Source organism: Pimephales promelas, chromosome 16 (assembly GCF_988280905.1).
Source record: "Pimephales promelas chromosome 16, fPimPro1.hap1.1, whole genome shotgun sequence".
Classification (NCBI taxonomy): Eukaryota; Metazoa; Chordata; class Actinopteri; order Cypriniformes; family Leuciscidae; genus Pimephales; species Pimephales promelas.
This window is the reverse complement of record NC_142784.1, coordinates 16,218,128-16,347,218: the sequence shown is the minus strand read 5'-3', so window position 1 is coordinate 16,347,218 and position 129,091 is coordinate 16,218,128. Positions and strand designations below refer to the sequence as shown.

Sequence of the window (129,091 nt, the reverse complement as noted above, 5' to 3'; positions counted from 1 at the left end):
GTTCACCGAAAAATAATGACTGTGTCATTATAATGACTCACCCTCATGTCGTCCCAAGCCCGTAAAACCTGTTTAAGATATTTTAGATTTAGTCGGAGAGCTTCTGTCCCTCCATTGAAAATGTATGTACGGGATACTGTCTTTGTCCAGAAAGGAAATAAAGACACCATGTGACATCAGTGGGTTAGTTAGATTTTTTTTTTTTAAGCATCAAAAATACATTTGTCTCCAAAATAACAAACTACGACTTTATTCAGCATTGTATTCTCTTTCGGTTCTGTTGTCAATCTGCGTTCAGTGATGCTGGTGGCGTGTTCGTTTACAGTCTGAGCGAGACGCACGCTGTAAACAATCTTCGCTGTACAATCTTCGCAAACATGTCTAAGGATTTGAAGAGTTCAGATGCAAAAACCTCTAAATGCCATTTGAAATTTTCTTCTAAAATGACCATTTTTGCCATTTAAGTGAAATTACTGAACTTAAATATACAAGCTTGATAAAAATGATCATTTTAGAAGAAAATTTCAAATGGCACTTAGAGGCTTTTGCATCTGAACTCTTCATTTCGACACAGAGGAAGACCAGCCATATTTATTTGAACCCGAATTCACCAGATACGCGCCAGCAGCGTCACTGAACACGGATTGACAACAGAGCCGGAAGACAATACAATGCTGAATAAAGTCGTCATAGTTTTTGTTATTTTTGGACCAAAATGTATTTTCGATGCTTCAAAACATTCTAACTGATGTCACATGGACTACTTTGATGATGTCTTTATTTCCTTTCTGAACAATGGCAACAATGGCGAATGGGGACCAGAAAGGATGCTTGGAAGTGTAGTGTAGACAGGTTACAGAGTTGGTGACTGAGCTGGGGCCTCTTTTATAAAACTGTATAGGATCCTTACTAAAAGTGTATGTGCACCCAAAAAGCCAAAAATTACTTATAAAACCATACGCCAGAACCTGCACAGAATTCACTTAATAAATACCAGTCAGGGGAAGATTGTGCTCACATGTGTCTCCTCCCCAAAATAACCAGGAGCTGACAACACCTAGTTTTACTGTGCATATCCTCATCTGATAATTTGCAGAAAACTGCATAATAATTCATCCACGTGATGAAGTTTAACGGTACCAGACATTAGGAAAATATAAAATATGGATGTGCCGTCACATTTCATTAATAAAAATAATCTATAGGCCTATCCTTGCCTCTTTTTTTTTTTTTTTTTTTTTAATAAATAAATCAAAGTGTAAAATACATTTCAGAAAAAAATTTTCTCAATCTTTTCCACTGGCCAAATAGTATTTTTAATTGATTTGTATTTTTAATAGGAACAGATATTGTTGTGCATTATTTGCTAGTAATGATTTCATGTAGTTTAAGTGCTTCACACCATTAATGAGAATGGTATATTTAATCTAAATGTTTATATCAGAAGTAAAACATAGTTTAAATCATTGATTTATATATTTAATTATTTATTGTGAACATGCACTGTATTATAGGACTCATAATGAAGATTTACGGTTTAACGTCATCTGCCGTTAGATAGGCAATATGCGTTTCATTAAACGGTCCAACGCTCTCACTGGCGCGGACATTAAGGAAGGGATATTTTCTTCAAGTGATAGGCTTGGTGAGTGAAATTACATTTGTATTATCTTTCTATATGTATAATTTTCTTTAGATTTTCTGCCTAAAATGACCAAAAAGACATTTAACTCCAGCTTACCATCGGTGTCGCCAAACTGTTTCGTCTCCAAAAAGTTTGTGGGCTGGTGCGCAAATTTTCCCATCAAGTTTGTTTTTATAAATCACAACTTCAGAAGTGGCGGTTATAAATGAGGCCCCTGGTGAATGTGTACAAAATGTGTATTAAAAAATGTTTTCACACAATTACTGTGAAATATATGAATCACTTTAGGTGTAAAATGTCACAGCAATGTGCACAAACTGTAAACTAAAAAAATATTTTGGAAAAGCTTGTAGTCTACTGCTGTTTTTGGCTTGTGCATATTTAAAACAATGTATCTTTTCCTGTCCAGGAAAGAACCTAAGAAGTCAAAGTGCAATAAAAGGCTTAGATATGGAACAGAGAGTAACATGACTTTGTGTGTGACCCCTCTATTCCATTGTGGAGGAAGTTCCAGAAATCTCCTTGGTGATACAAAAACATTCAAACAAAATATATTTTTGTGGTTTCTTCTGTCAAAAGCAGTTGAAGCTACAACTGATTCTTTTGGCAGGACCCTCAGAATCATTGGTCCTGGTGGGCAAATGGATCCTGATTCTCCTGGCTTGCAGTACGAATTAGAATGCAGGCTCACAGTGGCGACAGCATGAATGGGCCATAACAATATTTCAGACCTGATTTTGTAATAGAATATGATCCGTTTGCTCACCCACCGCTCAGAATTAAGGCAGAAGTCCTGACCCTGCCTGGGGGAAAAACTGAATTTAGCATATTCCCCTGCCCCTTCCTCAATAACATATTCATGTAGGCTCCTCGCTCAGCTTTATAGCATATTGGCTTCATAATCATGGTGATGAGTCGCAGACCCTCACTGGATGGATTTCTATAGGAATATTCAGCTTAAGGCATTTGAAGTGGTTGAGGGTTAGAAAATGTACTTGACAAATTAGACTCGCCGCTGAACACACAACAATGGTTGTGAATCAGACTCAAACTCATATTCTCCAGTCCAACTGCATGAAATTGAGGCCCTAGAATTTCAGCTTCTGTAAGGAGGTCCTTATGGCTCAGTAAATTGACCCAAGTCATGCAACTAATTCAAACCACAACTAATCTTTCATTATTACTCACTACAAGTCGCAGTAGATGTCTTCTCTTGAATAGATGTTGAACGTCTATTCAAATTCTAAAAGCAATCACTATAATTATTCTTAAATATGTCGTTTGTGGAAGACGTGGGACCATAAAATGTTTGTCCAATCATTGAATTTGGTCTGAATGCAATGGTTTGATGTTCTAAATGCCTGTTAACATAATGTATTTCCATACCTCCACGCACCTGCTCACGCAGACATCACACATCATCAGCGCGTTTCATGAGTTTATTAGCCAGTCAATGAGCACCGCAACTGAAACAGCAGCTGCCTTTTACAGTTCTTCCTGAACGAAAACAACAAGCTTATGCTTCGTTCACACCACAACCGTCTTAATCTGGAAGAGATACCCGTGACTTTATACTCGGAGCAGTTCATGACTCGAATTTATGCGTTTCAATGGCAAAACCATCAACGTTGTAATGAATATGCAGCAGTCAGGTGGTACAGGACAGTGCTCTTTAAGTTGTTTATGTGCATTATTATTGTGATGTTACGTGCTTTGAGTCATGAGGTAGTTTAACGCCGTCTCTCGTGACGCTTTGTGGACTCTGCTGTGTGCTTTCATGTGTTTTGAAGGAGGCGTGAGACTTTTGAGATGCTTTGAAAGGAGGCTGAGATCTTGTGCTGTCAGAGCTACCTCTCGAAAATTTCCAACCCTACCTTTAAAATGCACCCGTTTTGTTTGAGAAAACTGTGTGGTAACACTTTATTTTATGACCCGCAAACAACTGTAAGTAAACCGAAATTACGGTGTATGTTTCTATAATTATAGTGTATATCCGTATAGGTATAACTATAAGGGAATAATATTTGAGTAATAAATGGGTAACAAACAGATATACAAGCAAATTATCTATAATGTAATTATTTAAAAGGACAACTCCAGCACAAAATGAACCTTTGGTCTAATTACACATTGTTACCTATTCAACCGTTATCTGAGATTTGTTTTCAATGATTGCTGAATGTAAATAGTTTTATCTCTAAAAACAGCCTATAACGCTAGTATAATGCTAGATAGGGCATAGAGTAATGACAAATAAGAATCGCTAGTTATTACCACTAACAAGGCTCAAAATAGCCCCACACAAACACGGTAGCATAATAAGGGTCCCTACATTCAAACCGAAGCATTGAGAACTTTGTCAGTGTCCAAACAGTTTAATAAGAAGATATTTTATACACACAGTCAACTTCGCGAATACAGGAAGGAGCCATCTTTGAAAAATAGTCTCTACCAGTCGATCTACGAATGCCGATCCAAGTGCGCTGAACTGTGCAGAATCTCATATGGTCCGTTGTTACCGTCAGTCAATGCTAAGACGTGGTACACGCGTAAAAAATTCCGCTTTATTCCTATGGGTGACGTCACGCGACTTTGACGCGCCCGTAAAGCATTCTGGGAAGGCGGCGCTTCATTTAGAAAAATGCTGCGCGTCAAAAAGTTGGCTGATGCCCATCTTTTTGCAAATGAATTCCGTTGAACGTGCCGCGACTATCCAATAGAAGCAGAGCATATGGAGACGGGGGGAAGTCTCTCGCAGGTCCTCTGTTACTAGCCGCTGGCTCAAAACCGCGGTTAACTTGAGGAACGCCCATGAAAGTACAAATGTGGGGAGGCGTCGCGACAACACGCAACTGTCGTGTCGGACAAGTGGATCTCTACCGTGAGGCGTAGAGCGTGGCGCGGAAGACACGAATACGCCTCATTCGCGCGTCAACTTGGTTAACGCGGCGCGAATTGAGCATCTGGCGCGTTACGCGTGAATGATTTAGTTAGGCTAGTGCTATTTGTGCATTCATACGTTTGAGTTGAAAAATCTGAACTTTGGCGTCAATTTAACCAATCAGGAGCCTATAGCTGCTTGCTCACGTGGTATCTGGATGCTTCAATAAATTATTTTGTAATATGACTAAATGCATGGTGGGATTATGCACAACAAAGCAAATATTTTAACACTTAAAAATGTATTTCTATATACGAGACATGTTCATTTTGTATTGAATGTTATTCATCCCATATCTAGATTATATGAAATAGTATCCAACGGATTTTGATTCTGACGCGTGTAAATTTCGCTTCAAACTTTTGTTTTTACGCGCGTCAGTTTCACTCACGCGAATTAACACAAAGTGGTCACGTGTCAAACTAGACGCATCAGGCGTGAATTTGACGCGCTATTCGCGTCCGGTGTGAACACAACATTACGGTTCTTGTGCAAAATGCATGCACTTCTGTTTTTTAACCGCTAGAGGGCCAAGTAGCATGTACCTCTAATTTTTTACGTATAAATATATATATATATATATATATATATATATATATATACTGTATATATATACAGTATATATATACAGTATATACTGTATATATATATATATATATATATATATATATATATATATATTTAATATTAAATTTGCAAAGAAATGTTTTGCTTAGACAATATAGTCAATGTAATCATACAGGAAACTCCAGGACAAAAATAAATTCACAAACACATTTGCTAGAAAATGATGGCATACAGTAGGTTGGTGATGGTAGGTAAAAAGGACATGGCAAAAATGACATTATTTTCAAGCCATTCTTACTGATACTACTATCATAAAAATGTTAAATAGTATTTTGTAAGCAAAAGTTTGAAAGACATAAACATGCATACATTAAAAAAAGAGGCCCAATATGGTGTCAGTTTCGTCAACTGGCCCTATTGAGCCCTGGCAGTCAGTTCTGTAATCCAAAGCCAGTTTTCTCAAATTATTCAAACATTGTTTTTTATTAGCTAAACTCCAAGAAAGAATCATTCATGATAAGAAAATCATACCAAGCAACATTGGAAAAGTTTATTGTTGAAGCATTGTCTGCACATGATACAGCTGTCAGATTTTTGGAAGATAGAAATACTTATATTTACATGACATAATATTAACTGAAATGTCCTGCACACTTGATTGAATATTATTTCGATCACATTGAAATTGTACAAAAACATACAGTAGAAATCAATTAAGACACAGAAATTGACAGTGCAAACTTAAACATGCACCTTTTCAATGCAAGATCAGAATGGAATGTTGTTGGGCCAGATCCGACCAGACAGTTTATCAAAACACTGCTTTCTTTCATGTAAAACAGCAGTAGAAGGGCACTTTAAAGGTGCTGTAACTAAGTGATTATTTTATGGAATAGCATGCAGGTCATATCAATACCCTAACCTCTGTAAAGCACTTTGGCTTTGCTGACGGGGAGGATTTTGAAATGGCTTACAGCACCTTTAATGCATTTAACGGCATTTTCAAATGTGAAAACATGTCCGTCAAACTAGCAAGGCACATTTTCTTTCTGAATATTGATGCCAAAATAGTACAAATATTCTGTATCATCCAAATGCAGAACAATATGTCAGTCCTGTGTACATTTTTACATATTGAGCAAGCACTGTCACTACTTTGAGGCGTCACAGGAACTGTCCTGGGAGGCGTCGTGGTGCGATTGCTCCTCATTGGCACGTGTCATCTGCTGTGCAGTCTTTGTGTACTTTCAGTACGTACTTACCATAATCCCTAACTGAACATGACCCCGGATAAGCATCATAAGTGAGCGTGCTCAGAGCTCTGGTCACTGTCGTGGCTGTCCTCATTGTTGATAAGTGAGTCCGGTGTATGTTGGAGTCCGGGAATTCCCGAAAACTCAGAAGGAAGTAACGTTCCTTTTTTGACATTCACAAGCTCTTTTTCTCTCGCTACCGCCCCCTGTTGGCCTCCTTTAACTCGCTTCCACTTCATCCGTCTGTTCTGAAACCACACTTTTACCTAGTTGGAAAGAAATACACATGAGTTATTAGATCCTTCACTCCACATCTACATTAAGCCCATTACATTTAGATCGTTTCAAAACGCTCTTCAACCATATTAGCGTTTTCAAGCTTTTCCAAAAGTTTCTCGTCCACACTAAAACTACGAAAAATGCTTAAATCATCTTACTGCATAGGCCTATACATAAAATGTAATAAAAGCTCACTGAGATGATACAGAGAGAGCATACATAATAAAGTTCTCACTCTTCTTCTGGCACAATCATTTTATTAGCTAAATATCCCAACACTTACTGGTGCATCCAATCACACTCAAAAATCGCTATTCCATGTATGGTCTAAAACACAATCACCCTCATGTTTTGACGCACAACAGCAATAGTGAGTACATCTCTGTCATCTTTTCGGGAATGTAATATGAAGATTGTACAAAACATTTATCGTTAGCAACGGTATACAAGACATGCGATAATAACCATGATATTAATACCATGATATACAGCGCCCATTTTAAATACTTCCGTTTTCACAGTCCAAGCTGCGAAACTGTAAAGAATTTGCAGTGTCTTCAAAAAGCTGTTTTCTCGGAACAAAAATGCCATCTCAGTGTGTGGACGGGTGGCCAAAAATAGAGAAAAATATGCATTCTCAAATGTATCCAGATTAATGTAGACGTAGCCTTAAAAATAAAGGTTCTTTATTGGCATATGGTTCCATGAAGAACCTTTAACATCCAAGGAACCTTTCCATTGGACAAAAGGGTCTTTATAGTGGAAGTCTTCATTGTTTAGATTATTAAAAAGTCTTTCACACTACGAAAAAATTGGTTATTTTAAAGTGTTCCATGTAAGGTTCCTTGTATGGGGAACCCAAAATGGCTCTTTAAAGGTGCATTGCGCAACATTTCATGTTAAAAATACTTTTTTAAAAAATAATTTTTTCTAACCCATACATGCTTAAACAATTGCCTGATGGGATGAATGAGCCTTTCTCTGATCACTGCGATTGCCTCTATAATCCTATACAGTAAAATAAATAAGAAGGATTCGGGCTTGAATTTGAGACTGGTAGTGACGTCATGCGGGTTAGCGCTAGCCTGGCTATGTCTGGCAGGTTTGTGTATTCGCTGCCATTCTCCGTATCAGCGAAGACAACTCAAGCGACAAAACTTTAGTAAACTTTCGACAAAAGTAGAAGATGGATTCAAAGAGACCGGCTTGTAGTTCATTCCAAACCCCAACACAAACTCCATGTAAGACAAAGAAAATAAAACTTTTGTCTAGTGCCAGGCGTCGGAATAAGACGAGAGTCAACATCAGGAAGGCTTTCAACAAATGAAGAGATCTCCGGTCTGTTCTAGGGCTCAAACTGGACCCTATACAAAGTAATAACTTATATTGTTCATGAATCTGTTTCCATAATAATACAATCATACGTGGATACAGTAAGCACAAAACAGTTCGATAGATGGAAACAAAAACCGAAGTTTTCTACTACCCCCGAGAAATTTACTCAAATGCCTTTCCTTTCATATATTTAAAATGACTCGCAGATTTATAACTTGATTACCTCTGAAGACATTCTGACTGTAACAAAAGATTTGTGCGGCTGATGCTCCTTTGGTTATGAACAGCTTGTGCAAGCGTGCATGTGCGTGTGGTTCATGAGTGTACAACCTCTGGTTGCAGTTTCGCTTTTCGCCAAAGGGGGCGTAGTTCTGCAAAAACTCAGAGACTTGCGCAATGCACCTTTAATGGCATCGCTGTTAAAACAACAATAGAATATTTGGAACCTTTATTTTTAAGAGTGTAATTTATCTTCAGCAAATTGGTCTGTATGTTCACCCCGACGGTGCAGATGATCTGTTTACTGTGGTTGTTGGCGGAGCGATTGGGGAGGTAGATCAGGCCATGACTCACCAAACTCTAGTAAGCTAATATCCCTCGGTCGGGTATAAGTGTGCCATGTGATCTACCTTGCTATTCTAATGCATGATCCACAAAGTTTGGAATTATGTTTTTCTGAAGACGCTTGAAAAATACCATGGCTTTCAATGCACATACTTGGTAGCTAAGCCCATCTATTCTGGGGCATCAGACATTTTTGTCTTTTCCTTGCGAGTTAATTCAGAGACAGTATTTAAGTTTCCCAGAATGATGATTTAGCTGTTTCTTAAAGGGTCACTGCAGTGCAAGTAAGGCTTGCTGAGGAACCGGGCCACCTTATGCTAAAATGTATTTCTGGAGTAGCTATGATGTTAGATAGTCACAAGAAATAGACCAAAATTCTTCATACGCATCAGACTTCATGAACCAGGCCAATTTGTATTTCTTATACCCAAATGGCTATCAAACTTGATTAAGTTCAAAGGCACATTTTACTTTCAAATTCATTTTGCGCTCAACATTTTGCGTTCAGCTTAAGTTTCAAGCATCCGCAAGGAATAGTCTTTGGATTTTAAGGTCTGCTAGAACACTATTAAATTGGCCACCCACGTTCATTACGGTCAGCACTGTATGACTGCCACCCTTAAAATATATCTGCAACGTTTGCAATTCTTCTCTCAGCCTGAAAATGTCCCGGTCATTCCACTGGTCACTGGTTAGTGCATGTCATTAGACAATTCTATCATTTCCTAAAAATACCAGCACTTGCATGGCAGCTTTGAAATACATTTAAAGTTAAAGACTGTATCTGTGTAAATGAAATCAGGGTCTGTTTGCATTTGTCAAAAAGCTGTCTTTGCAGTGGCAAGACACCCATATGGTTATCAATGCAAGAAAAAACATTGGCAAAAGCCAACTTTTGTTCAAAAAAAGTTAATTGGAATTTTCACCAATATATTTCTCAAAAAATTTTAAAGTTAAAAAAGTTACTAAATAAACAAAGTTCAAACTGAGTTTGTATGTTAAGCAGTTCAGGCTGAATTAACTGGACGAGTTTAATTCTAAAGCCCTAAAACATAAAGGGAGACCAATACAGTGCTGTCTTGCAAGTGCTGTAATCAACTTAATTACAGATTGTCGTTTTAATTAGCCTGTGCAATATCATTATGATTAGTAACCATTTTACGTGTGCCCCAGTCATAGTCCTTCTCCTGCCACAAACATCCAGAACTCCAGCAGGTTCACACAGGGATCACATTGCAGGAGGCGGATTTGCTTACTTGTCGTGTGGCAAGGTTTTTAATTCTAAGCCTTGGGAATGTATCCCCAGAGAATGTAGCATAATTTAAGGCCACAGATGTCACTTCCTTGTAGGATCCATGGCAAACTGCAAAATCTTATGAAACCAAAAGGTCTAGAAACATTCGTAGTCTTCTAAAAAACTGCGATGTACTGGACATATTATGATTTAAAGCACTTGCATGGCTCATTGAGCAGTTAAAAATGTTATGAATGGTGTTTTGAATTAGGCCAGAATGACCTGCCAATGATGTCATTTCGAAAACAGCAAGCATTATGTCATCTCTTTGTGTCTGTAGGAGTCAATAAACTTCAACAGTTTAATAAGATTACATAGTTGTTTGGTTAAAACATCAAATAGTTACAACAACCAATATATCTTTGGCTCCAAATAAAGCGTCATGTGCTATTTATTTCACATATGGCTGTAGGAAGCGCCTTCCCACGCAGAGACCAATTTGTAAGACAGAGAATCAAGGCGGAAGTGCCTTAGCGGACAGAACTTCCTTCGCCTCTCCCGTTACTTGACTAAAGCCAAAAAGAGAGCTTGGAGAAACATCTGGAATACAATAGTCCCACTCCATGGCTGGATAGAAAAGCACTGAACCCAGAAAAAAAATAAAACGACAGTAGCTTCTGACAGTATGATTGATGAACAGGGACCAGGTCGCACTCGGTCACCTCACCTGCCTTTCCGTGAGATCCAGGTTTACGGCGATTTCGTACCGCCTCAGTCTGGTCAAATAGTTGTGATGGGCGAATTCTGCCTCCAGTTCTCGAATTTGCTCTTTGGTGAACGCTGTCCGCTCCTTCCTTGGCTTGCTGCTCACATCCGACTTGTAATTCCCATCTTGGGACTCTTAAAAGAAAAAACAAGAATGGAAGAAATGGTCACAAACTTTTTGAAAAGCGGTTCCACAACAAAATGGGCTTTGAGACACATTCGGTTCATTTCAACGCAATCGTTCCAATTAAATACAATCACTGCGGGGTTGAAATCCCAGAAATGTCATAAAGAAAAGCAGAGGAATACTGCCAGTCATATTTTACGATGCTGCAATTGTGCATGCCAGCTGTTTGTAAAAGTCAGCTCCAGCCGTGAGTTTTCATAAACCGCTGTACAGATTCTCACAATGAGTTAGCGCTCACCAGAACACTTTCCAAAGACTTCATTTGACTTACTGTTAATGGAATCTGCTATCCTTGTAGTTTTAATATGGAACCAAACAGCACTGGAGGATGTGTAAAAATATATTTCCTTAGTTTATTTACCTCAAAATTTTACGAGCGTCTTCCACTCATGGCTCAAGAGTTGCCAGCTCACAACAATTTTCAGTGGAGTGTTTCTGATTCCCTCCCTCGCTCTTGCGCTGTCAATTACGCTGAATTGCTTTCCCTAGTTTCAGATGTTTTTTGGAGTGACAGAACATGAACGCATAAAAGCTCATAGCCTATACAATTACATGTGGTTATTGCCAGTGCTAGTCTATTCTTGAATGGGAAACGCAAAAGGTCATTGGGGAAATGTCAGATTAGCCTAGCTATCCATCCTGCCGAAGACACATGCGCTTCTGTTGTTTTGATACGAGGAAGGACATTTTATGATGTGCGCCTTTATCATGACTTCATGTTGCTGTGACTCACTTGCAAAGCCTTTTGGTTCATTTATCTATGGGTGTGGAGTGAGCGCTAATCCAACTAGCAATCCAAAACCCAGCTGTAAATAGAGTCTAATTTAATGAGACCCCATCCGCAAGTGCTCTGCCTTTTTAGCACAAGTCAACATGATATTTCAAATACATAATTGTTCATGTTTTTAAGGGAAAGTTCACCCATAAATGAAATTTTACTCACTTTCAGAGTGAAGGTCTGTTCACACCCAGAACGATAACTATAAAGATAACTGTATTAGCGTCCACACCATGATATCATTCTGTTATATGTTTAGTATTTATAATAAATTGTGTTTTTTTTATTAATTTTGTGCTATTATGCTCAGCTGAGTGACCAACACAGGTTTACTGTGTGTGTGTGTGTTAAGGTGGCTTTCTGCTGCTTGCAAACGGACTCTTTTGAGGAGACTGTGGATTTCCATTCATTTGTTGTCCTGATTCCACGCGATATGCGCGACTACACCGCAGACTCACTCTCGATTGTATCCAAGGTAATTCATGAACACTATCATCCCTTACATGTGGTTTATTGAAGATAGTCAGCTACGCATGCGCAGGTTACTTTACTTCTTGAACAAGTGCGCACCTGAGTCCGTGTTGCTTTCACATCACACGAACCACGGCACAGGGACTGTAGTCTCGGGTTCGGTAACGTTACCCCAGCGCAAACCCGGGTCCGCATGACAGACTTCACATTATTGATTTTTCATGCGAACCGTACCCCGTTACGAACTAAACTGCCAGTGTGAAAATGTGCCAGTGTTCGGTCTGTCACTTTAAATGCCAACACATTCTCACCCCAAGGCGTCATTTTTGACCATGCTTCAATATTTGACGCTTTAGGCGCCCTTTAGCGTCAGTTAGATGACGCCGTAGGATCGCTAAAGGAAAAGCGTCAGTTAGATGACGCGGTTGGGATGATCAGATTTGTAATTTTTAACGGTTATCAAACATATATTCCCTCAACTGCCATTAGTCAGATTGTCCCCGCCCCCAAACTCATGCTATTGGTCGAGCCACTGTTAATGTGTCAGGCTGGTCGGATTCTCAAACAAACAGTGTTTTTAAAACACTTCAAGCGTATCTTAGATGCACTGAGATATATGGCAAAGTAGCCTATTATTTTAGTTTTGAAGGTCTCACTGGTGGATGTTCGGATGAAGTGTGGAAACGCCGCTGTCAGCTACATTCATGATGGCTATAAACACATGCCAAACGTGTTATTTAACAGTATAATTTGCAGGTTGAGATTTTCAGAAGCTGACAAGGATTGTTCGTGTAATGATGATATGTAGTTTAGCATTGAAGTTGCAGTCTATGGTGTATCATGCATTCTAATGAACAGACTTTTTAACAAATAATCATCAGGTGATTTCTAAAGACAGTGCATCAAAATGCAACTGATTACAGCTCAAATTTCACTAAAGAGTCAGCTGAATGTGGGTCTGATTAAAACGAGCAAAAAGGCACATTTATTGCGGGACAAAAGTAACTATTGTGGAGTGAGAAAAAGCAACACGGGCAGTGTTTTGTGAGCAGAGCTGGTCTAAGTTAAGGCAACTTTTCCCGGCTTCGCAACACGGCGGTTACACCACAGCAATTAGGCCTGCGCTTTAACTTTTATCTCTTCTTTAAAAAAAGAAAAGTGCTGGGGTGGGTGGGGTGGGGGCTAGTTAGACAGCCCAAGCTTTCAAAGATGATTTAAAATATACAGCTACAATGAAAATTTAGACATCTACTTTAATATTTTACTTACATAGTGAGCTTTATTGGTGAAAAAAAAAAAAAAAACAAGAAACCAAAATGAATATCATGAAAACCCACATGACAAAATACACGGCGGCTGTCACCTATCCAAACCAGACATGTGCTGTTTTATTAGAACATCCACACATGCTTTGAATAAATCAAACAACATATCTTAAAATAAATTGAAAAATATGTTGACATTTTGACTGTTAAATCAGCCATTGTTGCATTGATTGGTGCTTATTATAAAAGCATGCTATAATAAAATGTTTGTGTTGTGCCACAATTGCTCTGAAAACGAATAAAGTATATTAAAACATTTAAATAATTTAAATACCTTTTAAAATCTGTAATGCTTAAAATAGATCAACATTGTTCAAATGCCCCAAACATATCCGTGAGAATTACATTTTTTATAATTCAATACATTTTACAATATTACACACCACAACATGCTAATCATTTTGTTTATTGTAAATCCCACTTGGAGGCAGAAAATTGAGAATAAATTTTGATATGGGAGTGGAATAATATTCAAAATTATTCAAATAATATTCAAAATTAAATAATATTAATACAAATAATATAATAGTAAATGTTTAGTAAATACATAATGATTATATTTAACAGTGCAAATAACTTCTAATCATGTCTGCCTGTTTTTGTGACAAAAAGTTGTAAGATGGGTTACACTTTATTTGAAGGTTTCCTTGCTACAGTGTAATTCTACATTCAAGTAATCAGGGTTAGTTGCATGTAATTATGCAAAATGTTATGTTATTACTACAGTGAGTACATACCACATAAGCAACAAGAACACTGTAAAATGAAGTGCTACCATAAATTGTTAAAGAACTAGTGCGGAGTCCTCCAATTCTGTTAAGGCCTTTTCAGCAGTGGAACAAGTGTATTGATGTTATGTTAATTTCGGGTTGGCACAAATGAGAACAAATCCACATCTGCAGGGCTGTACCTCTGTTGTGTGGACCTGAACTTTGTTTTAAAGGGCAGAAAGTAGTTAAAATTCCCTTTGAAGTAACAAGATCGTAAAAGTACATTTTATGATCCATTTTATGCAGTGTTAAATTGATTTTTTTTTTAACACGAGTGGCAACTATTCCCGACAAAACAAACTGAAGATGCCCATCAGATTAAACAGCAACTTTTGCAGTGAACCGAAAACTTTACTTCATATCTCCCTGCCCGTTTTACCCTTCGGCAATACCAAAAATAAAGTAACACTATATTCCCGTTCTGATTCCAATGTACAAACAAATTATCTTCAAAGAGAAAGCACTCCTGTCATCTAACGTGTGGCTTTTCGTGTCGAATGCCAACACAGGCGTCCCTGTTCTCCATCTCAGACCATGGCATTAGTTACTTTACCACATGCCTTATTTGTGCTTGCCAAAAAAGTGAGGAGATGAAACAGATGAGACTAAACGTGAATCATGCGTGCAGTTAAATGCCCACACATGAGCTACAATCTGCCCTCTGCTAGCCCAAATAATTGCTTCTGTGCGTGTAAGCCAACACCTACAGTACAAAACTCTCACGGGCAAACACACGGCTCCACGTTTCCAAAAACACATGCACTCGGTCTGATTGTGAAGGCTGTTAAAATGCAACATAACTTGGCAAAAAAACAGTTACAATAAAACAAACTTAGATTTTTTTAACAGTGGGAATAAAATAACAAAAGTATAATTGATAAGAGAAATTTTTTTTCAGGAAAACATTACAAAGAATTTATTTACACGATATAATAATATGCATAGGAGAAAATTAGTCTTTCAATCATATACGTATACTGTGTATGTATATATATATACTGTATATATATATATATATATATAATTTAAATAATTCATAGATATTATATATAAACATACATAATATATTTAAAAAATATGTAAAACAATGTATATATAATACTTTCAAAATTAGAAATATATTTAATTTAGTATTTAACAAATAGTGATATTATTTACAGATAGCAAATAAATGCTACATTTTATGTTATATATATATATATAAATGATTTATAAAATTAGAAATATATTTATAAAAATATTTTGCATTTTGCAAAGAATATTAAATACTGAAATCAAATAAATAATTATACTGTGTGTATATATATATATATATATATATATATATAGCTGATTATTATTTAGCTTTGTATCGCAGAAATAAATGATATTTTAAAGTAAACTGAAATAGAAAACCATTATCGATAATATTTCACAATATTACTGTTTTCCTGTGTTTTTGATCAAACAAATGAAGGCTATATGCTATATATATAAAACAAAAAATGACTTGATCATATCGGACACTTCAGCTTTTTACTTAAGATTGGTTTAAAATAAACGAGCCTTTTTCTTACCAGAGCTGTCACTTCTTCGTTTGCTATTCCTTTTCTCTGCCTCGGCTGGCGACATCGTATGACGTCCGAAATCCCCTCCGGGAACACAAGAGGCCCCCGTGGGCACCCCTCCGCCGAGGCTCGGGGTGCTTGCGCAGAGGCTGGGGCCCCCGGGACCCATGTCTGAAGAGCCTGAATCAGGGGCCGAGATGCCCAGCCCTAGACGGGCGCTGGCTGGCGAGGCGCTGGCCGTCTGCGGTATGTGCCATCCGGTCTGCTGCGGTTGGGGTAGATGATGATGGTGATGATGATGATGATGCTGGGACATGGGTGGCCCTCGCTGGTGCCCGTGCTCCCCAAACAGTCCCCCATCCTCACCTGGGTAACTGCTCACGATGCAGGAAGAAGGAGAGGAGGTGGAGAGGTCAGGGTACGCGGAGAGGTGCTCGGAGCGCCCGTGAAGGGCGAAGGCGGGGTGCAGGGCCTGTGGAGGTGCGTGAGGGCTGCGCAAACAGCCGAACAGCGTGTGATCCATCGCATGCACCAAACCGAAAACCCAAGCCACAACAGCAAAACTTCCAGATTAATTAAAAGCAGCAGAAACACAAAACGCTCCTTTGCTTCTCACTTTAAGCAATCTCTCCCTGGAAAAAAAAGTGGAAAGGGAAAAAAGTGCGTCAGTACACATGAGTGTGTGTGTGATAATCCCATGCACGTCGCGAGCGAGAGTTGCCAGGCAGCAGCAGCTGACGATTATGATGATGAGAGATGAATCTCAGCTGACAGTCTAGCGCAGACTGCGGCCCAGCTGAGAGGGAAAGGTGCTTCCTAACAGTGGCCGGGATTTTGGGCAATGGGCTGGGACTGAAGGAGGGGTGGGAGATGTTATAAATAGGGACATGTAACATGAGAGGGAGGCTGGGTCACAAAACCCCGCCACAACTGTCCACTGAATCGAGCCAGGCCAAGCCTTACAGCTCCATACATCCAAAACATGTCAGAAATAGATTTTCATTTCGGCCCTTTTAAATCTTTTTCGTGATTTGCTGTTTTAATCGGGACCTTTTCTTTGGTCCCTAAAGGCAGATTTGTTGAGAAGGTCGGAGAAGCTGAGAGGGGTTAAACGTGTTAATGGGTTGTTGATCTTCTGCACGTTCTCCTGTGTTGTGAGGATGATTTAGAGGACAGGGGATCAGTGTCTGAAGCCCCGAAGCTGTAGATCTTCTTCTATTGGTGGGATGACTGTCTGCAAACAAACTATTGAGTAGTCCATCGACAAACCACCTACAACATAAATAACGCTTCATCAAAAATACAGTAACAATAATAGTGTGAAATATTATTACAAATGAAAATCTAAAATCTTTTCAAATGTAATTTATTCCTGTGATGGTAAAGCTGTATTTTCAGCATCATTACTCCAGTCTTCAGTGTCACATGATCTTCCAGAAATCATTCCAATATGATGATTTGATGCTCAATTATCAACAGTTGAGGAAATCATGTTACATTTCATTTATAAATGTCTTATTATCAGTAAAATGCACACTTTTTTGAAGTTAAATAAAAAGTATTAATATCTATTTTTTTTAAGTAGTGTGTATAAATATATATATATATATAAATCTATTGTAACAATATATAATATACACTACAATTTTTTTAAAAGAAATTAATACTTTTATTCAGCAAGGATGTGTTAAACTGAAAGTAAAGATTTAAATTGTTATAGAACTTTTATATTTTGAATAAATGCTGTTCTTTTATTAACTTTTTATCACCAATGAATTCTAAAAAGAGAATTACAGGTTTCAACTGTTTCCAACTAAATATTAAGGTGATAAATATAAATATATATATATAAATAGTTAGGACCGTATGGTTTGTTTATGTTTTGTTTTACCTTGGTTGTTTTGGGAGTTTGTGTGCGTGCAGGAATGCCCTCTGATTGGTTCCTGCTGGCTGATTGATGCCATGTCCTGATTGGTGCACAGAACTTTAAAATACATGTCATCACAACATCTTTGTGTCCTAAACAGAAAGAGTTGGATTGTTTAGTGCAGAGTTTTAAGAGAGTTTTTATTAGTGTATTCATATTATATGTTTGTAGTGTTTAATAAGATAGTTTGTACGTGTTAAAAGTGTATTGGAGACTGTGAGTACTGACTGCTTGAGTAGGAAATGTTTTGTGTTTGTTGTATTTTAACTGTTTTCTGACACTGATTTTGGCCATCTCAATTTGTTCACTTGGCTTTGTAAATATATCGCATATTGCTTTTTGGTTAGGCAGTCAGGTTGGTGTATTTTCTTTTTGATTAGTTTAAGGAAATACGGTTAAAACTAAGAATGTTTTGTTATAAAGTATAAACAATAATCTCATTATTGATTTGCTATTTCGCTGTCTACGAAAGGCATGTTGAAACCTTTTGTAACACACACACACACGCATATATCCAACAATATATCCTATGTAATTTCAACTACTTCCCAGCCCACTAGAATGAATAAAAGATTCTTTATGGAATATACATTAGTTGTCATTTACAGTCATGGTAGTGTATCACTGTTTTAATCAGAGTAACAGAGCTCATCGCGGCATACACTACTCGAGCAGAACTATTCAAGACGTCCCAAAGGTTTCACCCGTACAGACTGATGCGGTGTAACGGCACACAGAGCAGGGCCTTTCTCTGCTCATGGGTAAAAAACGGAGAGGAAATCAGATGCCTTTTGGGGGAAATAGCTTTAGCAGATGGGGAAAAGAGTGTGGAGTCAGGGCCTTATTTAGAGAGAGCGGAGAAGACGAGAGACGGTCATTCTCATCTCTCTAAGCACCATGTCACACAGTCTCGGGTGAGTACTGCAAATTCTCTGTTTATCCCGCTTATTAGTCAAATTATCAGGAGAGATTTTGAGACGTGCGGATGCTGTTTACACAAGGTTTGTTTTCATACAGTATGTGGTTTCTCTCTTTGGATATCTGGCATGATTTACCGAGACCTGATCAGATCTCACATGAAGCATCTAGAAAAGCAGTGATATGCGAGGGGTTCACTTATCAGGTGACTACAAGAAAAGAGGGAGCGTGAGCACGATACATTACCAACAGTGCAACATGTTAAATCCAGAGACATGCCACGCAAACGTTGAGAGAGAGAATAGTTCCTCAGCAGGATCTAGAGGAGAGATTTTGCTTTGTTAAACCTATAAAAAAGAAATCACACGTATTAGAGCGGACAATAGATTCAAATAAATAATTATTATTGAAAAATGTTCATGCAAAACAGTTTAAAAGACTTTTTAAATTCTTGGTTTGTTCAACTCAACTCAAAACTTTTGACCTAAATTAGAATTTCAAAAAATAAATTGTATCTTATATTATGTTGTATAACTACAAATGCAATGCTCAATAGTTTTCAAATCACAGAACTTTAACTAAATTGGCAATAAATAAATAATTAAATTGACCTGCATAATTTTGATACCTTCAAAAGGTTTAAATTTAAATGAATGAATAAAGTGTATCTTCTTCACCTATTTAATCACTAGTTCATGCAACACTGGCCCTATATATATATATATATATATATATATATATATATATATAGATATAGATACAGATATATATAGATATAGGGCCATTCAGTGTTGCACGAACTAGTGATTAAATATATATAATATTAGATGAAAAATGGTCATTCAGTTTGTAAGCGTGAATGATATGAAATAAATTTCAGCCCTGAAATACAAAAGTTTGTCCTTTCAACAAAAAGATCCACTGCGGCAATACGTATCTGAATACATTTCCTGTAGTATGTTTCATGCAGATATTTTTCAGTATTTTCATCATTTACCCTGCACTGTAGAATCCGTATAAATTTTTGTTAGGTTTTAAACTCGATTGGCTTTTCATAAAGACTATTATTATTATTGCATGCAAGTTATTTCTGTTGTAAAATGTATTAACCTAAAATATATATTAGGTGTGACTGCACTATTTCTGATGTGTCAAAGTCTGGGTCTGCTTGAACTATGGACTTTACAGACTACAGAAATTCCTCACGTACACAAATATCTCCTTTTGCACCCATGACTTCTGTACATAAATTGTCATACTTTGAAACAAATCTCGAACTCTTAACAAAATCCTTGAGCTGTTGCATGCCTCAAACATACTCTGCTTTTATGTGCAAATGGGTTAAAAACAGCTGGCTCCCGTAAGAGTGTTACTTTTGCTGTCGATATAACATGCTAAACTACTGACTCGCGTCAGCTGCAGTGCAAACAACAGCATAATAACATTTATATTTAACAAACATTTGTCAATTGCAAATTCCACTAAATAAGCTCGATAACAGTTTTCTCTTTTGGTCTATAAAAATCGACTTAAAACTTATTTAAAGTAAATAATTAAATGAATATACACATATATTTATAAATGTAATGCTCAATTATTTTCTGGGCCTCTTCAAAAAGTCCTTGAGTTCAACAAAAGCTCAGAAGGGAAAATAATATGGTACACACTACCTCTAGTGGAATTTAAATAATATTATAATTATAATAATATTAATATTTTAGAATTTAAAAGTTGCGATACTCTTTTCTTCCCTATTGTGATGTATATCTGAGCGAAATGGCTTCGCGAACAAGAACAAATGTAGGGCGGGACTTGATTTTGTCCATCGGGAACTGATTGGACGGTTGTGGTTTGCTATTGGTCGATCTCATGTGAGTGACAGGTTGTCCCGAAACACATCATCAGAGAAGAGATGTCATAGCAGGAGAAGTTATTTTAATGAAAGATTATCAGGGCACATAAACGATTTCTGTAAAATTATTACTTTTTTAAAAGAACTGTCCATTTTACTTATTTATAAATTAAAAATGAATTCATATGAGCTTAATAAATAGCAGCAGAAGTGTGTCAGATTATTCAGATTTACAAAAGCCAGCACAGATTCTGCAGCGTTATGAATGTGTCCTGAGAGACGATCTGGGACGTGTGCTTTACACACCTCTGTCCTGACTGCTGCAAATACACTCCAAGCTATTCTTTGTGTTGGTGGTACAATTCGTGTCTAATAAATCATAAAAGTATTTGACTGTAAAGACCCGACTCTTTCTGCTGTTTGTCACATGGTCCAATTAGTTTAGTCTCGCCCACCGGCTCCTCCAGCCACAAACGCTTTCAAATACTGTAAAAGCCAAATGCATCACTAAAAGCCTTTTGTACCCCCCAGTCCAGCATACTGTTTTAATATAATCCTTTCATTTCAAAAAGTGAAGTCAACATTTTATGATTTAATGGCTTCCTTCTCGCTGTCGGTGCCTGTGACGAAGGCCAAATCCCAGAGTGCTGGAGACTCCCTGTCCTTAATAGTGGGCTTGGGAGATTTCTTCCTATAGCAGACTAATGGATTCTCAATGTGAGGGTAGAGCTTCATCAGGAAAAACCCACGTGTTGCTGCATGGGCTCTGAAGTATGATGGGATTGATCAGTAGCTTTTGTCCTTGGTTCCTCATCAACCAGTATTAATTGGTCAGGGGTGATGGAGACTGTGATTAATGAGTAAATGGACTTGCTGACCTCTACTGGTGTGTGTGTTACCTGAACTACCAGGTTACGCTGAGTCCAAAAATGATTTTATTTTAACCTGGAAACAACGTTTTGAGATTCTGACACGTAACAAGGAACAATATGATGGAAAATGAAATATTTAAAATTCAACACTATTTCTGCATGGGTCACAAAGCACATATGATGCTGTCAATAAAATGGCAAACGAAATATTTTATGTCTTTCTTTATTCAAACTGTTATGTGGATTTGTGTGAAAAAGCACATTTTTGAAATGATGCAAAATTACTTTTATTAGTGGCTTCAGACTTTAGACCCCAATGTAGACGCAAAATATTAATAACTCGACATAAAACCACACTTATTTGTTTTATTTTTTAAAAATAATTTAATTATAATTAAGGCATGACAATCATAAACCCACATTTAAATTCTTTTATAAATTATTATTTAATTGAATATATTGAATTCATATAAAATATTGAATTGAATTATATTTCATTATGATTAAATTAATAAAAAAAAACAGTGTTTCACACTCAAATTATTTGCAGGTGCATAGGATACAATTTAAACGTGTGTGTGTGTGTGTATATATATATATATATATTGCGTGCAAGTGCGCAAGATTTATATATTTTCTTATTTATAGTTAAATTATAAATAAAAAAGTTTAAATAAATAAATTTGGGTATATGAAATGTAATAAATATTACATTTAAATATTCATAAAAATAAATTGTCAGTAGACCAAAATAATCCCATCTCTGTTGAATAATTTGATGCATCTTTTTTGATTTAATTACCATAAAAAAAATCAGAAACGTTTGTGTACTAGAACTGTTTTGTAAATTTCTTCTGTTGTTAGCAACTGATTTATTTTTAAGCACCATAAAATAAGTAAAATATCAAAAAAATAAAATACTATGATATATATTGACAACATAATTATGTTTGTCCACAGAGGCGGATACGGTACCACTAAACGCCTCTTTGGTATGGCAAACATAATTTCCATTAAACAGACGTGCATCACCCGTCAGGAGAGAGCCAAGCTAAAATAGCAAGTTTACCGCTCTACGCTGTCAGTCAGATTGTGATCCAGCCCAGCAGAACTCTCTGACCCTTGAATATTTTGTCCTCACTGGGGTCACACACACACACACACACACACACACACGAGATCTCAAGGGAGGCATTACTGTGTTACTTTGGCTGTTCTTACCTAAGAGTGGGAAGTGCATGAGCTCTTGAGCATTTCCCCATTTTGCTGCAGGACAATCCCATCATCCTCTAATCAAGCCTGTGGTTTAACAGCCAGCTCCATCTCCATCCCATCTCCATCCTTGCGCAAGGGTCGTGACGCAGGCTCGGAACAATAGAAGGATATTAAAACACTTCAGCATCCACTTGAAAGTCCCGATCGCTCCTGCCAGATCACTCAGTGCTGGGCTTGTGTCGCCTCAGACCGCGCTCTGCAAAGAAATGTCAAAGTGTGTTGGCATTAACATTAAAGGAAAAATGAAAATACCTTCCGATGTCAAAGATCTGTAAATATGAATATATTATTCCCCATAAAGGCTGCTTTATATTTTTATATACAGAATAAAGGCCCAAAACATAATGTTAGATGTTTTAACATGGAAAGACATTTTCAACTGAATTGGAATAATACTGTAGCATTTCTCATAATAAATATTTCAAAGCAAAAAATAAAATTAGAAGGCTAAATTAAACATTTTGTACATGTTTTTTTTTCAGCAAGGATGCATTAAATTGATCAAGCGTGACATTAAAGACATTTCAAATAAGTGTTGACAATATTGACGTAATTGTTTCTATCAAATCATCATATTTGAGTGATTTTTGAAGGATCATGTGACACTGAAGACTGGAGTAATGATGAAAAAGGTTAATGTAAAAAATAAAACATTATGTTTATGGTAAAATACCAGCTGTGGTTGCCAGAACTTTACCGTGAAATACAGCAAGGTTATTGGTTTTACAGACTTAACATAAAATTTACAGTAAAAACCCATATTTCATTATCTGGTATTATGTTAATTTACAGATTTTGAAGTATTAATATCTGTTTTATGCCATTGTAATATACTGAATAATAGACTGAAAACCAACATTCACAGCAGTAATTTAAGTCACATGATCGATCAAAGCTCAACAGAAGCTGCTCTTTCACAAGAAACTCAATACTATTAGCCTATATAGAAGCTGCAAAGTTTCATTCGCACAAACACCATCACGGTAACACACATGAAATTTGAAAAAAATGCAATAGACACTAATTTAACAACATTAAATGTAACATAAAACTCATAACTGATTAGAAAAAAACTAAGAAAACTGAAAGTTTTTTCAACAAAAACATCAAATGTGAAGTGTCACGCAGGGTTTTCACGGTTTTACCATGACTGTAACCGTTTTACGTTTTTTCACTGTAAATTATACAATGAGTTGTTCTTTTTCACTTCCAAAAACTGTAAATCTAACGGTATTTTACAGTAAAATTACATTAAATGTACCATTAGATCTATCACATTTATTTACCATATATAGTAAGGAAACTTTCTGTTTAACAGTTTTGCACTGTAGCATTTTTACAGCCTTTTACTGTTAAAATCACAATGATTTTTTAAATTGTAATAATACTGCATATTTATTCAAATAAATGCAGCCTAGGAGAGCATAAAACATTTCTTTAAAAAAACATATAAAAATTACAGACCTCAATTTTTTTTATCTATGGTGTATATATATATATATATACACACACACACATGCTTGTATATATTTAAGAAATATTTTCATGTATATACTGTATATAGATTTATATATAATTTATATTAAATATAATTTTTTTTTTCTTAAATATACATGCATGTGTGTGAATTTATATATATACAAAATAATTACACACAGTGCACCCACATAAACACAAACTTTTATTTTGAATGCGATTAATCGCGATTAATCGTTTGACAGCCCTAATATATATTAACGTATATTAGCATATACGTAAATTAGCATAAGACGCGTTCATCCATGATCTCTGTGAGGTATGAGAAACATCAGTAAATCCCATTGATTAATCATTCAGATTAAGCACACCATAAATATATACAGAATGACATAATCTCAATGTGTTCAAAATGCCAATTACAAGTAGCTATAGTAAAAAAAAAAACATGACTGAGGATGTGTCTATGAAATCCAGAGGTTTCAGCACCCTTTGCTTCATATTAGTCTCAGTACGATCACAGCATCGCTTTACTGAGCGTATGAGGGTTACATAAGCTGGGCGGGTGAGTGGAGCGTAAGGTTTAAATGGAAGAGACAGATCCAGGTCCAGCCCCTATCCAGACCCTCTCCAGAGATTCATTAAGGACAGAGAGCAAGGGGAAGAAACTTCCTGTCTGACCCAACATCTGCCTTGCTGGACGGGGGGGACAAAGAGAAAGTCTTTATGAAACCGTCTTTTTATAGGTCATTTCCCTGCATATCGCAGATGTGGGTGACCGTAGCATACAGAGAATTCAGTGGAACTTCACTTCACGGAGACATCGCTCATTGTCAGCTTGTCTGGCCGAGTCTGAACACAATTCATGATTTAAGGAACAATAGGGAGTTTTGTCAGACAGACGGGGGCGTAGAATAACTTCTCACCGGAAAGCGAAGCGTAGTACGATCTCGAAGGGATGTGAGTGCGCTTCATTAGAATTGCATTATGAAACAATGAAACAAGATTCTCCACTTGCTGTGGAATTTAGACATTTGCCAAGCATGTGTTAGTCCACTTTCCACAGCAGAACAAAGAAAAATCCAAACTCCAGATTCCGAGACATTTTCACAGGAAAGAAAGTCAACCGCACGTGGATGTAGCGGAAATGCTAGGGGATCACAAAGCGTGTGTAAAAACGCTCACCCAAAAGCGAGAAGAAGCTATAAAGAGACGCCTGGCAAGCATGGGGTGTAAATTTGAGCCCTCGAGGACAGGTCGGCGTAATTTGTTGAGACACAGCCATGATAACATCTAAAATGAATGGGGGGGGGGGTGTCAAAAGTGACAGTAAATAATGTTAAAAAAGGATTTCAATTTCGAATAAATGCTTATAAATAAATGAGAAATAATTTCTATTCATCAAAGAATCCAGAAAATAAAATCATGGTTTCCAGGAAAAAAAAAAAAAAAAATTTTTGAAGTACAACCAACTTGGATGTTTAAGTAATTTCAACTTAAATTACATGAAATTGACTAAATCTTTTATAACTTTTTTTTACAAGTTAAGTTTTTTAAATAACTAATTGATCATATAATTTTGACAGTGTAAATTTATAATATTAAAAATGTTACTTGAGCTCCAAATCAGCATATTTGAATGATTTCTGAAGGACACTGTAAATCACATTTCAAATGCACTGTAAAAAAAAAAAACCATTGTAACCTTCATAAAAATAAAAATGAAATAACCCGGTTGCCTTAAAATGTTAAGTTCATTGAACTGGAAAAATTGAGTTAATACAATGAAGGAGATTGATCAGAAACTCAAAATATGATGTTATCTGAACTACATAAATTATTTAAGTTGATTTGACAAAAGAAAAAAAATGTTGTGATTACAAATCATGAAAATATTTTTTTACAGTGTAGAAAACAGGTCTTTTATATTGCAATAATATTTCACAATACACTGTAAAAAAAAATAATGTTGGTTTAACTTAAAAAATGAAGTAACCTGGTTGCCTTAAAAATTTAAGCTCATTGAAATGGAAAAATTTAGTTATTCATATTATGTTATCTGAACAACATATATTATTTAAGTTGATTTGACAAAAGAAAAAAATGTGGTGGTTACAAATCATGAACATATTTTTTTTACAGTGTAGTACTGTTTTTACCGTATTCTGATCAAATTTATTGTATTTTGGATATAAAAAGTCAAAAAAAGAGTGACAAATGATCATTACTGGGAAAAAAAAACCAAACAAACAAAAAACACGTCTTTTCTCCTTTCCTTTTCTTTCTCACAGAATGCCAGTCTTGAATTTGGTGGATTCTCCCATCTCAATCTGGCGTTCTGTTCCGGAGAGAGCAACAAACTGTGCTGACAGTGTCACAAATCACGCGGATGAATTATTTACAGCTCTCTCACACTTTCACATCAGTCATCGAGTGCACAAAGGCAAATCCTGTTGCTGTGTAATCAAGACTTCATTATCCTTCCACCTTCATAAATAAACAGTTTAAAAAGACGGGCGGAAGCAGATAATGAACGCGTCTCTGAGTGTGCGCGCATATCGAAGTCCGCCAAGACACAAACTCTTGCCACAGTTGTGGCGTATTGTGTAAATAAAGTTGATCAAACGCCCCACAATGTGCTATTTTTCTCTCTAAATGAAGTGTATCGCATTTATCAAGCCCTTTGATTTGACAAAATAAAATGTGCTTATCGCAGATTGAGCGAAAGTTTAGCATTTATCATGCTAAACCAGATGCAAACCTGTATCTCCCAAATGAGCATCACACTGTAAAAAATGATACGATCAGTAAGTCTTGACAACATTTAAAGGAGAACTCCGGTCAATTTTAACATTGAGCTCATTTTTTGTACATTTGGAGTGCTGTCAGTACAGACAAAAACGTCAAAAATCAGTGTTGCCTACACCGTGTTATCCTCTTTTTAAAATTCGCACCCTGTTGACTTCAATGGGGCATGTTCTAAACCTGCTTTTATCCTCTTAACATCCTTGATTTGTCATTACGAGTGCACAGCCATGTGAGTCGTATTATTAAGATTGACCACGGTCAATCTGACTGCGGTAGATGTGAAAGATATTAATAAAAAATATGCAAATTCAGCCAGCGCACATACCTCTATTTGCTTCCTGTTTTCGGTCGAATAAGGCAAGCAATTTAAGTTTCAAGTCAGTTTAATGTAATTTAAGTTGAAATGACTTAAATATCCAAGTTGATTGTACTTCAAATTTAAGGCAGCAACTTTTACTTTTGCAGTGCATGGGCTGAAGAATGTCCATTATCACTAGGTCATGGCTTCAACATTTTGAACAACTGTTCAAAAACCAGAAAAAAAGACTCGCAACACTGACAATAATGACTACTGACCGGGTCATTTAAAACAGACCTCCAAAAATCAAACACACAATTCCCTCTACAACAAACTTGGGCCGGAGAAAACATGGTCCTTTCCAACTCAGATAATATCCTTAAGAACAAAAACCCAAATGATTGGCTTTGACGTTGCGGAGAGGGAGCGTAAGCTTCTGAGGTTGAGGCAGGGAAAGCGGGCGGGCATGTGTTTTACAATCCGTACTGTATGTTTCTCTCACAGAGTTTGGATTTATTTTAGTTTCTCAATAGCAGGACATAAATCACTCCTGTCTTACCCTCTCTTGCTGTATTTGTGCTCCGCTTCTCGCTGTCTTTCTTTTCTTTTACACTGTCCTATCCTCTTTTTGTCCCAGTATGTCCACTGCAATGAAAAAAAAATCCTGTTTAAATTACAATAGAAACATGGTAATAAAAAATGAATTAATGCATCTAAATCTGTTTGGACCTTAATTTACTTCTTAAAATTAACTGCCATAAAAACGTGGTACAATTAAAGGACACATAAAATCTTCATGGCTTTATATGGAACCATAATAATAAACTAATAATGTCACAAATATCTTAAAATACAATAATATATATCAAAGTAAGAAGAAACTTATATTTGAATAAATTTTTTTTAAATCATATGCTAACATGTATTGTTCGCTTATATATTCAACAGTTTATTATATTTACATTTTCTGTCTCGTTGAATTGATTTTTTTTTAATGTATTATACATTTTTATCAGTATAGGCCTATGTCTGCTGCAAATAAATAATTCCCGTTAAAATGACTAAAAATAGGGTGACTAAAACAGGATTTTCATACAGGAATACATAACTGGCTTTCTATGAACAAAATAAACAAAAAGCAATAAAAATAAACCACGCAATTTTCATTGTCTTTTCATTGTAAAGTTGTGTTACTTACACAAATATTTTAACAAAACTGTACTCTAAAACTACATTTTCTTGAATATCATTTTAATTAATACAGTTGAATTATAATTAATTCGTTATACTTCCCAAACCATAATTCTTGTAGTATTTTACAATATAATAACATGCATCATCCCACCCCATTTACTAAACGGTAAGTTAGAGTTAACCCATTAAACGTTATTTAGTGCACATTTTTTCTATTATTTTTCCATTAAAGGTAAAAGTAAATACTGACATCCCTTATCGAGAATACACTGACTCACTCCGCAAAGGTTATTTCATTCTGCATCTATGTCATCGGAGCAGGGATGTGGCTGTCCCGTCCAGGAAAGGTCCTGTTTTTCCTCATGAGGAAGAATTAACCTCTCAGACATTACCACAGCGAGCCTGCGGTGTCCAGTTTTAGGGCGAGTGTTTCCCTGCTTCACCACAGTCTGTGGCCCCATGGGCCCCCGTCCTGCCCTCTAATTAGATTACCCAACATTCCCAATTTCGTCGGACTGTACTCTGGGCAGTCCTTACCTTTAGAGAGCTGTAATATGGGGTCTTAAAGAGAGGAAATGACCTAAATGGCTGTCAGACAGGATTTTGTTACACCCGAATGTGTGCTGACAATATCACATCTGTGAAGTCGCAGGCTCTTTGCCTCTGCGTGATGAAATATGGTTATCCTATACTGCTGATAAAAGACATAACCAGTTTAGATGGAGAGGATGTCGAGCTGAAGATCTTACTGTAACTTTACCCATTAATAGACACAGTAGAAATGTCAAATGTCAAATTATCTGTTCACTAAAATACCTTACTAATCTGAGTAAATAAAAACACCATCTCCGCATCACTGTTACAACATTTTGAATCCCTAGTTCTCGTCATCTCTGAAAAACCAAACTAATGTTGATTCTTGTTTTATTACAAGCTCTGTCACGTTGTCTTTTTGCCAGCAGACTCTCCTCTGCTGATTCCCCGGAGGTTTGAGATTTAGCGGCTCCCTGTCAATCTTTCTCACTCGTTGTAACAACTAACCTCTGACACTCACACACCATACACAACTCAAAGCAGCCGGAGCAACTTTTCTCTATTTTTTTTTCGTATTCGTGATTCAGTGGCTCTGAATTGTCAAAACACCGTTTAAACTGCTTGCTACGGATGTGAAAAATGTAGAAAATCGAACCCGATTCGATTTTTCTTATGACGGACGAAAGTTTCGGAGGCAGTGTGGAAGCGTGATTGACATAACGTGAGGTCGTATTTATTTTTTAATGTGCGAAAATTTCGGACGCGAATTTCGAACTCAGTGCGCAAGGGCCTTGTTGAGGAAATACAACTATTAATGTTTCATCTATATTTAAACTTGGCCTGAGAAACAACAATTCAGAGTGAAATATCATACATGGCCAAAACAAACACACCAAAGCTTGTGGCTTCACAAAATCACAAATTTACATGTGTTGGGCATGCAAGACGATTCTCAAGAGAACTGAGCGAGGGTCTCTCAGATTTCACAGTGTAGAAGTGCTGAATTTGAGTGATGTTCAGTCATTAATCATTTTTGCAGAACAGTAGGAGGCAATGCAACAGACCACAGGCATGTTTGAGTGGAAGGTTCACCAGATACATCAAGCAAAAGAAGGTCATTTACACGTGTATCAAAACTTGTCATCATTATGTTTTTATCGGGTAAAATATAAAATAGTAAACAGTTGAATTGGGCTGCAGGTTCAAGTCTGGCCTGCTTCATTTCTGAGTATTTAATATTTTTAACAAGTCTCTTATTCTCACCAAGGCTGCATTTAATTATAAAATATACAGTAAATCAGTAATATTTATTCCTGTGATGGCTAAGCTGAATTTTCAGCATCATTAATCCAGTCTTCAGTGTCACATGATCCTTCAGAAATAATATGCTGATCTGGAGCTTAATAAGAAAAAATTCTTGTTATTATCAATGTTGAATATGGATTCTTTGATGCTTATAAGTTCAAAAGAACAGCATTTTTTGAAATAGAAATATTATAAATGTCATTTCTTCTTCTTTTTTTTATGCCCCCAAAACCAAATGAACATTAGTGTGTGTATTTAAACTAGCCTTAATCCAAAGGCAAAATAATAATGATTAAAAAAAAAAAGTTCATTCATCTATCTGCTCAAATGCATGCTGTTATTACCTCGGCTGAGTCTGGAAGTTATTACCCCGGCTTTGTCCAGCTGAAAGAGAAGGCCACGGTCACAGATGAGCCGGTGTACTGGAAGCTCCCAAGCAGCATCAGCAAGGTGCAACCAGAGGTTGGTCACAGATCAATTTTATATCTGCAGCAGACAAACACAGATCTCTGGACAGACAAATTGATGGTGAGACCAACAATAGTCCAGCACAGAGAACACGTATGGCCAGAACACCACCACCACCACCACCACCACCACCAGAAAAGCTGGCAATATTCTACCGGCAAATCAGCATGACAGGCACAGGATCTGCCATATTGAGTGTGCTCCCTGACTACCGTGAGCTTTTTAGAGATCCTGTTCTGCCCATTCGGAGCCTACAGTCCCTGGTAATGGAACTGGCGTGACCTACCTGCGCTGTAACAGCACCGTCAGACCATAAAGATCGTTGCAGAGATGTCTGAGGAACAGGCACACGTCATCCCTTTGGTTTGCTGCATGGGTAGGGAGAGTCACAGCCTCCTCGATGCATAGCGTCTATGGAATAGACCTTAGTTCGAGCAATCTCCATCATAAAGAGGGTGTGTTACCCAACTCGTGGGCCAGGAAGAGCTGCCACCTGTTGGGAAATCAGACACGAGGAGACGGCTAGGCAGGCATACACTGCCCAAACAGCACACCAGCACACCGATCGACAAGTGCAAACCTGTGTTTTTTTTTTTCAACCCAGCCTTCCCACAGGTAGGAGCCTCGCCAGATGCCATTGTAACCTGTTGTGGGAAAGGCTGCGTAGAGGTGAAATGCCCAGCAAAATACAAGTTTTGTACAATCCTTTAAGCTTTTTCATCAGATGACCGTAACTTCTGCTTACATGTGGTCGATGGTCAGGTACACCTTCAAAAGAATCACCAGTATTACACACAAGTCCAGACCCAACTGTTTGTGACTGCAACATGGATACTGTGATTCTGCGCATAGCTCCAGATAGGGCTTTTTGGAATGCACGACTACAAAAGGCACAGGACTTCTTTGTGAAGGTCAGTGGCACTCCCTGAATTTGCTGTGCAATATTTCACTATCCCACCTACCTCTCAACCATCATCTGGTCACAGTGTGCTACAGCAACATGACATCATGACTTTTGCGTAAACATATACGCCACTTTCGAGTCAGGTGGCGTGTTATCTCTACCCATTTTGAGCTATCCGCGTGTATGCGTATATGTCTACGCCATTAACGTCCGTGTCATTCCGCGTGTCTGTACACGCAGTCAAATCTCCAGTCATAAATGTCATTAACCCCAGTGACAGTTAAGTTTAGGGATGGGGTTGAGGTAAGTCATATCTTTTTTTTACCTTGGATGGTGAGGAAACAATCATAAATGCCATTAACCCCAGTGACGGTTAGGTTTAGGGACGGGGTTGAGGTAAGTCATATATTTATATAACGTTAAGTCAACGGCGTTCATAAACACGCTGAAAGGCGATTATGCGTCTTGATAGCACGCCAAAAATGGAAATACGAATTGGCGTGTCCTACACAAGCTACTTCATGAGATCAGTCTGGCTACAGGAACTACAACAGCCACAGCCACAAGTAGGTGGGAAGAGGCCGAGAAAGAAGCCTGCCAAAAAAGCAGCCGAGAGAACAAAGGAAGTGTGGTGTCTATGTGCTGGACCAGAGGAGGGTGAAATGGTGGCCTGCGACAATGAGAACTGCCCAGTCCAGTGGTATCACTTCAGTTGTGTAGGGCTTGTGGATTGAACCTCCGCTGACACGCCATGGTTTTGCCCTTCTTGTGCTGAATAATGTTTTTTTGTTCTTTAGCACTAATAACAGTTTTATTATTTTAATTATTATTACTTATGTCGTCCAGCCATATCAGCAGCCATATCACCCTGTAGCCCAAGACTGGTTGCCCACTGAAGCTAAGCAGGGCTGAGCCTGGTTAGTACCTGGATGGGAGAGCTTCTGAGAAAGCCTGGTTGCTGCTGGAAGAGGTGTTAGTGAGGCCCGCAGGGGGTGCTCACCCTGTGGTCTGTGTGGGTCCTAATGCCCCAGTATAGTAATGGGGATACTATACTGTCAAAGAGCACCGTCCTTCGGATGAGACGTTAAACCGAGGTCCTGACTCTCTGTGGTCATTAAAAATCCCAGGATGTCTTTCGAAAGAGTAGGGGTGTAACCCCGGCATCCTGGCCAAATTTGCCCAGTGGCCTTTGTCCATCATGGCCTCCTAATCATCCCCATCTATACAAATTGGCTTCATCACTGTCTCCTCTCCACCAGTAAGCTGGTGTGTGGTGGGCGTTCTGGCGCACTATGGCAGCCGTCGCATCATCCAGGTGGATGCTGCACGCTGGTGGTGGTTGAGGAGATTCCCCTCTCTATGTAAAGCGCTTTGAGTGTCGAGAAAAAGCGCTATATAAAATGTAATGAATTATTATTATTGTCCAAGGAAATATTTATACTTTGAACTGAGCACTTCTTTAGCCCCTTTTTTGTGTTCTTTTATGCCCCCCCCCCCAAAAAAAAAAAAAAAACTATATATACATACATGTTGTTCTCAATAAATATTATTAAGACATATCAAGTTGTTTCAAGCATTTATTTCAAAGAAATAAAGTAATGAACAAGGAACTCAAACAACACGTTTGCCCATGTTCGTTAACAGTGCCAATCTTATCTAAAGGTATTAGGTTTTTACCCTCACATTTGACAAGCATGTGCACAGGTACAGTTGAGTGTAAGAATTTGAAATTGTTGCGCACAACACCAATCACCCTCTCAACGTGAATTCTGAGATGTGCTACGGCCCTAGTCTCCTCCACATCTTTCGGCTCCAGCTGTGCACGACCCCTTGTGAATGTAGGTAATTTTACAACAGCACACATCATGCCCTCACTTTCTCTCATATTAAAGCCCCTATCCGCCAGCACAATGTCACCTGGTAACAGTTTGTTAAGAAAACCACTTTCAATAAGCATTCCCTGCTTGGCCAGTGCACCAATGGACACAGCTGTGCGTACATCACTCCAAGGGTATGGTGAAAGGCATCGGCGACTGTTGTCCTATGTACTTTATACAGATGGCTGAGGTCCTGTATTTGAAGGTCTAGTCTGAGGCCCATTAAAGTCAATAGGACAAGCTGGAAGGGTGAGAGCTCCTTCATCCTACCTTGAGGCAGATGTGGAGTGAGGGTGAGTAGTAGTGTCTGGAACAATGCAAAGTTTGAAAGCCCCATGTAAAACTTCACTACGTTATCTTCACCACCAATTTCTCATCCATCTGGTACTCATCAAGCTGCCGCTTCAGCTCTCTGTTTTCTTCCAAAAGACTGTTGATAACCTCTTGTCTAAATATACAGAGACAACATTCCTTGTCCTGGGCTGGGGATGGCGGCTGCTGGTGGTCCTGTGCTGGCGATAGCGGCTGCAGGTAATCCTGTGCTGGCGATAGTGGCTGCTGGTAATCATGTGCTGGCGATAGTGGCTGCTGGTAATCATGTGCTGGCGATAGTGGCTGCTGGTAATCATGTGCTGGCGATAGCGGCTGCTGGTAATCCTGGGCTGGCGGCCCCTCCAGACGCTGGGTCCTGCGCTTTACTTGCCGCTGATATCTCGCTACATCTGTTTCTTTAACATCATTGTGTCCTAACCGCAGGGATGGTGCCCAGTCAGGGTGGTTCTCCAACATCCCATATGATGGTTTACCTACAACAGAATAATTAGTTCATGAAATAATCTGTTATCAATGCTTTAAACTGGAAACAAGGTAGCATAATGTCATGAACATAATCTCAACTATTTTTTAGTCATCTCATATAATGGTTTGCCTACAACAGAATAATTAGATTATGAAAAAAATCTATGTAATCAATACTTTACACTGGCAAATCAATTGCAGAACACATGCAAAATAAAGATGAAGCCTAAGAGGGTAATGCTACTCATGGTATGACAAAAGGGCTCAGGAGGTACACAAGACATAAATTTTTTTTTAACTTTTTAGTTAACATTAATGATTGGCCATTAAGCATTTAGATCAACATGACATCATGACTTTTGCATAAACATACACGCCACTTTCAAGTCAAGTATATATAGTCTATACGCATTTTGAGCTATCCGCGTGTATGCATGTATGTCTACGCCGTTAAATGTCCGAGTGATTCCGCGTGTATGTACACGCCGTTAAATGTCTGAACGAAACGAAGCAAAATGTAGATCTACATCTGGGGAGCGATATTTTTTTTCCAAGGATCGTAGGAGAAGAATTATAAATGCTATTAACCCCAGTGACGGGTAGGTTTAGGGACGGGGTTGGGGTAGGTCATATATTTATATATACAGTAATGTAACGTTAAGTCAACGGCATTCATAAACACGCTGAAAAGCGATTTTGCGTGTTGATAGCATGCCAAAAATGGAAATACGAATTGCCGTGTCATACATACGCCATTTCATGAGATCAGTCTGGTTAGATAGTTAGCTAGGCAGCAATTTAAGATGCACAAGTGTTTGCAACAACATTAGGAAACTTACACTTCGTAGCTTTAAAAGGACTCTGTGTAACTTTTTAGGTAATTTGTTATCTAAAATAAATGTAAATGAAGAATTTATTATCTTTATATACATGGGACGGGTAAGTCCACGGAGGCTTCTGTGTCATTCCACTATCTTGAAAAACTATAATAGCGGAGAGGACCAAAAAGTACTAGGCAAACGCGTTTCTACAACGCGGTTTCGTTCAGAACCAGCATCACATGGGCTGAAGCAACAGAACCGGATTTGCAGAGACGTGAGAGGCGCTTGTCTAAACCATAGGTGGTCAAACCCAGCAATTTTTAAAAGCTGAATTGCAATTTTATTTTGTATGGCGGATCATACGTATGCCAAATCACAGGAGAAGAAATCCTCATCGCCAAAGTCCCAAATTGAACGAAAAAGGAAACGTGACCGCAGAGTACAAAAAACAAGAGTAAATGTCGGGATAGCTTTTTCCAGGTGGAAAGAGCTGAAGTTAAAGGGTTAGTTCACCCAAAAATGAAAATTAAGTCATTAATTACTCACCCCCATGCTGTACCAACCCCGTAAGACCTTCGTTCGTCTTCGGAACACAAATGAAGATATTTTTGATTAAATTTGAGAGCTGTATAACTACCACATTGGCTCCTAAGGGACTGCCTCAGTCCCAGACTGCCTTTCATTTTTGGGTGAACTAACCCTTTAATGAAGGAGAAAGATTGCAAAAGAGATGCTGAAGTCCTGCTTTCCCCTCGACAGGTAAGTCAATGTTACAGTCTTAATTACAAGCATTTTTTTTTGCTTGGTTGTATATTTTATAATAGACGTCACAGTACATTTATAGTGAAAGGATAAACTATTTGATGAATAACGTTAGCAGCTATTGAGTAAAGTAGAGAATGCGCTAAAACAAGGTTAGTTTACTTTCTGTAACCTCGAAGAATATATTTTAATAGAGCATATGATTGTTCTTGCATTGTATGCACATAGTAAAAAAATACATGTTGAACGTTTGAAGAAATCAGAACAATCATAAAGGCTATCACAATCATGTTTTTATTTTATCTGTCAGATAGCCTACGTCTCGTCTCTTTGTACCTGACTACCATAAAATAAAGCAACTTTCTTTTTGGGAGCTTCCTCTTTTTCTCTTACTGAAAATATCTATAGCCAACTGGGAGGCGAGAGGCCGATATGTCCTGTAACTTAGTTACAGGACATATTTATATCACATTTAGAAAGAAGTCCTGTAACTAAGTGACCAAATAAACAGAAATAGACGTGACTGAAGAAGTGTGTCCTCTTTCTTTTGTGAAACCTAATGGTAATTTATTTCTGTGACTAATGTGACGAATAAAGAAGGCATAAATACTAATTACAACAGTTCATGTTTTTCAGTCAGTAATTTGTTTGTTTGAAATTAAAAAACTGTTTACCTGAAGGAAAACTCGAACTGCTATACGCTGATTTCATGCAGCCGCCATTTTGAAATCGCTCTGGTGGGAAGAACACCGGAAGTGTCGCTTTTAAATCAAAGGAGAGTCGCGATGGCGCATTGTTGTTTTAATGTAGAAATTAATTATTCTAAAAATGTACATACATTTCTTTCATACTTTAGACTACACAGTGAAATTCATTTATAAATATATATATATATATATATAAATCCACTTTCAAGTTTTTGAAAGTTTTGTGTATTTCATAATGAGTTTCTTTCGTTTACAAAAGCCCTTAATGTTATGAAAACAAAGAATGCAATGAGACTTTAGTATAATGGCAGAATATGAATTGAAAAAAAACTAGCCTTTTATCCTTTTTTTGATATGCACTTGATCCTTTCTGTATGTGACAACTTAATGCCATTAATACAAATTTTAAAAAAGACATCCTGTCATAGCTTTTTGGTACATAACGGCTACCGTATATGCAAGTCGCATTTGAAAAAGCGAAGCGCTGGAGTGCACAATTTGTTTGAATGCTAAATACAATTTCACCGTTAGATGGGAGTAAACCTTACACAGAGTCCCTTTAAGAGACAACAACAAAGACATTTTTAGAGAACGTACCCGAGTGAAAATGCAGAGAACACACTCTCATCGACTGGGGGGTGAGATCGAAAGTAAGGTCCTTTCTTCTTATTGCAGCCAACCAAGCAATCCGGCGTCTCCTCGTCAGGTCAGAGACTTGCTCTCCCTGATGCTGTGTCCATTTTGGTAACCGAAAAAACTGTATTCCATTATTCCTATGGTTTCCATATGAATCGTGCGAGGTACTGGAGCAGTTTTTAACGCCGCAGCGACTTCCAGGCATGGTAAAACAATGCGGAATCGAGAGAACCTCCTCTACTACCGAGTTAACAACATGTAAACAATCATGGTTTGCCGCCGGAATCCTACCAATATGGCGGAGAGGGGAGGGGCTCTGTACCATGACGTCGACTCCCCACTTTCAATAATAAGGGTCTTTCCTTGCCATTATGCTTGGATAACACGGCATACGTCTCTTTACATTAATAATATTAATAATAATATCTAGTGCGGTGGCTGTGATGTGTGTGTATATATATATATATATATATATATGAAGAGTTCAGATGCAAAAGCCTCTAAGTGCCAATTGAAATTATCTTCTAGAATGATAATTTTTATCAAGCTTGTATATTTAAGTTCAGTAATTTCACTTAAATTAATTTAAGTGAAACTACTGAACTTAAATATACAAGCTTGATAAAAATTATCATTCTAGAATAAAATTTCAAATGGCACTTAGAGGCTTTTGCATCTGAACTCTTCATATATATATGTATGTATGTATGTATATATGTATATATGTTTAACATCTTATAGTGTTCATTAAACTAACCAATCAACTCCGGATTGATTCTGGAGGAAGAAGCACCCCGCCACAAATAAATGAATGTATGGAAAACCCTGATATATATATATATATATATATATATATATATATAGTTAGTAGATGCTAACAGTTCTCAAATCACAAGGGAAGAATTTGTCTTGGTCTGACAAGCCAGAAAAATTCACCAGAAAAACTACAAGCAAACCATAAGAAGCCGATGAAACCAAGTCAAGAATGGAGCAAAACCCTGTCGGAAGTTTCATCTACACCAGCACCACATGCAGTTTGTGCCGCTCTGCCAGAGGAAAATGAGTGAAACCTCTCTCATACATAAATATGGTGAGTGCTTACTTGACCGTTTCACAGCTGTTCCTGGTTAGCGGTTTTCTCAGAATGCTTCACACGAACTCTCAGAGCTGTACAAGCAAATGAACATGAATCATATTGTCTAAAACTAATCCAGACGTGCCATTGTACTCCAGCCTCAGAGGATGCTTGTGTGTACTGTGGGTAAACTAGATAAATTAAACAGAAAAATTCAGAGGGATAAAATCAATCAATATTATATTTGGCAGTGATTTCTGACATATCCCTCATAGACTTCCACAGTAGTTACAGGCTTTATCATAATATGATAAATATTATTGGCTACAATAATGCCCTGTCTACAATTGTGAGCATGAGATAACTAAACAGATTTTACACTTTTGCTTCTGTACTCTTGATAAAGGCATTTGGATAAATTATTAAATGTGCACTTTAGTGGGATCACTTTAAAAGAAATGAATACTTCTTATTTAGCAAGGATGCATTAAATTGGTCAAAAAACGAAAGCAAATACATTCATAATATTACAAAAGTAACATAACAGTAAGTGTTTCTTGAGCATCAAATCAGCATATTAGAATGAGACTGGAGTAATGATGCTGAAAAATAAATACAGCTTTACCATCACAGGAATAAATTACGTTTTAAAATATATTCAAAAAGAAAGCTTTGGTGAACATTAAAGACTTTTTTTCAAAAGCAAACAATCCTCTTCCCCAAATTTTGAATGCTAGTTTATGTGTGTTTCTATAATTGGCCTTAATGGACATCATTCAAAAATACTGATTTGGTCAATTCCCCTTGTCCATCAGATTCATAATCAACGAAGCAAGAGTGAGAGGATCAGGTTTACAATACTCTATTCTATCTTAAGTCTTTCCAGAAATGTCCATGACATGTTCCTGGACATCTGAAAGGTTAATCCATCTCAGTCAAAACCTCAGACTTCACACAGAGATATGCTCTCAGTGTCCCGCTGACAGCCGAAAACCAACTCACCTCCAGACGTGTACATGCCCCCAACACAAATGTGGAACAAATTAAACAGTGAAAAAATAGAGAGTTTGGATAAGAGAGAGAAGTTATGCAAGAGAAGGTGACAGAAACATTGTTTGTTTGAATGAATGAAGCCCTAAAGCAGTTGTATATTTTCGCTAGAACTAAAATTGAAGAAAAATCAAGACGAGCAAAGAACGAGTAAACAGCGTCAAGTTAAAAAAAAAGTTGGCCATTCATGCCATGCCAAGAACAAGCTCCTGATTGGTTTGCCTGTAGCAGGCCTTCACTTTAACCCAACACTAAGACAGAAACGACGCAGGAAGTGACTTTAACAACTCGCCGTAATTATCGCGTGCTCATTGGACTGGAAGCACAAGGCCATAATCAATTATCAATCTGCGGTGAGCACAGGAGAACGAGTCTGGTGAGGTCAGCACATGCACACGCACATTTGGGGGATAGTCCGGGAACCTGTTTCCGTCAGACAGGGGTTAAGCTATAAAAACAGCTAAAATTATGAAATGTGGTTCACCAGGGCTTTTCCAGTTGAGTGGGTGTAAAGCCGGCCAACAGAACAAATTGGTGAGCTGATGATCTGCATCACGTAAGGACGCCTGAGGGTCAGGTAAAGAGAGAAACCACAAGTTTAACAGCATCTAAGAGAGAATAGTGTGTTTAGTATTTGTAGGAAGAGAGAAATATATAGAAATACGTGTGAATTCCTTTGGAAAAAAAAAATTTGTAGATTTGTTTTAGAAAATCGTCAAATCTGCACTTCCATTCAGAAGTTTGGGGTCAGTTACATTCTTCAGTAATTACTCACATCATGGGCTGCATTAATTTGATCAAAAGTAAAAGATACTGTAAAACTCCAGTCTTCAGTGTCACATGATCCGTCAGAAATCTTTCTAATATGCTGATTCTGTGTTCAAGAAACATTTATTTTTATGATCAATCTTGAAAACAGTTGTGCTGATTAAAGGTAGGGTATGCAAATTGTTTCATAAACACTTTTTTTATACTGGTTGAAACTCTCATCACATCCTGATAGAAATCAATAATAGAAGTGGTCATAAATATTTAAACATGGACATATATCGTCTGTAGAAGTCTTAGGACCAGTGATGTTCATCTGATCATTGTATTCAACATGTGTTTCCATACATCCATGCACCCGCAGACATCACACGTCATCAGGGTTATGTAGAGATTTACACAATTCCAGCCAAGGAATAAGGGTCGCATCTAACCAAACGATTGGTAATTTTCTATAAAAATAAAACTATATATATATATATATATATATATATATATATATATATCACAAATTCTCGTCTTACACTAGCACTGTGATGTGCCACGCATTACACAATCATGATAAAAGGTCACGCTTGACGTAGGCGAAAGCACGTAGTGTGCTTACAAAGCAAACGTGCAAAGTCAAACATCCTTCACAAAAACAATTAATAAATAAAAGGTAAAACGATGTTGGACGATTTAACATTTTTCACCCTACCCTACATTTTCAGGTTACCGCCTGACCCAGTGGCGTAGGTTTGATTTTGAAATTGGTGGGGACAAGGACATCAATATATAAATATATTTTAAGTTTTGATCGAAATTATTGCTAGGGATATATCAGTGTCACTGGATATTGGTAGTCTCCCTACTAAATTCTACGCCCGTGAAGTCATAATGCGTGAAGTCGTGCACATGCAAGACAAGAAGTATATATATATTTCTAAGAAAATGACAATGGTTTGGCTAGATAAGGCCTTTATTCCTCGGCTAGGATCATGTAGAGCCTTTGAAGCTGCAGTGAAACTGCAATTTAGACCATTGATAACCGTTGAAGTCCACTATGTGGAGAAAAATCCAGTAATGTTTTCCTGAAAAACCTTTATTTCTTTTCAACTGAAGAAACAAAGACATTAATATCTTGGATAACGTGGAGATAAGTAAATTATCAGGACATTTTAATTCTGTAGTGAACTAATCCTTTAAGGTTACGATGTCAAATCCAAGATAGTTATCCAATAACAACTGCGATGCACAACAGCTGATTTTCATTCCCCTCCACAAGATGGCAGCATTTGATTAAATATAGAGATGGCCTCAATGTCAGAATATGCTTTCATTTATGTGATTAAGGCATAAGATTTTGTACCTCTAAATTTACGATATATTAATTTATTATGAATAAACAGTTTGATGATAGTAATTCTATATATATATATATATATATATATTGGACTAATTATGGAAAGAACTGAACTGTCATCTGCAACAACAACAAAAAGTGTTTATATTCATTTTTTACATACAAAAATATGTAAGTGTTTAGAGGTTCTTTTAATTGTGCTCGTGTGTGCCTAGGCAAACCAGGCCAATTTTGCTTTTAAAATTGGAATTATCTTAAAATCTACCTTGAAACAAATGAATCAACTGATCCAAACATCGATTATTTGATCCCGTTGTCACTCAGTTCCTTTCTGTAATTTGTTTGTTGTGCCAAATGTTCTTTGACCTTTGAGATTCCTGCTGCTGTGTTTGTGAGTCCTGGTTGTCTGCTGTAAAGCATCTTCTCCTGCTTAAGTTTCAGGCATGAAGAAGCTGTCCAGTGAGAGCAGCATTTCGCTCTCGGATGAGGGCGACGGAGATTTGAGTGAGTCTCTCCACAGATCTCTCCCACTGCTCTGGCACCTGAACAAACACACAAGCATGTTGGGTTTTCGTGTTTTATGGGGACTTTTCATAGACAATGTATTTTATACTGTACAAACTGCATATGATATACCCTAACATTAATCCTACACCTAAACCTACCCATCACACAAAACCTTCTGCATTTTTACGTTTTCAAAATACATCAAGACTCAAGATGTTCAAGAATACAACTCAAGACTCAAGAATAGACAAATTTCTCATGGGGACCAAAAATGTCCCCACAAGGAGAAGGATTTCGGATATTGCCATCTTTGTGGGGATATTTTGTCCCCGTAACGTAGGGTTTATCTGAACAACACACACACACATATTTAAACACACTTGAATACACAAGCAGATGTGCTGAAAACATTCTTGACGACTTACCGGCCGTGATATTTGGCAGCCTGAGAAAAAAAAATGTCAGGCCTCCTATTGTGCTCACAGGGTTTCAGGTTTTGTTTTCATGTGTTGGGGTCTCTTCTCTTAAATGTCCTTATGCCACTGCATCTTTTTATGCTTTTGCATCAGTGATTAATTGCTGCACAACTCTCCTGGTTTTCTCATCTCTTTGAACTGTGTTCAGATCTACATTGTTGCATTAGACAAAGAAAATCTGCACTTTTCAGCTCAGGTTGGACTAGGAGTTAGACCAAAATCTTGCTTTTCTTTAACAACTTCTGTTCAAGTATTTTAGAATAATTTAAATATGATATTATATTAATTTAGAACACATTCATTATAAATTAAATAAGTAAATATTCTAAATGTATGTGTAAATATATATATATATATATATATATGTGTGTGTGTGTGTGTGTGTGTGTGTGTGTGTATGGTATAATGTAAGATTTAATCATTTAACAAGAGTAATAAATAATTAATTAATAATAAATAAATAAATAATTTTTTTAATAAATATCTTATTTTTTATAAATTTCTTAAATATTTTTTTTATAAATTGTCAGGGCTATCTTTGTATTTAATATTGCCTTCTCAGCTAGCTTAACGTGGACAGAAAATAACACATGGCTGATAGGAAAAAACATTTTTCATTTTTTTAATGTGTTCATTTTTTCTTCCTTTCAACAGGAGCTGTTTTCTACCACTCTCACTTCCAAGTTTTAAATCCATGGATAAAAACTTCTTAAACTCATGACACACATTTTCCACAGTTAACTCCATAGGATTCCAATTTGTAAGCAGAAGGATGAAATAAACTGAAATCTGGTGATTAAAAAATAAATCAATTTGTGGAAAAATTAATACAAATAAAATTATTTAATGGCGATACAGCAGCAGCTCCTGAATTTAGGCAGCTCTACAATGTGCTATGGTTTTTAATCTTCATTTGGAGGCAGTTTGGAAAAGAAAAGAACAAAAAAAGCACTGTAATTAAGAGGAGGCTCCCTGTTTTTCTTTATGTAACATGGCCACTGTTCCCTTACTTAATTATGGGTACAAAACTCTTTGTCAAAACATCTGCAAGCGGTCAACTGAAATCCTGCAACCCTTCAACTAATGTCAGCTCCTTCACATACAGATTTCACACACAATACAAATATAGCAAGAAAGATTATGCCACACATATTCCTATACAGTCAGTGTATAGGAATATTGCAGATAACACGCTGCAATAAGGTCTAAACCAATGAAGAATGACCTCAGTGTATTTGTTTAGTCAGGAAATGAAGAACAAATGGCCTCAACCTGATTGCCACCCACATGTAAAACTCGGGTTCACGGAAAATAGCGCGATGCCAGTGGAATATTTACAAACGCAGAAAGAAAAGCTCGCCTACATGTCCACAGCTAATGACAACATTACTCATGTGTTTTGTTATTGGTGTGAAATGGGAAAATATTAAATGGCCATTTTTCTTTTCTCAAAAGAAGATCACCAAGGAGGATCAAAGGTTTAAGCCTGCGTAAGTCTCATGTTTCCAATGAGTAGCAAAAATACGACTCGCATGTCAACATGATCAACAACTTGTTTCTTGGCTAGGTTGCATTCAAGCTGCCACGACATATTGTAAAATCAGTGACATATGCGGGGGAAAATAAGATAATAATACCGTTGTGTTTGAGTCAACACACTAATTGAACATTTATCCTACTCTGAAGTGTGGTCCATAAAAATAAAAGAAAATTATAAATAATTTTTATAAAAAAATATAAATAAATAGTGTATTAGTTTAGGGGACGTCACATTGGAGTATTTGCAATCAAACTGCTAACTGAAGATATGTCCAGTGATTAAATCTGACGAAAAGCGAAGGTTACTGATGTTTAATCGCTATAATTTGTCCGAATATTACATCACTTTTCCATTCCTGACAGCAGAAGGCTTACTAATGAGCTCTATTCTGTCTCTGTGTCATGGCCAACACTTAAAAGTACACATGGAACAGGAAATTTGACACTTGGAATTTTAATTTCTTGAAGTCTTGTCTTTTGTGCCTGTAGGGATTTTCCGAGAGTTCCAGTATCATTTTCCAGGCTTTTATGGGATGGATAAAACATTTACAGGGGCCCTGTACAGGCCAGCCCAATTCACCTCTCTTGGAGGAAGTTGATGAGTTCTGGATGCTGTTTACTGCACTACAAAAAAGGATCTTTCTCCTCAAGCCAACAGATCAAAGCTCTTTTAATAGATGGAAAAAAAAATGGTATCATATAAACCGGACTAATCTCCCAATATCTCTTGTAATCTTAATACTGGTGCGTGCTGGATGATAATGAACACAATAAAACAATTAGAACAACATCCATGAAAGCTCTGTTCCTTAAGAAAGAAGAAAAGTACAAAAACAACAATGGAGGAAAAAAGGCCCAATGGTTGTAATCCTACAACGGTAATTTAATAGAAAAGAAAAAAATCTTTGAACAGACAGATCAAATCAGAATCACGGACACCAGACATGTGGTCGCTTTCTTTCCATTGTAAAGTCCCTCTTCTTTTCTTTCATTCGCTGCCTCTAATAATGATGGTCCCATTAGTGGAAAACTTCCAATGATGTAAAAAGGCCATTCAAACTCATTTTAACCTGAAATTGGCAGAACTAATGAATTTTTCTCTTCTTGGCCTAGGGTTCCCTCGAGAGAGGTACTTGACTGAGGCTTTTGGATGTCCTTTAATACACCTTGGGATGTTTGTGAAATCATATATAAAAGAACAATGCATTTAAAAACAGTGCCAATGTCTGTTACACATTACAGAAAATACACACAACCACATTTCTTACACTTTTTTTCTCAATTCAAAAAGAAAACTGACTCGTAAAGTACTAAGACGACAGCTTATACAGCAGCGGACCACACAATGAGTGGTTCACTAACTGTCCTTGAAAACTCCAGCAGCACGCAATGGCCCACCTCACACAGATGGGCCCTTTGAAGACGGGACCTCAGCAATTAGGAATTTAACAATGACAATTTGCACCCTTCAGTCTTTTTCTGTCCAGGCAGCAAGTGAGTCTTATTCCACTACAGGCCTGCCAGCGTCTCTCTATAATGACCTTCGTGAAGGTTTCAAACCCCTTTAATGCCAGCTGAACTGGAAAGAACACTTAATCACAGCGCCGAAGCCAGAAAAATACGACAAGTACTAGACTTTTACTAGCGACACTTTCAGCCAAAGTGAATTTCAAGAACATTTTCGGGCAGTAAATTGCTTTTTGAAATTAAGAAAATCCTGTTAATGTGTGAGTCCACCACAAGGGGGTAGCAGAAAGTGAACGGTTTTGACTAAACACTGACTGGGGGCGCAAAAATAAACACTGCACATTAAAATGCATCTTATTCTGCCACCAGAACCCATGCAGACTCTGGGTCCCTCTGAAAACATGGTATTACATTTCTTACTCTGACCGTACATTCCTTTTGGGAAATTATAATAGCACCAGTTCCTGAATGTCCCTCCGGACTGCCAATCATAGGACAGTAGCCAGAGGCAAAGAGCTTGACAGAGACATCGAGCCCAAGTTACTGTCAACTTCAGAGATGTGATATGGAGCTGAACTCTGAGGTTCACCTTCCTCAACTGTAACTGTATCCAAAGGTACATTTTTTAATAGTAGACCAGCTTAGCGAATAACCACAGGTCAAGAGGGACTCTGTGAGGTTTTAATTGAACTGGATAGGCCATTTATTTTATAGGATAGCAGCAGCAACCATGCTAATGTATGAATCAATAAATGGATCAATTCAGTTTTAGGTTATTCTAGAGCAGAAAAAAAAGTGTCATTATACATCTTAAATTCTATACTGCCAATTGCCGCAGAGCAATTTTATTCACACTGCTAGGCCCCGACATCATGGACCAAATTTTCCCCTGATATAGGGAACCAATCACAGAACAGATAGGGAGCAGCAAAACGATGACGACGTATATACACGACACACCGAAGCAGTTTGTTTATATCTATGGATCATGGCAGCGGACGCGAAGTTACCTTTCGATACAGCCTATAATGTTTGACATTAAACATATCGGCTCAACTGATTTGTAGAGGGGGGATTTAAAGCTGTTCCATTTTACTGGTGACTTTATATAACATTAGCCCTTTTTTTTTTTTGTTGAACACATATTTTACCATTTCATGTGTTTTAACAGCTAGATCGTGCTGCTATGGACGCAGTTGTTCACTCCGGTAATATAATCGCTTTTATATGAATAAACTCCTTTTTAAATCAATATTTTGTGTCAAATTATTGATTTATTTGGTAGGTAGCCATGTTATAAGTGGGAAAATGTATAGGTAAGCGGTTGTTACAGCGAATACAACCCCTTCAGGCTGATTCAAGACACCTCCGCTTCGCGTTGGAGTTTGCGGGGCTGTATTCGCTATAACAACCGACTCGCTATACATTATCCCTTACTCTTATTTTATTTATTTCTATGATAAGACAAAATAAGGACTGCCAAGTGTGTTTAAACAGTGCGGTACAGCAACCAAACCAGTAACACTACCATTTGCAGCGCTGAAAGCGGACCTTTCCCTGATTTAATGACGCAATGACGTGCACTTGCTTCATTTACGTGTTCTCCGAATGCTAAAGAGGAGCCTCGTCTAGCCTCTGAAGGAAATGACTTGGAAGGACCAAGCGTGCCGCACAAGCCCTCAAGAGTGAAGCCAAAACATCTCGATCGCCCCCCTGTGACCGGACCTAGTATAGCTCATAACCCCGCCTCCCCATGTTATTCAATGGGACACGAGACTAACTAAACAATTGAATTACACTTCACATATCCTTTTTCCAAAGATAGACTCAAGTTCCAAGATGTCAGCGTCATATCGAGACACTGGCGGCTTCAGTTCTCTCTGATGGAAAAGAGCGAAGGGGCGTCGTCCATCTTTTTTTACAGTCTATGGGAAGGACCCATCCTGCCAAGGAAGAGTCCTTGACATTGAGAAACATTTTTTGTGTATACATAAATCTCCTAAATCTCTGACCCATCGTCGTCTTCATCGTCTAATTTTCCGTTGCTCTACATACGTCATCTGGTATCATTGACCCGTTTGGCTATGAGCTACGTACAGGCGCATTTGATAGACATTCGTAGCACCCAATAATACTGCTCTTTGCATTCGTAAACCACGCCTCAAATACGAGAAAATGAACATGTGGTTTCCAGACCACGTCTCATTCTCAATTGGCCAGGCGAGTACTTTCGATGAATAAGGCACAAAGCAAAGCCAGATACTCTTCAACGAAGGGTCAGTGAAAAGACGTGCCTAGCGTTCAGATAATGTTGGCGAACCACATGCAGTGCACTATATCAATGGGAAGTGCCATTAACATCATCAGAAGAAAGACAGACTTTCTTCTGTGCAGGAAATGGGAGCTTAAAAAATGAAATCGTACATTGGCTTATAGTTTTAGGAACACTTGACAGTTGTTAATCTCTTCCATTACCAGTTTAAGACAGATGATTCGCCCCACTGATTTTTCAAAACGTACCACCAGCACAAATAAGGACAGATTTATGGGATTGTGCCGTCAAAATGCGTCCTCAACACGACCCCATCATTCTCATTCAGTCTCACCTCGTCTGAAAAGGATCCGAGCGTCATTATCTCTTCTCTTAAACTGAAGCACCGAATTACCCAATATTGATTCAGGAACTGCTCAGAAAAACAAGTCAGGGTACACTGAAAGAAAATCAAAGTAATAATGAAGGTTTCCGTCGTGCGGTTACAAGGAGAATGGCATCTATAGTTTCTTGCGTCTTAAACAGGTTTTCCTCAGTGAACTGTGTTTCTGAATCTTTTTTTTTTTTTTGTACAAGAGCCTCGGGCGTAACCTACCACATTCGCAGGAACGGGGCGAAGAAAATACAGGAAGCTTTTGTTTCCATACCTGTGAATACTGCTCTATTTCAACAAGTCAGAGGGAGCGATTTCTGTGTTTGTACTTGACCTGGCGACAGATATGTTTCCTAAACAATGATAGACCACAATGCTTTCCTACACTGACAGATCTGTTGAAAATGGTGAAATATGTCTTGATATTCCAAGGCCCACATGCAGAAACCAAACATCCGTTGTTAACAACAAAACCTCTTGAGTTCCCCTCATCAGACTGGTGACATGCACAGAAAGGTCTAGCAAGAGATCAACCTGGGTCATGTATGTTATTTCCTGCATGTCAGATTCGACTTCTCTACGCTCACCCATCGCCAAGTGCCCGCACCTCGTCTTGATGCATTAGGAACAAGCCTTTTCACGTAAATATTTCACCTCTCCCTCAAACAAAAGACTGTTGGCATTTGTTACCGAGCTGTCCAAACAAAAATTAACACAGACTAAACAGTCGTCATTTGTGGATGAGCAAAGGTGAGAGTGTGAGACTGCGAAATTGGAGAAATTGCGTTGAGGAAAACAATCCACCCTGCGATGGAGGTGTCCTGGACTGTTTATACAGATACAACATAAATACCCCTCTGCCCATATACTGATAAAAAATAACATGCTTTGCCTTTTTTCCCAACGTGGATTACTCCTTAATGGCCAGATAATACCCCATGAAGTCTTAAATACATTATCTGGCCATTTAGGAGTAATCCATGCTGGGAAAAGAGCGCAATGTGTCTTGTTTTTTTCATCAGTAGACTTTTTATATTTTTTTTATTAGAGTGACATGCAATAGAAACATTAGGTTTTGCTTTAATGACATGTGTTCATACAACCTCCACAAGTTACCTGGTATGATTTGAATTCCAGGTTTAAATTAGACTTTAAATCTTACATGATCTACGTGGTCTAAAACTTCTTGACTCTGCATATGTGTATGTGGTTAAAGGCTTCCAGTGCAAGATATAGCTTGTTCAAAAGTTAGCGTTCATCTACAGCCCGACCTGACTTCCCACCGAGAAAAGAACCAAGACTTTTACAAAGATTCAAACCAGAGGTGAACCACTTCAAACGACTCAACCCAGCAAAGCTCATGCTAAATCCTGAAAAAATCCGAGCTCAAAACAAGATTACTGCGCAGTGGACATTCAATACCTGACAGTGGGTGGTCGCCTCAAATCTAAAACAAGTGTTCTTCCGTGGACAGGCTGCATGTGGCAGAACACGCCAATATGGCCGCTTACTGATTGAATGTTTACAAACCCATTTGGTCCACCCCTGGTATAAGCATCAGCCTCTAATTTCTGATCTAATTTGTTTGTGAATGTTTTTGATTGGAATGTTGTCTTACTATGAGAGTTTGCTTGATCTTGAGCGGGGCAGAAGGTATCAATGGCTCATGTAATCTAACAAATCAACACTAAATAAACCCATTCAGTGGGTAACGATGTACAATCACACATGCCAGCATGCATCTGGAGCACTCAATGCATTATATAATGACGCACAGACAATTTGGTGGTTACAGTAAACTTCTAAAAATATACAAAAATCATCCAAAAGAGAAACTAGGTCAGAAATTATGGACAGGAAACCACAACATTATGGGTACAGATGTGCTTGTTGTGCCACTGTGCTCTGTTTTCTGCAACAATATGTGTTAAAATGTAAGATTTCTCTGTGAAATTGAGATTGTTTGAAGCCAATATCACATCGATTGATACTAGCTATCCATTTTCCATTTTTCCATTTTTATACAAGTTAGGGATATTGCATTGAAAATGCTGGATGGAAATGTGCTCAATTGATTTTATCTGATAAGAAGACATGCTCATAAACTATGATGGAAACACATTCACTGAATAAGTCCCTCAATGCACAACAACAAACTCACATGACTTTGCCAACAGAGGATGTGATTGGATAACTGGACTAATTTCATTGCACAGCATCTCAAATGCTGTTTTGGTCATTCTGAAATGCCTGAGCCAAAGCCTGTCATCAAACTGTTTGGATATAATTACCTCCCAGAACTGCCTCACACGACTACGTTCCCAAACACCAGGCATTCGCAGTCATCAATTATGATGTCCAACAAAAAAGAGCCACAGTTGCTTCCCCGATTGCAGAAACTTCCATTTTTATTACAAATTTACTACAATGGCAATTCCCCAGGAAGTGGCCATCTTGAACACACGGGATGGAAACTGTGGTTTATTCACAAAATTTTTAAGTGATATTCCAATTTTGCGCTCAAGTTAAATTTGCAACGTTGGATGGAAACAAACAGTTTATTCAATAACATGGGGGGGGGGTCGCACAAATTGAAAGACGCTAGTGTAATAATAATATAATTAAAACATTTTGATAACATTAAAAGGACACTGTTATTCTAAGCAAACAAGGTAGATTCTTGTTATTCTTGAGCTTTTGACATCTAAGAGGTCATCATATTATAAAAATATCCTGTAAAAGCTTTTATTGACACCAGGCTCAGCAAACGACTCGTTTTTCAAAGTGTGGAACTATGACGTCAAAGAGGATAAAACCCCACCCCCGCCTACTTCAACACGGCCGGTTTAGCCCCGCCCACCGATTCGCTCATTACACGCATAGCTAAATAACATAGATTCCTATCTCGTGATGACAAACCGGATCGAGCTACCGAGCAATACAAAATATTGTGCTGTGCATGGCTGTGGAAGACAGTCGCTGTATAAGCTTCCTCTGGATTCCAATAGGACCGCATGGATAAATTTTATTTTTAATGACGTTCCAGCTGATGAGGTAAAACATTGTCTGTCTGTTCGCTTCATTTCACTGAGGATTGTTTTGTAAACAAGACTGGATTTGCAGACCGATTAATATTAACCCTCTGAGACCTAAGGGTATTTTTACAATAAATTTTCCGTCTGGTGTCATTTACTAAAAAAGCTTGTAAAATATCAACCCTTTGGTGCACAGACAATTGACACACCTCTTTTTTTTCAGGACAAATTGAACTTTCAGCATATTTGTGTTACATTGATGTCACCTGAATGTAAAATAAGTTATGGGACCATAAAGACAAATGAAAAAATAAATCGGAAATGGAATCACTCAATTATTTATTGAAATCACACACAAATAAATAAAAGCTAAGCAATTTTCCTCTGGAAAATAGTTTGTTCATGTCTTTGGAGTCCTGGAGCACAGGAACAAACATTATAACTTGTACAGAACAAAAAATATTGACATTTTTCCAAAAGAAGTCCAGGCGTTTGGGGCCTCATGAAATTCACTGGTGCCAAGCCTCAAAACAGTTCCTATCAGCAATCACACAGAGGGCCACATCACAGGTTTTGCATTTCTATTTTATTTATTCTTTTATTTATTATGTTCTTTTTATTCTTTTATAATACATTTATACTACTATAATACTTTTTTACAGTAAATAAATAAATGGCACTTCATCTGGGTCTATCCTGGTAATCTAGTTCCTCATCTGTCAAAAAGCTCTGTTCTCCTGAAAATCCTTCATCCTGCAATGCACCAAAATAGACCAGCGCTTTATTTACGTCCATTTCGCTGTGTTTCTCTGTGAATCGCGCGTCTCCGTGAGTCTCTCTATCTCTCTACACTATATCAGCGCTTGGTTCATGCGTAATGACGCACACCAATGTTTACAACGGATCAGCCTGTAATTGGTCAAAAACCATCACGTGAAAACATCACGTGATATCCAGGATGTCCGCTAGCATCGAGCTAGCGGCAAAAATGACCGAATATTTATGAATTATGGGCTTCAAGATTATCAAAGTTTGACATAAAGCGTTTGGATTTATTGCTGAAAACCTCTGAAAGGAAGCACAAGTTCCAGGCTGGATAGAAAACCTTCTGTAAAGGCTAGAAAGACCCGAAAGACACCCCTGTGATGGCTAGCTCGTTAGCTTTCTGCTGGAAAAAACGGTAAGAAAATCGATAAATCTGTCATCGAGTTATGTAAACATTTATCGGAGGTGACGTGTGGCATCGTCGACGACGCCGTCGGGCTCAGGGGGTTAAAGAACGGGGCTGTGCTGTCTATATTGGATCCGACAGGAATTGTGCAACACACGGACTCTGGGTCGAACATGTATGGGCGAATCATTCCGGCTGCCATTTTACAACATTGGACGTTTTCAAAACAATTTACCCCACGTGCATCGACGGGTGAGTTGAAACTCATTATAAAATGCAAAACTGTTATCCACTCACAGCAGTGGGCGTTTACTTCCAAGCCTTCAGTGCGAGACGCCCATAAAAACCGAGCGTTTTTCAGCTAGGCTCAAAACTAGGGTACAAAATAGCCTATTACTTATTCATTTTAATGTTTTTGAATGCAAAATCCAAGCGAACGTCTTAAGTTGACCTCAGACAACAATATAATAAAATTTAAAAAGCCAGTTCATGACCCCTTTAAAGGCATTTAGCTTTTGTTTTTTCGGGAGTTTTGACCAATACATTTTGGTGCATTAGTGTTAGGTATCAAGAATACCCAACGCACGCTGCCACGGTACAGATCTTTTAGTTTAACACTGTGGTACAATATCAAAGGAGAAGTGCGCTGGCTTTGAGTTGTCAGCAGGGATCTTTCAAGCCCAGACTAGAAAAAACAGACTTTTTTGACTTTTCCTCCCGCAGTGCATTTGTGCCAGCCGTAATGATGAGGAAAACGTAAAAACAATTAGACATGGAGAGAAGGGGAATATTCTGAGAATGAGAAATGACTACTGGAACGTAAATCCGACAGGGTATGGCCAAATACATTTACGCTGTCAAAGGCAGACGAGTATAAAGAGAGACATTGAGGTATACTGCACCCTGACATCATTTTAGCAGGGGTGATTTTAGAGCGATTAAAGGATCTGATACCTTTTTGTGGTCCTGCATTCATCATAGTAGTGTATTGACTCCTATAGAAACCTGCACATCCCCAAAACATCATTAATCTTCAGAAAATGTGACTGTTTATTTGGCGATTGAGCTAAAAGCAGCATCTAAAAGGCGCCAGTGCCCGTAAAACTATATTGTAAAACTCAAGATGTTCCAAATTTGGGCTAAACCAGGCATCCGGTTTCAAAAACGGAGGATATGGGCAGGTGAGAGAGTCTCTTTCTTTCTGTTTTCTAAGGAGCAGCTAATCTCCTCTCAGGTTTAGAATCCTCAGCTGGATGCTTTGAGGAGAAGGAAGTGAGGGGTGGGCTCTCACAGGAGGGATTAGAGCAGCCATATATCATTGTGACAAGCCTTTTCAGCGCATGACAGGCCACTAGGCCCCGTGTGTGAAGGAGATCCTGTGACACTTCCTGTCACTCATTGGCCAGGCACTGATAGGGCTAGAAGTGACCTTTATCACACCGTCAGATCACCTTACTGACACGAAGGCAAAAGTTAAAGAACTGTTAGAAAGACTATCTGTACATCTATCTGGTCTGTTTGTTTTTTGAAAGAAAAAAAAAATTATATTCAGCAATGATGCATTAAATTGATAGAAGACATTCATAATGTTACAAAAGATTTTATTTCACATATATACTGTTTTTTAATGTACTATTTATCAAAGTATGCTGGAAAAACTGTATCAGGGTTTTCACAAAAATCTATCTATCTATCTATCTATCTATCTATCTATCTATCTATCTATCTATCTATCTATCTATCTATCTATCTATCTATCTATCTATCTATCTATCTATCTGTCTGTCTGTCTATCTATCTATCTATCTATCTATCTATCTATCTATCTATCTATCTATCTATCTATCTATCTATCTATCTATCTATCTATCTATCTATCTGTCTGTCTGTCTGTCTGTCTGTCTATCTATCTATCTATCTATCTATCTATCTATCTATCTGTCTGTCTGTCTGTCTGTCTATCTATTTGTTTATCTGTCTATCTATCTGTCTGTCTATCTATCTATCTATCTATCTATCTATCTATCTGTCTGTCTGTCTGTCTGTCTGTCTGTCTGTCTATCTATCTATCTATCTATCTATCTATCTGTATGTATGTCTATGTATCTCTCTCTCTCTCTCTCTCTCTCTCTCTCTCTCTCTCTCTCTCTCTCTCTATGTATGTTTGTCTATCTATCTATCCTAGTTTACTCCTCCCTCACAAAGCTGCTGTGAGGCTGCTAGCGTCACGCTTCCGTCAGCATGGAATTAATGAAGAAAACTTTGCATTTTACAAACATACTGTGGAAAGACTGAAAGAAATTATTTGTTTAATAAGGCCTGTCATTGTTTACACACAATGAATCACGCAAACTCTTCGCTGTCTATGTGGAGGGTGATTAGTATGAAATAGTTTCAGCAACTTGGAGGTCCATTTCATGGAGGTTTCTGTCTTAACTTCACTGAAATGTGTTGAAAGACTGAAATCAAATCCTGTCCTAAAAGTAATCTATCACTGACCAAACTGGACACAACTAAGGAATGTAAAGAAAAAAAAGGCAACAAAGACTAAATGTTTTTAATGAAGACTGAATGTGTATTTATGAGAAGATGTTTACTGATCCTTATCAAATTCCAATGTTCTCAAAACAACAAATTCACTATTGCTCCACATGCACAAACATCTGGCAAGGAAAAACAAACCCACAGATTCCAATCAAACAATCCTGAAAGACAACAGCGACAAACTCCCCCAAATGTTATCTTAAACTACCCTTAACAAAGATCTTCTTTAGTACAGACAAAAGAAACAACAAGCATAAAAGTATTTTTTTTATACAATATGTTCTCAATGCATTCAGTTTTACTTATAAAAATAATAGTCATCATTCCCTTTCACAGTCTTTACTGGTAAATTACCAGTAGCAGATCATGAATGAACACAGGACCTTTTCAAATATACCGGTAAACTCGTTCCAACAATTTACCAGTAAGCGAATGCGGAACATTACCAGTAAATGACCGGTATATGTGCTGTGTGAACACTGAATGAAGATTACCGGTATTTTGCACGTACTACGTCAGCGCGTTCTGTTGAAGTGATTTGGTCCAATCAGAAGCCGTTGAAAGAGCAACGGCTCTTTGCCATTCATAAAACCATGACGCAGATGCCGCTTTTACTCAGAATTGTTTAGAAATGTCTTCAAATTGAAGTGATACTGAAAACTAAAGCCCTTTTACTCGCTTTTCCTTTTACCGGTAAAGTCATTCTGGTAATTTACCGGGATTGCTGTGTGAAAGGGGCTATCATCAGGTCATTTTGACACTGAAACCCATTTATATTACCTATTTTTAAAAGGGGGGTCATTTTATACATTTATTTATTCTATAATGTGAGCCAAAAACAGTCCTGACAGGAGTATGTTAGTTTCATGGTGTTTTAGTTTGGTTTTGTTCTTTATTCCTGTTCCCAGTCATTGTTAGTTTCTATTGACATCAATTGACTTAAACATCTGTTCCCTGTTGCATTAACTAACTTCCATTGTGTATTTAAAGGTGCAACATGTAAGATTGTTAGATTCAAATATCCAAAAACCACTAGAACAATGTTATATATTTTGTTGACTTGTTTACTTACATTATCCCAAACGTTTCCAACAATGTTTAAATCCAGAGAAATCAGCCATTTTAATCAGGACACAGACCGTGTCAGTTCATTTTGTTGCCTGTCAGTGATCATATCCGCGTTACCCTCGAATTCCCTCGTTTTACTTTCATAGAAACACTGTTTTTTTATGTTTTTTTAAATATTGTTTACATTATGTACTATAATGTAAATAGTACTAGGCAGGTGAGCAACTGTTAGGATGCATTTTTCAACAGAAAACTAATCATTGTTATATAGCTCAACACGATTAGTTATTGTTTGAATCCTGAAAACGACAACTCCCATGATTCAACGCTCATTCAGTGTCATCAAGCTATGCCTTTGTTTTGAATAAGCACTGCAGCCTCTAGTGGTGAAAATTAGTGTGCTTTTAAGCTCTGAGTTTTCCTCAGTTCCTTCCTTTCCTCTAGTGTTAAAGTTAGCTGCATCTGAAAGCTGAAAAATGCTGCCCTCTGAGGATGCATTCCAAGGTAGAAAGGCATCAAGGCACGTCTAAATCCAAAGTTAGCTTCGCTTCCTGTTTCCTGAGATACCTTCATCAGTATCCTTCACTGCCTCTGAAATCACATAAATATCCTGTGCTTTTCATTTTGTGACAGTTGAGGTAAAAATAACGATGGTATCTGAAAGTTGTGGTTGGTGGTCAGTTTGTGCGTAAATGTATGTTTCTGACCTGACTGAATATTCGATTCGTTTTCACAAAAGCTCTCTATATTTTGCCGTAGATCATTAAACCGTTACGCTGCCTTAAAAGTCTGTACTCTGTACGAAATCAGTTTCGTGAGGTTCCTTCATGCACAAACGCTGCCTGCAAAGTCATTTCCTGATAAGACAGCAAGGGAAAGAGTCAGCTACCTAAAGGCCTGTTCACACCGGGACGAATTTCGCGCACGTTATTCGCGACATTTTAACGCCTCGTGACTAAACAAAGGGCGCCAATGTGAGTGTTCACACCAACACGTAAAGCGCCACACGTAAAAGCGTAATTTTTTAAAAAAACGCCTCGGGTTCATTTTTTTTTGTTTGACGCGCTGCATCAAAAACTATCCGACCAATGAGATTGCCGCTTTTGCTCACGTGTTTGAAGCTTCTGAAGTTACAGTAAAACACAACTTGGGGGCGCTCAAACACAAAACGGGCCTTACATTTTCGGACACAGCCTATATGTTTAGCCCTGTAGTGCTTTGTTGTTTCTGGTAGTCATTAAAAGTTAGGTTTAATTGTCACATGACTCTCTTGGATTATCTACTGCTGCTCACCATTACAGACACTCTTCAACCCTTACTTTTTTTTTTTTTACAAAAACAGACCTGTCCATTATTTCTTGCCGTGCCTTTAAGAAACACAACTTTATATGTGAAACGAGCAACAGTTCTGATTGTAGAAGATTTATGACCAGTTTATGCATAGATCAGTATTTACAGTATGTTTTCATAAAGCATCAATCTATTTCATCTTAAAAGATCAAGAAAAATGTAATTGCTTGTGATACGACCCTTTTAAAGTTTTGCAGCAGTGATCATCAAAACTTGATTTTGACTGTATGACTGATGCCAGTGGAATAAATTCAGTGTAGTATTAGGCAATGGAAAGTCTATATAATTAACCGTTGGCTCATCGAAAAACCCTCAGGCGTGACTAGCAGCAGAAAACGTCTGACGGTTTCTCCGACATGCACTGCATCTCAAATACGATCTGGATAAAATACAGAATTAAGAGGCACGACCTCTAATTGAAAAAACCTTATGTCATGTATGAAGGTAGTTGGATGGGTCAGAACTCACAAAGCGAGTCTTGGCAGCTATTTTGTGAAGCATGAATAAGCGCATCTGGGAGGAATTATCCTCATTATTACAGGACCTATGAGCGTGATTTATGCTTGGTCTTTATATGCACTTCCACTATCTCACAAAAATAAGCATTTTATCATGACGAACACACATTACAGCCACTCCCTCTGCTGTCTGAGCGTTTTTAATGGGAGCCGCAGACAGACAGGGCAAATTCACACATAGATCTTCATGACACAGAGTTGTGCTGACACTACAAAGAGTCTAGTAAGACACATCTGCGCAAGATTCTTTCTCCGGACCCAATGACTAATACATAGTGATGATTTTTTTTATTATTCTCAATAGGACACGTTTCAGACCTCCTGACCAAGCATTGAAACGAGGTTCCTCTTGGATGCTCGAAGACCTTTTATTCATGCCAGATCAGGCTGAGATAAAGCTTGTAAACAAAGCAATAATTTCACATTTTGGGCGAACTATATCTTTAACAGATATAATGATATCTCATTTAAAAAATACCTTGGAGTGATCAATCTCAATTCCATAGAGCAGAACATTTCCCTGTAGGACTTCAGAGGCCAGACCCATGAAGGCTGTTAACTCATTTGTCTTTTGGCTATCGATGGACTGCTTTGTCATGTTCAGCTGTACCTGTCAACAAAAAGAAGAAAAAAACATTTATAGCAAGGTTTCCCAAACAGAGGATTTGTGAGTGAACGGCATGGGGTTCATGAGCTGATGAAAAGTATATTTAATTAAATCATTCAAATCTAAAATTAGAGTCCTAGAATCTAAAATTAATTCATGCATTAATCACATCACGCCTGGACTATTGCAATGCCTTATTTCTTGGTCTTCCCCAAAAAATAATTGCAAGATTACAGTACGTTCAAAACTCACCTCTACTTCTGCTCACATAACTTCACAAACTCCACTGGCTACCTGTGGCATCACTTTAAGGTATTGTGTCTAACGTTCAAAGCATTAAATGGTCTTGCTCCACAATATTTGTCTGACCTACTCCACCCGTACCATCCTACACGGTCTCTCAGATCAGCTGATTTTGGTCTATGAGAATGTGTGGTTAAGTTATTGAAATACTAACTTAAAATCTACAATTACATAAATAGTTTAATAAAATAAAACATTTACTAAAACAGATGGATTTGTATGTGTTTATGTTTACCTACATGCCATGTAACTATTAACTGGCATCAATATCAACTTAAAATCTAAAATTGAATGCATAAAAAATAAAATAAAATGATAGTGTTAAATTATTGAAATATTAACTTCAAATATTTCAAGTAAATATGTTTGGTTGAAATTAAAAAATGTGTGCGAATCTGTGATCTATAGTAACTTTCTTTACTGGCTACAGTGAGTGACAACGATCCATATAAGAATTGATCATCCCATACTAGCCCGCCACTTATTTAAATAAAATATTACCTTAAAAACACTTATGATATATGTGGAAGAGGCACATTCATTATAAAGTACCCCATAATACTCTTTAAAAAAAAAACTCTCATGAGTTCTCTGTGTATTTAGACAGGTTAGGCTCCCATGCGAAACAGTGAGAACCAGCTCTGAGCGAAAAGTTTCCATTGCAACTGACCCAGCATTCACCGATCCGTTAAATTAATGCAGTTTATTTTTCCGTTCGCTTACATCACCATTTCAGGAAGATGTGGCTTGTATGTATAATAAAATGAAACTGTGCTCATTTAGCAAATTGCTTAAAGAAAAACATATTTCTAACAGGGGTCATAGCCTGTAGAAATGGGGGAAATGCAGTTTACTCTATTATGAAACTCAAAAAGCACAAAAAAGGAACTGTGACAGCCAAACAGGAAATGTAATAGCGTGTTAAGCGGATACAAATGTAATGTAAACTTAAAGAAAGCAAAGCAATCCTCTGAACAACTCTTTCCAAAAAAAATCTTGAAGCAAAGGCTTAAGATTTTACTCGCAATCACACGCTCTCACAGCCACATGTGTTATCAAATCATCACATCTGTGGTGGTGATAAGAGCAAAGCATCTGTGAAATACTAACAACAAGTGAAAACATAATGATGGAGAGTAGAGCTTATCTAACAGGCCTTCAGAGGGAATGGTAAAGGAAGCACATATGGATTCCCACAGTGGGGTGTGGATCCCTGGATTCAGACGTCAGAAATGCAGGAGCAGATATTTTGTGTTTTCAAAACACATTTAAGAAATTAATCGGGGTGAGAGTGATGTTTTGAGGTCCAAATGCTGGATAAGAACCAGGAACCAAAACATCTAGGGTTTTTCCAACTCTCAACACTGACATCAAGCAAATGTGCTTCAGGAGAAAGAGAAAGAAAAAAAAAATCAGATGCTCTTGCTGATTTTACTTTTTAAAAGTAATTTACCCTAAGGCATTTGACCTGGACAAGATCATGTTTTGGTCTAATCACATGCAAATACCTAAACCTACGTTTAAAATAACAGAGGAACACATAAAGAATGTTTAAACCCAACACAAAGAGAGCTTGGCGCCTTTGCTGTTTAGATTAATAGGTGTATGGAAACTTACCCAAACTATAACTACTGGGTATAAACGAGCGTGGCCAAGGTCCTCAAAACGTTTCACCATTTCTAGGACCCCTGAGAAGTCTGAACCACTCACCTAAAAAAAAAAAAAAAAAAAAAAAAAAGACAAGACCATACTAAATTTAAAGGGATAATCCACTTTTTTTTTTTTACTCCACTCCCCCAGAGTTAAACAGTTGAGTTTTACCATTTTTTAATCTATTCAGCTGATTTTCTGATATTTAGAAGAATATCAGTAACCAGAAAGTTTCTGGTCTCATTGACTTCCATAGTAAATTTTTTTCCTACAATGGAAGTCAATGAGACCAGAAACTGTCTGGTTACTAATATTCTTCTAAAAATCAGAAAATCGGCTGAATGGATTCGAAAGCGGTATAACCCAACTGTTTAACTCCAAAAAAGTGGAGTATCCCTTTAAGGTGGCTAAATTTTCTACAATCATGTCTTTAATAAATACTACTGTAAACATGTATAACAGGCTTACTCAAATTAAACAGAATCACTAATGAGTTTCAATTACAAATTTTACCTTATACACCAAACATTTCATAAGAGACTTCTTTCAAAAAATACTTTAATTGTTGAAGGGTAGTTTACTAACAGAATCAATCCAGACTAAACTCATGTTTCCAAAAATGTTATTTGGCTTTTAGTCAACACTAATAGCCAAGTAATGTCAGCAAAAAAGGAATGTTGTTTTAAAGGTGCTATATGTATTTTTTAGCGGCCTCTATCGGTGATGTTTCAGATTGCAACCGATTTTTACAATAGCGCTCGTGCTCTTGCGCGTGCTTGAACACAAGAGACTTTCAACACACCGGAGAAAGCATCACACAACATGCTGGAAACTCATGCAAACTCCCACTGCAACGTTACAATAATAGGACACTTTTATCAGCTTGACGTTGAACTAATGCTCCATGCTCATTTCAGTGTAACAGTAAGTTCGTAAGAAGTAACATTTCTGTACTGAACGTGTCTGGAAATGTGTATTATAAACAATATGATAGTAGTGGGATGACTGACGTTAGACACTATAAATCACAATAGATCTAGTACATAAAATAAAAGTTACATCCTAAAGCACCTACTTTTTGTTATCCTGGAACAGTCTTTTGTGTTCATTTCATGTCTCATGTATGTTGTAGTTTACCTTGCTATTTCATTATAGTTTACCATTATTTCAGCATATCTGAAAACTTAATAAAAATAGCGGAAGTCTCTCCATAATACTGGCCTTCAGAGGTAATAGCAAAATCCAACAAGTGGATCATGGTAATGTGTGATTACAACCAATTCACACACAGGCAATAAAAAAGGACTCATTTTAGAAGAAAAGTTACATTTAGCACCTTTAAAAGGAGATCAAGTTATTATATTTTGATTCAAGATTTTAAGACAACCCATTTTTGAATAATATTAACAGATGAATCATTCACAATAAGACCAGTTACATGCATTAAGAAATTAAATTTGTGTTTATGTTGAGTTTAATGTGAAATTACTTGTGCATGTGTCTACCGTTGACGTACAGATATGTAAATGAAGTTTTGGGTTTTAGACAGGTACTCCGTATTACTCTCCTTTGCACATGATATGACGTCTGTCTCAATCTGTGAGAAAGAGAAAAGAGAAAAGATCCCAAATTCAATAAAACAAGCAATATTACAATTAGGGCAGACAGAGAGAGAGAGAAAAAAAAATATTAATATCAAATGAATCATCCCTTTTATAAAAAAGCAACACAACCACAGATGCTCTACATGTGAAATCATATCATAGTTCTCATATCAAATCATATCCTGCCCCTGGTCTTGTTGAATATTTTGTACAGAGATGAAATAAACAGAAATAAACAGAAGTGTTTGGCACAGACGCGACCGTGAAGAAAAAATTGGAAATATGAAATGGCTATTGGAAACACATGCAGGGACTTATTCGCTCTTGAAAGATAACCAACCGCGGCTTTAGACGAAAACCAGTTCGCTCCGAGCTGTGGATTTACGAGATCAATTCGACATCTGAACCAGGTTGGGCTGTTGAGCCCACACAAATGCTGTTCACAGGTTATTTGTGGCAGACCAAGAATAAGCGCTTCATAATGACCAAAACCCCCCAAAAATCAGTTTCAACAAGCCACACACCTCATTAGGCGTTATAGGTCACGCAAAAAACCCTTTAATTTCCACACATTTACAATCAATTGACATTTCTGGTCATTCTTAGGGATTTATAAACTATTCAAAAAGAGAAATGTGTTTTTACCAGGCAAGGTAACCGCAGTTACGTGTTGGGAATCATGTCGGCTCATGTTGTGCTTTAATCCAAAGGTTGACGTAGGAATACATTGCAGCCAAGAGTTACTGTATGCAGTATCACTGAAATGCCAGGATTACATGTAGTCAATGGAATTTTATAGTCTCCGATGGATTTAAAGTGGACATTTTCGTGTGAGACTTACTTATGTGGCTTAAGATGATATATGCACTACCTGCATGCTCTCAGCTCTAAATTATTTTGAATTACCACAGCTGAGGAATGTGAATATCCCTCTCAGTCACATACGAAATGTCACGTTCGAGATCCGCACCTTATGGCGCACGGGTTCAGACTTTAATCCTCCATTTCCAAGCAAAAACTGTTGGCCCCTAGTGAACATGAGCCTTTGATGAAAGTAGACGGCAACCCGTTCCAGTTCTTATCTGCAGCATACACGGGTGTAATTATTACATCTCGCTAAAAGGATCATCTTATCACTCTCTGTTGTCCTTTATAATCAAAACACGTAGCCAGGGCCAATCGTACCACCTGCATACGCCTGGAACGGGCTCAACTCGAGTTCCACATCGCTGTAATGGAGACACTGTAATGGGGATTATTTTTACCAAATGGCACTGGGACAAATTCAAATCTGCTTTTCTTTCATCTCCCTCGAGTCGTAGGAACAGCTCGGGAGAAATGACCCCGGCCGGCACCTGGGGGAGCGGCAACGTCTGGAAGCAATCATCCGTACGGGCCGCTGGGTGCTCTCATGTTCGCAACATTATCAAGAGGAGGACATGTGCTTGATGAAGAACTTGGAACGGCTACAAAGGAGGATGGTCTTCCATTGCATGGAGCCCGAATGAAACACATCATATTTCCTTTTTGTCAGTGCACTGGAAGATGGATCTCCTACCGCGAGAGCTACAACGCGAAGACATGTCTCAAGCTGGACCGGCTCCAAAAATCAAAGTGGAATAAGTGGGAAGGTGGTCACACTTGTACAAGACACCTTATCCATTTCAGCAATTACATCTAACGGGACGGATAGATTATTGCTCGAGCCATCTGTGACTCCTCATGGTTTTGGGGGGGGGGATTGGGGTAAAAGGAGTCGGGATGGAGAAAGATATATTTAAACATCTTAATACTCAATGCATTCCTAAGTAAATATTCACTAAACCGTAAGAAGAGGGATATCATCTTCAACATACCATGTTCAGATGTTTCTGAAGCGTTTTGGCCAACTCCACGGCTTTTGCTTCAGCTCCTGCGATGATACACGCTGACATCGAAAGAGTCTCTTAAGGGAAAATGAAAGGAATGTTTCAAGACTAAACAGATAAGAAAGTACAAGAGCATTGCCAAACTGAGTATATTTGATTTAAATGGAGAGTTCACTTGATATGTTTTAGCTTACCTCAAGGGCATCCAAGATGTCAGAGTCTTTGTTTCCACAGTAGTTTCAATCAATTTTGATATTTTTAGGTCAACCGTTGTTGTCTGTCAGTCATATAATCACGTGGCTGTGATTACAAGAGGTAAAAACACAAACTTTTCTCACACAAACCGCTCGTTTCGTGTCTTAGGCCATCAATGTGTACTTATATTTACGAGTCATTAAATCATGTTTAATTTGGACTTCTCTGTGCATGCTCTTTGAGGTGGACCCCATATACCTACATTTTATGACTGACAGATGGTTTAACCTAAAAATATAAAAATTGAAACTACTGTGGAAACAAAGACATCTTGGATGCCCTTGAGGTAAGCTAAAACTTATCAAAAATTCATTTCAAAGTGAACTATCCCTTTAATCTTAGGCACTTTAAGTTAACCTTGTTTGTAACCTAGTGTTGCAAATGCTACGCTGAGGCTTCACAGGGTTTCACAGACAGGGTTTAGATTAAGCTAGGATTAGGCATTAGGTAAATTAGGACATTTTATGTGCCATAAAAAACCTTACTGGCATCCATCTTGAGACAAAACAATGGCAGTGACATATTTTAATATGTCAATGCAAGTTGCTTTAAGTTAAAACAACTCAAACTTGCATTTTAGTCTGGGACTAGATTAAGCCTTTTCTGTGAAACCAGGGGTGAGAGTGTTGGTCAGCTAAACTACAAGTTCAAAATATTGATGAGTCAAACCCTAAAAATAGAGTTTGCATGGGTCTACAGGAGTCTTACCTTAAATATCTTCAATATCTCAAATACGACTATAAAATAATATAGTTTACTTTTTCAATTTCAGTAGTATTTATCTGGAACAAAAACAATGAGGTTCTAAGCTACCGCATTAAACTTGAACAAATTTCAACCAAAGTCACTTAACAAACCTAGAAATAAAAATCACAATTTAACATAACTGGATGAAAACGGTGACAAAAAGAAACATTTCAATAATTTGCATCAAAACTGTGATTTGATTGGTTCAATAATTTTCTTGAAATAAAATAATAAAAGACAAAAACTAAAAGAATTTGACTGGGTCACAAATGCTGAGTGTTCTTTCTTATGAGTAAATTCCTTAAGGAACATGATTTATTTAATGTACTGTTATGGGGGGAAAAAATGTAAACAATGTGCAATAAATGTTTAAAATTTTAGCTCAAGCGCACAGGACTCAAATACATGAGCTTCTATCATACTGAAAGCTATTGACGTTAATCAGAGGCTTTAGTAACAATCCTGGCATTCAAACTCAAGGATAAATGGCTTTTTCCTGAACCTCTCTCCAAAGGTGAAAACAGGGATATAGTGGACTAGGCAAAAGGAAACTTTAAATACAGCCAAAGGGATACTTTATTGTAAAGACAGACATCAGAAAGGGGTAAGTGGCCCAATACTCAGCCAAGTTTGAAACATTTTTTGGCAATTTTTTTGTTTTATTCCACTAAGTTTGACATTATGGAAATGGGTTAAAAGCCAACAGCAGCTTAATGCACTGATTGAATAGACAGGGTCATAATCTTATTACCTGAGTGCATGGAAACATTTGAACCACCAATACAATTGAAACACCACATACTGGATTTAATGGCAAAATAGAAAATGTTGTCCAATTCTTTGATTTCTGTCCCAACCAGAGAACAGGCCCCCTGCTTGGTCAACTCATATCTTACGGGTCATAATAGGTCACTTTTGTAATTCCTCTTAAAAAGATTGTTTGTATATAAAAAGACAGCGTGTAGACATCTCGAAATGGTGGTTTGCTTCTGTGGTTCAGTCTCTTTTTGTATATTTACATACAATTTACTAACAGTTTGTTTTTGCCCAATGATCTCTCTAACTGTGGAAAACAACCTTTTTGACTTGCCCAGTTCAAATGTATAATCAAGCAAGATCAACTCTGCAATAACAACAGTGAATGGCAATATTGTATTCCCAGCAATGACTAAAATCAGTGGCCTGTGAATAGCACAACTTTACAATACCTTTAATAATAGCCTCCGCAGCTGCTAGATCTCGCTTGTATGTTACCTACAAAAGAGAAACCAGTGTTATAAAACATCACATTAAAGGACTGTGCTTGGTCGAAATGTGCCAAATATGACTGAATATTACTTTTTGTGGTCGTACACATTGTTAGGAATGATTTACGGTTTGTTCCAATATGTATACAGTGAGGTCAAAAAAGTCTGAGAACACTTTTCATTTTGCTGACTGAATGCAAACTGTTTAATTACCGTGGATTATCAGTACAAGTAGAAACAAAAAATATATAAATTCTAGAATCTGACCTTTTTTCAAGGTTTAAATGGGGAAAAAAATGAAACCGTAAAAGGTCAATGCCGTCTCAGACTTTAATTTAGACCCACTCTTTATGGCATAAATTCTGTATGCATGACACCGAAAAAGTCACATTTTTTTGTTCCTTACTTTCCACAGAGTCGGTGGTCCCTCTATGAGCTTTGCATTCGTGCCACAGTACTGCAGGGCCAAATGTAGGCACTCGGTGCCAAACTCAAAGTCAGATTCACTGCACTGCAAAGAAGCAATCAGGACAAAAACAGAAAAAAATGAAACAAGAAGCCCTTTAGATTGATAAATCACTGCAAAAATGATTTTCTTCCTCAGTATTTTTGTCTTGTTTTCCAGTATAAATATCTAAACATTCTTAAATCAAGTTACATTTACTTGAGAAGCTTGATGAAAACATTGACAAACAGCAGCATTTAACTAATATTTTTCTAAAAACAAAACAAAACAAAACAATGCAAGATAAATAATTATTCCTTAGATTAAATAAGATAAAATAAAACAAAGGTGCACTGCAAACAAATAATCTTCTTCCTTAGTATTTTTGTCTAGTTTTCCAGTACAAATATCTAACATTCTTGAATCAAGATACATTTACTTGATAAAAACTAACAAACAGCAGCATTTAACTAATATTTTGATACAAAAAAGCAGTACAAGGTCAATAATTTTCTTTAAATAAATAATAATAATACTAACAAAACCTGATTTGATTGAGTCAATATTATTCTTGAAATAAAATTAAACAAATTAAAATAATAAAATAAAAAGATTTTGATCTTGTTTTCCAGTACAAATACAACACATTCTTAAATCAACATACATTTATTTGAGATGCAAAATTAGCTTTTTGATAAAGAAGCATTCTTGATCAAAATTTTGTGACTTTAAGCGTAAAAAAGAAAAGTCATAATTTGGGAAATTCATTTATTTTTGATATATTTTTCAGAAAACAAGAATTGCTATCTTATGTGATGTTGCTTCTCAAGTATTTGTATCTTGATTTAAGAATGTTTGGAAATTTGAACAAGAAAACGAGAAATACTGGGGAAGAAAAGCCATGTGTAGTTACTGATGATGTATTTTACAAGAATAAATTCTGTTTCTGACAGAAATGCATGAATGCACGTGAGATTTTTGAATAAAAAAAAAAGTCCCTGATTCTGGTAACACATTAAAAAAGCTGAATAGAGTCCTTGAAGCGAATCGCTCTAAGACAGCGGTTAGATTACACAACCTAAATCATGCCACCCGAGACGTTAGGGGGGCAATATCTACAGCAATATTTCATCCTGGGTGGAGGGGAGAGCTTCGCTTACAGGGCTCTGTGATTTCAAGGCAAATTAAAGGAGAAAGTCCTGCAATCATTTAACCTTTGGCATTTTTCCCCCTTTTCATCAACACACAGCCAGACCCTCACGGGGTTGGATGTCTCGTCTTTTGTGAAGCTCAAACTCTCTGAGATTCAATGAGATGGCATGCTGAAATGGCATCAGTCATTTTGAGGCTACCACAGAGAGGGTTTTGACACATGGCCGTTGGCTACATCCAAAAACCCTCACTCAAAACACCCACCTGAAATAACCTCTATTGTAAAAAGCGTCAAACGTGCTGAATACTACATAAAAAAAGAAGTATGGACCGTTTTATGTCACGTGGTGGCAGAGTCTCATAGAAAAGTGGGTTCAAAAAGCAAGGAGAAGCATATAAATCTTCGCAGACCCTTCACTGTTGGGGTTGGAGAAGAAAAGCCCCAGAAGAGCGGGGGGTATCAGGTAACACCCAAGCTGGCTTGATATTACCCATTCTTCAGATTGCCTCATCCGCTGAATCTCTCTATGTCATGGTTTTATCTGTATTTAGAATTAATTGAGGACGGACAGCTGCGACTTGACACAGAAAACGCTAATGTTCGATATCACAGCCAAAAACAACAGGACTGTGAAATCAAAGTTTTCCAGAAGCAAAATATTCGGCACCCAAAAAATGGTCCTCTCAGCAGCCCTATAAATCTCAATGCTTCTTTTTAACACTTCTATCTCTTACTGTTAAGATCGAAAGTTTGACTAAACGCCAAACGCACTGGATACAATAAAAAAGGTCACAAAGAATATTGGGATCAAAATTCAATGAGCAGTGCATAAATATAATATATATATATATATATATATATATATATATATATATATATATATATATATATATATAATACAATTATTATGTATACAAATTATAAATAATTATTTATGTATATGTATATTATAACATATTTATTTAATAAAAAAATATGTACAAAATATTAACAAACAAATGACAAAAAAACTATAAAAAATTAGATATTTATGAGCAGTCCATAAATCTACTATAAATAAAAAATAATCATTAAATAAAATAGATATTTATATCAATATACATATTTTTATTATAAAATATGTATTAAATATATATATATATATATATATATATATTTATATATATATACACTCACCTAAAGGATTATTAGGAACACCTGTTCAATGTCTCATTAATGCAATTATCTAATCAACCAATCACATAGTTGCTTCAATGCATTTAGGGATGTGGTCCTGGTCAAGACAATGTCCTGAACTCCAAACTGAATGTCAGAATGGGAAAGAAAGGGGATTTAAGCAATTTTGAGCGTGGCATGGTTGTTGATGCCAGACGGGCCGGTCTGAGTATTTCACAATCTGCTCAGTTACTGGGATTTTCACGCACAACCATTTCTAGGGTTTACAAAGAATGGTGTGAAAAGGGAAAAACATCCAGTATGCGGCAGTCCTGTGTGCGAAAATGCCTTGTTGATGCTAGAGGTCAGAGGAGAATGATTCAAGCGGATAGACGAGCAACTTTGACTGAAATAACCACTCGTTACAACCGAGGTACAGTATGCAGCAAAGCATTTGTGAAGCCACAACACACACAACCTTGAGGAGGATGGGCTACAACAGCAGAAGACCCCACCGGGTACCACTCATCTCCACTACAAATAGGAAAAAGAGGCTACAATTTATAAGAGCTCACCAAAATTGGACAGTTGAAGACTGGAAAAATGTTGCCTGCTCTGATGAGTCTCGATTTCTGTTGAGTCAAAATTTGGCGTTAACAGAATGAGAACATGGATCCATCATGCCTTGTTACCACTGTGCAGGCTGGTGGTGGTGGTGTAATGGTGTGGGGGATGTTTTCTTGGCACACTTTAGGCCCCTTAGTGCCAATTGGGCATCGTTTAAATGCCATGGCCTACCGGAGCATTGTTTCTGACCATGTCCATCCCTTTATGGCCATCATGTACCCATCCTCTGATGGCTACTTCCAGCAGGATAATGCACCATGTCACAAAGCTCGAATCATTTCAAATTGGTTTCTTGAACATGACAATGAGTTCACTGTACTAAAATGGCCCCCCACAGTCACCAGATCTCAACCCAATAGAGCATCTTTGGGATGTGGTGGAACGGGAGCTTCGTGACCTGGATGTGCATCCCACAAATCTCCATCAACTGCAAGATGCTATCCTATCAATATGGGCCAACATTTCTAAAGAATGCTTTCAGCATCTTGTTGAATCAATGCCACGTAGAAGGCAGTTTGAAGGCGAAAGGTGTTCCTAATAATCCTTTAGGTGAGTGTATATAAACAAATGTGGAAGAATATCACAGAATCAAAAGGCAACAAGTGGTAGATAAATCGAAAATAAATTATAAAATCTATTATAAAATAATAAATATATAAAATAATTATTTATGTAAATATTTGATATCATAAAATATCTATTTTATGATAATAGATATTAGATAAATTAATAGTAATAGATAAATTATCTATAAAATGTATGCAAAAAGAAATATTAAGCTTGAAGAGTCTCATAGAAAATTGGTTTCATAAAACATCAGCAGTGCATACATAAAAAAGAATAAATATATAAAAATAAATTTGATTACAAATGCATATAAAAACATAAAAATATTGAGATGCACAATATTACATTGAAAGTCCCAGTGGGGATGTCAAGCTGTCCAAGGTTTGTATTATCAGAGGACAGTCACATTGCACACTGAATATAAGGCTTATGCTAAACAATAAATGTGTCTGGGTTGCTCATACCCGCTGGTAGGCCTGGAAAATAATGTCATAAAGAAATCCTTGAGGCATTTCACTGGCTCGGTACTTGGCTCTCTCCAGCGAGTGGTCCAGGTAGCCTTCTGACGTTGTTGCAATGACCGTGGACACCAGAGGACGTATCGTGCCCGAGGCCTGAAAAGAACAAGAAAGGTGGACAATAGGACAATTAAAAACATGCCCTGTGAAAATCTGTTTATTGGTTACCAAACAATGGTGCATTTGGGTCAGGTAATGAATCACTATCCTTCTCATATTCTTATGAGTGTTTCATAAACATCTGGGTTTTGCTTTCCAGCCCTTGTCATAGCCTTGGAGAGGAGATTTAAAAGAAAATCACAGAAATCCTGAACCTCAAGTATCAAAGCCAGCAAAAACATTGCTAAAAACATCTTATCCGGTTTCATGCTGTAAGGAGTAGTGCTGAGAGGTGTCAACAATATGTTTATCTTAGTGATTTATGGACATTGGAACAGCCGCAATGCAGTCAAACCACAAATGAAGCAGGATTTCTCGTCTTCTGCTGAATTATTCTGTTCCTGATACAGATTTCAATATGTTTAGCTTGGAGGCACGGAATATTCTGTAGGTAGGGGATTCATGTTCTGTAGCATATCTAAAGATTTATATAGATATTCAAATAGATTCCCTTTTTGGATTTTTTTTTTTTTTCATATTTATTATATAGCAGTAGTATAGTGAAATATTATGTATATAGGGCCCTATGATTTTTGGCAATTTTTGTAGGGCTGTACACTTAATAAAATAACAATTCCCTCGTTTCACAGACAGGGCATAAGCTTAATCCCAGATTAAAATGTATTTTTGAGGTAACTTGCACTGACATATCTTAAAATATGTCACCACCATTGTTTTGTTTCAAGATACACACCAGCAATGATTCTTTCTAAGGCACGTTTATAAAAGCTACTTAACACATCATATATTGTACACACATTAACTCAAATCTTCACAACTTTTGAAATTCAAATAAAAGTTTGGTTTAATTTGAAGAAATTGTGACAAAAAATATATTTCTATTGAAAAGAATGCACCTCTCAAAGTAATATATTAATAATACAATTATTAGAAACTTAAGGGAATACTCAAATTATTTTTCTTATGTGTTTACATTTTAACAGTAAACCTCTGGTTTAAAATAATAAAAGGAATTGTTTAATTTTAATTTGATTACACTTAAAAAAATTAAATAAATTGGTAATGTTGTATCCCTCCATTTGCTTACCACAATTTATGATGAAAAATATATGATAAATGTATTTTTTTGTTAAACTTAAATGAACACAAAAAATTAATTAATAAATGATTAAATGTCATTGTTTCAATTAATAAGACATGCTCTTTGATTACTAATATTTCATTTAACCATACAATCTAAGTGCAAAAAATTTCCGAAAGAAAAAGAAAATTTGGGAAAAACTAACACGGATTTCAGGGCTTTATGCAATGCAATCAAACCACAAAGGAAGCAGAATTTCCATCTTCCGTCAAGGTATTCTGTTCCCAGTTTTAATATGTTTACCTTGGAGGGGTGAAATATTCTGTAGGTAGGGGATTCTTGTTCTGTGGCATATGGAGTTTTTCATATTTATTATATATATAACAGCTTCTCAGTCAGACACATTCATCTCTGAAGCTTGCATCAGGAATTCACCTTCAACAGCTTAAGGTGGCCTGACTTTCACTCAGTCCATAAATTTGACAGGCATTTGGACCGTGGTACAGCAGATTATAAGGGGAGGGTTCAGATAGTGAAGACATTCATCACCGCAAATATTTCAGGGAGTGTTTTCAAATGAATTATTCCATATGGCAGACACAAAAAAAAAATTAATTTAATCTTAACTTTTGTATAATTCACTTAAATGTTGGGGTTGATTATACTGTAGCATTATATTTTGGGCAAAGATTAACATAGGTTTTATTTATTTTTATTTTTCAAACCACTGTTAGACATAATCCAAAACTAGATAAATCATTGATAATATATATATACATTTTTTGAAAAGCTCCAACCACACTGTTCATCATGTTAACAAACATAAAAATGCCCTGTTTTGAACAAACCAATATGGATAAAGACAAGAAAACAAACCCCTTGCTCTTTAGCTGCTAGGGTGACTTTCAGCAGAAGATCTTCTTCCACAAAGGGACGTACGGCATCATGGATAATGACCACTTTTGGTTTAGGCGTCAATGATGAGTCAGTAGTGTTACTGAAAGCCTGAAGTCCGTTGAAGATAGACCTGTGTCTGGTGGTTCCCCCATGGACTACTTTTACCTTTGAATGATTAAATTTCTGGACAATATTCAGCATCAAGTCATGATTCTCCTTAGCAACCACAACAACAACAGTTCCAATCCATGATAATCTGTCAAGAAAATACAGAAAGAACAGGTTTAATTTGTCTAGTTCTAAAAAAAAGCAACATAATCACTGTCAATGGAGTAAGTCAGGGAACAAATTGTATGTTATGCTGCAGTAAGCAGTGTTACTTTAGTATTATATATATATATATATATATATATATATATATATATATGAAGAAGTTCAGATGCAAAAGCCTCTAAATGCCATTTGAAATTTTCTTCTAAAATGACCATTTTTATCAAGCTTGTATATTTAAGTTCAGTAATTTCACTTAAATGGCAATGAAGATTACCTATTAATTGTCATTTAAGTGAAATTACTGAACTTAAATATAGAAGCTTGATAAAAATGGTCATTTTAGAAGAAAATTTCAAATGGCATTTAGGCTTTTGCATCTGAACTCTTCATATATATATATATATATATATGCTGTATAGGGTATGGACGGGACAGACAGAGACAACTGTAATTTAATATCTTAAGCAGCTTATTTAGGTGATATCTGTCATATAGTCTGGACGTTTAAAATATCCCCCAATAAAAAAAAATGAATTACAGCAGCTCTAAGTTGTTGCTTTTGTCCTTGAAAATTGAAGTGACAGCTCTTTAAATATGAAACTCACAGCTAACTTTTACATCACAGTGCAATTTATTAAATATGCCAAGTCAATGTCAAGTGCTTTAGCCTTTCCCAAGTTCTGCAGCATCTGCAGATGTTCTTAATAAGGATTGAACAGTCTGTTCTGGCCAAGATCTACATGCAGTAACGTTAGGTGTCCTTGGACTGCTGCCTGTTTACTTGGGAGGGAAAAAAAAGTCCTAATGTCAAACTAATAGACGTAATTGTGACAGGCATAATGATGTTGTTATGCTGTTTTCATCTGCTAATAATAACAAACAACGAACATGTCAAGTATTTAGGTTAATAAAATAAGTTTCGTGTGCTCACGGAAATAGCCAGTCTCACCTTTCAAAGGCTTGAATCGTATAGCTTATCAGAGGTCTGTTAAGAATGGTGCAGAATTGTTTCGGTGTGGGCAGTCCCATCCTCTCTCCGGAGCCTCCGGCGGGCAGAACTACAGCTACCGGGAAATCCACCGCCGCACGGCCGAGCCTGTCCTCGCTCCCCTCGGCGTCGAGAGTGAGCATACAGCGGGGATCTAGAGGCCTTTCGGAGGAAGAACAGCGCTCTTGCTGCATTTCTTCAGCGTTTTAATAAGTTCCTCACTTGTAGCAACCGTGTTCATAGAAATAACTTGTTAACCGGTATTCTTCATTCTGTGGGCGAGTGGTTAGCGGGGTTTGAGCACTGTTTCGCGGCAGTAATGATGCCGCTTTCCCACGGGTCCTCTACAGACTGAGCCTTTCATCCACATCCACTCATCATGACACTGCTGTGAACTGATATCATTGCATAGCATCATTCAATCTTTGTTAAAATTATATTCCGAATCAAAATACATGCAAGGGGTCAACATTTTCAAATAAAAGTAACATTCCTTTCGTCACTTTCACTAGTCAGAATTACTTTATAGTCTATATTAGAACACTTAAAAAACGTGAAGCTATTTTTCTTTTTCTTTTTTAGTGCCTATTCGATGAGCTAATACTTGAAAAACTAAATTTGAATAGTTACTTACAGATAAATAAAGAATAAATAGTAGTGAGCAGTGTTGGGGGAAGTTACTTTTTTACAATATTGTTAATTATGTTACTTTTATGGAATGTACAGTGTTACGTTACTTTTGCGTTACTTTTTCTCACCTGGGGTGGGCTTACTTGTTTGTATTTTAATTTTTAAGTTATATTTTTGACACCAAATGTGAAATGAAAAAGACTGGCTTAAGGAAATGCAAATTTCAATAAATGGGAAGGTCAATAATGATAAAACAAAGTAACTTGTGTTACTTATTAGAAAAACTAACTCAGATATTTAGCTGTAAATTTAAAAGTAATGTGTTACTTTACTCATTACTTTAAAAAGTAATCTGATTATGTAACTCAAGTTACTTGTAATGTGCAGCGTTACCCCTAACACTGGTACGTAATGAATCTAGCTTGCTCTAGTCACTATAAAAGAACTAAACTAAAAATAATAACTAGTAACAAAATACTATTAGCTAAAATGAGTTAATAATTCCTGCATAACGAAAAAATAGATAGGCCAACTAACTTGTTTTGAAAGTTTATTGAACATGGTCTGACTATTGAATATAGTCTGATGATCGGCTGCTAATGATTGGCAGCTGATTATATAAATAGTTAAATCTTGTCTGTTCACCCTGCTTTGTCTTTATTTGCACATGAAAGAGGCACATGAAATGCTAATTGCTATCATTTATTATTTCCACTATTTTTATAATGGATTTTGTCACCTGTTCTGTTCCTCAGTTTCATCAGTAAGCTGGTGGTACATTGGTGCCTCAATTCTAACATGTAGTAAATGAATGGACTATTATAGTTCGGGTAATAGCCATAGAAGTTGATAATGTGTCACCTCATCCAGAGATCAAAATTATTATACTGAGACATTTTCAGATGTTTTCAATTTAATGCTTTAACACCAGAATAGCAAATATGAGCATTGCCACTATGCAATATCTTGTCTGAATAATACTTGCACATAGTCGAGGCAAAATATATTACATCAGCTTATACTGTACGTCACAATGTTGTATTTTTTTGTTAACACAAAAAGGTCCTGCAAAACAATTAATTGCATATGTATATGTACAGACATTTAATTTACATGTAGCTATGCATTACTCGAGTTTGAGAATTGTTCTTATTGTTGTAGCTGAAGACAAAGACATACCCCCAGTTTCACAGACAAGGCTTAAATCCAGTCCCAGACAAAAATGCATGTTTGGACCGATTTAACATAAAGCAACTTGCACTGACATATCTTAAAATATGTTGGTGCCATTGTTTTGTCTCAATATGCACACCAGAAGTGTTTTTTTTTTTCCTAAGGCACATTTATAAAAGGTACTTAAATGTCCTAATTGAACTAGGCCTAATCCTGGCTTAATCTAAACTCTGTCTGTGAAACCAGGCCATAAAGTACTATACAGCTAATGATTACCACACATCAGTCAGTGATGACAAAAACTATTGGAATCACAGACATGTTTCTAATTTTTGTAATGCAATATGCATTTGTCATTGTCCATCTCTTTCGACACAGGGTCACATGGGATGTTAATTGTGATTAAATTGATGAGATTTAGTCCCTTTTCTCCTGCTTCCAAAGACTGCACAGTTTCACAGTGAACTCAGAGCCCTGCACTTGCTCACAAAGGCAGCACACAGAAAGTTCAGTGCTCTTTTGAGCTGACGTCACGCTCTCTTGTTCATACTGAGTTCGTTTACGTAAATGGGAAAATCTAGTAGCTCAGTCCGAGCAGAGACTCGTTTAGCTTTCAGTCCCAGTGCCCCCCCTTTTTTTGTGTTTTTTTAACTGGGTATGAACATATCCCTCAGTCTTGACTCCTGATTCGTTGTGCTGCCGCGTGTATCTTTTGCATTTGCAGGAGGTCACCACTGTGATCTTGTAGGTCCTGCTGCTGCCATCCTGGCACTGCAGCTGAATCCGTTGGGTCCGGGTCTTGTCGTTCACGCAGCGCCACTCCTGACTGTTTCGGCGGTTCCAGAACTTCCTACTGTATCCACCGATCCAGTTGGGCAGCATCTGAGCAGGAAGACACTGTCCCGTGCACACCAGTTCTTTAACAGGGTTAATGCTGGTGCACTGGCCGTCTGAGATGTACTTGGTGGATCGCAGCTCTCTGCAGCCGACCGGGACTCGTTCTGTATTAAAGAGTGAAAAAAAAAGAACAAAAAGTCAGCATGAAACGCAAGTCTTTTCTTCCCTTATGTGACATATCCAAGTGAAACAGCTTCTCAAACAAGAAAAAATGTAGGGCGGGACTTCATTTTGTCCACCGGGAACTGATTGGATGGTGCTGGTTTGCTATTAGTTGATCTCATGTGAGTGACAGGTTGTCCCGCCCTCGCTCCAGTAAACAGAGATGTCATTGCAATAGGCAGGGGAAGTTATTTTGATTAAAGATTAGGAAGGTACCATTATTTTTATATAAATCATTTTTAAAACTGCAATATGGCATAAAAACTGATGATTTCATGATACTTAGTGGTGCACGATATATCGGCCGCCGATATAACATCGGCCGATTTGGTCAATTTTTTACACATCGGTATCGTTCCGATGTCAAAACAGGGCCGAAGTGAACAGGCCGATGATCATTCCCTGTGTATTTGACGTGCGTGGAGGCGGTATTTTGCACGTGTATTAAAAGCGCAAGAGCGTTTAAACATCAAGCGCACGAAGACTGGAACTGGTGAGCTGTTTTCTGCCAGCCTTCCTAATGCGTATTTTTGTCCCGCCAAAGCCATATTTGACCGGTAAGTGATGTAGATGAGTGACTGCTGCGCTTGTTTAACTGAGGGAACGAGAGTGAAAGCACCGGTCCCGCGCGCCGTCTTCAAAATGTCTTTCACTCGTTTAACTGAGGGAACGAGAGTGAAAGCACCGGTCACGCGCGCCGTCTTCAAAATGTCTTGCTCTCTCTCTCATCTCTCTCTCTCTCTCCCTCGCGCATGTTTATGAATTGAGTTGACTGAATATCTTTGAGAATACACGAAGTTTTTTTCTTCTGAACTACTGGTTGTGAATTGTGAAACCATACTTTCAATAAACCAAAAAAAAAAATCTATCGTGTTGATGAAATGTTTTCTGTGTCGACTGTCGAGACCATAGACTATGGAAGCTTGTTTCCGCCATTGAATAAAAAATATAATAAAGAATTGTGACTTTTTATCTTACAATTCTGACTTTTTTTCTCACAATTCTGACTTTTTTTCTCACAATTGCGAGTTTATATCTCACAATTCTGACTTTATTTCTCAGAATTGCGTGACATAAAGTCGCAATTGCGAGTTATAAAGTCAGAATTGCGAGATATAAAGTCAGAATTGCGAGACATAAAGTCAGAATTGTGTGATATAAAGTCGCAATTCTGAGAAAAAAAGACAGAAGTGTGACTTTTTTTCTCACAATTGCGAGTTTACATCGCGCAATTCTGACTTTATAACACATAATTGCGAGTTTATATGTCGAAATTCTGACATCTTTTCTCAGAATTGTGAGATATAAACTCGCAATTGCGACTTATTAGGCCAATTTTTTTCCCCCATCAGAATAGTTTAAATCTCACAATTCTGACTTTATATCATGCAATTCTGACTTTATAACTCGCAATTGCGACTTTATATCACGCAATTCTGACTTTATAACTCGCTTTGCGACTTTATATCACGCAATTCTGACTTTATGTCTCGCAATTATGACTTTATAGCCTAACTCGCAATTGCGACTTTATATCTCGCAATTCTGACTTTTTATCTCGCAATTGCGACTTTATATCACGCAATTCTGACTTTATATCTCGCAATTCTGACTTTATATCTCGCAATTCTGACTTTATAACTCGCAATTGCGACTTTATATCACGCAATTCGGACTTTTTATCTTGCAATTGTGAGAAAAAAAGTCAGAATTGTGAGATAAAAAGTCGCAATTATTTATTTTATTTTTTTATTCAGTGGCGGAAACAAGCTTCCATAATAGACTGTAAAAATAGGTCGAGACAAATCTCGTGCGATGTTCTAAACTGCCTGGATAATCACACAACGTGTGCCGTGGTTCCGTTAATGACACATCTAATTCGCGAACTAATGACTCATTTGAACCGATTCACTTTAATGAATGGTTAAAACAACTGATCTGTCCAACACTGAGCTCAAGAGACATAAATCGGAAACACTTTACAATAAGGTTCCATTTATTAAAGTGTACATTAAATGTGCACTTTAATAATTGAAACCTTATTGTAAAGTGTAAGGTTAATAGATTAATAGAATGTTAACAAATTTTGTTAACATTCTATTAATATTAGTTTCTGAGGATTTACTCCATGACAAAACTACCCCAGTCATTCTAGAATGATTCATTCTTTCCAAATAGAGCAATTCAAGTAATCTGGTGAAATTGTTTTTATATCACAATATATATCACAGAAAAATAAAATATCACAATGTCATTTTTTACCAATATCGTGCAGGCCTAATCCTCGCTATGTGTTTTCTATACAGAGATATCGACATCGGTAAATATCGGTATCGGCCATAACAGCAATGTTAATATCGGTTATCGGTATCGGCCACAAATTTTCACATCGGTGCATCACTAATGATACTCCTTAAATCTTTAAAGAACAATGAAGAAAGACTTCAGGATTGGTGTTGTTCTAAAGTGTTCCTTCACGGTTTGTGAGCAGACATAAACAACAGTTGTATGGATGATATGCTTTGTTTGCTTTATTTCAACCCATTTCTGAACTGAGCGGAAATGTCTTAATGTACAGATGAATGACGACTCTGAGCCTCTTATTGTCAGATTTCGCCGGTGGCGCTGGCTATACTATCAGCATTGTTCTGCCTCAGAGCAGTGCCTCCTGTCAGCGTAACCCAAGCCAAAATCCATTCACATAGCAGCAACACACCACAGTTACAATGTACCCCCTTCTCTCTGTGACAGGACATGATGAATGGGGATCGGATGGACATTTTCTTCCTCCTAACTTCGTTCAAAATAAACAGGGTTCCCCCTGGAGACTAACTGAAAAACTGAGCTGCACCTCAACTCTCCCAGCCTGACAGGATTCGCTCAGCACATTGTTTTATCTCTGTGTACTATATAATAATCCATATTTAACCCTAATGTTGTCTATAACACATGTTGTAATAGGCTGTTTAATGGTGGGTTTCACTGTGACAACTTACCCTATATTGTGTGACAACATGCCTCACTGGGTCAGCATGAGCTAACGAAAATATCTTTTTTTTTCTGAGATAACGGTGGAAAATCGCAAGGTATCCTATAAAGTATATGTCTATACAAAAATGTACTTTTAGTTATAAACTTCTGAAGAAGTCGGTTTACTTTTAGGACTATGCATGAGCAAATAAATATGAGAGTATTTAGTTCAGATGATCAGAGACAAAGTAAAAATTCAGGGAATATCAGAAAAGAAAATTAGTCTATGTGCAAAACATATTAGCCTAAATATTTGTGTAGCCTATTTTTAGGTTTAGGGTAGAAACATTTATTTAAAATTCATTTAAATTTAGTTTAACTGACTTTAAATTAATTGGGACAAAAATTCAATGGGATAGTATAGGGTAACCTGATGTATTTGAGGAGCTAGAACTACTTTAACCCATAAAAATAGTTTTGATGGTGGTCTAAAGTTAATGTAGGCTATTAGATTGATGACGTAAAACAATAATTAATGTTTTTAGGTTACAATAGATTCAAAACCATTTATCGAAATCAACCATAATTGTCACTTTCCATAGAGAACTGGTTTATTGTAAAAGTTCATTCTAAATGGAGCATTTGAACAATCTATTTAAACAACATTTCTTAAAAAGAAAAGCTGCGGTTATAAATAACCACCAATAAAAACAAGTGATGTGTGTCGAGGCGCGTGCGCTCACCTCTCTCGTGCGCTGCGAAGCCTCTTCCACCGGTGCGCGCGCGATTCAGAGACGCGTTGCTCTGAGTATCCTCAACGGGACTGACCACATGAGAGTAGAAAATCTCCGTAGCATCATTCTTCAAAGTCAGACCACTCCTTATGAAGAAGCAAAATAAAAACATGAAATTGCACGATTCGGGTGCGTTTATATACATGGTGATGTGAAATAACCCGCAGCCAGTGGAGAGATGCTCCTGGAATCTGAGTGATTCTCACTCACTATCATGTCTTGGGTTATATATACAGTCAGTGTAGGCTATATATACACGCTCCCGCCTCCAGCTTTGGCAAAGGCTCAGGTGAGCGGGATGATAAAACAAGCGTCTCTCCTCTAAACCACACCCAGCCAAACACTCAACCCTGTGAGGTGCTCCAACATCTGGAGTCAAATGAATGGTTACTGGACTCCCCGAGAGCCCATAATTCATTTAGATGTTTGTGCTCTTAAACACTCAACATTTTATATAAGCAAACTCTGTGCATGATTTTTGCAAGCAAGTTGCCCACAAAATAGTTACTGTGAAATCCAACGAAAAGTGACTGAGAAAACATTGTTTCCTCATTTAAACAGCAATTAATCAACAATAATCTGTTTGGCAAGTTGATTCAATCTGTTTATTGAAAATGATGTGAAAACGACTTTCCCTGCGTTTGATTGACTGATTAATAGTTTGACTGATTGATCGATAAACAATACTTGTTGAATACTGAATACGGCTAACTGTTACAGGCACTGTTACACTATTTCTATGGAAGGTCACTCATTAACATGTACAATTTGCATACAGGTTGACGTTGAAAATGAAAACTGTGAAATAAATTTTTTTCAATTTTGTATACATTTTTTCTGTAATGAAACGGTTAATCTGGTTTTAGTTTTAATTTTTATTGAATTGATTTATTTAAAATTGACCGAAAATATCTTCCATTTATTTAATGATTTAAAACTATTACGATCACGGCATGGTCTTTAGCCTAAAGATAACGATATCGATCTATTTCATATTAATAATAAAAATGCTCAATGATCACCAAGTTGGCTAATTAACAAATAAGTAAATTAATAAAAGACATGCCCCTATCTTAATTTGCATAGCCTATTATTTTAATAGCCAACATGCAAACGCAAATAGACCTGCCATAAACTTGTGCCTCGCGTGGTGGGGATTTTAAAGGAAATTCCAAAATTTAAAAAGGAAAGTCCTGCCACCTCATGGACAAGCAAAGACAAGAACAGCAACCAAGGGTTTGAAAACGTCACCAGACAACTAAATTGTGCTTAAAATTTCCCATGGCTGTCAGCGTGCGCGTTCATGTGCTGTGACCAAACGGTTCAAGGTCCAAAAGACACTTTCAGTGCAAACTGCAACCTGTTCAAAGGGCTTTAAACGATTCCAGACTATGAATAAGAGTCTTATCAAGCGCAATGATCGCTCATTTAAAACAACAACAACAACAGCAAAGTTTTATAAGCTCAAATGGTCGCCATGCTCTGTTCTGTGATACGCGTTCGTGACTCTCCTGTTCAAACACGTTTATCAAAATTAACAAATAATTTTTCGTGTCATTTGGTTCATTCTTCTATAGTTCATTCAACGAACGAAATGAACGAGTTGGCTCGTTAAAAGATTCGTTCAGCTTTATATCTGATAATCTGAACGCCTTCATACAAGATCCTGAATATCGCCGATACATCCTATGAACATAATCATAAACTTCTAAAATCATAACCAAAACATATCTGAAAATGATGTAAAATGGTTATATGGCTGTTGTAAGCAAATCACACTGTTAAGTATTTAGACACTGGTAGAGCTTTTTTTTCATTTCTGACAATATTTAGTCATCCATTTCTAACATTAGACAAACACACAAAGCCAGTAGGTAAAGTAAAGCTCTCATCTAACAAAGAACTAATAAATTCCAGTATTTTAAGATTTCTAAAATGCATTTAAAGGATTGTTTGTTTTATAGTAACAGGTCAGCACGTCTCAAGGAAGAGGTTGCAGTGATGGAGTATTTCATATTTTTAATGTTTCAACTACAGCAAATGTATCACAGTTGATGACTTAGTATGTGTTCTTTAGCAACCGTTCAGGTCTAGAAAATCCCTCAGTGGACAAGTCCATCACACAGCTCTCCATTACGAACCGGTATAAACACATCTCAGCGAAACCATCTACGACTCGAGCAAACCTGCGTCTGACATACTGACTGTCAAACTTAGATGATCTCCAGACCCCTGCCGCCACTCTTGTTCGCATGACAAAAATATTTGACAAGCCCAAGTGGTTTAAATCAATGAAAAACAGCTCTCACGGTGTCATTTCAATCTCAATAAACATTGTGTGCGTTTAAGTTGTGTTTCTTAAACAGATGTAGCAGGTGACATCTGATATTTGACATGTGTTCATCAGAAAACATGTGAGCTAATAGTTTATCACTTAAAGATGGAAAATAGATTTATTTGCTTTGTGAAACATTATGGCATTTCAATATCAGATGTCTCCAAAAATAACTTATAACTCCATTTAAATGAATTCTACAGTTTTATGAAGGCTCACACAAGCTGTTGCCAACTATTCATTGTATCCTTTTCCATAACAAAAGACTAAGAAATTTAAGGCATAGGCAACAATATATTACAATCTTTCCTAAGTTTCCTAAAGCAAACACATACATAAATACATATATTTTCCCAACATAAATGTAAAAAGGCTATTTAAAAAAAAAAAGTCACTAGTAGACCTTTCATTCTGTGCATTTTGGTGTTTTTTGCCCTACATCATGTGCTTCAGAAGAGCATCCAGTACAAGAACCTTAAAGAAACCTCTGGCTGATGTTACGGATGTGCTCTCTTTTGTCTTAGACGGATCTTCAATGATGATAATGATGGGTGCTGGGTTGAAATGGAGAGTCGTTGTAATTCAGTCTGCAGTAACAGAGACAGTCACAGAGTTGATGTCCTCGGTTTGGTTATCTAAAGTGCTGATGGTCTCACTCTGACTTATGGAGAGCTCCTCCAAAGTGCCGGTCGTCTCCTCCAATGCCTGATCCTCCTCAGCTGTGCGCGAGAAAAAAAGAGCTTGATTCACACTGATGACTTCAGATCACTAAGCTATTTTAATGACATTATCTCTATATTATTTCAACAACGGCAAAAAAGAAACTGGAAAGCCTTCTATAACTCCTTCATTCACGGCACAATATTTCTCCTGGTTTCCACATTAGCGTTTGATCTGATATGGTTTATATCAGTGAAAATATTTTTTGAAAAGTAATAAAAAAATATAGCTGCAAGCAGCCATTACCGGGGCCAAGCGCAAGAAGCGGCAACATATGCCAAAATGGCAAGGAGTGGCAGACCAACTGCAGCAAGGAGCAATTAAGGGCATTTTGAGAGAACTTTGGGCAAATGGCTAAGAAAATCACATAAACATTAACTTATAAGATGATTTAATGGGTTATCACTTTCGAACAATAGGTGGCGCAGTTACGAAATAGATGTGATGTGGTCAGAGTGAGGTGACAATGACACATGCAAAGTTTGGTGTCAAAATGCGAAGGCATTGCAGAGATAAAGCCTAAATAGTAATTTTGGCAGCATGCCTAAACTTTGATGTTGTGTTATACGAAAACGGTTTTGTCTATCATCGTGCAATTCATAACTTTTAGTCGACACGGTCTGGAGATGATACCATTCAATTTTCTTGAAAATCGGACAAACGGTCTAGGAGGAGTTCGAAAAAGAAGGTTTTTCAAAGAAATAAAGATGGCGAACAGGAAGTTTGGCTTATTATGCAAAACCTGATATCTATGTTTTCGGCATAACCGAAGGAATCTATTAAGATCAGTTTCATTGCAATAGGCAAATTTATTCAAAAGTTATTAGCGTTCTCAGAAATTAATTATAACTTTTGACCAACAGGTGGCGCTGTCTCAAAATCTTTTGAGTACCTTCAGGGCATGCTGCTTATGGCACACACTGAGTTTTGTAATATTACACCAATGCATTTGTTTAGTATAGCATTTTATTTCACAAAACTCTATTGAAGTCAATGGGAATTTCATGTTTTGTTCTATTATAGCGCCACCAAGAGGCTCAGTCCCACAATTTTTTTTATGTGTCCTCAGAGTGACCCCATACATATGTGTGTCAATTTTGGTGCAAATATCTCAATTCACTTCCGAGTTATAAACATTTATATGAAAAAACACGTAAAAAATGACTGACACATGACTTTGTTTGAATTTTACTACCCCTTACTATCAATATTTTCGCATTTGGGAATTTGCATATAGTTAACAAGCTATGATTCCGTGTTTCTGGCGGTGGTTTCGTCTCGATCGGAACAGCGGTTTTGAAGATATCGCCAAGTGTTTTTTTCGCGCTAAATCGCTACGCTACACCAACCGTAACACGAAACCCAGCATGTTTAGTATCGTTGGACTCGGCAACGATTCAGGAACTCAAAAAGATGACTCCCGTGAAAATAAGTGTACCACACCCAAAGTTATAAGCGTTTGAAAAAAACAATTCACCACTAGGTGGCACTGTTTCGAAACTTCTCAGGCTTCTTCAGGGCATCGTACTGATGACCCATACCGAGTTTCGTAACAATTCGTTCATGCGTTCAAAAAATACAGCATTTTAGCACATAATTCAAAATGGCCGACAGCCAAAATGGCCGATCTGGGAAAATTGGATATCAGTCGACTCGGCATGATGCCCTGAATCTAACGAGATGAAGTTTATGATTTTTGGACAAACCGTTCAGAAGTTACGAGCAAAAATAGCCATTTTTCATATCTCCGGACCACTAGGTGGCGCTGCGCCGAAACGCAGCACGTAGCCTCAGGTCATGCTTGTGATGACACGTACAAAGTTTGGTCTGAAAACGAGTAAGCGTTGCGGAGATACAGCCTCACGTCTGTTTTCGCAAGCGCTACGTAAAATTAGTTTGCGCGCTTATCGAAAACGGTTATTCGAATCATCATGAATTCCATAACTTTTTGTCAGCACTGCCTGGAGATGATCCGGTGCGATTTTGGTGAAAATCGGACAAACCGTCTAGGACGAGTTCGCAAAAGTAGGTTTTTTGGAAAATTCAAAATGGCGGCCGTTTTTTTATGACGGAAAATGACGTCATAGGGTGCGATCGAATCGGCATGAGCTCAGGAACAAGAGGAAAAAAGAATTTTGTTGATAGGCCTTACGGTTCAAAAGTTATTAGCATAATAAAAGTGAAACTTTGGACAGTTGGTGGCGCTAGAGGGAATGAGTTAGAGACACCAAAATTGGAGTATTTAAAGTTGGGACTGTCCTCTATCAGAATGTCAAACCAAAACAACTTTCCCGCAAACCGGTCTATGGGCTGCCATAGACGCCCAGTCGGAAGAAGAATAATAATAATAATAATAAGAACCGGCACAGATACAATAGGTGCCTCCGCACCTTCGGTGCTTGGCCCCTAAAAACAGAGCATAAACAGTGAACTTTGATTTACGAAACAAAGGCTGTGTTCAAAATCACCCCTAATACACTCATTCACAACTATAGGAGACTGGCAGATCCAGTAGTCAAGAATAACTATGTACAAATCTTAATTAAACAATTTAATTATCAATTAAAGAGGTTTTATACCTGCATGATAGCTGTTGCTGTTTGGAAAATGTATAGATGGATGATAATTGCTTTAGTTGTGGGCGCCATCTTCTGGTCAGACGCGGGAATTCATCCGGCGTGCAACTTCACAGTGCATTATGGGCATTCTCTAGCCGCTGAGTGTATATCGATGTACACTCGTTATTGTGGTGCATTGTGGGATTAAATGAGTTCACTCGATAAAATCCACTATGTTTTCTGACTCCACTACAAATGACTGTCCCCTTAAATCGTGTCCTATTTCAGGGATTTCGGACACAGCCAAAGAATTTTATGATTCCTTTTTTTTAATAAATCAAAAACATACAGCGTGAACAGAGTAGCTTGCTTTCTGAAACAAATAACTCCTTTAATTTGATTCTTTTTAGTGAATCAAACACATACCGTGTGAACAGTGCAGCTTAAAGGGATAGTTCACTTTGAAATACATTTTTGGTATGTTTTATCTTACCTCGAAGGCATCCAAGATGTAGGTGTCTTTGCTTCCACAGTAGTTTCAATTTTGATATTTTTAGGTCAAACCGTTCTTGTCTGTCAGTCATATAATGGAGGTCTATGGTCACCACCTCAAAGAGCATTCACAGAGAAGTCCAAATTAAACATGATTTAATGACTCGTAAATGTAAGTATACACTGATGGCCTAAGACACGAAACGAGCGGTTTGTGTGAGAAAACGAACAGTATTAATATAGTTTTTAGCTCTTGTAACCACAGCCACGTCCAAGTGATCTGAGGGTGTGGGCGCTTTATGGCTGTAGTAACAAGAGGTAAAAACGATATAAATACTGTTCGTTTTCTCACACAAACCGCTCGTTTCGTGTCTTATGCCATCATTGTGTACTTACATTTATGAGACATTAAATCATGTTTAATTTGGACTTCTCTGTGCATGCTCTGTGAGGTGGTGACCATAGACCTCCATTATATGACTGACAGACAAGAACGGTTTGACCTAAAAATATCAAAATTGAAACTACTGTGGAAACAAAGACACCTACATCTTGGATGTCCTTGAGGTAAGATAAAACATACCAAAAATGTATTTCAAAGTGAACTATCCCTTTAATTTGTAAAAACGAATGACTTGTACGATTTGGTTGCAGCATGACCACTAAAAATAATGACTCGCATTTCTTTAATCTCATTAAATTAAATTCAGAACGCAAGCTCACAATTTGTTTGAAATATAATTTCTTCTCGCTGAAATGCTATAGATGATATAATGGCAGAGCAGGAAATTATTGGTGCATGCCTAAAGAATATGGTATTACCATGGGAGGACACCCAAAAAAACATATTAATACCATTGTACTTGTTGTAAGTGTCACAGTAAAGCAATACAAATTTGATCTGCATACCTTTGGCCTGTTTCTGTAGCCGTGATGCTGAATCAGCTTCATGTTTCTCTCTCTGCTCCTGTAACATCTTACAGACCTTCTTATGGCTGAACCAGTGCAGCTTCTGACAGGCCGGGCCACAGTAGATCACCTGAACATATGCACGGATTTAAGCAAGCCCCTCAGGAAACCAAAAAAGTGCAACAATAATAAGATCAAAGCTGATATTTACCATTTTGCAGATGGAGCATCTTTTCTCTGCCCCTTTCTCACCACAGGATGTGCAGAAGTCTGCGTCCATGAAGCCCACCTGCCCCGTGATGGCCTGGGTGAGCACTGACAGAGCGGTGGGGTCACTTCCCTGTCGGAAAAGCACTGGTGAGGCTTCCATAACTGGAATAAGGTTCAGTCTTTCTAGCTGAGGCTACATTTCCATCATTTTATTTCAATCCCAATTATATTCGACACGAGCAAATAACTCACAATTTCCACAGGAGCGATACTCCGGACCAGCTGCTGCAGCAATGTGGCATCACAGTATGGAAATTTCCTAATGCACTCCCGGAGGAACTTCTCCTGGAATACCGGGAAGCCATCACTGTCTCGCCCTTTCACAAGACTGAGAAGAGATATCGGAGTTGCTTTATAGATCACAAGAGGGCCTTTTAATTTTAGTTTGTGGTTAAGATAATTTTTTTTTAATGTTTTTTTTTTTTAAGTAATATTTTTGAGATGCAAAGCTGAAATTTCAGTAACATTACTCCAGTCTTCAGTGTCATATGATTTTTCAGAAATCCTTATAATATGCTGATTTGATGCTCAAGAATTTCCAATTTCAATTTCCTTTTGGAAGTCATCCCTAAGGATTAATAAAGATAATTCTAAGTCTAAGTCTAAGAAACATTTCTTATTGTCAATGAATTTTTAAAGAACATTTGAAGAATTTTACCATCACGTTTGTTTATTTTAAGGCATTCTTGTTGAATAAAAGTTATAATTTCTTTCTTAATTAACAGAAACCTTTGAACAGTAATGTATATCTAATATTCTACCTCTTGATGAGGCCATCAAGCTTGTCCTGGCGATCTTTCAGGAAAGAGCCACATTTCTGCATCACACAGCTGAGGTAGTGCATCTTCATGGCCAACACTTCATTCATATCCTGCTGTTTGATGCACTTCTCACAGATCAGCTCCAGAACCTGGAAGACACAAGAGGGCTTTACACACTTGAAGAAGTTAACCCAGGGTCAAATAAAAACCTGGGTTTAACAGAATCCTGCGTTATCTTGCTTCATGTTTCACACAGCTCATACTTAACCCGTTGTTAACAATTAATCCTGGGTATTACACTGACATTTCACACTGTACATTCCCAAACCATGGGTTAACGTGCTTATTTGCATATTTGCTGTGTCAGTGTCATTGATTGGACGAAAGCAGCACACGACCTGCTCTAGCATTTTTTTTCTTTTCAGACTATTAAGGTAAAAATTAAACATTATCTTTTCCGACTGTTTATATACAATGCAGTGTTTCCATGACTGTTCAATGAACGTGAATATTATGCACGCAATTGGTTGTCGCATCATTTCATGCTGCACACGTTTGACACTGCAAAAGTGGCACTAACCCTGCTCTGGAACAGGGTTTCATAACACAGAGGGAAAAGCAGTATGACAAGCCGTTTTAGCTTTTATTCATTTCCAGAATATGAATTATTGATATCAACAATTGTATTTTCACTAGTGAAATGTCACCATAGGCTGCAATTTAAAACCAATTGTTGATATCAAGAATTCCAATTTCACATATCAGAAATACAATTATTACAAGTAAAAAACTTTATTTTTGATATCAAGAATTCAATTGCTGATATCAAGAATTCATATCCTGGAAATGAATAAAAGCTAAAACAACTTGCCATAAAAGCAGTGCTAAACCTGCTTCTAAATTTCAAGTGTGAAATGTTCCTTTACTCTGGGTTTAGAAGAACGATGATAAGCCGGGGTTAAGTGCAGTGAGAAAAGTTATTAAGATGGTGCTGAAGTTGGGTCAGGTTTCAATTCAATCAAGTTTATTGTAATGAATCTCAGCTCTGAGCATAATGCATTAACATGCAACTGACCTTGCGACACTTCTCAAGTGCTTCCACATCCATCAGCAGAGGGTTTTCTTTCACCACCATCACTATCTGCAGCATAACAAAACACAACAACACATAGTCTTAACAGAACCAATTACGTTTTGGCTATAGTCACTGGTTTGATTATTAAAAAAAAAAGATCAAATCACCATCATAATTATCAGGTTTAGCATGCGAGCTTAAAAATGTAGCTTTTTGAGCTTTTCTGCCTTTATTTTGATAGGACAGTAGAGAGACAGACAAAAAAACAACAGGAGAGGAGAGAACGGGAGAAAAGGCCCATAAACTGGGATTCAAACTTGGCTCGCCTGAGGCGGAGCAGAACTATATGTCACAAAACTACCTTCACTGGGTTGAGGTTGGTACTCATGATAATTTTGTGTAGCGGTCCAGCGAGTTTAGAAGGGAGTTTTGGTTCCTTTTCCAGCCCCTGTGGTTTTGTGTAGTAATCCAACCTCGCACGGGAGAAGAAGTTATTGATAACTGTTACACAGTCGTGCTGCCCTGAAAAACATGTAATCTCATTTAATCTTCACATTTGGAAACAAAAAAGAACATTCTCTCAGAATATGGCAAAATACCATTAAAACGTTTGGGGCCAGTAATCATTTAATAAATATTCAATTTCAATAAGGAGATACAAGGCAGCACAAATGATTTCAACATTGATAATAATAAATGTATCCTAAGCAGCAAGTCATCATATTAGAATGATTTCTGAAGGATCATGTGACTGATGTACATTTTAAAATTATTTAAAATTGTAATATTTTACAATATTGCTATATTACAGTATTTTTTATCAAATAAACGCAGCTTTGCTGAGAGACTTCTTTCAAAAACATTTAAATCTTACCAACTTTGGTATAATCATACAGATTAAAGTACACTGTGTTCCCCATAATGCCGTATTTTTGGCATACCTACAAAAGCAGCCATTTGTGCTGCTGTTCTGCCGACTGAGTTCACTGCATCCGTCTCGGCTCCAGCATCCAACATCATCCAGGTGATATCTGTCTTTCCTGTTCAATACAATGGATATGACATACTGTTTTGTCATACTGTATTACTGGCATAAAATATACTTCAGGATATATATTTCAGACCTGAGAGTCCCGCAAACATGAGTGCGGTGTATCCGTGTTCATGTTCGTTGCAGTTGACGTCAGCTCCGTGCTGTAGCAGCAGTTTGCACATGTCTGCCTTGCCCTTATATGCAGCGTGCATGAGAGGAGTCATGCCATACTGATGAAGAAATGAGGAAAAAAAAAAAATCGAAAAAGCATTAACCACATAGAGCATGTTCACATATATTTGATTATGGTGTGTGTGTAGAGAGAAACCCTGAGAACTCCCAAAAACACTCAAAACAATAAGCTGTCAGTGCAATAATCGCTATACATCCAACAAGTAATTGGCTCAATAATCTTTCTTTTTTTCTTTTTCGTTTGTTTGTTTTCAACAGAGGGACACAGAGGCTAATAAAAGACGGGCCAAACAACCATTTCCAGGCAGCTGCTTTGAAAGCCCTCAAGTGTCAGTAACATCTGATTTGGACAGATGTCCAAAACAGAGTCTCTCTACACTGTCATAAGTACTGTTTAAAGTACTGACAAAGAACTGCCACTAACAGAGAGGATAATAAAAAAATGTTTTAAATGTTATTAGAATGAATATAATGCATAACAACACTTCATACCTCATCCAGACAGTTTACCCTGACATCTTTGGATCCAAGCAGTCTGGAGGCTTCTTGCACATTACCTACAAATGGTCAACCACAGTGATGATCAGACAGTGACCGACATAGAGAATTATTTATACATAAATCACTATTAATACATCAACAATTATAGATAAGAGCCACACTGTAAACGTGATGGTCAATGATCATCATAATATTTCCATTGAGAAAAACATAAGTCTAAATTATACAATAATGATGCTTAAATAATTCGAATAAAATAATAATAAAAGTGATTTTACTGGTACAGATACGTATTTGATCGTAAACTGTAACGTTACTTTGAATATTAATCTTAACGTTAGTTTAACTGAATACATAATAAACGTTTTTAAAATGTAACACATCAAAGAGTCATTTTTATTTAAAAGCACAGAGAGAAAGCATTACGTATGCAGCCATTGCTTGCAGATTTTTGTAAACGATATTATAATTTTTCGAACAGGTAATTGTGTTAATCTGCAGTTAGCATGTTAGCATCATGCTATCATTACCTGCAGCAATAACCAGAAGTAGCTCTTTCTCTGTGTCGGTCAGGTCTCCTTTCTTTGGTGCAGACATTATTATAGTCAAAATGACGCCTTTGGTCTTAATAAGCAAAATATAAAGTTAACTGTGACTGGTATAAAAGCTCGGTTCTAATGTGATTGATCCACTGACTCGGACTCTCGGAGATTGACTGGCACTGACGGGTTAACGGGTTGCTGTCTGCAAACGGACTGAACCAACTGCAACAAAGAAGCAGGGGGCGTAATAAGTGTCGTCTTCGGTTGTGTTTTTAGGATAATTAAAAAAAAAAAAACATATATACAAATATACAATACAACATTTTACTGATTTTACTTGGTATGGGAGTAGTAATGAAATGCCATTTGTAATTTGTATATGTTTAGCAATGTGTGTACATTCGCCCCCAATCTTATTGGTGGTGTTTCGATCCTAGAACTTTATATTTTAATTTTCAAAATAAGAGAGCGATATTAGGGTAATTATGTCTCAAACATATGCATTTTACTAGAACTAGGTGTATCATACATTAAAATTATATTAATTGAAGATATGTTTTTAAAAAAAATCACACCACCTGTGTGACCCTTTAAAGTGACTGAAAATGATGAATTGTTCATATGAGATAAGCAACATAAAAATATAATAACATACTGGAAAAATGCAAGCCTATAATTTTCTATATTTAAAAATATATGGGTAATTAGACTCAACAACACCAGGGCAAATGCTTTTAGCGAATAATCAGAATTAAGTCGGACCGACTGGTTCTTGAGTGAACAACTGGGTCTTAATATTAAAACAGTCTCTTTGCAAGTTTGCAGACATATCTATATCGTGGGTGGGATTATACTTTAAAACGAGTGAGTCGGACTAAAGCACTTCGCATTGGGTTAACAGTGCAAGTGGGACTTTGCTAATTTGCATAAAGATAAAGAACGGACCAATGGCGTGAAACGTGTCTACCTGAGCACATCCTGGACAACCTCTAGTACAGTCATCTTGCCTCAAGTTGGAGCACATTTGCGGGACAGGTGTACACTAGATATTTCATCATGGCTTGTGGTGGTTTTGTTTGCTCAAAAACTTCTCTTTGTATTTTGAACCTTATTTATGTGGTAAGTCAAGCAGTAGTTAGTCCTATAAGACTTCTTATTAACAATAACTTTAGTATTTATTTTAAAGTCTATTTTACATTTTCCTTTTATCCTTTACTATGACACATTGTACATACATGTACATTAAATGTGTCTGTAAATTGTAAAATGAATGTTTATCTGAATTGTCATCCTGATATTCATAATTTAGTATTGCACTGCCTTTTCTGAACAATTTCGGATATATTTTCTGTTTTCAGATGGTCAGTCTTCTAATGATCGGTGTTGCAGCATGGGGCAAATGGTTTGGACTAGTGTCTAGTTTCAGCGTGATGGCTGCTGTCATCGCAGTTGGGTTTTTTCTCTTCGTCGTGGCTATTGTGGGATTGTGTGGGGCTGTGAAGCATCATCAAGTCCTCTTGTTCTTTGTATCCTTCCATTATACTGATTCAAAGAAATTCTCCTATGTCTAAATGAGGTTTGCCTCTGTTCAACACATCAGTCTCAGTTTGTGTTTTACTTTGGGCCCTAAACTCACATTTACCAATTTTGCTGGCCTACCAGTTTGTAATGGTTTCTTTTTTTAGTCAACAGCTTTTTAAATGTGCCATAAATGATGGAGAAACAACCTTAACTGTTCTTTAGTACATGCTCATTCTCTTTCTGGTTTTCGTCTTGCAGTTTTCAGTATCATGTGCCTGCTTAGCTATTAGTAAAGAACAACAGGTAATTATAGACTGAATTAATACTTTGACATGGTGATACTAGTTTCCTCATTCCTCAAGTTGGTTTCAAATAAACGTTTTGTCCTCCTGCAGAACCTTCTCCTGGAGATAGGATGGAATAAGTCTGAATCAATGCAGAAGGATTTGGAAAGATCATTGGATTGCTGTAACTTTCTGCAAGTTAACTACAATGAATTTTGTGATGCTGTAAGAACTATTATTCTGATTTATCCAAGACTTAATGTATTATGAAGTGTCTTCAAGTTGAACTTAATGCAGGGGGAAAAAAAACAGCATGCTTCTAGAAACTTCTTGAACAAATAGTCTGTGAATGTGAAGTCATGCGGTTTATACAGAAAGCTTTGGTAAATATGTAGTTTTAAAGGGATACTCCACTCTTTTTTTTTGGTAATAGGCTCATTTTACAACTCCCTCCGAGTTAAAAAGGTTGAGTTTTACCATTTTTATATTTAGAAGAATATCAGTAAACAGACAGTTTCTGGTCCCATTGACTTCCATAGTATATATTTTTTTCCTACTATGGAAGTCAATGGGACCAGAAACTGAAAAACCCCAAACCCGAAAACAGTAAAACCCAACTTTTTAACTCTGGTGGAGTTGTAAAATGAGCCTATTTCCAAACAATTCACTCTAAAAAATGCTGGGTTGTTTTAACCCAATTTTGGGTAAAATATGGACAAACCCAGCCATTTGGGTTAAAAATGTAATTTAAAAATGTAACCCAATGGCTGGGTTCGTCCATATTTTACCCAAAATTGGGTTAAAACAACCCAGCATTTTTTAGAGTGTTGGAGTATCTCTTTAAAGTGTTTGTATTACATCAAGATGTAAGGTTAATCTATTAAAGCTTCCATTTTTGTTGTAAGCTCATAATTAAGTGTAGGCAATACTTCTACAATGACAGCTGACAGACTCTTTAACTGCTTGAACATAACATATGGTCTGATGTGAAGATCAGCTGAGTATGAGATCATATTGTTTATATGCGCTTAACTAATATGCAGTTTTTATTGTGGTTGTAAAGATTATTTTATGCTCAATTTCTGTTTTCTCTGACTTCAGGCCTGTTTCAATGAACAAAAATGCAAACCGTGTTCAGAAATAATCCAGGCCTATGCTGACGACGCTCTGCATTTTGTTGGAGGAATCAGCCTTTTTTTCAGTTTTACAGAGGTGAGCAAACATTGGACATCCTTTGGTTTGGAAAACACGGAAGATGAGACTTGGAAATATTGAATGACGCTATTAACTGCGTAGTCCATGTATTTTGGTGCTTGTTTCTTATTTTTGTTAAGTTTGTTATTTTATTTACGGTTTCAGATTCTGGGCGTCTGGCTCGCATATAGATACAGGAACCTGAAAGATTACCGGCAAAATCCTGGTGCTTTCATATAGAGCACAATGGTGGGACACTTTTAATGTTAGTTCTTGAATGGACATTTAGTCTTTTATGAATCTTAACAACCTTGTTCATTTATGACGTGTTGTTCCTCTCAATAACTACCCCAATTACTTTATTTTTGGGATATAATAACAAATTAAATGTTTAGTTAACTTTTAAAAATATTTATTTGTGAAATAGCCATCATGATCTTTAAAATATTTATTATCACTGATTATGCAAGTAGGTTAACTGGGATTGAACTTTGATCCCAATTGAACAACTCTTACAAAGATAAAGAGTTGGACTGGAATGGAAAATTAATGACATGAAAATACATCTTTCATTCAGATTCTAAATCAAAGGACAAACATTTCCTGCTTTATATGTCAAACGATCATGTCATTGCATTAAGCTCATTTGCTCTCCAGACGTTCTGTAATAAGCTTGTACATTAAAACTCAAACTACACCCAACCAATTTCCACATCATTCTGATCAGGATATGACCAGGAACTTGTACATCATCTGTTTGTATTCCACGTATTAGCCAATGGTGTGGCACTTCCAGAGGTTTTGCACAAGTGTAATTGATTGAGATGTGCTAGTGCTGTCCTCTGCTGGCTGCAGGGACATAATACCACACATATTCACATTTACAGTCAGTTGCATCACATTAAACCACCTGCCTGAGGATTGACGTGTGATTCAATTCTTTGTATTTTTATTTACCTGAGAGACTACACTGTAAAAAAAATATGTTCATGATTTGTAATCACAAGATTTTCTTTCGGCAAATCAACTTAAATAATTCATGTGGTTCAGATAACATCATATTTTGAGTTTCCGATGATTAAATCAATCTTCTACATTGTATTAACTCAATTTTTCCATTTCAATGAACTTAAAGGTTACTTAATTTAAGTTAAACCAACAATATTTTTTTTACCGTGTTTTTGTGTTTTATTTTTTTGTATCTGGATTTCTGGATACAACATACCTTCTCAATTCCATTTTAGCCTGTTCTTGAGGTCTTTTTTAAGCATGTAAAATACATAGAATTTATTAAATGTAAAACAAACAAGCAACATGTTTGCACCAACTTGCTGAATGAATGGTGTAAATGTTTTCTTCAGCTATATTATTTGCACATTTGATGGATAAATAAAGACATCTTAACACCTAACACAATTTTTTTAATTAGGATGTTTATAAATATTTATAATTTGCAGTTTTATATACAACGAGTGAATTAAATTCATTTGTAATCTATGAATGCAGAGCTTTAAAATTGTATACGTATAGGCTACTATTTACAAAATGATATATTCATGTATATAACTTTATAAAGAACAAAGAATGGCAAAAAAGGTGAGGCATTGGGAATCGAGAGACCAAAAGTCTCTGCACAACAAATCTGGGCTTGACTGAGATGATTAATTTGATTGTCAAACTACAGAACAGCCTTGAGATTCGAGTCAGAGGGAATTTTGATTCACCCCATTGACTCGAGTCATTTAACTCAGTTATAAGACTTCTGATTCGTTTGTATTAATTTACATTTGGTGGCTCTTTGATGCAGGAGTATTATATCAATTCGTTTATCATTCACACAACACAACAATGATTTATTCTAGACTAAAGCACCTTTAAATACCAGAAGCCAATTAACAAGTATCTGACCTAAAAACAGGGTGGATGTGCAGTGATCTTGGCTGGGTGCTGGTAGGAGAAGGGTTGGTGTTAAAGGAGTAGTTCACTATTAAAAAAAAACTTTTGCTAATAATTTACTCACCCACATTTCATCCAAGATGTCCATGTCTTTATTTCTTCAGTCGAAAAGAAATTAAGGTTTTTGATGAAAACATTCCAGGATTTTCTCCATATAATGGACTTCAGTGGGTGCCAAACGGTTTCAGTGCAGCTTCAAAGGGCTTTAAACAATTCAAGACGATGAATAAGTGTCTTATCTAGCGAAACGATCGGTCATTTAAAAAATAAATAACAAAGTTTAAGTTTTATAGGATCAAGGCATGATGGGTCCATGTTCTCAATCTGTTTACGCCAAATTCTGACTTTACCATCTGAATATCTCAACAGAAATCGAGACTCATCAGAGCAGGCAACATTTCCCAGTCTTCAACTGTCCAATTTTGGTGAGCTCTTGCAAATTGTAGCCTCTTTTTCCTATTTGTAGAGGAGATGAGTGGTACCCGGTGGGGTCTTCTGCTGTTGTAGCCCATCCGCCTCAAGGTTGTGCGTGTTGTGGCTTCACAAATGCTTTGCTGCATACCTCGGTTGTAACGAGTGGTTATTTCAGTCAAAGTTGCTCTTCTATCCGCTTGAATCAGTCGGCCCATTCTCCTCTGACCTCTAGCATCAACAAGACATTTTCGCCCACAGCACTGCCGCATACTGGATGTTTTCCCTTTTCACACCATTCTTTGTAAACCCTAGAAATGGTTGTGCGTGAAAATCCCAGTAACTGAGCAGATTGTGAAATACTCAGATCGGCCCGTCTGGCACCAACAACCATGCCACACTCAAAATTGCTTAAATCACCTTTCTTTCCCATCCTGACATTCAGTTTGGAGTTCAGGACATTGTCTTGACCAGGACCACATCCCTAAATGCATTGAAGCAACTGCCATGTGATTGGTTGATTAGATAATTGTATTAATGAGAAATTGAACAGGTGTTCCTAATAATCGTTTATGATAAAGCAAAAGTCAAAAGACAAAAAATATAGGCTATGATTGTGTAAACAGGTCTTTTATTTTAAATCTAGAGGGTGCATATGATTTTCAAACATAAATAATAATTTAATTTCACTAAATTCAATTTTACATTCCTATCTGAATGCCATAAAGATGACATTAGTCATTAAGATTATTTAGGCTCTCGGTTACCATTTGAATAGTGAAACCACAATGAACATGATATGATTTCGCTTGACTAACAAAACATAATTTAAAAAACAGGAACAGTCTTTAACCAAGGTAGCATTCAGCTAACAAGGCATGTTAGTTGACCATAATAATCCTTAAATTTTAAAGCATACTATAGTCCCCGGTTTCACAGACAAGGCTTAAGCCTAGTCCCAGACTAAAATGCATGTTTGAGCTGTGTTAACTGAAGTCAATTTGCACTGATACATCTTAAAATACATCACTGTTATTGTTTTGTCCCAAGAGACACCAATAATGTTTGTCTCTCAGTGGCTGCATCTGAAATATTAAAATTAGAGGTTAACCTTAAGCCCATTTTTATTGTTGCTGTTTAATTTATATCAAAATATTCGTATGAAGAAAATTTAGTTTTATGTGAAAATCGCTCAGTGAACTACAACTCACGGGAAGCGAAACAATGAGCGAGATCCGTTGCTCTTGTGTGTGCAGTCTGGTACAAAACACTCAGGCATGACGGCGTAACGTTACGATTATAACGTAAGACTATAGAAACAATGACAGACGTTAGCTTCAGTAAAGTTAGCTTTAGGGAAAATGTGTGCCTTTGGGGTTTGTAGTCTTTGTAATTACGTATTTTCACAGTCTTATACCTCAACGGTTTTACATCAAACTGCAACTTTCTTTACTTTAAAATGTATCTTTTAAATTGACAAACATCATATGTGTAATTCAGGGCACAATTCAAACGAGATCAAAATATTTGTTGTCCCGCGCCATTGAGTACCATACAACATTTTTACGAAATAAGGTCCCATGGTGGTCGACCGGAAGGGGAGGGACTGATCCACTATTGATGGAGTAGTAATGGCGCCAATTAGTTTAATTCTCCCTGAATCTAGAGCGAGCGAGCACGCGCACCCCCACACACCATTTTTATGACGGTTCAACAACCATTTCTTCACCACAAAATCCATCGCCCGTTCTCTTAAAAAACATAAGTTTGTCTTTGCTTAAACTGAAGCCTGAAGGACCTGCTATGAAAACTTCAGAGTATTGTTCATCTATGACAAAGCCTGACATCTCAATAAAATCGTTGAGCATCTTTTTAAAACTATCCAACCCCTCTTTACAATCAGAAAGAATCACAAGAGCCGTGTCTCTGTCAACGACTGACTTTAGGGTTTCTCCTTGGACGTTAGGTCCCAATTTCCTGTTCTCGCAGTTAATGGAATAGATCAGAGGAAGAAGGCAGATGCTCACTAGTAAAGGAGTCAGTGGACATCCCACCCGCAGACCTTGAGATCTGTGATCCGTCATCAACAACAGCTTCAACACGGATCGAAATCCGTCAGGTAGATTCACGGACTTTAAGCTATTAAACAGATACGGCCACTTCAGTGCACCTGGATCTAATTTTAATGAAATAATTAGCGCTGGGATTTGAGCACTGATGCAGTGCTGAACACAACTGTGTTGTTTGCTTTGGCCTGGATTTAAAATGTGTTTAATAACGTCATTTAACCTCGCTGCCAGAATCAAAGCCAGGATTTTATAATCCACATTACGCATTGTCATTGGACTATGATGGTGATATTGAATATCATAGCTGTAGGTGTGATCGTATTTATCATGCCTGAGCGATTCAATTGGCTTTAGATTGAAGATTTGATTGAAAAATGCTTGTAAGAGGTCAGTAATTTTACAAGCATAATGCTTATAGAAATGTACCGTAAGCCCATCTGCTGCTAGACTTTCAGACTGAGGCAGGGACAGTATAGCAACCAGAATCTCTTTTCTCGAAACTGGTTCGTCTAGAGCGGTAATCAGGATGGATTTTACGTCATCAAATCTCTCATTTTGGTGTAAATGATTCAAGAAGTTCAGAAGACTCTCGGATGAAGTATTCTGTGATGAGTCTGTACTTGGACACCCTAAAAAAAGAAAGAAATATATGTTAAAAATCTTTTTTAATTAATTTAACATTTTTAAATTAGAGGGAAAAAAGCCGTCTACCTCCTTGGTCCACGTCAACCTCTTGAGGATATTCAGGCGAACATCTTGACGTTTTTAGGCGTCTTTGCAAAACTATTGCCTCACATACAAGCCTGACCTTCACTCCTGGCCACAGGGATTCTTTCTTTCTGGTATTTATTTGTGAAATTTTCTCTATTGTGCTTGAGAGTTGTTCCATACATGCTTCATCTTCAAGAAGACAAGAATCAAACTGCCATTTTGGTCCACGTATCTGAATTTGAATGGACAATGGGGCGTGATCAGAAATGTACTCTTCTTTGTCCGAGTACATTGGTCTCTCGTGAATGTTACAAGCAGTTACGCTTGATAAATTGTGACTTTGCAAAAAGTAGTAGTCTAGTCTCGACTGACCTTTCCCATCAAAATACGTAAAGCTTTTTACCTCCGGGTAAAGACACCGCCAAACATCCACTAAGTTTAAGGTATCCAAAAAATTTTGGAGGGCATCGAAAGACTTTCGGTGACTTCGGTTTCGTAAATTTGACGTTTTATCAAGTTCGGCGTCCATGACTGTGTTGAAATCCCCGCCGACCACCAGGAACGCCGACGACGGGATGTGGGTCGCAATTTGTGTGAACTCCGTAAATCGAATTTTTTCATCAGTTGAGTTATACACATTGACAAATACAAAATCACGGCCCCAAATTTGACACGAGACAATTATGAATCTTCCCTTTGCGTCGCCACTGACATTGAAACCACCACATCCGAGGTTCTTTTTGAACAGTACGGCCACCCCTCGGGAACTTCCTTTAAATACGGTAAATGCCGCCATGTTGTAATCACTTTCCAAATGTTGGATTTTGATGCTCCCAGTTGAGTAGATTCTGTCTGGACCCACATGAGTTTCTTGGAGGAAGACTACATCAGCATTTAGAAGGCTTAAATTACGAAGAACCTCATTTCGTTTGCGGTGGAAACCGTTTACGTTCCATGAAAGAATCCTTAATATTTGCTGCTCGTCTATAATGTCAGTCATCCTGAATGGTCTCTATGGAGTAGTTTCATAAATGAATGGGTTGGTGTACCTAAACAATGCAACAGAACATTTTGTAATTTTGCAGAATTGTTTTACAGAGCCTGAAGAACTGCATTCTTTGTTGACATAAACATACAGTAGGCCTACACCTTACAAAATATTATTTTAGTGAATCTCAAGACAGAATCTTAGCTGAATTAAAAAGTAAAAACCTTTTGATTATGATGATCAAATTGTACTTATTTTGTCTAACAGACTTTGACTTTATTTTCAAAAGGAATAGTCAAACGTTCTCATTGATTTAATGATGCACATTTATTATTGGAAAAACCTTTTCATTTATGGAGTCAGATGAAATAATGAGTTAATACATGATAAAATAAAATCTATTTCATTTAATAAAAAATCCTCTATTGGAACGAATTAGACGGCCTTAAATACTTCTGATTTTGGTCGTAATAAGAGATCAAATCGGAAGGAATTTTGTTAGAATCTTTGTCTTATATTTACGAGTATTTGTAAGTCAAAGTATGCCAAGAGTTGAATGCAAATGGCCAGTCAGCTTGTACCTTTACAATGGCATGGAAGGCTTCCGAACAAAGCAATACAAAAATGTACCTACCTGGATTTTCTCCTAGACTCCAGGTCCTAGAAGCCTGAAGGACAGACGCACATTAGTGAAGGCCTCCCTTTAAGACTACAGACAAACTAGATCAATGTAAATCCCCCATTACCAGTGGCTCGACTGCTGACATGTACCTGCCAGGCAAGTTCACTGACTTCTATAGGCTACACCTGGATCTACAGATAGCATCAGCCGTGGGAGTGACCAGGTGACAAGCGTAATTGGTATGTTGTGTCTGCTCTTTCAAAAAAATTTTTTTCAGATGTTGTGTAAATATACCTAGCAAGACAGCTTATCTCCATTCTGAGAGTATATGATTTCATAGAAACCATTCATATTCCATTTGACATGTGAATTGAGAGTCCATTCCCATTTAAAACAATGATACACACATTAGTGTTTGAGTTTCCATGTAAACCAAATATGTCCTATGTACAGTATGTCTATCATTTTTTATTCTTCTTGTTCAGAAGACTAGGATTAAGTCGCCGGAGGGCCCATAGCATTTACATATTTAAAACAGTAATACCCTATATGAAACCAAAACTATTGACAAACTAAATATCATTTGAAAGCTTACAAACTGTAGCTTTCATATTTGGCGACTTTTTTTGTTTTCATACTACTACATAAGGCGTGTTCAGCCCTTTATTTTGAAAAAGGGATGAACATGAAAATCATGAAAGAATGGTATAGAAACCTCTTTGTTTTCATGCCAAGAGTTGAAAAAATAACATCCATTCAATTTTTTTTAAAGGTCTGAAAATGTTTTTTTAAAAAATATAATAGATTCGCCATTTGTGAGGTGGCACCAAGCTATAACGCATATACGTGTTCTTTTTTTATGTGTTTATTATAGGTTGAATTCATATCAAAATATGCCAAACTTCCCACACTACTTCTGAATAGGTTGCCTACTTCATAAATTGTGTGAAACTTGTGGAAATACAGGTTCAGATCACTCAAACCACATTATGGAAATGGAGGCACCCTTATATGGGCAGTAATGGAGTCTGGTTGTCATCTAGTGAAAAAGTGTGGTACTGTGCCCAAAGCAAATCTTACTGAAAGCTCATTTTTGGAGATATACACTACACCCAGAGTTTGCAGTTTTAGAGTCCACCAGGTTTTGAAACTATATATATCAAATTTGTAAATTTTCATAAATTTAAACCTATATTTCTTTTTTACTGTTTCACTTAATTTATTTCACTTCTAGAAAACTTGCATTCAAATCTGCCTCCATTTTGTATGCAACGCCCAACCTCCGATCCAATCAATTCCCGAAGGACCAAATCAAGCCCTGCCCAACATTTTTTTTCTAATTTCAGAAGCCGTTTCACTCGGATATACGTCACGACAAGGAAAAATGACAATCTTAACTTCCGTTTCACGCCGACTTTAAGTTTTTGACTACCTGGGCTTTTAATGGAGGGAAAGGTTAATGAGGTTTTTCGTTTTGAAGTTTTGAAGATTATCCAAACATTCTAAAGAACTGTCTTGTTTCAGTATATTTTAATTCTATGGTCATAAAGTTAAACTTTAAATGAATTAAAATTGAATTAACTTGGAAAAAAATGCATGTGATTTTACTCACAAAAGACCATATAACGCATAATATGCACTAAACTGGTGCAAAATTGTTTAATCAAGCATTTTACATTCATGGTTCCCAATTACATAGTTCTTAATTGTTTTTTGCAGTGTACCATAGATAAAGCCATAGCAGAGTCAGAACTGAAAAGGCAAGGCATAATGCTATACAATCAACAAAGCTTTAAACAAGAGCATCATTGCAAGAATGTAGCTTTCTACATGTTCGTTTCTGTCCTTCTGTTATCATGTATTTCCTCTGGATTCAGTTACAACACAGTTATTCGTTGGACCAAATCATAAAAACAACAGTTCTGATATATCACGCTGGCAGGCTCTTTACACACACACACACACACACACACACACGTGTGCCTGCACAGACAGAAGAGACACTTCGCAGATGTTCAGTGTGCATAGACTGCACGCATGACCAACACATACAATAAAAAGGTATAGATAGAAACAGGAGTGAAGTCATCTGACAACACATAACTGTGCAAATAAAACATACGCCCCAAGTAAGGAACTGGGATGAGGTGAACACATGTAAGCTGGAAGGTACAAAAGTTATGAGTCCGGAGAAAAGACTTGATGCGTGTTAGGAAACCTTCTGGAATTGTAATCTGGGTCCTCCTTTACTCGTTTCTTGATGTCGTCTTTCAGCTGATAAAAAGAAGAGATTATCTTAAGTTTAAGTTTCTTGAGTACTAATTCAGTATTTTAGGGTGATTTCTGACGGATCATGTGACGCTGAAGACTGGAGTAATGGCAAATGTAAGCTTCGATAGTCATTGGTATTATAAAAAATAAAAAAAATGTATTTTTATAAAAACGTTTTTTTTTTCCAAAGGGAACCAGTATTTCAGTTATAGATGTTGTCCAACTGTGCATTCCTAATTTAATGCATACAAGCATAAAAATATACAGTATAAAATCTTTGAGCTGAACTAGAACTCCCTGATTATGATCTTGCCTGCAGATTAATGTCACTTGAACGATTCCTTATCTTGTGCTGTACATGATAACAAATAATAATTTTTCTGTGTCCCTGAAAAATAACCTTTCTTAGAATAATCAATACTGAATGTTCTCTGGACGAACAGATTAATTAATTGTAATGTTAATTTAGCTACATCAAGTTAATATGACTAACTGATCCAAATATTTATACATTAATTGCAACAAGTTATAATGAATTATTCATATTTCCCTTTTGAGCTAATTTGAGCCAATTTGCTACAATAGATCTCTTTTTTTTGCGCTGACGTCACAGTTCCGTCACGACGCAAGCTGGAGGCAAAACAAAGTGAAAACTGGAGGCGGCCAATACAAACCAGCACAAATTCAGGCTACATAAAAAGGAGCTTAAATTATTGTTACTATTATTAAATGTCATCTTGTTGTGTTGTTTGGTGCAAGAATTCATAAAAAATGAATATGCTGTATCTGGAACTTTTATTTCTAGAAAATATTCACATGATTAAAATCGCACCGTAATGTCACTCTTTACATTGTCGTCGTCTCAGCAGAACTGCGGATTGTACACACAAGTCTTGTGCAGGACCATATAGGCATCTAAAGATTTATATGCCCTCAGTTTCTCTTTACGATCAGTTTCTCTATAAGGTAGGTGTAGAAGTCAGGCCACTCAACCTAGGTAACGTAACGTTAATCCTGTCAGATCGTCCATGCATTGAGTGAGCGTGTAGGCGGCTACAGGTCGGCCAATCTGGTTCCGTCCGTTAAAAATAACTTTTGGAAATAACAATCGCGGTCCTGGACACTGAGTGACCTTACACATTAAGATAAAATCAGATTTTCTCCAGTCATTGTTAAAAAACAAGCTAACAATACTTGCTAACTAGCGTTAGTGAAGCGGCCAGAGGGATCGTTCTGCCTCCATCTAAGCTCCGCCCACAAAAACACGTCACCATGTTGACCAACTGAAAAGGGGTCTATAGGAAAATCTCTTTCAACACAAAATACCTGTTCACTGTACGCTTCCTGAAGCTCTGGTTTATCTAAATCCACCTGTAGAGCGTCGGGAGCTGTGATGGGCGTTACGCCGGCTGATTTGGCGGCTTGACTCACTGCCTCAGAGAGTGACAGTTTGGGACCATCACTCTTTACCATCTAGGAGGGACACAATAAGAAAACATGTGTTTATTGTGATGCTTCAGAAAGGGCAAAGGTGAAATATTACGGTAAATATCCTGGCAAACCAGTCTAAATGAATAGAAAACTAAAACATACGATCTCATTATTTACATGTAACTGCATGAAACGATGTTTACCTTTCTGCGCTTTGCTGGCATTCCATATAGATATGCGTCAGAGAGAGGAGGCTGGGCCTTAATCTTCCTCTGACTGATCTGATCTTGTCTGATAATGGGAACCCACTCCTGCAAACAATACAGCTCATCAAGCCCACACTCACAACAAGATTCAATCTCACAGGTTTCATGATTAAGATGCTAACAGGAAGTGGTACACAAAGATGCCGTCAGACGCCTTGAAGCAATGAGCTCACGATCAAAGGTGCTCATTTAATACCCACAACAAAATGGAAAACTATATAAATGTTTTGATCAAATGATAGGGTAAACGATATCAACAGAGAGGTATTCTGTTGTTGAAATGTGACTGATTTCAATTTAAGACACTAGATGTGTGGAAATATCTCACAGGAGGCAACGCGGCGGCCCAGGCTTCACCATCTCTTCCTGCGTCCTCTCCTCCAACAGCTCCCTCACTTTCCCTGGCTTGAACTCCCACTGCTCCAGCTTCCTGGGAGGAGGCCAGAGCTTCTTCTGCTGTAGTAGCAGGTGTTGGAGAGAGACTGTCCCCCATCTGAACCATGTACAGGAGAGGACACAGGTAAGACCACACCCAGGGCCAAGTATGTACAGTATATGTTAAGTCTTTAACATCCAATGAGTTGCATTTGAACCTAAATCTGTTCATCAGCTTCAAATCATCTTTCTATATTTATATACCTCTACGTTCTGAGGCTCGGGATCCTGTGTGGGCCTCTCTACTGATTCTTCATTCTGTAGAGAGATGTACATATGAATTCTGATGAAGTCAACGTGAAACACTATTTGAAACCCATGTAACAGGTACAGTCACACCATGTCTGAATTACCACAATTGCAAGATTCTGAAATGTACGTCACGTCCTCGTAGTGTCATCATTACAACTTGTAAACTCTATGTGAACATTAACTACTTAAGTATTTTTATAATAACAACAACAACGTTACATTTATATAGTGCTTTACATACGGAAGGGGGAGTCTCCTCAACAACCACCAATCACACCATCAAAGGTTGCATTACCTACTCCAGAAGCCTAATACAATAGTTTATAGACAGGGTGACCAGAAGTCCCGAAAAATTCGTGACAGTCTCGAAATCTAAGCTGTTGTCCCAAATCCCGAAACCGGCCTTAATTGCCCCAAAAATTATTCTAAAGCAAAATCTTGATATAAAACATTAAAAACTGTGAATGTACAGGCAGCCAGTCTAAACTTTTGTTTTTTACGCCCGTCAATTTCGCTCTTGACCCGCAAATGGATTCGAAGTGTTAACTTTGCATTAAACGTGGTGTGAACGCAGCATTAAAGGAGTGCAAAAAAAACTTACACTTGAAGCAAATCATCTACACAATTATTTAGTTTTCTTTTCCTTTTTAATGATGAATTGGATGAATGTTTTTTTTCCATCACGGATGATTTTTTTTCATTTTTTTTTTTCATGGCAGACTAAAAACTAATGACAGACTGTTTGAATAAAAATATATGTTTGGATCAGGTTTGAACCAACCCTCCCCCATCCCGAATTTGATCTTGTCACCCTATTTATAGAATATGCAGGACACATACTAACCTGCATGAAATATATTTTATAATGAGTTGAATGACAATTTTTAATCATATAGTTCTTTTTTTTTTTTTTTTTTTTAAATCAGCTTAATTTTGAAAAACTCCTTTGTGCAGACATCAAGTACCACATTAACCAACCATCACAGCTGGCAGCATTGGTTCTGGAAATATGCCATGGGAAGGTGTTGAATCTAACCTGTGTGTGGATGACGTAATGGGTGATCTGTTCCTCTGTGATGGGAATGTGCTCCAGTATCACTTGCAGCCTCATCGTCATCATGCTGGTTAACCAGTTCACCAGGCTAGGGTTTACTTCAGCTGACATCGTCCTCTGAGATAGGATATGCAAACTCGCGTTAGGTATTCATTCAAAGTACCTGCACCCACAACTAACACTTTACATAGATTCCGGTATGGATGCAACCAAAACACAGTTTGACCATTGAATATGCTGACTCACAAAGAGCAATTTCTAACCAATTAAATATTTTAAAGAAAAGCATAAATAAAATAGAAAAATAGTTTAGCAATTTTTTTCATTATATTTACATTATTTATTAGATGTTCATTACATTTTAATAACTATTTAAAGCAATTAATTTGAATAGCTAATTTAATAACTAATATTTTCAGGTCTTCCATGACTGCAAAACCCCATCTCGCATGTCTAACCCCAACGCCTTTATCAAAACAGTTTCCTGCATAAACGTAAAAGCCAATAAATCAAGTTTCCTGCATAAACGTAAGCCCCCACCAACATGGAAATGTCTCCTCCGCAATTTTCATAATACAACGTAAAGGTCGTAGGATGAACAGTTAAACATTAAACAAGACGAAGGGGGTGTAGGAATCAAGATATTATTTGTTTTGGGTACTAACAATGCGGTGGTTGATGACTGTGGTAAGAGCACTTTGTTCTCCATTAAGACAATAGAGGTTGAGGGCCAGACACTCGAAGAGAGCACGGTTGCACAGCAGCAGGAGTCGGGGTCCAAATGTTTGATCTGAGGAAATAAAAAACATTCACAGTATTCAAATTGTATGCATGCATTTATGAATCTAAATAGAGTCTGATCTCATCACACGATGCCTCTCGTTTAGACATACCGGTGCAATGCAGAATGTGGGTGGCGATTCCTGAAAGTTGCTGTCTGAGAAAAGCCCGGTTCGTCTGGGTAATATCCACCCCATCACGGACTGCGACGGTTGACTAGATGCGATGGACAAGAAGTAAACACCTCAAATATGCAAAACTTGTTTTCATTTCCTTTAAGATAAGGGACATTTTTCTATGCTTTCAATTTCTACAGACAAACTTCATCCAAGTTTGCAAAAAGCACACACTGCAGTAATTCACTCACAATGGAAGTCTAGGCATAGTTTAAAATTCAACTTGTATTTACCGACACTACCAGTCTTCAGTCACATGATTCCTCAGAATTCATTTTAATAAGCTGTTTTGGTTCTGAGAAAACATATTTTATCATCATTGTGCATCTCAATTTTTTGTGGAAACCATGACATCTTATTTTCAGAATTCCTTGCTGAATTTAAGTATTAATTTCCTCCAAAAATAAAAACATACTGTCAATACTCGAGTCAGTCACAGAACTTTTCTGAACGGTAGTGTGAATTTAGATTTTTGCAAGTAAACAGACTTTAACAACATTTGTGCTTGTTACAAACTCATGGATGTATGAAATTTATTTTCGCTGTAGTTGAATCGTCACAGATGCTTTTCATAGCTTGTTTTTAAAGTGTCAAGAATGGATCCAGAGTTTCTTACAAAACTTTCTGTGATGTATTCCTCAAGTTCAGCGATTAAGTCGTCAGCAGCTGCCTATAACAGAAAGCGAAAATAAAAAATATGAAGAGATGGAAAGACAAACAGAAAGAGGGGGGAAATTGAAGAATCAGACCAGAGTAAGCAAAAACAGTGAACAGGAGAGGATAAAAAACAATATATAATTGACCAACTACAGACGATTAAGAGTATAACGTAAGAGAAAAGATGTGACACTGGATTTCCAGAGACAGTTCACAAATAATGTTGACATGTTTGGGTCACAAACAACCAGAGATAGTTTCACACAGATATTCATGTGACTTTTTAGCCTGCAAATACATTTTCACTTCTGCATTCTCTTTAATGTAATTGCACTTTAAAAAATTTCTCAAGAATGTATGGTTATCATTAATATAAAAATAATAGCAAAAAAATTTACATTCACCTCCATACAAATATTCAAACTATTTCAAAATGCAAATTTGACTGGGAAATCTATGGATGGAGGGGCATTCAAATTCTATGGAGGCAAATTGCATGCATGCCTAAAGATAAACAGGGTTTGTGTACAATCTCTGATTGCTGTCTTTGATAGTATCTTGTCTGCACAGCATGTCTTAACAATAGTTGTCGCGTTCCATGACTGTATGTTTGTGTTCATAGTAACTTGTAAAAACAGACAAGGTAAAATGGCAAACAGTTTCCAAAGCAAACTACAGTGGCTTCCTGGTTTTCATTTTATTTTAGTCAAAGTAAAACCATGGGATATTCAGGAGGTTTCATTAAGAAACTCCTAAGGAGTTGTTATGTTTTTGTGTGATAGCCATTGTAAATATTTTGGACTGTTGCCACACAACATTTTGGTTGTTTCCCTTAACAAACCCATTTTAGGTTTTGGAGTGTGGGCAGGTTTGGGGGGAATTTCTAAGACCAGTTGGGAATCACTAAACCAGGGCAGTTTGACTGCCAAACAGTGACAACTTACGGTGATGTTGGCCTCAGTGGGATCACGGCCTTGGAGAAAATGCTCAATGAAAAACTGGGCGAGTTGGGGCTGGATACGGCCCAGAGGCTGGTGCTGCCCGTGGAGCAACAACACCATGTCCACCATAGAGAAGTTCTGACACACCAAAGCCAGAAGATCACCGAAGAAACCTAAACACATGCTAGTGTTAATTTTGTCAGATATTTTTTTTTAGTCTCAGTTTGTGTCAGATGTACTTTTCCTCTCAAATGTTCTTTTTAATTTTTTATCATAGTCCTGTCTTTTGTTTAGTCAAGTTTTAGTCAACTAAATGTCTGAGCATTTGAGTCTAGTTTTAGTCCATGAAAACTTTTCGAACTATCGTCACATTTTAAATTGATTATTCTGATTATTTTGCTCAAAATTAATCAATTATAATAAATAGAAATGTAATTGCACTTTCACCTATAAGCACAAATCAAGAGAATGTCAACTCATACGTATGGTTTATTTTACCTCATCTAGTTTCCAGAGTTTTATAGGTTATTTACCATATAGGCCGACTGGTAAACCAAAAAAACATTAAAAATTAAAACAGTGAAATCCCAAGTTATCTAATAATTTCAAATTTGCGTTTCAAAGTTGCGTAGGTCCATTTATTCAGTAACCACAATCACAAATATAGTCAAGAGATCCATGTTTGAATTTATTACAGTTCATCACATCGTTTAATGTCGTCGCGTCATCGTCTCATCTTAGTCACGGAAAAAAGCTTCATCAAAGAATATCTTTCATCATAGATTTCGTTGCCAAAATTAACACTAACACATAACTACTCTGCAAAAAATGAAAATAAACTAAAAGAAAAGGCATCAACCCCAAGAAGCTTACCCACAGCATCTCCAGTACCAGGGGTGAAGATGTTACTAGTCTGGGAGAGTCTCTGGATGAACTGAGCGATGCTCTCGGTTTCATTTTGAGGGGTACCCAGTGAGCCCATCATTGTGGACAGGACACCCTGCACTATCCCAGTGAAGAGCTCAGGGTTCAGACCTTCACCGGCTGCGGCGGCCCCAGAAGCGGTGGATGCATTTGGTGGGGCCGTGGGAGTCGTAGTGGGAGGCTGTCCCGCGGGAGGCTGAGAGAAAAGTGTTTGGGAAGCCTGATGACAGAGATGCATAAAACTGTCTTATACACACCAGCATGCATTACAAAAACCAGAGAGAAAATGGCAGAAACAGCATTCTGGACACTCTTTTTAACACAATTAAAGTGAACAGGAGTGGAGAACCAAAAACAGCAAATAAGACCTTCAAGATGTATTGACCAAGATAACTGGTTCATGTGCTCAGTCTTTGTCAGTTTAGGTAGGGCTGCACGATATTCAGAATAAAATTGATTTGGCAATTAGATTAGGCAATTTTAGGGGTTCACAAACCAAATTAAATTAAATTGTAATTAAATATTTTTATTTTTAAAGAGCTACACTATTTTTACAAATGATATTAATATTTTTTATTTACAATACTTACAATACTGAAAAACAAATTCATAAAAAAAAAAAACTCATTTTCATTTTTAAAAAAAAATCATTCTAGAATGTTTAATTACTACCAAATAGTAATTAATAAATATTAGTGCTGTCAGTTAAACGCGTTAACGCAAACCCATTTTAATGGCGTAATTTTTTTAAATCTCGCAATTAACAGTCTTTTTGGCCAAGCAAACTTTTTCGTTTTTTTCACTTGCTTTAGCAACAGGGTGCGGCACTGCACTATGAAGCCTATTCATTTCAATGGCTTGCGCCACGTGAGGACGTTTTGTTGCTTCATCGACCAAAGCACAAGCGGATCTAACAAGATCTAACATTAACAAATATATTAACAAATTTTTAGCCATCGCAATATGCATCACAGAAACACTAAATATTGCAATGTGAGTTTCTTCCAATAATGAGCAGTTATTTTATAAACCTACTTTGTTTCCATTGATGAAAAAAAGTTATAAATGGTAAATGATGAAAGAAATGTTATTTTTTTGGGTGAACTGTTGCTTGTAATGGGTTAGGGTTTCAATGACTAAGAACTATAAAGATGGGGGAAAAGTCTAAAAAGACAAAAGGCTATTAACCTGCATGAAGTCTGTGACACCCTGGATGAAGGTAGGGACCCCAGGCATGGTGACTGTTATAGAAGGGCCCTGGCCGCCTGCGGCAACAGCTCCTCCCAGTAGAGACCCCAACAACTGCTCCAGGTTTCCCCCTAAAGGGTTTTCCTGAGGGGTTGATGGTGCAGATCCAGGCTGGTGTGTGCTGGTACTGGTACTACTGGACTGTGTGGACCCAGAGCCACTGGTGGAGGTCGTGGTAGTGGATGGAGTGCTTGTGGAAGCGGATGTGGAGAAGGTGAATGTTTGTGAGGAGGATCCGGTAGTTTGGCTAGCTATAGATACATAGATACAAAGATACAAGATATATTATGCAATAGAATATCAAGAGGACTGTGACCTCAGTTAAGCTTATTCACGTCACATTATTAAAGAACCCGAAGCTCATTATTATGACTGACTTCACAAAAAGCAGAGCAAGTATTATGCAAATGTACCCATCTCCCCTGTAGCGCCTGTCAGAAGCTGCCCGACCAGTCCACCGATCATCTGATTTAGAGCGGCGGGAGGGAACTGTCCAGCCTGATGGGAAACACGCATCCACATGATAGGAGAATACATTTTAACCATTTAATAATAATATTAATAACAAATACTTGTAGAGTTGATTGTAATTTTAATCTGTAAGTGTTTTAACCACTCAGAGTTGAAGTTCATTATTAATTGGTTATTATATAAGACTCAATGGAAAATTACCTTACAATTCTTCATGTTGCCAAACAGCTCGACATATTCCCTGAACTGCCCTATGTGGGATTTACACGGCTATATTCTAGAAATATCATGGGAGTTTCATTCACCTGTCCTGGCTGTTGGCCCATCATTGGTGGAACAGCTGCTCTGAGGTTGATAGTGGCCCCCCTTGTGGTGAAAGTGGGGCTGGCCATTCTGTGAGGAAAAGAGGGTCTGGTGAACACCACTCTGGCCTGGGGTGGGTAAGGGGGCATGGGGGGCGGAGTGGAGCCAGAGCCAACGTTTGCTGTAGGTGGCGCGGTCTGTTGCCCCTGCTGGCCAGTAGAGGAAGCGTTTGCCATGGCCATGGCTTGCTGAGTCACTTGATGCATAATGGCTTGCATGAATTCTGGAGGTAGACCAGGAATCTGAACAGTAGGGGGGGCACCTGCAACATGCAAACATATGTGTACCGTATAAACATGCTCATGTTGGTAAAATAATTTTGTATGATTATATAATTATAATTGTATAATTATTTTGTTTTAATACATGCATAAATACAGTTTTAACATTAACACTCGCTAAATGCGGGTAGATTGCAGCAGTGGCGTGTAACGCAGTTCCTCCAAGCCACTTTGGCAGGTTGAATATTTAGATTTTTCTTTTAAAAAGGCATGTGAAATAATAAACTAGATAAAAGTGCAATGTGGTATTGTCAAAAAAATAGATTTTTCGGAACTGCAAAAAGCAAGATTTTTCACCAGCCCCCCTTAGTGTGAAATGAATATACAAATATACTACAAAGTAAAAAAAAAAAAAAAAGCCTGAAGAAATAACATTACGTGCCAACTATGGTGCCAACTGATAAAGACAGCTTCCAAAAAAATGTACAGATAACTGTGTATAAGGAAATATTGATAAAAAAAAAAAAATCATTATAGGTGTTTTATTGTCCATATCACACTGTCCTCGTATAAAAACCATTCAAAAGTTTGGGGTCAATAAGGTTTTTTTTGTTGTTTGCTTTTCTTTCTTTTTTTTTTAAGAAATCAATCCTTTTATTCAGCAAGGATGCACTTAATTGATCCAAAGTGACAGAAAAAAACAAACTTTTGTGGTTATTTCCAATAAATACTGTTTCTTTTGGACTTTATATTCAATGAAAAACCAAAAAACTATTCATGGTAAAAGTGTCTCTTAGACGATGAAATTCAGATAATCTAAGGACTAACCAGGCTGTCCAGTGCCAGCAGCATTCGGTTGTCCATTAGCCTGTGGGGTGTTTCCAGAGTCTGAAAATTATTAAACAACTCAAATTAAACTCATATAATTTATTCATTTACACCCGTCCATCCAACACACACACACAAATGAAACCCACCATCAATGTTCATCTGCATCATCACTACAGGCTCCATGGTTTGATGACTGATCCGGATGACTCTGGGCCCAGGCTGTCCACCCTGCTGATTGGCTGGACCAGGCTGACTGGCAGGCTGACTGGTTGGTCCCTGGCCTTGCTGATCTGATTGGCCAGTTGACTGAGGTTGACCATCAGCTGCTGGTCTGCCATTGGCTGACATGTTCACAGTTGTTCCAAGATTCAACTGCAGGCAAGTTGAAAGTTAACTTGAACTAAATTGTTTTAACTAGGCCTACTTCAACAAATTACGATTATAGACCATGTGGTCTCAGTACTTCCTGAAACTTTGGAAAATGTGCGTCTTCCAAAAACACCTCAGTACTCATTTATGAAGTGCTCTACAAAACTTTCACTTTCATTTATGCACGTTTCCCACTGCACGAGTTTCACCGACCACATCTTTACCTGCATGGGGAGGTGATGCACGCCTGCTGGAGTCAGCACAGAGGAGGTGTAGTGGGACATGGGGCGGATAACATGCAGGTGTCGAGGAGGGTTGCTCAGGAGGTTACACCTCAAGTCACTCAGGGCGACCAGGGCGTTTCCCAGGAGACGGAGGGCCTCCCCCACTAGATTAAGAATACGTTGGTCCTCATCCCTCTCTTGGGTCTGTTTTTCAAAAAAATACCAATTTTTAACTTCTTATACCCATTCAAAGAGATCATGCTTAAAGCCCAATTAATCAACCTACTATCAAATGAATACTATTTAATTACATTCCTTTAAAATCTATAAAAATACCTCTTTTTTTTTTTTTATTTAGTTAAAATTTTGCTTATTTAGATGATTTCCACTATATACTATACCATACAAAAGTTTGGGGTCTGTAAGTTTATTTTCAGTAACACTTTATTTTAGTGTCCTTGTTTTACATTACAAGTAGTTACTATGGTAAAAACTACAAATTATGCGTAATTACACGCAACTAAACCTAATAGTAAGTACATGTAGTTAATTAATATAATTCACTATTACACTGTAACAAGGACACCTTAAAATGATGTGTAACCTAACCAAAGTCTCTTGTGCTCACCAAGGCTGCTTTTATGTGATTGAAAATACAAAAAAAAACTTTAATATTGTGAAATATTATAACAAATGTACATAATAAATGTATTTAAATAATACATTTTAAAATTATGAAATTTATTCCTGATATCAAAGCTGGATTTTCCACATCATTACTCCAGTCCTCAGTGTCACATGATCCTTCAAAAATCCTTTTGTACTGATTTATTTTTCATCCAGTATCATGATACCTAATATAATAAAATGTGCAAAAAATATCGCTTTCGAAGTTTGCACTTATTTAGACAACTCCATTAATTGAACTGTAGAAACCTATATTAATGCACATATAAAATAAAAAATACTGATAAAAGATCTTCAATCTAATATAACACGTGTGATAATTTTTACAGCACTTTTTTTGTCCACTGAAATAGTTAAAAAAAATGTTTAATGTTCTGTTGGCTGAATAACTGATCTTCAATACCAAATTTATTTCCATTCACATTCAAGTCAACATGGTCTTTGGCTAAGGTTATCAGAGAGGACAACATTTGAGCAGTGGGCTTCTTACGTTGTTGTTGTAGTCTGCAGTTGTGGCCGCCTCTAGAATAAGGTGAGCTCTCTGAATGAAGGGCTGAAGTCTCTCCTCCACCCTCCTCAGCTCTGCTAACATCTCCACCATCTCGGCTGGGCTTGGGTGGCTGATGGGAAGACAGTCAGATGCAATATGCTTTAGTTTAAAACATTGACCATCAGGGCATCACTAATGGATTTAATTAGCTTGTGATATCGAAGGAAAACACACAGGCTTGCACGAGCTGTGTATATCACTGAGTAAGTGCAGTAGAATATATTGTTAAGTGCTTAGAGAATAAATCAAACAAAACAGGCTCTGCTTAGTCAACTAAACAAGTCGGCTTATACTAAACATAACCTTTAGTTTTACACTCAAAAAGCAAGTCACCAGAGGTAAGAATGGTGGTTTGCGTGACTTTTAAAACTTGTTAGTAGGATACAGAAGTAGTGGGAGCATCGCTTTACAGTGGTTTAGCAAAGACATATTATTATAGCTAAACTCCCACAGTTGGTTTTAATCATCTGCGCTGATTAATTGCACATGAAACCGAGAAAATGACTCATCTGTGTGGAGTGTTATTGTATGTATTGTATTATATGAACTGAACAGTTTTTTTGATAAAACAACACTGATCACATGCCTTAGAGTCAATGTCTCAACTGAACAATAAAACAATTGTTAATATTTTAACTAGGGAGAAAACTGTGACATATTGGGGAACCAGGTTAGAGAGTCAATGTCTCAACTGAACAATAAAACAATTGTAAATATTTTACCTAGGGAGAAAACTGTGACATATTGGGAAACCAGGTAATAATTAAAAAAATGAATACATGACGATAAAAAAATAAAAGGGACTTTTACAGCCTAATAGGGGAAAAACTTATTTAGGGATATTTCATTGTCATTTAATGGTAAGCTACAGTTTACGTTTACATTTTTACATTTAATAATTTAGCAAAGGGTTTTATCCAAAGTGACTAACAAAAGCGGAGAATAGAAGCAATTAAACCAACAAAAGGGCATCAATATGCAAGTGCTGTGACAAGTTCCAGTTAAGGCCCATTGACAGCAAGAACGATAACTAGAAAGATAACTATAACGATAAATATATTAGCGTCCACACCAATTAAACATAACGGTCTTTTTATTCTAAGGGAGCTGCTGTTTCAAAGACAAAGTAGCGATATTAGATGACCAGCTTCTGCTTTACATTACACAAAAACATAAGACAAACAGACGCTTTTGGGTACATGATAATCCTTAAAAGACGAGAGGAGTTGGGGGAATCTGTCACTGATTAAAGAGTTGTCATCTTTTGAAGACACTCAGATTCTATTCATACTTCCATATGAATAAATATCAGCTTCAAGACATCCTGGACATTGTGAAAGAGGACATCAGCTAGAGCCAAAAACATTTATGAAATTTCAAGAAAGTCGATCGGAGACAGTAAGCCTATAAATACTACTGCATCTAATAAACGTTTCCTAAATGTCAAATACAAAAAATGAAAGATAATACATTAAAGGGGCAACATGTAGAGTTATGCTAGTAGTTTAAATGATGATGATGATAATAATAGCCTAATTTTAAAAGCAGTAGTATGATGCTCATATAGTTTACACCTTTTGAAGAATTTAGTGAAGAATACACATAGTGAAGAATTTGCAAATGTTAGTAATTTATATTTAAATAAGAGCAAATATCAAAATCTTTGCACAAAGTGCTTTAGGGAAAGCAATAAAAAAGTGACAAATTTTGGAAATCTCTCAATGTCTATGTGGTGTTTTTAATATGTTTTAAGACAAACCATGCGCAAATTCATAAGTCAACACCATTGTCTCAGAAGATTCGGTTTGAAATCGCTGGTGTTTCTGATGTCACAAACTACCTTGTAACCAATCAATGCGTGATCGTCACCAAATGCATCTCTGAGCTGATAAGTGGAGACGGGGCTCATTTGCATATTCATAGGACCGTGTATATTAAATGAGGCTAGGATGTAGAGTTACATTCAAGCTATTGAATGCATTAATTTTTTTTTCCAAAAAAAGTTTAAACAATATTTAAACTTTTTTTTGGAAAAAAATTATGTAATTGTACATTTTGTTAATTGTACATATTATGTAATTTTGGTAATCAAAGTGGAGTTAAGGGATACAATTATTGACTACAGGGGGACTTTATTAACATTGTTAATAATAAGAAATGTTTTTAAGCAGCAAATCGTCATATTCAAATGATTTTTGAAGCAATCATGTGACTCAGCTTTGCATCACAGGAATAAATCACATTTTTAAATATTTTAAAAATAGAAAACAGTTTAAAATTGTAATAATATTTCATAATATTACCATTTAACTGTATTTCTGGTCAAATAAATGGTGAGAATAAGAGACTTCATTCAAAAACATTTAAAAATCTCACTGACCATGAACTCTTCAATGGCGAGCCTCATATAAAGACAGAACCATTTACAGCTCAGCAAAATGTTAGTTTCCTAATTCAGCGAGGTAAATCGAAGAGACGAACCCACACTTCTTAACCTAATGTCAAATGTCAACAATGTCTAGGTAGACTGAAGTAATGCCTACTCGTTCACCACTGAAACTTGTCTCCCGGATTAAAGAACTTCCTCTGTTTTCTCGTGTTGTAGGCGGTTGATGTTAAAGTGTCTGAACATTTCCTACAAAATTCATTATTAGGCCAAACCAAAGGTAAAATGAGACAAAAACAAAATTGTTGTCAGGTGTTTAAGAAACTGAGAGGTGGAAACTTAACTCACATTTCTTTTTCCCCCCAAATTTGTTAGTCATTCCTCAGTAAGACACAAAATCAATCTTTCATGTGGCAATTCACTGGTAATTTACATGGGGAATTTTTTACTCATTGTTTGAGGAAAAATTAAAGACAAAAAAAAGAACTGTACACTTAATTCTGAATTTAGTAAATAAAAAGTAAATATAGCAGACGATAGGTAATCACGAAACAGAGGCGCCGACGCGTGGAGCTCGTCTCATTAATGAACTGAAACTCAGCATCTAAGGTAGCCTACTTGCCTCACAGTCACAGACAGGTCTACTTTTAAACAGAACAATTCAAAAGAAAGCAGACTACAGCCTGCTCTCTGCTTATGTAATCCGTATGAAATGTGCATTTCTCTCTGAAATAATTAGATTCTGATTATAAATAACCAGGTCCTACTTGAGGCCTGCTGGAGGGGCTGGAGCTCCCTCAGTCTGGGTAGAAGAAGAGGAGGATGGTGGGGTACTGGACGGAGGAGGAGAAGTATCCATGGGCTGTGCAGAAGGAGATGGAGTGGAAGTGGAGGAGGTGGGTGGAGGTGCAGAGTCCTCCTGGGAAGAAGAGGCATCCGTGGGCTGCCCCTATAAACACAGACAGAGATTAAGGAATAATCAAAGAATCAATAAGGAATGTGCATGCACATTTATTCATCCTGACACAAGGGTATGCAATTAGCCAAGCAAGATCATTTTCAACGAAATCGCTTACCTCCAGTCTTTGGATCACAGCATTGGTGTCTCTCAGCAAGTTCTCAGCCAATAGCAGCCGCAGTCTTGGCTCACTTTGCAATGACTGGTCCAAATCTATCTGAACGTTCACAGAGCCATTGGTCTGTAAGAAAGAAAGAGTATAAAAATAATATAGACTGTTTAATTTGCAACATTTTGTTTTTGAGGAAAACATTGTTGTTCTCTTTTTATTTTTCAAGACCTGTTAACTGCTGACGCCTTTCTGTGTTTTGTTATATTTACATCACTCCGGGCTTTTAGTCCAAAAGTGTGCCCATTCGTATAGATTATCGTGCGTTTACTTCAAATATCTTTAGAGAGTTGTTTGTCTATTTTTACCCAAAGTAGGACGATGTGAGGATTATGGAGTGCTAAACTTGTAAAAATGTAATTTATGTTCCATTCATACTTGACATGAAGAGAAGTAAGACTCATGAGTAATAAGTTCCAGGAAATCCCCAATATAGACATCCATGACATCCAGCGATCGCTATAGCTCAATAAAACACAGATAAAGACATTTTGACTGATTAAACCTGAAGAAAATCAACCCACCATTGTGAATGTATATATATGGTTTATGGTATTTTCTATATTTTTATATATGCTATATTTTTTTAAGGGTAAATGTATAATAGGGCAGTCACAATATCCGATTTTACACACCACTGTTATCATGGACAAAATAATTCACAGTAATGATATATCGCGATCTCTAAAGAAATCAGTCAAATTCATCTTTACTTTCTTCATTTTGTGTTCTGCCTTTTTCTTTCTTTCCCAACGAATCACACCATTGCATACAACAATTGAGTTTGGCCTTTTGTTGTCTTTTGACACTGCCTAAGAAATAACCAGGAGAGAGAAAATACTGTTCAACTAAGTTCAACAGTCTAAATAAGCTTGAACAACACAACTAATACCTTAATCTGTTAACTTGCATCCATATTTGGAACCCAAATCCAAGAAATGGGATACCCAAATAAAAATACATAGTTCATGAAGCCTTTGGACTTCAAACACTGTAGACTTGTTTAACTTTCAAAGAAAACATTTGGCTCCTTCTTGTCATATTGTTAGAATTAAGTTAAACCAATGTTAAAATTCTGAAATTTATGGAAAATTTTAAGACCATTCTATGCAATTTAATTTAGAGACTAAAATGCTAACTGTTTTTAGCTTAGCACAGCTTCACAATACAATTTATAAGATTAACAGCACATTTTTCTTCAAAATCTCATTAGAGCATTAGTCAAGTAATTAAAATGACTTCCTTCTGTGAAATGATGTGGCATATGCAGAAATTATTTTATAGTATTCTACACAGTGATAAAGGCTATGTCGATGCACATTGCATTATAAATATACATCATCCGAGAAAACAGATAAACATTATTTTTCGTGTTATTTTCAGTTAATTCTCTTCAGTCAAAACATCTGCATTTTATTCAGCTGCAGGGAAAGCTGGATGTCGTATTATGGTTTTCCTGGAACGCCAAAGGTTTTAGACTTCTATAGGTCTTACTAGTGGAGTTTCTGTGCAAGGGTGCACGCCAATGTTGAGTACGAATGAAAATGACATGTGAAAAAAAATGACACATTTTTACCCCTTTTTAGGGGTAAAAAGTACAACAAAAATATTCCTCTCTAAAGGAATACTCCTCTCTATATTTTAAGTAAACATGATAATCCAAGAGTTTTATTTTATTAAAAGCTTTAAGGGATGTAAATATAACAAAACACAGAGGGGATCATTTCCTGTTTCAGCAAAAATGAATTGCAACATACTCTCTGTATAGAGGTGAAATTCGCAGGATGATGGAAGTGGATGTGGGTGAAAAGATTACTGGTTTTGCCCCCCATTGCACTCACTGTTGATCAGCAAGTAATTTTCAAACCAGCAAGTCAAAATCAACAAGCAACATTTTTCCACAATGCCAGTCTATGGTCTTAATTGGCTGCCCGCGAAACAAACCCGACCCTCATTCAAACACAGTAGTCACTGAGGCCTAGAAGTTACTTTGCATGCACTTCAAAAGGATGAGGACTCGAGCTGGAATTGATATGGAAAAACCAACGACATCGCTCCTGATCGTATCACTGTGTATACAAGCACTGAGAAAGCCACCAGAGATGACATCCAATTTGGGAGTAGCTGTTTTGTTTCCAGTTTTTCCTCTTCACTTGGGTCTTCAACCATCAAAGTTTAAATCCTGTCTTCCTAGTGCGCTTCCCATAATGTTTACGCATAATTAGGTGAGGAGGCAGAGAGAAGGTGGTATTTCATGGTTGTTTAAACACATTCGACCACATGAGCATCTACACTTTTAAAGCAGTCGGGATGAACACATTTTCAACTACCTCTAAAAGTGGTTGTTAGTGGACAAACTCTAAACGTTTTAGACCCTGTTTACACCTGTATTTAGAGTCGTCCATTTGGGATTGAATTGACGAAAACATCTCTTATACAAGATGTGAACAGGGATTTTGAGAAATGATGTGATATGCAATGTATATTATGAGAAAATTATTGTTGTTTTTTTTTACCTTGGATACATGTAAACCTGTAGGAGACCTCCAAAACAGAATTAGGAACCTTTTAATTAAATTACATTTTAAAGGCACATACAGGGACTTTAAAATGTAATTTATTGCTGTGATGGCAAAGCAGTGTTTTCAGCATCATTACTCCATCACATGATCCTGAAGAAATCATTGTTATATGGGCCATTCCTGCGAATGGGTGACATTTGCATGTTGTAACTCTTCAAAAATAAACTTTATTTTTGATCATTTTGAATCTAATACTACACCTATTTAACTATTCAAATGTGTATTGGTCAATCTCAGGAAACTTTATTTATTTATTTTTTTGACAAGGTTTAACCTCCTCCACTCTGATCGCCCGTGGGCGGGCAACAGAGCTACGTCATTATATTTAAACTTATTTTTTTTGTGTTTCTGGAGATGCTATCACCCCATATATAGTATCATTTTAAATCTTAAAATCTCATCTTTACACAGAATATAATGATATTTGTGTATATGGAAAAAATAATTAATATATAAAGCTTTAAAAAACAATCGTCACAAAATCGCTCCTCCCCCAAAATGTCAATGCAGAAAAGTAAATATTAATATACATGTCTTATGCAACTCACAAAACAGAAAAATCATATATCAAAAGAAAGCTCTCATTCTCAGAAATGTGACTGTGTAGTTTGTTTTATTGTTTTAACGTCTCAGTTCAAATTATCTGAGCTAATATAGCTCACATTATCAACAGAATCGGGCAGTAAAATATGATTTCTGTGAAAAAACAAAGACAAACGTCTCATTTCTGCGTCGATTACATGTGCTCTGAGCTAAAATCGGCCACAAACTCTATATCATCTTTTACCTTAGGATGTTTTATTTCAAATGAGCCCATTTGTACTTTTCTGTGAGCTCATCTTGGTAAATAATCCACTGTTATGCCGCGGATGTCCAAAACACAAAACGCGCTCGACGGAAGAAACATGCGATCTACACATCATCATCAAACCGTGCAAGCGTCCTTTAGCAATGACGATGGTATATATATCAGGCATGTGTTCAAAGCTGAGGGTGTCAGCTTTCCAATCACATGTCAATCATGTATCTAGTTTAGTCACATGATGAATCAGCCAACGAATCAGTGGAGTAGGTGGGTGGGATCACGACCGGTTTTTTTGTCTTTATTTTGCATCATGTGATTCACGACGTTGTTGATGATAGGCGAGTAGATAGGAAGTGAATGACAAGTGACAAAGACGACTGACAGACAATTTGTGGATATATTAGTATTTTTCGAGCGTTTTGAATAAAAAAAAATGCATCTGAAGATGGAAAAGCAGCTAAAAAGTTGTTCTCCTGCGTCGAAGCAATATTTGAAAAATCCAAAGGACGCATATATGCACTAAAAATGATGCTTTGCATCCCTTCGGTTATATTTGAATAACTTTTGCTCAGAATGTGATAGAGAAAAAATCTTTTTTTCTGGTGGATACAGTGACTTAGTGTAATCAAGTAATATAATCAGCAGGTCCCCAGAGCAAACCGTACATGCATCACAGATTTTTCAAAAACAGGATAAAAAATAAATAAATTAAAAAAGGCCAATTTTTTTAAGTTTATCCTAATATTTTAAAACCTTACAAATCTATTTATGATTTTTTTCAATCTGATTTAGTAAATTTGAAGGGTTTTCTGTACAATGACACTAAATTTTTTAATTTCCTATACTGTGTGTGTCTAGGGTGAATATTTAAACTTGGGTGTGTTAAATGTAGGCGGAATTCCAAAATATGCCTTAGAGTGGAAGAGGTTAAAGGGTTAGTTCACCCAAAAATGAAAATTAAGTCATTAATTACTCACCCCCATGCTGTACCAACCCCGTAAGACCTTCGTTTGTCTTCGGAACACAAATGAAGATATTTTTGATTCAATTTGAGAGCTGTATAACTACCACATTGGCTCCTAAGGGACTGCCTCTTGACGGCCCAAAAAGTCAATGAAGAAAATGTTTAAATATCCCAAGTGACTACCGTGGCTCAACTATATGTTTATCAAGCGACGCGAATACTTTTTGTGCGAAAAAACAAACAAAAATAACGAGTTTATTCGACTATTTCTTTTCTTCCTTGTAGGCCAGAACGAGACTTCCTTATAGATTTCACGACGCATGCGCGAGAATTGCGATCTGAAGTGGTGTAACCAGGGTGTAAGCAGATCGCAAATCTCGCGCATGCGTCGTGGAAATCTAAGGAAGTCTCGTTCTGGCCTACAAGGAAGAAAAGAAATAGTCGAATAAACTCGTTATTTTTGTTTGTTTTTTCGCACAAAAAGTATTCGCGTCGCTTGATAAACATATAGTTGAGCCACGGTAGTCACTTGGGATATTTAAACATTTTCTTCATTGACTTTCTGGGCCGTCAAGAGGCAGTCCCTTAGGAGCCAATGTGGTAGTTATACAGCTCTCAAATTTAATCAAAAATATCTTCATTTGTGTTCCGAAGACGAACGAAGGTCTTACGGGGTTGGTACAGCATGGGGGTGAGTAATTAATGACTTAATTTTCATTTTTGGGTGAACTAACCCTTTAAGCAGAATATGGATGCATGTTTTCTCAATCCTGTTACCGAAAATTATGTGTCATTTAAAAAGCAAGTTAGAAGCATGTCAATTAATTCCTATGTTTTCCCACAAGAAAGTGTTTGTTTTAAAGAAACTGTTGGTTATATGTTCAAAAAAATTGATATTTGTGCCAATAAAATCACTATTAAAGCAAGGTGTATTTTGATTTGAAAAAAACAAAAAACACAAAGGCATTTTTTATGCCTTTTTAATTAATTAATTAATTAAATAAATAATTGTATAAATTATGGGCCAAGCAAAACTGGTAAAAATAGTGGTTTAATTTTATTTTTTTTAGGAAAAAAAATAGTAACAGGAATGAAAACAATAGGATTGAGTTTAAGCAAAAAGTTATCAAATATATGGTATGGCCACATAGCATTGATGCTAATAGCGTGAGGACACAGAGCCATTTCTAGTGCCTTACCAAAAAATTTATATTTTTTTAATAAAAAAATTAAATCTAAGAAAAAGCTTAGCTAACAGGACTATATACAGTCCTATACTGTATATCAAATATACAGAAATGAAAATGAGAGGAGTGACTTATAGTCGCCCCATTGCCTTCAGAAGATCCAGATGATGAAACTTACTGTTGAAAATGTGTCTTGTGGAATATTCTACGTTTTTCAGACGGGGATGAGTGAAAACCAGGGAAATTACTAAATGTGTATTTTATCTAAAATATTAGAGCAAATGTTTTTCTTTTTCATTTTAAAGCATTTTGGATATAAAGTCACAACAATGCAAGAAAAATCAGATTTCTGAAAGATTTTAATCATAATATTTCATGGTAAAGTTTAGAGATGGAGAGTGGGGACATGCAGAAAATGCTATTTTTTAATCTTCTGTGATGTTTTTAATTATACGTTTTAAATTTGTAGTAAGCTTAATGCATGATATTTTGCTTAATAATAAAATTTATTTTAGAGATAATTTTCATGCAATTTTATACATATAATGTCCTGGGGACAAAAATGTCACCCTTTCGGTGGAATGGCTCATATGCTGAACTGGTGCTCAAGAAATATTTTTATTTATTATTTAAATTTATTATGTTTTTTGTGGAAACAGTGATGTTTTCTTTTCTTTGATAAGAACTGAAAATAACTGCATTTATTTTAAACAGAACTATTCTGTAAAATATTTTACTCTCATTGAGAAAAATAAAATTATAATTGTTTTTGAAAAAACAAACAAAAAAACATTAAGTTCACAATGGTACTCACCCCAGTGCTGGTATTGACTCGTGGATTCCTTGCATTGTCTCCTATGCCTGACATCATCTGCTGAAGCGACATCTGAGGATATATTATAATTAGGGATGCACCGATCCACATTTTTTCACTTCCGATCCGATCCCGATACCTGACTTTGGATATCGGCCGATACCGATACTTTTCCGATACCAGACCTGTGTTTGCTTTAACATTATTTATCATTATTGTTGATTTTATATGATGCTAAAATAAACACCTCTCTACAAGCAAGGATGATACGTACGTATGTAGCCTATGTCAATATATATATATATATATATATAAAACAATAGATAGACAATTAAACAAAGATATACGCATTATACAGGCCTACACAGTGCTTTAATTTCAGGAAGGTCTACTAACATTATTCAGGTATATCGTCTAAAAAGAATTATAATAAAGTAATCAAAAGTAAAATAGCACTGCAAAGTTTATCATAGATAGATTTATGCTTATTAAAGCTGAAGTTATTCATTCAAGAGCTGTGAGTGATTTTCTCTTTGCCTTTGGTTGTTTGATTCGCAGTAATGTCGCAATCGTCACATTTATACTGCTGTCCCTTTAAGAACTAGTGCGGATTTCATAGTCTACTGATGCACCATATTTTCTCCCAACTATTTCCATAAACCGTTTATGTCTAAAATGAACGTAGTTAAGTGATAATCTCCAAGCCGGTCGTTTTGACATTTTTGTGCAGGCTACATTTGATCGTTTAGACGCGCATATGAAGCCCAAAGTATAATTTGCTTGTCTGTTTCGGAGCGCGCGCCGCCCTCTTGCGCAAATTTTGTGCTTTTAATAGCTCTTTTTAATTATTAAAAGCGTCCCGCAATTTAGCAACAGCAGAGACGGCATTTTACAACAATTACCGATCGTGCTGATTCTGTCTTAAAGTTTGAGTTTTACGGAAAAATGACAGTGCACCGCCGCGATGGGAAGGAAGTTGGCTACACAGAATGCGGCTATTGTTTAATGTTTTTTTTTACCTCAATATATTCTTTAATCTTTGGAAATCAGACTAATATCACAGATCTAAAGTGTAACCAGGCTATGTTTTCTCTGTCGTCACTCATTAAGCAGGGCTGTCGTGTTGTGCGTGCTGTGGCACCGCGTGAGAGATCTCTCTCTCTTTCTCTTCTGGACTGCGAATTGCAAACATGCATCACAGACAAATAGTTTAATTTATACGGCTTTGCAAACATTGCATTTTGCTGTCTTGCTCTGCTGCGGTGTTTCCAGTGTGAAGTATTTCCACCATAGGATTTCCACACAGCGAACATATTGGTAGCTCAATGCTATCCTGCTAGCTGGCTGCAAACTGCGGAATGGATTTCTTGAGCGGGCGTCTGTGTGTCTCATTGAGCCCTATTTTTTACAGTCTATGATTGAGCTGCACCTCAGTTCAGGATATCCATTCCACAGTTTGCAGCCAGCTAGCAGACTAGCAGCCCCGGGGAATCCCTTTTGGAGTCATTTCAGCAGCCAACGTTAAAGCGCAGACATGGATCATAAATATCGGATTTCTCCGCAGGTTGGATCGGAAAAATCCGATACGTGAATTACGCTGGTATCGGTCCCGATACCGATACTGGATCGGATCGGCCCCATCCCTAATTATAATATTTTATATATATATATATATATATATATATATATATATATATATATATATATCAACACACTCATATTAAGTCATATTAAGTCATCTGAACATAAAAAAGTCTCTACCTGAATCTGCTGAGGGTCCATAATGTTAACCGGAACATTAAAAGTACCCAGCATAACGTAGCTGTTAGCATTGCGGTCATGCGTAGGCCCAAGAGGGGTCCCTTGGGAGCTACTGGTTGAATTCGGGTTCTGATTTCCCCCCTGTGTCACCCCAGAAGACCCTGCTATGCCTCCCGAGCCGGAGCCCTGTTGGGCGGTCTGCGGTGGGGCGCGCTCTACGAGGTGAATGACTTTTCCGTCCACATCTAGACAGAGATGGATGAACAGAAACAGTATAGAAAAAGTCACAAGGCTACAAAGGGGATATTATTCAAAAGCACATGCTGAGTTGGGTGGAAAAAAAGTGTAGTTTTACTATGCAATTTATTTCTATGGAATTATATTTATGAACTAACACTATGAAGAAAATGGAGTTCCTTTGTACAATTCACTGTTTTTATGCAAATCAACTCACTGTACTCCGTTAGGGTTTTCTCATCTTGAAGTACTCTGCCCTGGTAAATGAGTCTTTGTTTGTCAACAGGAATTCCAACAGAGGGTGATATGTGCTCCTTGAACTCTTTCACGGTCATCTACGTAGAAGAACAAAAAGATTTGAAAAGACAATCAGCAATAGACTACTGTCTTAGTCTGCAGTCACATAACTCGTTCTACACCTTACATTGTGGTGGACAGAATAACGTTAAGACACCAGCATAAAGGACACGTGACAATGTGCATTATAAAAATAAATCCAGCTCACCTGTGCCTCAACTGTGTAACTCCTGCTCAGGGAGTCCAGGGTTTTCACGGTCACTTCTATGTTACTGCTTGCTTCTTCCATTCTGTCTGCATTGTACATGAAAGTTAAAAAAAAAAAAAAAAAACTGATCCCACTGAATACATACAATTCAAGAATAAACTAACGTTACAAGGTATAAGGAAAGCCGTGTTATGTTCATAAAGGCCACAACTGATACACAACTGTCAAACACACCCCACCCTTCCAAAAAATGTCTTGCTATGACAAGAAGCTAATTCTTAAAAACATATGTTTTTAAGACTTTAAAAAGCAAACGTTATTAAACTATAAACTAAAAAGATTGTTTCAAAGTCCAAAACGCCTGCTAACGTTACTAACAAACTGCTAACAGTCATTTGATGCTAAATAACCATCAAAAAAGTGTTCAGCCAGGATTTTTAACATAACATTTGTTCATTTAATAAAAAACATAACTTATTCATCCATTGCGACTGCCTGTCAGTGATAAACTAAACAACAATTAGTAATAATCAGACAAATTAAAGTCCGCTTTGAGCAGCGCGAGCATATTAGCTCGCCACTGTTTTTCCTACCTCGAGACGCGGTTATTCCTGACGAAAAATCGTTGTTTTGCATATAGATTAAGTTTTATTGGTTTACTAACAGGGTGGTTGTATTTTGTGCTTGCTGGTACAAAATCCGACTAGTTAAAACATGATTGATGTAGCGAAGCTAACCGCCTCGCGCTATCATGCTAACCGGTGTCGCGCGACAAGCTCGAGGAAGTAAACGATGACGTCACGGCGTCCACATCAACTTCTACTCTAAAGGACTGTAAGATTGAACAAAATAATCTAAATTATCAAATTGGCATACGATATATTCATTATTTTATATTTAGAAGTAAGTATAATGTTCAGATGAAAATATAATAAAATATTACTTTTTACAAGGATGTATAATAAGGCCTCCAGGCACTAACGTAGGGCCTATTTTTGGCATAGAGAGAGAGAGAGAGAGAGAGAGAGAGAGAGAGAGAGAGAGAG

The 129,091-nt window shown here is 37.1% G+C and overlaps 8 protein-coding genes across 12 annotated transcripts; 1 reads left to right on the top strand and 7 right to left on the bottom strand.

Moving 5' to 3' along the window:
* Positions 1-5,689: 5,689 nt before the first annotated feature.
* On the bottom strand, positions 5,690-27,727 carry meox2a (mesenchyme homeobox 2a). 3 transcript variants are annotated; one of them, XM_039669177.2, is made up of 7 exons: positions 27,647-27,727; positions 22,452-22,701; positions 18,753-18,853; positions 17,553-17,680; positions 15,671-16,933; positions 10,546-10,718; positions 5,690-6,672 (listed from the first exon to the last, which is right to left on the bottom strand). In XM_039669177.2, the coding sequence occupies exons 5-7, from the start codon at positions 16,182-16,184 to the stop codon at positions 6,451-6,453; spliced, it is 909 nt and encodes a 302-aa protein (XP_039525111.1). In that variant the 5' UTR covers positions 16,185-16,933; positions 17,553-17,680; positions 18,753-18,853; positions 22,452-22,701; positions 27,647-27,727; the 3' UTR covers positions 5,690-6,450. The 3 variants fall into 3 exon arrangements, with proteins under 3 accessions (XP_039525111.1, XP_039525114.1, XP_088977221.1); XM_039669180.2 differs by lacking the exon at positions 18,753-18,853; XM_089121095.1 differs by lacking the exon at positions 27,647-27,727 and having other exon boundaries at positions 22,452-22,805.
* Positions 27,728-33,051: 5,324 nt separating this feature from the next.
* Positions 33,052-37,404, bottom strand: LOC120477519 (uncharacterized). 2 transcript variants are annotated; one of them, XM_039669158.2, is made up of 2 exons: positions 37,055-37,404; positions 33,052-34,175 (listed from the first exon to the last, which is right to left on the bottom strand). In XM_039669158.2, exons 1-2 carry the CDS (start codon positions 37,296-37,298, stop codon positions 33,718-33,720), a joined length of 702 nt encoding a protein of 233 aa, XP_039525092.2. In that variant the 5' UTR covers positions 37,299-37,404; the 3' UTR covers positions 33,052-33,717. The 2 variants fall into 2 exon arrangements, with proteins under 2 accessions (XP_039525092.2, XP_039525094.1); XM_039669160.2 differs by lacking the exon at positions 37,055-37,404 and adding an exon at positions 36,425-36,493.
* Positions 37,405-41,052: 3,648 nt separating this feature from the next.
* Positions 41,053-74,178, bottom strand: crppa (CDP-L-ribitol pyrophosphorylase A). Its single transcript, XM_039669815.2, has 10 exons — positions 73,718-74,178; positions 72,475-72,751; positions 70,344-70,493; positions 66,339-66,443; positions 65,894-65,939; positions 63,672-63,760; positions 61,728-61,808; positions 60,179-60,271; positions 58,130-58,261; positions 41,053-41,873 (listed from the first exon to the last, which is right to left on the bottom strand). Exons 1-10 carry the CDS (start codon positions 73,948-73,950, stop codon positions 41,769-41,771), a joined length of 1,311 nt encoding a protein of 436 aa, XP_039525749.2. The 5' UTR covers positions 73,951-74,178; the 3' UTR covers positions 41,053-41,768.
* Positions 74,179-76,015: 1,837 nt separating this feature from the next.
* On the bottom strand, positions 76,016-80,654 carry sostdc1a (sclerostin domain containing 1a). Its single transcript, XM_039669817.2, has 2 exons — positions 80,332-80,654; positions 76,016-76,560 (listed from the first exon to the last, which is right to left on the bottom strand). Exons 1-2 carry the CDS (start codon positions 80,525-80,527, stop codon positions 76,166-76,168), a joined length of 591 nt encoding a protein of 196 aa, XP_039525751.2. The 5' UTR covers positions 80,528-80,654; the 3' UTR covers positions 76,016-76,165.
* Positions 80,655-83,157: 2,503 nt separating this feature from the next.
* ankmy2a (ankyrin repeat and MYND domain containing 2a) lies at positions 83,158-92,025 on the bottom strand. The gene is made up of 11 exons (XM_039669816.2): positions 91,759-92,025; positions 91,220-91,284; positions 90,627-90,765; positions 90,444-90,542; positions 89,864-90,024; positions 89,503-89,568; positions 88,428-88,576; positions 87,859-87,994; positions 87,608-87,736; positions 87,397-87,526; positions 83,158-83,436 (listed from the first exon to the last, which is right to left on the bottom strand). Exons 1-11 carry the CDS (start codon positions 91,823-91,825, stop codon positions 83,300-83,302), a joined length of 1,278 nt encoding a protein of 425 aa, XP_039525750.2. The 5' UTR covers positions 91,826-92,025; the 3' UTR covers positions 83,158-83,299.
* A 706-nt stretch (positions 92,026-92,731) lies between these two features.
* tspan13a (tetraspanin 13a) lies at positions 92,732-96,189 on the top strand. The gene is made up of 6 exons (XM_039669196.2): positions 92,732-92,889; positions 93,129-93,296; positions 93,514-93,594; positions 93,687-93,800; positions 94,677-94,787; positions 94,935-96,189. Exons 1-6 carry the CDS (start codon positions 92,827-92,829, stop codon positions 95,007-95,009), a joined length of 612 nt encoding a protein of 203 aa, XP_039525130.2. The 5' UTR covers positions 92,732-92,826; the 3' UTR covers positions 95,010-96,189.
* Positions 96,190-96,216: 27 nt separating this feature from the next.
* Positions 96,217-102,220, bottom strand: LOC120477561 (LINE-1 retrotransposable element ORF2 protein). Its single transcript, XM_039669205.2, has 3 exons — positions 101,539-102,220; positions 99,917-100,965; positions 96,217-99,834 (listed from the first exon to the last, which is right to left on the bottom strand). Exons 2-3 carry the CDS (start codon positions 100,914-100,916, stop codon positions 98,837-98,839), a joined length of 1,998 nt encoding a protein of 665 aa, XP_039525139.2. The 5' UTR covers positions 100,917-100,965; positions 101,539-102,220; the 3' UTR covers positions 96,217-98,836.
* A 941-nt stretch (positions 102,221-103,161) lies between these two features.
* Positions 103,162-128,840, bottom strand: bag6 (BAG cochaperone 6). Of its 2 annotated transcripts, none has more exons than XM_039669509.2 (25): positions 128,639-128,840; positions 128,046-128,131; positions 127,758-127,875; positions 127,304-127,548; positions 125,543-125,614; positions 119,140-119,262; positions 118,831-119,012; positions 115,618-115,747; positions 114,441-114,644; positions 113,994-114,219; positions 113,845-113,904; positions 112,738-113,057; positions 112,375-112,459; positions 111,902-112,212; positions 110,663-110,933; positions 109,793-109,962; positions 108,808-108,861; positions 108,129-108,231; positions 107,901-108,025; positions 107,218-107,352; positions 106,134-106,187; positions 105,823-105,987; positions 105,432-105,539; positions 105,124-105,270; positions 103,162-103,800 (listed from the first exon to the last, which is right to left on the bottom strand). In XM_039669509.2, exons 1-25 carry the CDS (start codon positions 128,679-128,681, stop codon positions 103,705-103,707), a joined length of 3,633 nt encoding a protein of 1,210 aa, XP_039525443.2. In that variant the 5' UTR covers positions 128,682-128,840; the 3' UTR covers positions 103,162-103,704. The 2 variants fall into 2 exon arrangements, with proteins under 2 accessions (XP_039525443.2, XP_039525444.2); XM_039669510.2 differs by having other exon boundaries at positions 110,663-110,909.
* Between the last annotated feature and the right edge of the window lie 251 nt (positions 128,841-129,091).

Bases quoted from the DNA above. Each gene is read 5' to 3' on its own strand.
- meox2a (XM_039669177.2), bottom strand. From the start codon at position 16,184: ATGGATCACACGCTGTTCGGCTGTTTGCGCAGCCCTCACGCACCTCCA. The intron at 10,719-15,670 runs GTAAGAAAAAGG...TTTTCTTTTAAG, and splicing joins ACGAAGAAGTGACAGCTCTG to AGTCCCAAGATGGGAATTAC. The intron at 6,673-10,545 runs GTGAGGTGACCG...CTTTCCAACTAG, and splicing joins TGGATCTCACGGAAAGGCAG to GTAAAAGTGTGGTTTCAGAA.
- LOC120477519 (XM_039669158.2), bottom strand. From the start codon at position 37,298: ATGCCTGGAAGTCGCTGCGGCGTTAAAAACTGCTCCAGTACCTCGCAC. The intron at 34,176-37,054 runs GTACGTTCTCTA...ATTCTGTTGTAG, and splicing joins TTCTCTGCATTTTCACTCGG to GTAAACCATCATATGGGATG.
- crppa (XM_039669815.2), bottom strand. From the start codon at position 73,950: ATGCAGCAAGAGCGCTGTTCTTCCTCCGAAAGGCCTCTAGATCCCCGC. The intron at 63,761-65,893 runs GTATTGTAAAGT...TTTTCCCTTAAG, and splicing joins TGCGGAGGCTATTATTAAAG to AGACTCTTTCGATGTCAGCG. The intron at 41,874-58,129 runs GTATTTTTTAAA...GTGTTTGTTCAG, and splicing joins TTGAGATTGATCACTCCAAG to GTGCCAGAGCAGTGGGAGAG.
- sostdc1a (XM_039669817.2), bottom strand. From the start codon at position 80,527: ATGTATATAAACGCACCCGAATCGTGCAATTTCATGTTTTTATTTTGC. The intron at 76,561-80,331 runs GTGAGCGCACGC...TCTTTAATACAG, and splicing joins CTTCGCAGCGCACGAGAGAG to AACGAGTCCCGGTCGGCTGC.
- ankmy2a (XM_039669816.2), bottom strand. From the start codon at position 91,825: ATGTCTGCACCAAAGAAAGGAGACCTGACCGACACAGAGAAAGAGCTA. The intron at 90,543-90,626 runs GTCTGAAATATA...TGTATTGAACAG, and splicing joins CATGTTTGCGGGACTCTCAG to GAAAGACAGATATCACCTGG. The intron at 88,577-89,502 runs GTCAGTTGCATG...TGTGTCTTCCAG, and splicing joins CACTTGAGAAGTGTCGCAAG to GTTCTGGAGCTGATCTGTGA.
- tspan13a (XM_039669196.2), top strand. From the start codon at position 92,827: ATGGCTTGTGGTGGTTTTGTTTGCTCAAAAACTTCTCTTTGTATTTTG. The intron at 93,595-93,686 runs GTAATTATAGAC...GTCCTCCTGCAG, and splicing joins CTATTAGTAAAGAACAACAG to AACCTTCTCCTGGAGATAGG. The intron at 94,788-94,934 runs GTGAGCAAACAT...TTACGGTTTCAG, and splicing joins TTTTTTTCAGTTTTACAGAG to ATTCTGGGCGTCTGGCTCGC.
- LOC120477561 (XM_039669205.2), bottom strand. From the start codon at position 100,916: ATGACTGACATTATAGACGAGCAGCAAATATTAAGGATTCTTTCATGG. The intron at 99,835-99,916 runs GTAGACGGCTTT...TTCTTTTTTTAG, and splicing joins GGTTGACGTGGACCAAGGAG to GGTGTCCAAGTACAGACTCA.
- bag6 (XM_039669509.2), bottom strand. From the start codon at position 128,681: ATGCAAAACAACGATTTTTCGTCAGGAATAACCGCGTCTCGAG. The intron at 112,213-112,374 runs GTACATTTGCAT...ATGTATCTATAG, and splicing joins AGGCGCTACAGGGGAGATGG to CTAGCCAAACTACCGGATCC. The intron at 105,988-106,133 runs GTATATAAATAT...TACATGGTTCAG, and splicing joins CCGAGCCTCAGAACGTAGAG to ATGGGGGACAGTCTCTCTCC.